Source organism: Oncorhynchus gorbuscha, linkage group LG19, assembly GCF_021184085.1.
Source record: "Oncorhynchus gorbuscha isolate QuinsamMale2020 ecotype Even-year linkage group LG19, OgorEven_v1.0, whole genome shotgun sequence".
In the NCBI taxonomy this organism is placed as follows: domain Eukaryota; kingdom Metazoa; phylum Chordata; class Actinopteri; order Salmoniformes; family Salmonidae; genus Oncorhynchus; species Oncorhynchus gorbuscha.
In genome coordinates this window covers 36,084,445-36,203,164 of record NC_060191.1, presented here as the reverse complement: position 1 = coordinate 36,203,164, position 118,720 = coordinate 36,084,445, and the positions used below count along the sequence as shown (strand labels likewise).

At 44.6% G+C, this 118,720-nt stretch overlaps 5 protein-coding genes across 9 annotated transcripts in view; 3 read left to right on the top strand and 2 right to left on the bottom strand.

Moving 5' to 3' along the window:
• The first annotated feature begins 15,015 nt into the window (after nucleotides 1-15,015).
• Nucleotides 15,016-39,174, top strand: LOC124005006 (sodium channel subunit beta-4-like). 3 transcript variants are annotated; one of them, XM_046313833.1, is made up of 6 exons: nucleotides 15,016-15,817; nucleotides 31,721-31,884; nucleotides 32,079-32,298; nucleotides 33,094-33,223; nucleotides 33,603-33,669; nucleotides 33,886-39,174. In XM_046313833.1, exons 1-5 carry the CDS (start codon nucleotides 15,724-15,726, stop codon nucleotides 33,649-33,651), a joined length of 657 nt encoding a protein of 218 aa, XP_046169789.1. In that variant the 5' UTR covers nucleotides 15,016-15,723; the 3' UTR covers nucleotides 33,652-33,669; nucleotides 33,886-39,174. The 3 variants fall into 3 exon arrangements, with proteins under 3 accessions (XP_046169789.1, XP_046169788.1, XP_046169787.1); XM_046313832.1 differs by having other exon boundaries at nucleotides 33,881-39,174; XM_046313831.1 differs by lacking the exon at nucleotides 33,603-33,669 and having other exon boundaries at nucleotides 15,017-15,817; nucleotides 33,881-39,174.
• Nucleotides 39,175-39,340: 166 nt separating this feature from the next.
• On the bottom strand, nucleotides 39,341-59,727 carry tmprss4a (transmembrane serine protease 4a). 2 transcript variants are annotated; one of them, XM_046313830.1, is made up of 13 exons: nucleotides 59,351-59,727; nucleotides 47,139-47,193; nucleotides 46,834-46,977; nucleotides 46,326-46,478; nucleotides 45,681-45,807; nucleotides 45,310-45,429; nucleotides 44,246-44,289; nucleotides 42,161-42,323; nucleotides 41,663-41,829; nucleotides 41,160-41,255; nucleotides 40,882-41,024; nucleotides 40,527-40,676; nucleotides 39,341-40,361 (listed from the first exon to the last, which is right to left on the bottom strand). In XM_046313830.1, the coding sequence occupies exons 3-13, from the start codon at nucleotides 46,943-46,945 to the stop codon at nucleotides 40,350-40,352; spliced, it is 1,287 nt and encodes a 428-aa protein (XP_046169786.1). In that variant the 5' UTR covers nucleotides 46,946-46,977; nucleotides 47,139-47,193; nucleotides 59,351-59,727; the 3' UTR covers nucleotides 39,341-40,349. The 2 variants fall into 2 exon arrangements, with proteins under 2 accessions (XP_046169786.1, XP_046169785.1); XM_046313829.1 differs by lacking the exon at nucleotides 59,351-59,727 and adding an exon at nucleotides 54,920-55,469.
• A 13,732-nt stretch (nucleotides 59,728-73,459) lies between these two features.
• Nucleotides 73,460-77,752, bottom strand: il10ra (interleukin 10 receptor, alpha). The gene is made up of 7 exons (XM_046315532.1): nucleotides 77,508-77,752; nucleotides 76,776-76,899; nucleotides 76,396-76,571; nucleotides 76,115-76,260; nucleotides 75,798-75,966; nucleotides 75,555-75,673; nucleotides 73,460-75,173 (listed from the first exon to the last, which is right to left on the bottom strand). Exons 1-7 carry the CDS (start codon nucleotides 77,560-77,562, stop codon nucleotides 74,214-74,216), a joined length of 1,749 nt encoding a protein of 582 aa, XP_046171488.1. The 5' UTR covers nucleotides 77,563-77,752; the 3' UTR covers nucleotides 73,460-74,213.
• Nucleotides 77,753-86,162: 8,410 nt separating this feature from the next.
• LOC124004881 (transmembrane protease serine 13-like) lies at nucleotides 86,163-100,405 on the top strand. Its single transcript, XM_046313705.1, has 13 exons — nucleotides 86,163-86,344; nucleotides 90,819-90,993; nucleotides 92,925-93,038; nucleotides 93,403-93,579; nucleotides 93,904-94,030; nucleotides 94,398-94,493; nucleotides 94,765-94,808; nucleotides 94,939-95,101; nucleotides 95,848-96,017; nucleotides 97,593-97,691; nucleotides 98,170-98,312; nucleotides 99,899-100,054; nucleotides 100,181-100,405. Exons 1-13 carry the CDS (start codon nucleotides 86,327-86,329, stop codon nucleotides 100,193-100,195), a joined length of 1,497 nt encoding a protein of 498 aa, XP_046169661.1. The 5' UTR covers nucleotides 86,163-86,326; the 3' UTR covers nucleotides 100,196-100,405.
• An 11,319-nt stretch (nucleotides 100,406-111,724) lies between these two features.
• LOC124006118 (FXYD domain-containing ion transport regulator 6-like) overlaps nucleotides 111,725-118,720 on the top strand; it is a 17,838-nt gene continuing 10,842 nt past the window's right edge. The window contains exon 1 of one of the 2 annotated variants that reach the window (XM_046315905.1): nucleotides 111,725-112,209. The gene's annotated coding sequence lies outside the window, so the exon portion shown is untranslated. The remainder of the gene's footprint in view (nucleotides 112,210-118,720) is intronic. The other variant, XM_046315906.1, reaches the window with a different exon arrangement.

Sequence of the window (118,720 nt, the reverse complement as noted above, 5' to 3'; positions counted from 1 at the left end):
TTAATTACATTATCATGAGAGCGTGATCATGTATGCAAGTCTGGGAAGGATCAGAAAAAGCATTCAAAAGGACAGGTGAACGTTGGAATTGCTCAACAACATCCCAACGGCAAATGAGTAACATTATTTATTGTAGACAATGTTTTGTAATATGTCGTCTTCATTTGCTCCTTGTGTCTAAAAGTCTTGGCTTTGTAATTTCTTTCAACAGACATTGTTGGGGGAGCAGACAGGCTATGGGAGTGTAACTGTAGTTATATGACTGGGTGCCTCTGGTACTGTCTGATGTGGTTTAAAGGGCTAAAGCCAGGGGCCACGCTGATTCTGTGCCCAGAAGTGCCCTACCTCATCTGGAGATAGTCTCTGCCTGTCATTGGCTGTCTCTGCCTGTCATTGCCTGTCATTGGCTGTCTCTGCCTGTCATTGCCTGTCATTGGCTGTCTCTGCCTGTCATTGCCTGTCATCGGCTGTCTCTGCCTGTCATTGGCTGTCTCTGCCTGTCTCTGCCTGTCATTGGCTGTCTCTGCCTGTCATTGGCTGTCTTTGCCTGTCATTGGCTGTCTCTGCCTGTCTCTACCTGTCATTGGCTGTCTCTGCCTGTCATTGCATGTCATCGGCTGTCTCTGCCTGTCATTGGCTGTCTCTGCCTGACTCTGCCTGTCATTGCCTGTCATTGGCTGTCTCTGCCTGTCATTGGCTGTCTCTGCCTGTCATTGCCTGTCATTGGCTGTCTCTGCCTGTCTCTGCCTGACATTGGCTGTCTCTGCCTGTCTCTGGCTGTCTCTGCCTGTCATTGGCTGTCTCTGCCTGTCATTGGCTGTCTCTGCCTGTCTCTGGCTGTCTCTGTCTGACATTGGCTGTCTCTGCCTGTCTCTGGCTGTCATTGGCTGTCTCTGCCTGACATTGGCTGTCTCTGCCTGTCTCTGCCTGTCATTGGCTGTCTCTGCCTGTCTCTGGCTGTCTCTGCCTGTCATTGGCTGCCTTTACGTTATTCACTGCCAAAGCATGTTTTCTCTTCTACTTTTTATTAGTCTCCTCAGATCTCCTAGCCGTTCTAGTTTTAGATTTCTCTTGGGTCGAGTATTGTACTTTGACATCGTTGAATTTTGTACCACGCAGTCATGTGACTTGTACTTTATGCCATGACGTGGTGGTTGTTCTAGCTGTGGAAACTGTTGTATCCATCACTGCTTGATCTTTGGTGAAGTTGGCCTGAGTTTGAGGAGCTCACATCTGAACGATCATTAATTAAACAGTGGAAGGTCAATGCTGATCTCTACCTGTAGGGCGTACACACTAGACTTACTTAATGGCTAATGTAAATTAATTCAACTTATGTGCAATTGCGAGTGTGGTGTGTAAATCAGTATGCAGGGAGTCTGAGACATCAGCTGGAAGAGAAATGAGTCTGGAAGATTGTTGCCACAACCAGAGACCACAACTAAGTCACGATCCGACTTATTTATCCAAAGCAACCTCAAGAATTGCAAATAATAATAATTTATATTGTTCTGCAATTTTATACACAAACACACACACCGACACACACTGCTACCGACGGCTAGGGGACAATCAATACATTTAGCCTGATGAAACAAACATCACCTCCGTTTCCCCTGTCACTCACTCTGACGTCTCCGCTGGACTCCTGAATGCCGAGATAATCCCAGAGTTTTGCGTTCTGTCTCTCTGTCTCCGTGTGGTCATGCATGTTTTTGCTGCAGTTGTTCCTCTGTGACGCATGGCTCTAACCAGGCCCCTCTCGCACCGAACACCAGAAATGCTTGTCTCTAATAATGAGCTGTATTCATTATTGTATTTTGAAATAAAAAATGAGCATAGAAATATTACAGTGTGCCTTTTTAATGTCAGCAATTGTTTTACGAACCCCTGACAAATGAGCTCTAAAACGTCCCCGTGGAATTACTACCGGTGAGAAGGGGTGATAAATGATAGCAGGTGAAGTGTGGAGGCTGTGAGGCTGGGTTATGGCCGATGCACCAGTGTGCTGTGTGTAGCTACTACCATTAGACAGCACTGTAGCAACATCCAAAGACTTAATCTAGCTGGATAGAGAGACAAAAACAGCAACTCAAGCTGCAGATAGGTTCTCTCTCTCTCCCTCTCTCTCTCTCTCTCTCTCTCTCTCTCTCTCTCTCTCTCTCTCTCTCTCTCGCTCTACACTTCCTTTTTTCTCCCTCTGGCTGTCTGAAAGTGAGACAAATAGATAGAGGAAAGTCAGCTTTTCTGCTGAGCCTGGAGAAGAAGAGAGGGGGGGGTGGATATATAACACATGTAGTGCAGGTATCTGGGTCTCAGTGGGAGGGTTCTTAATAAATGGGCCTGGCAGGGGTTAAGATAACAGCAAGGCCAAAAGATCACTGCAGAGTGTGTCGCTGTAAGCCAACAGAGGGGTCTCCGGCACAGACAGGACTGACACACACTCCGTTTCACAGGTCAAATCCTAACTCGGACGTGCTTGATTCAAAAATGCAGCAGCTGCTGTCCAGTGTCAGCAATTAGGTATAGCGCTAGTCAGGTGTGTGTGTGTGTGTGTGTGTGTGTGTGTGTGTGTGTGTGTGTGTGTGTGTGTGTGTGTGTGTGTGTGTGTGTGTGTGTGTGTGTGTGTGTGTGTGTGTGTGTGTGTGTGTGTGTGTGTGTGTGTGTGTGTGTGTGTGTGTGTAAGGAGAGGGAGATGCCAACACTGAAAGTATTTTGCCATGAGTGCACTACTTGAATCAGTCAAAACTTCTAAATAGCCGTCAGTAAATCTGGTCTCAGAATATAGAATTAGGAAGAGCCTAGCCAAGCTACATTATTCATTCGTTTCTCTATTGGGATCTTAACTGCATTACATAACAAACAATACAAGTAATTCCTCCAGCTCTCCAGTCCTCAGCTCTTAAGTCATCAGCCCATTGGAGTTATTCTCGCTTTCTCTTTCCTCCGCTCCCTTAAAACACCTCTCAATTCCGGGAAATCCTGATCAAAAGAAATAAAGCTTATCTGAAATCAGACTCCATCTCAAAAAATCTATATTTAGTTCCCGGTTGTCATGCGGATTATAAAAGACATTCCTCAGCAGAACTGGGTCTGATGAGAGCCACATATTGAATAATAAGCCCAATGGTGAGTTTAAATTATTGTGTTCACAAACTGACAAATATACTGTATGCACTTTTTGGTTTCAGACAAAAGTACTATTTCTGTGAAAGGTTAGATAGAATAGTTTCAAAACCTGTCATGTTTGTCATTTATTATCATGTCTTGTCCCTGTGCTCCCCATGCTATTCGTTTCCCTCTGCTGGTCTTATTTGGTTCTTTCCCTCCTATCCCTCTCTCTCCCCCTCCCTCTCTCACTCTCTCGCTCTCTCTTCTCTCTATCGTTCCGTTCCTGCTCCCAGCTGTTCCTATTCCCCTAATCATCATTTAGTCTTCCCACACCTGTTCCCGATCCTTTCCCCTGATTAGAGTCCCTATTTATTCCTTTGTGATCCGTTCCTGTGCCGTCGGTTCCTTGTATTGTATTCACCATGCTGTGATTGCGTTTCGCCCTGTCCTGTCGTGTTTTTGCCGTGATTGTGTATCACCCTGTCCTGTCGTGTTTTGTGCCTTCATCAGATGCTGCGTGTGAGCAGGTGTCTCAGTCGACTACGGCCTGCGCCTACCCGAAGCGACCTGCAGTCTGTGGTCGCTTCTCCAGTTGTTTCCCCTCTACAAGTCTAGAGGATTTCTGTTATTCCGTTTTGGACTTTAATAAACTCTGTTTCTGTTAAGTCGCTTTTGGGTCCTCTTTCACCTGCATGACAGAAGGAACCGACCAAGGAATGGACCCAGCGACTTCAGACGCTCGTTACACTGCCGTCGAGATCCAAGGAGCCATGCTCGGCAGACACGAGCAGGAATTGTCCGCTGCTCGCCATGCCGTGGAGAACCTGGCCGCTCAGGTTTCCGACCTCTCTGGACAGTTCCAGAGTCTACGTCTCGTGCCACCTGTTACTTCCTGGCCTGCCGAGCCTCCAGAACCTAGGGTTAATAACCCACCTTGCTACTCCGGGCAGCCCACTGAGTGCCGCTCCTTTCTCACGCAGTGTGAGATTGTGTTCTCTCTCAACCCAACACATACTCTAGAGAGAGCTCGGGTTGCTTACGTCATTTCACTCCTTACTGGCCGGGCTCGAGAATGGGGCACAGCTATCTGGGAGGCAAGGGCTGATTGCTCTATCAAATTCCAGAACTTTAAAGAGGAGATGATTCGGGTTTTTGACCGTTCAGTTTTGGTGGGGAGGCTTCTAGGGCCCTGGCTTCCTTATGCCAAGGTGAACGGTCCATAACGGATTATTCCATTGAGTTTCGCACTCTTGCTGCCTCTAGTGAGTGGAACGAGCCGGCGCTGCTCGCTCGTTTTCTGGAGGGACTCCACGCAGTGGTTAAGGATGAGATTCTCTCCCGGAGGTTCCTTCAGATGTGGACTCTTTGATTGCTCTCGCCATCCGCATAGAACGACGGGTAGATCTTCGTCACCGGGCTCGTGGAAGAGAGCTCGCATCAACGGTGTTTCCCTGCTCCGCATCGCAACCATCTCCCTCCTCTGGCTTTGAGACTGAGCCCATGCAGCTGGGAGGGATTCGCATCTCGAATAAGGAGAGGGAACGGAGGATCACCAACCGCCTGTGCCTCTATTGCGGAGTTGCTGGACATTTTGTTAATTCATGTCCAGTAAGAGGCCAGAGCCCATCAGTAAGCGGAGGGCTACTGGTGAGCGCTACTACTCAGTCCTCTTCATCTAGATCTTGTACTACTATGTCGGTCCATCTACGCTGGACCGGTTCGGGTGCTACATGCAGTGCCTTGATTGACTCTGGGGCTGAGGGTTGTTTCATGGACGAAGCATGGGTTCGGAAACATAACATTCCTTTCAGACCGTTAGACAAGCCTACGCCCATGTTTGCCTTAGATGGTAGTCATCTTCCCAGTATCAAATTTGAGACACTACCTTTAACTCTCACAGTATCTGGTAACCACAGTGAGACTATTTCTTTTTGATTTTCCGTTCACCGTTTACACCTGTTGTTTTGGGTCATCCCTGGCTAGTATGTCATAATCCTTCTATTAATTGGTCTAGTAATTCTATCCTATCCTGGAACGTTTCTTGTCATGTGAAGTGTTTAATGTCTGCCATCCCTCCCGTTTCTTCTCTCCCTACTTCTCAGGAGGAACCTGGCGATTTGACAGGAGTGCCGGAGGAATATCATGATCTGCGCACGGTCTTCAGTCGGTCCCGAGCCAACTCCCTTCCTCCTCACCGGTCGTATGATTGTAGTATTGATCTCCTTCCAGGGACCACGCGCTCCTCGAGGTAGACTATACTCTCTGTCGGCTCCCGAACGTAAGGCTCTCGAGGATTATTTGTCTGTGTCTCTTGACGCCGGTACCATAGTGCCTTCTTCTTCTCCGGCCGGGCGGGGTTCTTTTTGTTAAGAAGAAGGACGGTACTCTGCGCCCCTGCGTGGATTATCGAGGCTGAATGACATAACGGTTAAGAATCGTTATCCGCTTCCCCTTATGTCATCAGCCTTCGAGATTCTGCAGGGAGCCAGGTGCTTTACTAAGTTGGACCTTCGTAACGCTTACCATCTCGTGCGCATCAGAGAGGGGGACGAGTGGAAAACGGCGTTTAACACTCCGTTAGGGCATTTTGAGTACCGGGTTCTGCCGTTCGGTCTCGCCAATGCGCCAGCTGTTTTTCAGGCATTAGTTAATGATGTTCTGAGAGACATGCTGAACATTTTTGTTTTTGTCTATCTTGACGATATCCTGATTTTTTTCTCCGTCACTCGAGATTCATGTTCAGCACGTTCGACGTGTTCTACAGCGCCTTTTAGAGAATTGTCTCTACGTAAAGGCTGAGAAGTGCTCTTTTCATGTCTCCTCCGTTACTTTTCTCGGTTCCGTTATTTCCGCTGAAGGCATTCAGATGGATTCCGCTAAGGTCCAAGCTGTCAGTGATTGGCCCGTTCCAAGGTCACGTGTCGAGTTGCAGCGCTTTTTTAGGTTTCGCTAATTTCTATCGGCGTTTCATTCGTAATTTCGGTCAAGTTGCTGCCCCTCTCACAGCTCTTACTTCTGTCAAGACGTGTTTTAAGTGGTCCGGTTCCGCCCAGGAGCTTTTGATCTTCTAAAAGAACGTTTTACGTCCGCTCCTATCCTCGTTACTCCTGACGTCACTAGACAATTTATTGTCGAGGTTGACGCTTCAGAGGTAGGCGTGGGAGCCATTCTATCCCAGCGCTTCCAGTCTGACGATAAGGTTCATCCTTGCGCTTATTTTTCTCATCGCCTGTCGCCATCTGAGCGCAACTATGATGTGGGTAACCGTGAACTGCTCGCCATCCGCTTAGCCCTAGGCGAATGGCGACAGTGGTTGGAGGGGGCGACCGTTCCTTTTGTCGTTTGGACAGACCATAAGAACCTTGAGTACATCCGTTCTGCCAAACGACTTAATGCCCGTCAAGCTCGTTGGGCGTTGTTTTTCGCTCGTTTCGAGTTTGTGATTTCTTACCGTCCGGGTAGCAAGAACACCAAGCCTGATGCCTTATCCCGTCTGTTTAGTTCTTCTGTGGCTTCTACTGATCTCGAGGGGATTCTTCCTTATGGGCGTGTTGTCGGGTTGACAGTCTGGGGAATTGAAAGACAGGTTAAGCAAGCACTCACGCACACTGCGTCGCCGCGCTTGTCCTAGTAACCTCCTTTTCGTTCCTGTTTCCACTCGTCTGGCTGTTCTTCAGTGGGCTCACTCTGCCAAGTTAGCTGGTCATCCCGGTGTTCGAGGCACTCTTGCGTCTATTCGCCAGCGCTTTTGGTGGCCGACTCAGGAGCGTGACACGCGCCGTTTCGTGGCTGCGTGTTCAGACTGCGCGCAGAAGAAGTCTGGTAATTTTTTTCTGCTTCTGCTCCTGGTCTTGCTGGGTCTCAGTCTGTTCCCTGCCATCGCATCTCTCCTGTTCTTGTCCCTGCCCTTGCTGTGTCTCAGTCTGTCCCTAGTTCTCATTTTTTTTTTAGAGTAGTACCCTAGTTTCCCTTTTTATCGTTTTTCGTTACGGTCCTGAGGAGAGGAGTTGGGTTCTTTCTCGGGACGTGCTGGACCGTTTGATCTATGATTTCCTCCGTTGCTGCCAGTGTTCCTCCTCGAGAGCGCCAGGAGGCGCTCGGTGAGTGGGGGTACTGTCATGTTTGTCATTTATTATCATGTCTTGTCCCTGTGCTCCCCATGCTATTCGTTTCCCTCTGCTGGTCTTATTTGGTTCTTTCCCTCCTATCCCTCTCTCTCCCCCTCCCTCTCTCACTCTCTCGCTCTCTCTTCTCTCTATCGTTCCGTTCCTGCTCCCAGCTGTTCCTATTCCCCTAATCATCATTTAGTCTTCCCACACCTGTTCCCGATCCTTTCCCCTGATTAGAGTCCCTATTTATTCCTTTGTGATCCGTTCCTGTGCCGTCGGTTCCTTGTATTGTATTCACCATGCTGTGATTGCGTTTCGCCCTGTCCTGTCGTGTTTTTGCCGTGATTGTGTATCACCCTGTCCTGTCGTGTTTTGTGCCTTCATCAGATGCTGCGTGTGAGCAGGTGTCTCAGTCGACTACGGCCTGCGCCTACCCGAAAAGCGACCTGCAGTCTGTGGTCGCTTCTCCAGTTGTTTCCCCCTCTACAAGTCTAGAGGATTTCTGTTATTCCGTTTTGGACTTTAATAAACTCTGTTTCTGTTAAGTCGCTTTTGGGTCCTCTTTCACCTGCATGACAAAACCACTCTTGATGATTATTAATAACACGGAGCATCACTAAATGTAAACAAATTTGAAACAAAATTAAATAGTTATGAACTTACCCAAACATGCAACAACATGACGGTTGTTTCTCAGTGCTAAACCAGATTGGTCTTATTTACTTGGAAAACTCCATGTTGTGGCCTATTGATAGGTTCAGCTCCGTTGTGCATAACTCTGTCTGGTTTGTCCATTCACTATTGACCATGAAAATAGCCAACCCCACATGAGTCCTTGCCTCCTCTTTCCCAGAGTACCAAGGTTTTGGGCAAGTCCGAGGAAGCCTCCCTAGAGAACATGGTGGTGGATGCTGGAACTCTGTCGGGCTGAGGATACATCCCTGCTGGACCCCATTCATTTAACACAGTCATCTGACTGCAAAACCAGAAACCTAGACTTCCAAACACCTCAGAATGATACTGTTAACTGCTTTAAAACAAACACATCAGTGTTTCTTTACTTGTCTATTTTGACGATTGTGGTGTTGTCAAATTGTTAGTGGGTTAGCCATCAATGCACTTAATAACTTACCCATCACAAGCATAAAAGCTTGACTCCGCCATGATGACATGACGACAATTAATGGTAAATCCTGTCTCGCAAAAAAAGTTGTCTACAGAGGACTCCCCAAAATGCATTGTGTCCATGCAAAGATTGCGGCCAATTGTAACAGATCATGTCCATCAGAGAAACACTCTTACAGCCCAGATGTTTTAATTTAGTGCCGTACCAAGATAGACAAAACATGTTGATCCTGGCATCAATCAGGCACCAATCACATTTGTACGTCATTCAAATCAACAGATGTTTGGGTCAATGTTTGTCCCCCAAAAAATGTCATCGGTAAACATTTTTCACGCTGGCGTCTTACAGTAGCCCATCAACATCACGGGGTTATTGAATCTCTGACATACTGTACTCCATTTCCTTACAACAGTCATACTGACTCCAACTTCTAAATACACCAACGAGAACACCGCAGTCCATCTCACTGAACAGTAGCTCTTAGCAGACATACACTTCAGTCTCACTTGAGACCCGGTCTTCAATTATGGATGCCACAAACAGAGGTTATTGGCTGAATGTAGTTTGCGTACACCATAGTAATAGCACTCTGTGCAAACTCTTACTCTCCCGCATAGAAGCACACCACACAGTGCTGAAAATGAAGACACTGAAGTTATCGTGGAGCCGTCACCTGAGAGGATTCCGTTTACAATTGCTTACCGAATACAGATGAATTTCCAAGTTGATTGTATTGTGTATTTTACGACGGCGATTCTTTAAATATTGTAGCCGGTGTAGCAAACCACACTGGTTCAGAAATATAGATTTGTTTGTTGTTGTTGCCTCACTCACGACATGATGCTGCAGTAAACTGCAGTAAAACAGGGCATGCCTCCATCAGAACTTACAGGTACACACAGTATTAGTTCTTACAGAATGACGTCACGCCAGCCATTACACAAGAACATATCATTTGGACAAACTACCTCCTCAACCTGTCGCTATTTTATTTTACTCCACACGTACAGCAATCCCCCAAACACACACGTTGGTTTACCATCCCCCGATGCAAAACACTGAACATACACGAGGATAAGTATAATTAGGTATGTGTAGCCACAACCAGCGGTTCAAACCTTCAGACAGGGCGGTCACTCACCTTGTCACGGCCCCCGTGGCAAAGAAATAAAACCAACTCACTGTCAACAGATGACTCCTCATACGCAAAACAACGAGTGAAAGAAGGAACAAAAATGAGAACTTTACGGCCCACCCTCCCCATCCCTGTCCTGTAGGCCTGGCTCTGAGCACTGTACCTTCACCGGGTTGCTACGAGCAAGAGAGAGAGTGTGTGATAGAGAGAGCGTGGGGGAGAAGCGGAGGGAGGGAGGGAGGGAGGGAGGGAGGGAGGGAGGGAGGGAGGGAGGGAGGGAGGGAGGGAGGGGGAGGGAGGGAGGGAGGGAGGGAGGGAGGGAGGCTCTGTCCTCCATGCCTTTCTTTGTCTCGTTGAGTTCTTACTGGGATGGCTAAGGTCACATTCTTAAATCTCAGGTAGATGAGGGTCGAGGCACCATTTTACCTTCTCAAAGGGAGGGGATACAGTGAAGGCAGAGACCAAAAGGGAAGGAATGATAGAATGAGAGAGACTAAGGCGAGTGAATGCTAGGTCAGTGCTGAGCATTCTGTATGTCTCTGAAGACTTTTCCCTCCTCTGTCTCCCCTCCAGCTGTCTTCCATTCCAATGCTGTCCTCCCTCGCTTCCCCTCCCCTCTCCTCCCCTCTGCATCCCTCTGCATCCCTCTGCTGCCCAACCCTCCTCTACTCTCTCACGCTGCCAAAGAGTGCTGCTTCATCATGCTCCCCTCAGTTGCAGTAGCACAGGGAAGCGGTCACTTTCTTGTCCCACCCACCACTTCATGTTGTTCCGTTCGTAGATTTACAGACAGTAGTTTCACAGGATCGCTATGGTTCCCACTCCTCAGCACCCATAGCTCTCCTTTTTGGTCTGTCTTCAGGTGAGGGGGGTATCTCTGGGCGTTTCTTTCTCGTACTCCATAGGGCTCCGTTGTGTGCTTCAGAAATCCAAATTCTCCGTTTGTTCCGTTTAAGTGCAGCGACAGCGCTCAGTGACAGAGTTCAGAACCCCGTGTAGTCGGCGTTGTTTTGCTTGCTGCTCGTCGTGAGCGCTATAGCTACTAGGGCATGTATCACCCACTGTAACCACTCTCTTCACTGTCCGTTCCCCCAAATATCCTCTTTTCATTTATACTCTATCCCCCTTCCACCCCCCCGCCACACACCATGGTCTCACCTATCCCATCCCGATCGTCCGACTCCCCTCCCTCCTTCCTCCTTCTCTTCCTCTCTCCCCTATCCCATCTCTCTCTCAGTTGCTAGCAGTCACACCCACACTACTTCCTCGGCCCAGCCCCATACTGCAGAGTACATTATGGGAATTGCTTTCTTGCCCAATCCCACCCCCCACCCCCCACCCCCGTTCCTCAACTAACACACATAATCACACAATGCTGCAATATATATCCCAAGGTCACATCTTCCTGAACTCAGAAGGACTCAATGTGTGTTTGTGTCGGTGTGTGTGCGTGTGTGCGTGCGTGCGTGTTGGCTTTGTCTACATGCACATGTGCACGTATGATTTATGTGTGTGTGTGGTGGGAAGGTGCCGAATCCTAAATCTCTCCAAACCGCCTGGAACATGTCACTTCTTCAGCACTGTAAACTGCCTCAGTGACGGTGTCCATATCAAACCACTCATACAGCTCCTCACGGCCGTTGTCAGCTAAAACAATTGCATTATGGTGAATGAGGTGGTTTTATTAGAACGGAACAATGAATAATTCAAGTCGATGATCCACTGCTGATGATCCATTTGCTAATGCAATGTGTTATATGAGGAGTGTACTGGAATGTGGAGAGCATTGAAGTGTTTCCACGATATATAATTCAATTAACACACACACAGTTATATGAATTATTGCTGTGATTCTGCTCTGTTATTGGACTGTGCCTGGCAAGGTTTTTCCTATATATTAATAATAGAAATATTGATTTACAAAAAAAGGATGGAGTCACCTTCCCCGGGAGACCCCTGCATTGCGTGCCGCACACACATGCACGAACGCATACACGCAAGCACACTCACAAACGCACACACACTTTCCCTGCCAGGGTGACAGCTGTTCTCAGTTCAAGGTTGACATCATGTTGAATGACAAGCATAAATCACCTCACATAGAACAGCTCTCACACACACACACACACACACACACACACACACACACACACACACACACACACACACACACACACACACACACACACACACACACACACACACACACACACACACACACACACACGTTTACACATTCAAGAGTATTGGTTGGAAGGACTGAATTGGAGTGTACAGTATGGGAGTGTCTTTATCCAAGTGCCGATGTTCGGCTACAATATTGCTTAATATTTAGCATTTTTCTTAGTATCCTCATTTACATAACCATTGACCCTTGCACCTTGCCCCTCTGGATTCTGTCACGTGAACCCTCATAGGTCAATTACAGTGACACTTATTAGCGGGTCTCTGTAACTCTCACCTTGCAGCAGCCCTCATCTCCACACCCCTCTCACACCCCTACACACCAACATTGTTCCCCCCCAGGCATCAAGTGCCCACCGCCTTGGGAATGGCTCACCCGACACCAACTCCCACTCAACCGGTGACAGGGGGTGGAGGCCACGCTTTCAGGGCCCTCAATCATATGGGTGATAGGGTAAGGTGGGGGTGGGGGTGTGAGAGAGGCAGAGAGTGAGGCATGGTCAGTCAAGTTCAAAGCAAAATGTACAGGACATTCTGTACGTGCACACAGGAATCAATCACCGTGATTGTGATTACGATAGCCTTTCTTTAAACTTTGGTTATTTTAGTGGTATTTTCAGATTTTCGTCATTATTTGGAGAGTTTGTTGATAGAGTGAAATGCATTTGTGGTAAAGTACGATCAATGTTGCTGCAGAAACAGCAGATTCGACAGAGATGTTTTTGCAGTGCTATAAAGACCCATACAAGCTGAACGTGTATCAATGACGGCATGTTACTATGCATGCACGCGCATCAAATATCTGGCGTGGCATCTGATCTGGCAGTCGACCTCAATGACTTCACTGGTTACAACCTGCGTTACAGGAATCCCTCGGATTTTAATGTCTCCGAGAGAAATGAACTGTCCTTGTTTGAAATCCAACTGGATTGAACATGAACTGATGGAACGGTACAAGGAATTAGACGAGTCATGGAGACAAGACATGGCAAATCTGACCATAATTCTGACCATATTTCTAGATTTAGCTTACAAGCTAAATCTAAAGCAGGAAGTACCAGTGACTCACTCAATATGGAAGTGGTTAGATGATGCAGATGCTACGCTACAGGACTGTTTTGCTAGTCCAGACTGGAATACATTTCAGAATTCATCCAATGCCATTGAGGAGTATTCTACCTCAGTCACCGGCTTCATCAATATGTGCATCGATGATGTCATCCCCACAGTGACCGTATGTACATTTCCCAACCAGAAACCATGGATGTACAGGCAACATCTGCACCGAGCTAAAGGCTAGAGTTGCCGCTTTCAAGGAGTGGGACACTAATCCACACGTCTATAAGAATTCCCGATATGCCCTCTTATGAACAATCAAACAGTCTAAGCGTCAATACAGGACTAAGATTGAATCGTACTACACCAGCTCTGATGCTGGTTGGATGTGGCAGGGGTTGAAATATATTACGGACTACAAAGGGAATCCCGGCCATGAGCTGCCCAGTGACGCGAGCCTAACAGACGAGTTAAATGCCTTTTATGCTCGCTTCGAGGCAAGCAACACTTAAGCATGCATGAGAGCACAAGCTGTTCCAGATGACTGTGTGCTTACGCTCTCCATAGCCGATGTGAGCAAGACCTTTAAATAGGTCAAGATTCACAAAGCCGTGGGGCCAGACAGATTACCAGGATGTGTACTCAAAGCATGGGCGGACCAACTGGCAAGTGTTTTCACTGACATTTTCAACCTCTCCCTGACCGAGTCTGTAATACCTACATGTTTCAAACAGACCACCAAAGTCACTGTGCCCAAGAAAGCGAAGGTAACCTGCCTGAATAATTACCGCACAGTAGCCATGAAGTGCTTTGAAAGGCTGGTCATGGCTCACATCAACACCATCATGCCAGAAACCCTAGACCCACTCCAATTCGCATACCGCCCCAACAGATCCACATATGACGCAATCTCAATCGCACCCCACACTGTGAGAATGATGTTCATTGGATACAGGTCAGCGTTCAACACCATAGTGCCCAGAAAGCTCATCACTAAGCTGACGACCCTGGGACTAAACACCTCCCTCTGCAACTGGATCCTGGACATCCTGACTGGCCGTCCCCAGGTGGTAAGGGTAGGCAACAACACATCTGCCACGCTGATCCTGAAAAATGTGGCTCCTCAGGGGTGCGTGCTTAGTTTCTTCAAGTACTCCCTGTTCACCCACGACTGCGTGATCAAGCATGACTCCAACACCATCATTAAATTTGCACAACAGTGGTAGGACTGATCACCGTCAACATTGAGACAGCCTATGGGGAGCAGGTCAGAGACCTGGCAGTGTGGTGCCAAGACAACAACTTCTCCCTCAATGTGATCAAGACAAAGGAGCTAACCGTGGACTATAGGAAAAGGAGGGCCGAACAGGCCCCCATTAACATTGACAGGGCTCAACTGGAGCAGTTCAAAAGTTTTAAGTTCCTTCGTGTCCACATCAGCAATGAACTATCATTGTCAAAACACACCAAAACAGTTGTGAAACCTTTTCCCCTTCAGGAGAATGAAAAGATATGGCATGGGTCCCTAGATCCTCAAAAGGGTCTACAGCTGCATCATCGAGAGCTTCCTGACCGGATGCATCACTGCATGGCATGGCAACTGTTCGGCATCTGACCGTAAGGTGCTACAGAGGGTAGTGTGTATGGCCCAGTACATCACCGGGACCAAGCTTCTTGACATCCAGGACCTATATACTAGGCGATGTCAGAGAATGGCCCAAAAATAGACTGTTCTCTCTGCTAGCACATGGCAATGGAACCGGAGTACAGGATAAAAGGCTCCTTAACAGCTTCTACCCCCAAGCCATAAGACTGCTGAACAATTAGTCAAATGGTCACTCCCCCACCCCTTTGTTTTAGTCTATGCATTATCACTACACATTACCTCAACTAACCTGTACCCCCCCCCCCACATTGGCTCGGTACTCTGTATAAAGCCTCGTTATTGTTATGTCATTTTCTTGTTACTTTTTGATTTGATTTGATTTCTTTTTTAAATTTTCTGTTTAGAAATGTTACAATTTTGAAATGTGACTTTAGTAACAATATTTTCTTAACTCTATTTCTTGAACTTTATTGTTGATTAAGTGCTTGTACGCATTTCACGGGTGCAGTGGTAGACAGGGTGGATTCCAGGACCCTCCAGTGCAGGGCTGAACCCAGCACTGTGTGAGATAGCCCCCAGATGCAATCAGCCTGAAGGCCCCCCCTTCTACTCCTGCCCTCTCCCCTCCGTCCCCCTCCCCTCTTTCCCTCTCGCTCTCTCGCTCTGTCCTCCATGACTCTTCTGCAGTGGCTCCCCCTCCCCACTCATTCGTCCCTGTGCCGGCTAGGGAGACACATACTGCCTGCCTGCTGCCTGCAGCATTTGTGCCTGAGCTCCAGGCTCTGCTGTCCCCTCCGCTCCCTCCCCCCGCATGCAGCTCTCCATCAGAGGGAACGATGACATCCTCTCTCCCCTGACTGCCTCCGACTGCTCCACAGCTCTGCGGTGCAGACGCTCGCTCTCTCTGAGTGAGTTTTTTCCCTCCCCTCTGCCTGGTCTAGCTCTCAGGCTGTGGGATTCAGTGGATAATCAGTGTGTCGGCGAGCAAGAGTGAGGGACTGAAGCAAAGAGAGAGAGAGAAAGCCTGGATCAGGTGCAGCAGCCTTGACTTCGTCTGTCTCTTTCTGTCTGTTTTCTGCCTGGCACATACAGACGTGTAGACAGAACTCATAATTCAGCAATTATCCTTCCTTCACCCTCTTTCTCCTCCTCTGGGACTCATCGCAAAGAAGGAGAGAAGAGGAGGGAGACACTCATCGCAGGACTTTGCAGAGTGACAAGTATTTTTTATTTTATTTGCTCGCTCTGCGTCCTACTTTGCCCTACTCCTCCCCTCTATCCCACCCTGCTCGCGCCAGCCAACACACACCCGCACACCCAGAGTGCGTATCCAGGGGCAGACAGACAGATAAACAGACGGACGGACGGACAGATAAACAGACGGACGCAGTAGGATATGGAGTCCAGAGGAGGCGGCAGGTTCTCTATGTCCAGGTGTTTGAGCTCAGGAGACACCGTCCACGCCAGTGTTGTCGTCACACTCCTGCTCGGTGAGTCCAAGAGCTGACTTTATACTGCCATTTTTTCCTCTCCTCTCCTTTAACCCTCTCTCTCTCTCTAACTCTCTCTTGCTCTCTCTCTCTCTCTCTCTCTCTCTGCACCCGTCTTCCTCCATCTACCCCTGGGGTGCCAGCCAAATCACTACAGTTCCTGCCGAGCTTGCAGAATTGTGTCCGACGCCGGCAGACAGGGTTGCATACTTATTGCTTGTAAAAGCCATGGGGTTTATTTGGATACATGGCTCCTGCCTTTCTATATTGGGAGACTCTGAGTTGTGTGTTTTAGCCACGCCGGGGCAGCGAGTGCTGGTTCTTTGCTGTTTTACGGTTCACTAAGAGAGTGAGTGGAGGGCATCGATTTGAGCTATCCGTGCGTAGATTCTGAGTCATTAAGTAGATGCTGGTAACAATGGATCCTGTTTAGGGAAAGTGGAATTATGGACCTGCCAAGTCAATGAGTATGATCATGTCCAATATTGACATCTTTTGCCATGCTTTAGGGGGGGATGGAGAGAATGATCCATGGGACAAGACATATACATCTAGATGAGGCAGTGGGATGGAAGATGTCATGTGAGGAACACAGTTTAGTTGTCAAAAGACAGCCCTTTACACTGTCTTCCCATCAGAGGGTCTAGTGATGCAGATGCTACTGCACACTTCATTCTGCCACGCTGCATTTACACATGCCACTTAATCAGGGACATATTTAACTCATACAGCTGATGAGATGAATTGTATGGTGTTAATACAAGGGAGGGAAGTGTATCGGAATGTACGGAGGATTATCATGTTTTGTGTTTATCGATTTTGGGGAAAACATATTTAATATACAAATAAAAAGTCTGATAATGAGCAGGTCGGATCAATAACTACTCAAAATCACAGGATATGCGTGTATTATCATTCTCCACAGTCTTCTTCCTGCTATGCTATGTTTTGTACAGACTAGTGTGACCACTAAGAATGGTCCAATAACCACATGGTACCCTATATTTAAATATCTGGGTGATATCTGGGTGACAAATTGCTGTAATATATAGATTAGCTTTGTAGTAGAATACCTGACAGCCAGATATTGTATCATATTCCATATTGTTTTAACATATAGTGCTGTACAATGCACAATAACACAGTATAGTTACTCAAGCTTTAGACAAACGATGCCCTATGTATTGGAGAATCCACACATGATCACGTCAGTTTGCTATCGCTAATTGTTAGCCCGTACTGTAATATGGACACAATTATTCGTGGGATAACTTAAGACTCCTCAGCATCTTTTGAGGTGAGTGCCCTTTTGGTACCGACGCCAATCCAGCATCAAATAAGAACAAGATCACAAGATTACACAAAACATCTTAAAACATGTTTACGAGTCTAAATGAGCATACGATTCTAAAGAGGCCCGACACAGCAGAGAGCTACCGATAATAAATAGGCTTTTTTCAAATTTCTTTGAGATGGAATCTGACATGATATTAGATTAAGACATACCTGATAAGTAGCATATTTTGCCTGCGTGTATGACTCGGCCTGTTGTCTCTGGATTCTCTGCCAGGCGGCTCATCCTTGGCTCTGCGTCAAGGTGAAGTACAGGTATTTTTTTCTACAGCTGGGGGGCGAAGGGTTAATGTGCATGCCCATATATATCCCCCAAGCGTACAGTGGAGGGTTTAACCTCCAATAAAATGAGTGGGGTTCACATATCGACCAACCAGGCCTAAGACAAGCCAACACCCCCTCGAGACATCCATCAGAGACCCCGGAAGGATCTTTAATGTTGCTGGAGCGTTTGTGCGACCAAAATGTTCCCATATAAAGGCCCGGCAGTTATATCATTAGATCCTATGGTCGTTCTACATTAGCAGAGTTGAGAGTGTTAGACTACAGTATGAGAGATGTTAGCTGTGAGACTTGTACTTCACATCAGGTGATGGACAGAAGGTCAGGGAATTACGATGTTTTAGTTGCACATTAGGATGTAGCCAGGCAAACACCCAATATAAGGCTTAAAGATGCAATGTCAAACTTTGGTATAATTTCAGCCAGTAGTTTTGAAAGTGGTGCTCACGAGCCAAATGCGGTCCCCATTTTTTTGTATACTACGTCATCCAATTCTGTACAATGTTATCCCATTGGTACGATATGTTACTTGCTGCATTTTCAACAAAGAAAATATGCAATTTGTATGATATGTTACAAATTTGTTGTGCTTAAAGATGCAATATGTAACTTTTTGACTAACCTGACCAAATTTACATACAAATGCGAATTACAGTGGATATATCTGTCATTCTCATTGAAAGAAAGTCTGAGAAGTGATAGATCTGTTCTGTGTGCACTATTTCTATGCTCCTCGTTCTAAAGTTTCATAATTGAGTCTTTAACATTTGGTTTTGTACATCAGCTTCAAACAGCTGAAAATGAAATATTTTGGGGTTATTGAAAATATAGGTTACACCGGTTTAGATAGTACAATGATTCTCTACATTCTGAATTCTTATTCTGTTACGTAAACTGCAACCAGGAAATGGCAGAGTAATTTCTGCACCTTTACTAAGGGCTGTGCAGTCCTGATGAAAAACCAAGCCCCTTCTCGTCTGTTTGTGCTTGAAGTGAGTGAGCAGGCGTGAAATGGCCAACATTTGTTCTGGCATTATTCATCTATTTTTCCTGTAAGTCTAATGGAGGAAAACTACTTGTCGACACACAGGAACTCTCACCCTCAGCAAGACAAATGGGTAATCAACGTAGGGGAGAGTGGGCTAAGTTGAGACATCTTTACTATGTCAAGTAAATATAGTATTCTTTGTAACAAAGATATCTACATATATTTCAGGACGTTGTGTATCCCTGGAAATAATCAGAATTTATGTAAACATAACAGTTTTGAAAACATAGCTTGTCCAAAAAAAATGGTCTCTTGGCACAACTTACCCCGTGGAGTAAGTTGAGAATAGGGACAGGACAAGTTGAGCATAGGGACAGGACAAGTTGAGCATAGGGACAGGACAAGTTGAGCCGCCTTGGGGTAAGTGGGTGTTGGTGTCCTGTGACAGTGGGTGATGGTGCTGGTAGGTCAAAGTTGAATTCATGGAATGGAGGGATGGCATATTGTATATCTTAAATGTATGCCTACATTCATATACAGATCTCTCTGTTCAATATCACATACCCTTCCATTTATTGACCAGTTGTCTGGGACAGGGATGTTGTTTCAATGTGCATATTCGTAGGCAAGTAGACAAGGCTTCTAAGCCCATCTGACTGGGCACACACTGGATGAATCAACGTTGTTTCCATGTCATTTCAATGACATTAAGTTGAACCATCGTGGATTTCAGGACTGTGCTCAGTGGGATGAAACTGGTCTGCAAAATTCTTGATATGTTTAGCAAGCTCAGACTCTATGTTATCAGATGGGATGACGTATCGCTGCAGAATGCTGGTTAAGTGTGCCTTGAATTCTAAATAAATCCCTGACAGTGTCACCAGCAAAGCACTCCCACACCAATATATTTTGATTTGTTTTACACTCTTTAGGTTATTACATTATTCCATATGTGTTATTTCATAGTGTTGATGTCTTCGCTATTATTCTACAATGTAGAAAAACCCTTGAATGAGTAGGTGTGTCCAAACTTTTGACTGGTATTGGTGCATATTTTTTCATTTTTTTCAATGTACTTCTTCAGTGTCATTCAGTCTATTTTTTCATCTTGTGTTGCTGCTTCAAATGATTTCTTCCCTTCTCTTGTTTCCTTGGCTGTTCTCTCATGAACCTCAAGGGGGGCTAAACCACTACTTGTTTTACATGTGCATGCACAGGGCATGATGGTGTCTACTCTGTAACAATAAAACATGCATCTTGAGTTCATGTGCATGACACATTAAAAAAATACTATGCATATTATGCATAGAACTGACTAAATGTAATTATCATTTGTATGGGGTTTGTGGCCATTGGCTCAACTTGCCCCATGGCCATTAGCTCAAGCTGAGCACTTTCATGCTTTATTTCGGACCTCCTCTTGTAGCTTATACAGACCCCGACTAATGCATAAAACAATCTTAAAACAACCTACTTTGGTTAAGATACAGTACTCGCATCCTAAAACCTATGACACAGTGCACTGATTTGAGTTTGTGACAGACTGAAAAACAGCTTTTATCTCCAGGCCATCAGACTGGTACCACTCGGGACTCTACCCTGCACCTTAGAGACTCATTGAACACGGGTCTTTTTAATACTGTTTACAAACTGCTCTACCCACTTCATATGTATATACTGTAATCTGGTCAAGGCACATCCCATATAACTACTGCTGTGCACACCTTTTCTATTCATATACGGTCTATACATACCATCATATACATATATATTTATATTCTGGACTCTGGCATTGCTCATATTGATATTTCTTAATTAATCTATATATATATAACTTTGACCATTACCAAGGCATTGAACTGCTGGAGGTGTAGTGATGCTTTATCTCTGAAAGAGACATGTAAACTACCCCGGTGGATATCTGTTGGATATGTGCTGTTTAGCTAAAAATACAGATGATTTTAAGCCGTTTAAGTCATGTACACACACATGACATCCTATAAATACCCACGGTGTATAGTGTCATGACTTGACTTTAACAGTCATCTGTATATTTATATAATCAACAACTATGTTTCATTTTTACCTGATTAAAATTATCATGTAACAATTAACTATTCAGATTTGGGGCACCACGAGAGTGGTTCTTTAAATAGTTACCATCACCCGAATGAAACTCTAAAAGGTCTTTACTTATCAATCTACAGTCAACGTATTATGTTGTCAATCAACAGTCAACGTATTAATCATAACCTCGTATCACACCATCATTCGGAACAGTCATAACCTCCTTGCATTTGCAAAAAACCGAGCCTTACTATGATTCAGTACTACACAAATTGGTTTAAGAATGTATTTACTAGCTAATTAACATTTTCACAAAAACAAGAAAAGCATTCAAATAAAATAATTTACCTTTGAAGAACTTCAGATGTTTTCAATGAGGAGACTCTCAGTTAGATAGCAAATGTTCAGTTATTCCAAAAATATTATTTCTGTAGGACAAATCGCTCCGTTTTGTTCATCACGTTTGGATAAGAAAAAACCCCAAAATTAAGTCATTACAACGCAAACTTTTTTCCAAATTAACTCCATAATATCGACAGAAACATGGCAAATGTTGTTTAGAATCAATCCTCAAGGTGTTTTTCACATATCTATCAATGATAAATCATTCGTGGCAGTTGACTTTCTCCTCTGAAGAAAATGGAACGTGCATGGACCTGGAGATTACGCAATCATTTCGACGGAGTACACCGGGCGGACACCTGGTAAATGTAGTCCCTTATGGTCAATCTTCCAATGATATGCCTACAAATACGTCACAATGCTGCAGACACCTTGGGGAAACGACAGAAAGTGCAGGCTCATTCCTGGCGCATTCACAGCCATATAAGGAGACATTGGAACACAAGGCATTCAAAATCTGGACCATTTCCTGTATGAAATTTCATCTTGGTTTCGCCTGTGGCATTAGTTCTGTGGCACTCACAGACAATATCTTTGCAGTTTTGGAAACGTCAGAGTTTTTTCTTTCCAAAGCTGTCAATTACATGCATAGTCGAGCATCTTTTTGTGACAAAATATCTTGTTTAAAACGGGAACGTTTTTTATCCAAAAATGAAAAGAGCGCCCCATATCTCGAAGAAGTTAACAAAAAGCACTTTCATAATGGTTCATATTACATGTACAACGCATAGGATGGACACTTCGTAAACGTAGTGGGTATACTGTCCAAGTGACAGTATTTCCTTTGTATCATGTTTAATTCTCATGGACAGTCATGACAATTTATTTTATTTTTTTATTTTACCTTTATTTAACCAGGCAAGTCAGTTAAGAACAGATTCTTATTTTCAATGACGGCCTGGGAACAGTGGGTTAACTGCCTGTTCAGGGGCAGAACGACAGATTTGTACCTTGTCAGCTCGGGTGTTAGACTCCTGAGATAATACACAATACGCATGCCATGCCTTTGGAGGTCAAGACTTCGACCATGTTTGATGGTGTAGCATTTGACTTTAATGGTGAAGCATTTTATGAAACCTTTATTTGACTAGGCAAATCAGTTAAGAACAAATTCTTAATTACAATGACGACCTACCAAAAGGCAAAAGGCCTCCTGCGGGGACGGGGGATAACATGACAACACAGCATAGTAGTAACACAACATGACAACAACATGACAAAACACACATCACGACAAGAGAGACACCACAACACTACATAAAGAGAGCCCTAAGACAACAACATAGCATGGCAGCAACACATGACAACATTAATACTTTAATACTTTAAATTAAAATTATATAACACAGGGGGGTCCTTCTCTCTTCCTAGCTGAACCTGTCCTCTTAGCCACACTATAAATAAAGGGTATGGCCTTTTTCAGAGGTTATTTGGTATGGCTTGTGATGTTGGCTTGTTATGTTGTGAGCAGAGATGGCATTGGGAAGAAATCAATTTCCTGCAAATGCACCACAACACATCCCATTCATTGTGGATGTGATGGTAAAGCCATTAGGCATAGTATTATTTATCATGTATGACGTAACTCTGTATAGCCACGAATAGCATGTAGGGTATCACACAGAGCTGAAACAACCGGTGCGCAACAACATTCCCAGCCAGCAGCAGTGAATGTTAAACACTTAGCTCAGCAGAAGTAGACGAAGTGGCTGGGACCAAGGAGAGGAGATCATGTATTATTGTCAGAGTGTGAATGGGATTAGAGGGATGCCCCTGTCTCCCTCTGCATCTCCCTCTCCCTCTGGCTCGATTACCTGACCAACAGTCTGGTCTCAGAGACACCAGCACCGTACGTGTGGACACTAGTTGAGCTTTAGTTGACTCGTTGACCTTTTACCATGAACGTGTTTGTCTCCAGTAACAAAGTTCAACTTTGCCTTTTTAATGTCCAGACGGTCTTATTCTTCAAACGTGTGTGTGTGTGTGTGTGTGTGTGTGTGTGTGTGTGTGTGTGTGTGTGTGTGTGTGTGTGTGTGTGTGTGTGTGTGTGTGTGTGTGTGTGTGTGTGTGTGTGTGTGTGTGTGTGTGTGTGTGTGTGTGTGTGTGTGTGTGTGTGTGTGAGTGCAATGTGTACGTTAACACGTGTGTGTAGATTTGTGTTTGCATGTAAAGTGCTGCGGCACGTTAACACGTGTCACCGTGTGTGTTATGGATGGGGCACACTGTCCTGGTTATGAGCACACTGTCCTGGTTATGAGCACACTGTCCTGGTTATGAGCACACTGTCCTGGTTATGGATGGGGCACACTGTCCTGGTTATGAGCACACTGTCCTGGTTATGAGCACACTGTCCTGGTTATGAGCACACTGTCCTGGTTATAAGCACACTGCACACACTGTCCTGGTTATGGGCACACTGTCCTGGTTATGAGCACACTGTCCTGGTTATGAGCACACTGTCCTGGTTATGGGCACACTGTCCTGGTTATGGGCACACTGTCCTGGTTATGAGCACACTGTCCTGGTTATGAGCACACTGTCCTGGTTATGAGCACACTGTCCTGGTTATGAGCACACTGTCCTGGTTATGGGCACACTGTCCTGGTTATGAGCACACTGTCCTGGTTATGGGCACACTGTCCTGGTTATGAGCACACTGTCCTGGTTATGAGCACACTGTCCTGGTTATGAGCACACTGTCCTGGTTATGGGCACACTGTCCTGGTTATGAGCACACTGTCCTGGTTATGAGCACACTGTCCTGGTTATGAGCACACTGTCCTGGTTATGAGCACACTGTCCTGGTTATGGGCACACTGTCCTGGTTATGGGCACACTGTCCTGGTTATGGGCACACTGTCCTGGTTATGAGCACACTGTCCTGGTTATGAGCACACTGTCCTGGTTATGAGCACACTGTCCTGGTTATGAGCACACTGTCCTGGTTATGAGCACACTGTCCTGGTTATGAGCACACTGTCCTGGTTATGAGCACACTGTCCTGGTTATGAGCAGACTGTCCTGGTTATGAGCTCGTGACATCCTGTTGATCCACAGATTAGTCTGGACTGAGCCACAATCATGGGGAGGGCCGGCAGCACCAGCTGCCCTGGTGTTCATAACCATACTCGTCTTAAGCTGGTCTGTGCCCCTGCCAATACCAGCACCCACACCCCGGGCTGATGTCATTTCCTCTTCAGACACGCGCCACTCTTTCAGGCCGAATAGTTGTTACAGCCCGGCCAATACAGTAAGAATTCCCCCTTCCCCCACTCGCAGAAACAAATGTGCACACACACACACACACACACACACACACACACACACACACACACACACACACACACACACACACACACACACACACACACACACACACACACACACACCCAGAGTGAGAGCGAGAGACACGCAGTTTTGAATGTCATCAACCCTCACCCACATACAGATCTACTGATCTACTCCCCAGAGCTACATAACTCCACTGGCCACACACGGACACTCAGCACTCCTCCCCTGTGTGCAATTACCGCACCGTGCTGACGGCCTGTACATAGCAACGTGTTGTAATACTAACACCACGCACTGGCATTGTTTGCGACATTAATCTACATGGATTGTAACATGTAATGATCGACTCCTTGCTGTGGTCCGTGGTTGTAATGTTAGACTGACAGACTGCAGTGGCATTTGTTTTTGTATTGCACACCTGCTGAAGTGATGGTTTGAATTGCTGTACTAAAATCATAGGTGGTCGGGCCATTTAGATTTACCGGAGGTGTAATGGGGTGCGTACTGACGGCAGAGAAGTCAGGCGCAGGAGAGCGGAAACTGATTCACAACGGTGTCGTTTAATCAACATAAAACCACCGTCAACAGAACAATACATGAAATGGGTCAAACAAAACTCGGTAATCACCAGCATACCTGACCATACTACATGAAACAATTCCAAACAAGGACATGGGGGGGGGACAGAGGGTTAAATACACAACATGTAATTGATGGAATTGGAACCAGGTGTGATGGAAGACAAGACAAAACCACTGGAAGAACGAAAAGTGAATCGGCGATGGCTAGAAAGGCGGTGACGCCGAACGCCGCCCGAACAAGGAGAGGGATCAACTTCGGCGGAAGTCGTGACAGGAGGATTGTGTCTGTCGAGGTTATGAGGGAATGTTTGATGACATCATGAATTAAGGTACCTTGGGAGAATAGGTTTTTTTAGTAAAAATGAAAACTAGGACTGCGTCAAGCGTTTTGCTTGGATATTTCCTCAAATAAAAAACAGTCCAAATGAACCAGAAAGCAAGTTCCGTTTTTTATTTTGTACGAAATGTACGTTCTAGTAAATCGTCCAGAGATTTCCCATATAGGTTGCAAGGGAAATGAGTTATGGCTGTAAATTGAGAGCCTAAATACAGCACATGGAAAGTTTACACCAAAAGGTCCGCACTAAGGAGTTGATTGTTTTAATGAATTCCCATCCCCTGGATTGGAGGATGCTTGCTCTGGTACGTGGGTCTATTGTGAACTTGAATTCTTGTGTGTTCCTGTTTTCAAATAAGTTGAAAGGTCCCTCACACAGTCTGTAATAGTCCCCCTGCAATTGGAAACCATTTCAAAAGATAATGACTAAGGGCTGATGTGCTCAACAAAAACTTGTAGGAAAATGATCCGTCTTTGGCATCCCAGGCCATTATGCTCCGCTTTCAGTGTTTTAGCGTTACGTTAGACCACAGGTAAAGGTAGACAATAGTTCAACAACCGCCAAGACTCACATATACTGGGAAAAGAAGATGCCGTCTTTCAGAGAAATCCAAATTCTGTTCGTTTCTAATAGGGGTCCGTTATCATTATGTGGTGTTGCTGTTGAGGTGAGTCGTGTTCTCTTGAGAGGGTTGGAGGGTTCAGCTAAAATGACGGTGGTTACCTGTAGCATACGCGTGTTTCCATGTTTGTTCGTTTTTTTTCCCCCTCCGAAACAACCTTTCCTTGGCTTTCTCCAGTGTAGCTGAAGCAACGTTACTGAAGTGTCAAAGACCCCAGCCACCCCAGTCATAGACTGTTCTCTCCACCACCGCCTGGCAAACGGTACCGGAGTTCCAAGTCTCGATCAAAAAGGCTTCTCAACAGGAAGAGAAATTGAATGAGAGAAGGGTCAACTCAGTGAAGAGGTAGGAAATAGATGTATTTTACCGGCGCTTAGTTACATTAGGAGCTCCCATGTAAGAAGGGATGAGTTAAAGTTTGAGTGGAAATAGAGAGTCTTCCCCAATGTCTGACGCAGCCTGTAGAGACAAGTGGTGGCGGGCCTGTAATGAAGAGGAGAGAGAGACGAGAGGAGAGGGGAGAGCCAAGGGCAGATTCATTATTAACCAACTCTTGAGTTTTTAGTGCAATGAAGGGATGTACAGGGCAGGGGTGAGGAGAGGAGGAATAGTTAGCGAGAGATTCTGAGTGATGGTGGGACGGAGGTAAAAGAGGCAGGGACGGCGGAATGGTTTAGATGGGGAAGAGAGGGACAGGGACGGGGGAGAAAGACTACACAACTAAGAATGATAGAAGGTAGATAGCGAAGTAAATGGAGGGCTGTGTTCTTTCTGTTATTTGTTTTCTGTTCTTTCTGAAATGCATCACTCCAACGACCACTTCCTGGGTTCTGGTACAGGCAGTTCAGATGGGGATGTTTTGAAGAAGGCTGCCCTTTCTCTGTTCCCAACTCCCTTGGAATAGAAATTACAACAGCAGTTGGAATGGAGCATCTGACATGGAGTTCCAGGCCAGCAGTCACTTTACATTAGTGATCAATCCCCGGACGAGATGAAAATGGCAAAAGGATGAGATTAGGAATATAATCCAGCCTTGTCCCCACACAAACCACTGTCTCTGTCACTCATTTTAGGATCATAACTGATCTAACTTTAGCGACTGGTGTATCCCCTTGGTCATCGGATGTGTGTGTTTGTGTGTGTGTGTCTGTGTGTGTGTGTGGGGGGGAGGGGGGGGTTGAGGACAGCTGTTCTTGATTTAATCTGAGATTAGCATGAGATATCACAGCTGTGATGCATTAACAAGGGCCACTAAAGGAGTCAGGAGAGGACAGGGAGGCTGCCAGTTTGGGTTGCTAGTCTAGACAGATGTAGTTTAGAGGACAAACAAGTAAACACCTCACAGAGACGCAAACAGGTAGGTTTAAGAATTTAGGCACACACACACACACACACCCCACATGCTTAAAAATGTGCTCAGTCGTGAAATGAGCAGTGCGATAGACACAAGCTCTTAAACTACAAGGCAAATATCATGTATCAGGTGCGCAGAACCGTTCTTCATTCACTGGATATTACAGTGTTGTACAAAGGTAATGTAAAACTCTCAGACTACGGTAACAGCAGTGTCATCACAATTGTATGTTGACTGTGTCAACAGAATAAACAGTCTGCCGAGTCACAGCTAATCGACGAGGAGTCAAGCCTTCGCCGTAAACACACCGGTCCAACGGCAGCCTGTTTCTCTCTCTCTCTCTCTCGCTCCCTCTCTTAGAGGCAACGATTGTGTTGTGTGTGTCTGTGTGTGTGTGTGTTCGTCTGGGCATGTGTGACAAAGTGATTGGAGGTAATATATTTGCCGGGCGGCAGGCAGGCAGTCGAGGCCGGCGAGCAAAAGGGTGTTTCTTTAATTAAAACCACTGAGAGATTAGTTCTGTCCTGCCCTCCTGGGACCCACAACACACACACACACACACGTGACTGACCGGCCATGATGTCCCCAACCTAGCTGGCCCAGCACTGCTGGCATCATACAGCTTCGAGTGTCGGCCAAACCCTTTGCCTCAGAGCCCGTGAGCCCCCTTGGGCCAAAACCAACACCACCCCAAAACAGTTGCCTATAAATTGTGTAAAGATGAGGAGTGGATGAGCAGAGAGAGAGCAAGGGAGAAGGAGGCAGAGCGAGAAACAGAGTATTTTTGAGCCACTGCAGCATCACTCTGCTGCATTACAGAGAGAGCGTGAGCGAAATGGATGGAGGGAGGGATATATTGCGACGCTGAAGAGGGAAGTGTGCGTGCGTGCAAGGGTTTGTGTGTACCATATGCCTATGCCCGTGCATCCCTAGAAATGGGTAAGGGAGATAACCCGGGAAGGAAAAATTGAAATAATGCAAAATAGAGAGCTTGGATTGTTTTGCAGGTACCCCTCGCTCATTCTCCCTCTCTCAGTCAGTTCCCTCTCTTTGCTGAACTGTGATTGATGCTCGCGTCTGTCATTCTCAACACTGTCATTCTCAGCCACAGCGGCCCAGTAAAAAGAACAATCTGTCAAGATCTGACAGTGGATTGGGCGGGTATAAACTATATGCCAATAGCGCCAACTAGCCCCCTAGGTGGAATTCACACCATATTGATTACACAATGCAGATTACAGGGTTAGATTTCAGATGCAATATAAATATGACCGAGACTATTTGGACTGAAGTGGCTAGAGGTTAGGGACGAGGGACAAGGAGCTAGTGTCATGTCCGTTGCAAGGAGGAGACCAAGGCGCAGCGTGGTAAGCGTACATTCTTAATTTATTAAACAAATGCAACACTGAACAAACTACCAAAAGTGCCGCTATACAAAACGAGTGCTGACAGGCAACTACACATAGACAAGAACCCACGAAATACCCAAGGGAATATGGCTACCTAAATATGGTCCCCAATCAGAGACAATGATAAACAGCTGCCTCTGATTGGGAACCAATTCAGGCCACCATAGACATACAATAAACCTAGACTTACAAGAAACCCTAGATATACAAAACCCCTAGACAAAAAAAAACTTGCATACCCACCCTAGTCACAGATTGGTAACAGATAATTCTAACAGATAATTCTGTTCCAATTTCAGATTTGAAAAGCAGGGAAGTAGACCAATATGTTATACCCTCAATTGTTGTCTAAGTTGTTGGCAAAGTGGTCAATGTAGATGATTTGTGTCAAAAGTTGCATTGACAGTGAATTGAATGTCGAAAGTGATGTCACAATGGGGTCGTTAGAATGTTGAGGAAATCAATTCAATTCAAGGGCTTTATTGGCATGGGAAACATGTGTTAACATTGCCAAAGCAAGTGAGGTAGACAACATACAAAAATATCTTGGAAAGTGGACGGATGACAAAAAAAGACAAAAAGTTTCATAGTTTAAAAAGTATGAAATATATCAAGAAGTTGGATACAAGTGTAATGAATACTCAGGGAGACAAATGTGTAGATTTACACGCAGAGCGCGGCAGATGTTTATTAAGCCTTCGCAGAAGGCCGGAATCGTGGTCGCAGGCAATGGTCAAACACAGGCAGGCAGTCAAACACAAATATCTCACAACCATACATACAGACAAAAACGGAACTAAATAGGGAGCTGATGAGACCAGGTGAGAAACGAACACAGGTGAAATCAATGAACAAAAATGAAAGACAGGGTTTACCTTCCAGAACACAAAGAAACAGGGCTTCGTTCCAGAAAACAAAGGAAAAGAACAGGTTGACTAGGAAAAGAAAAGCAGAACCTTACAACAAGCAACACACTCCAGACCAGTCTGCATGTTTTAAAGTTTGAATGACACGTTCTAGCTTAGATGGCGTGAGAGGAGTAGCGTGCTAAAGAAAAAATGCTAAGAATAAGAAGTACCTTGAAGATTTTAAGTGGGACACTAAAAGAGTCCTTTCTACTGACTCTGAAAAACACTGCTCATCTGCGTGAACATGCCTTAGGCATGCTGCAATAAATTGCGATGTCCATACAGTGAGACGCTTCGAGTCATTTCTGCTAGCTGTCTGACCGACCAGAGTAACAACAATACACAGCCTTTTGCGTTTTTTCTCGTGGCGTTGCCAACCCACTAGCCTGGGTACCAGTCTGTTTCTTCTAACATTCCAGTCCTTGCGTCTCATATGCCATGTTTAGAGTGGAATGTTTACAGAAACAGACTGCTACTCAGGCTACCAACCCACCTGTCTATTGGCCGAAATTATTTTCATTGATTCATCATTTCAATTATTTTGGAAAGGGTAATGTTTTATTTAATTATCACTTTATGCTTATGGTAACGCAGGGGCTGGGCTGAGCTGAGCTGAGTTGAGGTAATTAGCTGATTGCATTGCTTGGTGCTCCTGATCTGATCTATTGCCGTGTTGTGCAAGGCTAGTGGGACTGCAGTACTATAGTCTTCAGTCATTTACCGTCCAGAAAACACTCACTCGTACCAGGGTTGGTAACAGGCCCACCCATACACTCGGCACACACACTCACTATTTCTTTCCCAGAATGTAATATTGAGATGGGATTCGAGAGGATTTAAAAATAGCCCCTGTGCAGTCCTCCCAGCGCTGACACCAAGCCGCGTGGTGAGAATACCACCGCCCGCCATGCTGCAGCGTGCTGCACTGCATGGCCCACAGGACCAGACAGAAAACAACCTGCCTCTTCTCTCTCTCTATCTTTCTCTCTTTCCTCCTCCACTCTCCCTCTTTGTCTCTCCCTCTCTCTCTCTCTCTCTCTCTCTCTCTCTCTCTCTCTCTCTCTCTCTCTCTCCCTCCTCCTGCTCACTCCCACACACACGCATTTCCTCTTTTCCTCTTTCACCTTCCGTCTCTCACTCGCTCTCCCATGAAAACATGTTTGAGTATGTTACTTGATTTGGATGCAGTAGAATGCAGAGGACTCAAATATTTTGGAGACCACACGGGTGCTTTGACTGGGGGAGGCATGATGACTTATCATGGGCACACACACAAACACACACTCAAACACACGCGCGCGCGCACACACACACACACACACACACACACACACACACACACACACACACACACACACACACACACACACACACACACACACACACAGTGTGTCATGTTAAGCAGGTCTATGTTGGCCTAGGTTGACCAGCCAGGTCACCCGTGATACAAGTCAGTATTTGACGTCCATCCATGTCTGAGGACGTCAGGTGATGGCATAGAAACCGACCACTAGGGGGCAACGGTGAGCGCTGTTCCCTTCAAGTAGGTTTCGGTTTTGCTAGAGCGTTGTGGGCGGAGATAACTGATGTACGCATCTGCCTCTTATTCCAAAGGTTGAGATCCAGCAATAAAAAGTTAGGCTTAAAACATTCCTTAACCCTTAACCCTTGACCATTAACCCTTCCTTAACCCTAAGCCTCATTCCTTAACCCTTGATTTCAGAGTTAATGCCTAAACTTCACCTTAAACAACTTCGAAATGTGACTTTTGTGGAACATCGGTGAATATATCATTCTGACGTGAGACTGTGAGAGCTTGTTGAGGTTGACTGCATGTGTGTGCTGTGCCCTAGTGCCAGCTCCTTGGGTAAGTGATGATAGTAACAACCATTTAACAGCCAGGCCTCTATAAAAATAGCCAGAGATAAGAGAACACGGTAATGCAAGCTACTGCTGCTGGTGAAAAACAAATGATGTCCTCACACTTTCCCTTCCTTGTTCTCTCTTTCTCTCTCTGTAGAGAATTTACATTTCTGTCTTCCAGTCTGCCACATCATTGGATCCCAAATTGTTTACTTACAAATCTAATCATATTCTCTCTCTCTCTCTCTCTCTCTCTCTCTCTCTCTCTCTCTCTCTCTCTCTCTCTCTCTCTCTCTCCCCTCTCTCTCTCTCTCTCTCTCTCTCTCTCTCTCTCTCTCTCTCTCTCTCTCTCTCTCTCTCTCTCTCTCTCTCTCTCTCTCTCTCTTTCTTTCTTTCTTTCTCATTCTCTCTCTTCTTCCTTCCCTTCCACCTCCGTCCTTTCCAGGGGTATGGTGTGCTTCAGCGCTGGAGGTTTCAGTGGGGAAGGTGCCCTTCATGGAGGCAATGAACGGCAGCACGGTGCTGTTACCATGCACCTACTCCAGCTGCATCGGCATCAAGAACCTCTACTTCAACTGGCAATACAACGACAACGGCACCTTCATGAAGGCATGACACTGACCTAGAGGGGTCATCTCCATCACTAACACCCCCTCAGTGAGCAACTTGACCTCCCGCTCATATCTCAACACCTCTCCCCCTCACCTCTGTTTTCCACCTCTTTCCCCCTCCCTCTCCCACCTCTTCTCCTCCTCTTCCTCCCCTTCTCCCCTCTCCCTCTCCCCCTCCCTATTCCTCTCCAGCTGTGTGAGGCAGTGATCCCCATAGAAGGTGTGGAACCACGGGTGCAGGTGTACCACGAGCGGATAGAGTTTGTGGGCAGCAGTAAGCACAACAACATCTCCATCCTGCTGTTCAACGTGACCTTCGAGGACGAGGGAGAGTACACCTGTTTCGCCCGGAATCCCAAGGAGAAGCATCGCAACCATAGCGCCATCTTCACCCTGTTCGTGGTGGATGAGTGTAAGGCACTTGCACCCTCCCTTGACTGCATACAACATACTCACTGATGACATGTTCATCATTTTGGTTTAGGCCACCCGGTCACCAGTCGTTTTGATGCCTTCAGGTGGAGGCAAATATCTGATTCCTTTGTCATGTGTCTAAGTTTCACATTGTATAATTAGGCAATGAGGCACGAGGGGGTGTGGTTTATGGCCGCGGCTAAGGGTTGTTCTTAGGCACGATGCGTCGTGGAGTGCCTGGACACAGCCCTTAGCCGTGGTATATTGGCCATATATCACAAACCCCTGAGGTGCCTTATTGCTGTTAGAAACTGGTTACCAACGTAATTAGAGCAGTAAAAATAAATGTTTTGTCATACCCGTGGCATACATACCACGGCTGTCGGGCTAATCAGCGTTCAGGACTGGAACTACACAGTTTATAATTAAGCAATAAGGCATGAGGAGGTGTGGTATATGGCCAATATACCACGGCTAAAGGCGGTTCTTCTGCACGACGCAACGCTCGAGCCACCCAGCATATAATGGCTCAAGAATACCCTGTTATCAGTTCCATGGTCAGGTGTTATGTTGCAGCATGATCTATGTATTGTTTTTATACATTTATAATGTTTACAGATTCACCTTTGACCTAATGTCAAAGATCTGCGTCAAGTTACTTCTTCATCTTCTCCTAGAAGGTACGCCTGGCTCTCATTATAGGGAAACAGCTGAGTGCTATTCTTATAGAACCCTCTCTTCCTCTCACCATCCCATTCCTCCCTCCCTTCCGCCCTCTCTCTTGTCTCCCCAGTGAAAGTGGTTGACAATACCGTAACCACCATCATTGTGTCTGTCGTGGGCGGGGTCATTGGCTTGATCGTCGTTGTCATGGTGACAAAGACTGTGGTGCTCCTCATCCTAAAAAAGTCTGCAGAGAAGAAGTAAGTGATGACAACTCAGTTGCATAAGTGATGACAACTCAGTTGCATAAGTGATGACAACTCAGTTGCATAAGTGATGACAACTCAGTTGCATAAGTGATGACAACTCAGTTGCATAAGTGATGACAACTCAGGTGTATAAGTGATGGCAGAGTATAAAGTTAGTATGTATTATGTGAGTGTGTGCAGCTGAAAAAAATAAATAATACATTTCAGATACAGAGATAGCGCACACAGGCTGGGAGCAGCACAGGAGCAGCCACAGAGTGGCGCCCGTTGAGCTGTTTGGGAGTTAACTGCCTTGCTCAAGGGCATCTGAGATATTAATGCCAGCAACCCTCTGGTTGCCAGCTCACCCCCTTCACATTTTTCCCGTCAGCGCTGGGATTCGAACCGACAGCTCTTCGGCTACCACCTCCCCCCTTTGAAACTGTCATGGAACATTGGTATGCATGCCTTTATCAACATTTCTTTACTTGCCTTTTGTTTTTCACACTGACTCTGACCTCTCCCCTCTCCTCTCTCTCTCTCTCTCTCTCTCTCTCTCTCTCTCTCTCTCTCTCTCTCTCTCTCTCTCTCTCTCTCTCTCTCTCTCTCTCCCTCCCTCTCTCTCTCCCCCTCTCTCTCCCCCCCCCCCTCTCTCTCTCTCTCTCTCAGTAAAGAGTGCCTTGTGAGCTCAGGACAGGACAACACAGACAATGAACTCAACGCAGCCAAAGCGGACAACAAAGCCACACCGAAGGCATGAAACATATACACCTGTGTATATGTACATACAGTATATGTCTGTACATGTACACATGCAAATGTATTGCACAGACATAGAAAGAAAGCTATTATCAATGGACTCTTTTATCTTTATCTAATGACACAAGTATAACATGAACCAATGTGAAATCATATGTCATATGTGCTCGAGATTTGGGGAACATGATAGGTGATCAGGGCTGGATCAGACACACTCCAATGACACACCTTATGTAATTATGTATTCAGATTGGGGTTTAATTGCAGGCATTTATCTGAATCAGCTCAAAGTCTATTTACTGTACAAGCATTTCTGGAATCAACATCGACGTCTCACCAGTTACTCATTCATGCTCACGACGTAAAAACGGCAGATTGACATTTATTGGGATGAATCTTGTCATGGGGGCAGAGCTGAGCATTTTCCGCTAGATTTAAGGTTACGATTTATATATAAGGTTATTAGTGTAATATCAGTGTAATTACGGTCAGGGTTAAGGTCAGGGTTAAACCAGAGGAGGCTGGTGGGAGGAGCTATAGGAGGACCGGCTCATTGTAATGGCTGGAATGGAATTGATGGGACGGATTAGAACGTGGTTTCCATATGTTTCATGTGTTTTGATACCTTTCCATTTATTCCATTCCAGTCAATACAACGAGCCCGTCCTCCTATAGCTCCTCCCACCAGCCTCCTCTGGTTAAAAAATCACATTTTAAGACTTTGTGGTTTGGCCAGAAGTGACCACCCTGCAGAACTGCCTCCAGGACAAGATTCATCCCAATGAATGCCAACCTGCATTAAAAACACAAACACACACAGTAACTCCCATACTGTCAAGTTTTACTAACTGCCATTTTGTATATCTATAACAGCTATATAATATATAATATATAATATTCTGACCATCTCTTCAGCTCTTTTGATTAAGAGCCATATTTAAGGTTGCCAATGGAGATTCTTTATACTCTCTGCAAACCTTTTACAGGGAGCAAACAGCTTCCCTCCTTTAACTATAAGGAACGTTTACAGTCCATTTTTGATGCAGAACAAATTTCATACAGTGTCAATTGTGCCTATTCCATAGGATACACAGTAACTGAAAGATGTATAGCACAATTCTCAACGATACAGTTACTGAGGTCAAGGCTCTTCATTAGATCTGCATACTGAACACAAATACTGTTCAGAAGCTACGGAAGGCAAAGCAGTGGCCTAGTCATGAGGACAGCGTCACTGCGGAGGAAAGGAGTGTGATAAAGGAGAAGAGGAAGAAGGGAGTCATTGGAGTGTTATGTTAGATCCAGCTCAGAAATGGTTTGAGTCATTTTTGCATTCGAGGAAGCACAGGTGCCTGTTTTCACTGCCCGCTCCCTTCGCTTTTCGGGAGCCTCAAAACCGCTGTGAAAAACACACCAGAAAACGTATAAATATATATGAAAATGAATTCAAGTTAATGATGCCGCTTCTAACAAATAACAAATGCATTTTTTTCGCATGTGAATGTTGCTTATATATATGAAACACGTCCATACCCCGGGAAAGACTGCTGTCTAGTGTGCTGTCATCACCTGGCCTGTATGTATAGTGAATCTGTAGGCTACTTCATTCACATACACTTCACCCCCATAGGACTAACATGCTAATGAGGCCATTGGCCTAATACAGGACAATGCCCCACGACTTCAACAGTGCAAAACATTGTATTGATGACTCCGATGCCAAATACCAAGCAGGCTCATCATCAATACCCCTTGACCTTGTGTCCCGTATTCAAATCACCATATGAACCAAAATCCCCACTACTAATGTGCATGATTCTTTTATGAATACCCACTGTTGTTGGTTGTTCCCCCAGAAATAGAGACAGCTGTGGGCGTCGGGATTTGAGCCAGGGACCGCAATGGCTCAAGTAGGCACAAAGATCCATTGTCCCTCAATCCAAGCATTCCCCTTAGGACTCTGTCCCCTCAAGAATGAATGTCATCTTGCCTCGTTAATGAAAATCATGCAATTCTCAGAGCGATAATAGTCCACGACAAAAACCAGGGCAAAGCCATAACATATCTGTCTGAATGCATTTATTTCCAACCTGTTTCGAAGGCAAATGTGTTATTAGTTTGTCCACATTTGGGTCAAATTCAGAGGTGCCACATGAAATGACGGCCACACCTCTATACATCCACGTGAGCATAAAGTACCATTGCGGTTGCAGAGCAAGGACTATATATGACTGTCCACTTCGTAGGGTTTACTCATCTGAGATGGAAATGTAAATAGGCCCCTCCATTTCCTCTCCACACCTTCTCCTCGCCCTGAGATCATACAATGGGCAGGGGTTTTAGGGAGAGGGTGGTGCTGTAGACCTAGGAGGGGCATGGTAGGCACTTTACTAACATGGGGTATCCTTATCGACGTCTGGACTGAGGTGGACGTGAGGAATAGAGAGAGGTGTGCTAGGAGACTTTGCAGGTAGGGTTGACGGTTGCGCCGGGTTGACTGTAACCAGACAACCGCCGAGACGGACAAGAGGTCTGTCCCGGCGTAATCCGTTCTCGAACCTCCCTCCTTCTATTCCCTCACCGCGTTGGGGTTGGCACCTTCGGAAAGGTCTTCCTCATCACCTGACCTGCAGTACCCTTTTCCCTTATGTTACCACAAGGGGCCCCGGTGACGTGGAGAGCCAGGGCACGCTGTCAGGCAGAGCACTGCCGTACCCATATCCCATGGTTGTGATTTTAATCCTATAGGACGAGTTGATGGATGCACTAGTGGCACTGGACTTACGTTTGCCAAGTAATGTCGTAGCTTTAGAGAGGCAGCAGACGGGATAGAGCAACGACATTTCCGCGGGTCCTTGCAGAATCACGTATCACCTTGTTCACCATTTACCCGCCACCGTGGTTTCCATATTTCACTCGTACTTACCTATGTTTAATGGGCGGAGCGAGGTTGACAACTTGAATTTGCTACTGTGGTTCGCGAAACAGCTCGCGAATCCGCTCATGGATCTAGGATTTTGGGTAAGGTGGTGCGCTGTCTGTTCTATGCACGGATGTACCAACTGTTTGTGATTATGTGGTCCATGGTGGCTCTTCTGTCCATTGTGGTACCCCGTAGAAAACCAGAAACACGCAGAGTCGTGCGCACACACACACACACACACACACACACACACACACACACACACACACACACACACACACACACACACACACACACACACACACACACACACACACACACACACACACACACACACACACACACACACACACACACACACACACACACACACACACACACACACACACACAATATTGGTTCCATGTGAAGTCAGTGAACCGTTACTCCTTTGACATTGGAGGAAAAGCACCAAAGCCTGCCTCTTGGGAGAAAAGCAATACTGTTCAGTTGATCCTTGTCTGTCAGTGTCTTTGTATTATCAAGCCTCTGTTGGTGTATTCAGAAGGATCGTGTCGATGAAGAACAACGATCCATAAGGCTAGTTACTGCGTTTGTATCTGGTTTTTAGCAGATTCATTTTCCCTTCTGTAACTTCAATCAGATCTGAGAATGTCCAAAAGAATACCATCGGTATTTCATGTCTTGTGTGTTACTGAGTACGGAGTTATCGTTCACTGTTTCAGTATCTCTAGAAGAACACCGTCTGTTCAAGCCACAAGCTCTGAGCTCGACTGTGCGTGCCTGAGCTGCGGGGCGCAGCAGTGAGCATGCCCAGTGTAGTGCTGCTCTAGAGGCAGTCGCATAGCCGCAGCGATGCATTGTGGATCGCATGTTATGGATGGACTAAAAGCTGCGATCAGCTCAAGTCTGCATCGAACCGTGGCAGATCCGCACGACTCACCCTGAGAGCCAACGTCTCAGGCAGCACAGACTAACAGCATGGCTGGTAGTATTACGAGTACTGTTATTGCACAGTCTTATTAAGCCCCATTTGATACACTCTCATCAAACTTGCACAACCTTGAAATTCAACAAATGACGTTATGTGAATGTTCTGCAGCTCAAAGAAAGAACACTCCACGTTTCTAACAAAGCATTGTAGATTACATTGCCACAGGGTATATTTATCCAATATAAAGATCGACAATGGCAGTCAGGGGACAGAAATAGATATATATCCACCCAGTCCTAACATTGTCTGCTTCGTATATAGTAGATGTAATAATCGTCTGATTTGATACTAATATGGGTCTCCTGCGGCCCACTGCCGGAGCGACTCCTACTCACACTGCCAGGCCAAGAGTTTGTGAAGTCTGCTCTCTGCTTCCCACATTCCAGTGCAGAGAACACCCACTGTTCCAACCTGCAGTATACTGTACAGAACAGTACAGGTCCCCTGGCCAAACTGCATTCTAAAAATCCTTTTCTATAGGCTCAGTTGTGCGCTGTTTTAGCCCACCAAGGCCAAGTGAAACAAACAAGCCAAAAAAAGAAGTATATATTTGAATCCTTATTACAATGGGTGTGCATGTGCATTTTGTAGCCAACTCAAGCTACCCACTGCACAGTTTACTCTATATTTAAATAGATGTGACTTTTACTCTGAGCTCACAGGTAGCCAGGTTACTGCTTGTTAGAATCACATCACACACCTATAGGTGTACACCATTTTTACCCATCATCCTCTACTCCAAGGAGCTGTCCAGGGTTCTGAGGAGGGGCTGTTTTCACTCCCTCACTGGCCTCACCTCACAGTGTTTACTGCCTGTGGGTAGTAGTCGCCACACGGCCAGGCTCGAATGGACTCAAGTGGCAATATCATCCTAACTGATGACTAAGTGCACTACATTTGCTATTTGTTGTTGGGGTTTAACGAGTGCAGTATTTCCATGATGTCTTGCTTCATTGTAACGACCACTGTAATGCCCAAGCTGAGTATGAGGGCTATAATGTGGCTCGTGCTGAAGAAAACAGCTCGCCCTCTTACCCACCAAAACATACTCACCCACTTACTGTGAGGCAGTCCATGACTGACCCAACTCAACTCCCTCGGTCTCCAACAAGACGCTTCGTTGAACTATAAAGTGAATGTGCAACTCCCCTTAATATGTCTCTGTAGTAATGTCCCACATACTCCCCTCTCATAACTATGCACCTCAATCGTTTTTTTTCTCTCTGGATTGTAGAAAACAAGTACATATATATATATATATATGAAATAAAGGTTTGCATAAAAGGAGTTATTGTCGTATTTGTGTCTGTCTGTTGCTGAGGCTGTGGAGTAAACTTCACTGTAACTACTGTCTTGTAACATCCCCATATAGCCAACTGGATGACTCAGGCTTTACACGTCATGAATACGGGGTTTAATCATTACAGACACATACTTCCGAGACATCCAATTCCTCAACGTTCATCCCAATCTGATCATTTATTTAACACAGGCATCCCATTATAAAACATACCAACAACACGTGCAATACAGACATTCTGATCCTACACAGACAACAACGTCTGCGGCGTAATACAATATGTACAGCTATACAAAGAAAGGAAATGTTCACAATGTCAACAACAACAAAAGAAAACACACACGTCATTAATCAGAACCTTTGCAAATGTGCATATTGTAGGGATTATTCCAATTGCACACTGGAAGTCTATTGGCAGACCGCGAAGAGGTCTGACCACCTGAAAGTGAATCCATGATGGGATTTACAGCACGGTATTTCGATGAGACTAATGACCCCTCCATTGACATATACTATGAAGAGAGGTTCACGTCACGTCACAGCACCCTTACTCATTTAACATTTGGTAAAAATGCACATTTTCAACTGCATGGCACGTAGAATTTATCTAGACATGTTGTCACAAAGACATTTCACCCACCCTTCTCGCAACCTCGTTGACAAAGAAAGACGGCAGAGGCACTTGGTGAGAGTCCTGTCTCAAGTGCTCAGCCATGTGAAAAGCCCAGGCTTCGTCCCAAATGGACCCCTATTCCCTTCACAGTGCATCACTTTCACCCGAGTTTTCTGATCAAAAGTCGTGCACTTTAAAAGACAATAGGGTGCCGTTTGGAACGCGGACCCAGACCGACTGTCGCCTTTAAGCGACCGTTTTACACTGCCACGTCAGTGGTCCCTGAGATACCTCAAAAAAATGGCACAAGCCACTCCGTGAATAACCTGTTATAGTAAATAAGGAGTGTAGTGTGTGTCCGTGTGTGTTTGCGTCCGTGCGCTTTTGTGCCTATGTGTGCGTGTTGGTTTGAGTTATGTATTGTTGTAGGGGTTTTAAAATTGCACTTTGAAGAGGATTCCTCTTCTATTCCCATGACAGAGCTCTACGTAGATCCGCTGAAATCGGGTAGCCCAACGCGATAGAGCCTCTGGGTGATGGTTTGAGGCTTCAAGGGTTTTTCTAGAAGAATAAGGTACACATGGTCAAACCATTACATTGTGTAAAACACACTATCAGGGCAGCAGCATACCTCATCTAGACTTTACATAGAACAAAGTGCAAATAAACACTATTGAAATGCACGAGCTCCTTGCCTCTCCTGTGTGAACAGACATATATACATACCTCCATGACAGTGTGGATCCAGTTGAGCATATCGTCCACGTTACAGTAGACCCCTGGTCGACCCTCTCTGGCACAGCCGATCCCCCAGCTCACCACCCCCACCAGCTGCCATTGTTCTGACAGGTACACAAGAGGACCACCACTGTCTCCCTACAACACATGACCCAACAATGGCATTAGGTACACCGGAATTACACACTATACACATATGGCAACTGCCAAAGTTGAGGGTGGATACTCGATCGAGTGTCACAACGTCTTCCTCCGTTTTGTTTTCTTACTGGAACATGTTCACGCCAAAATCTATCTTAGTCTCTCTTCTGTTTTTCCTCAAAGCGAACATTCCACTTCGTACCTGACATGCGTCCACTTTGCCCTTCAGGTAACCAGCGCAAAGCATCCTGGGGGTAATTGAGGAACCGTAGACAGTGGGACTGGAGCACTGAGCGCTGTCTATAAGGGGAAGGGTAGCCTTCTGGAGGACAGGAGACACTTTACCTGAGAGAGAAAAGGTGACAGAGGGATGAGAAGGAGAAGACGAGAAAGTGACTACTAACACCTGGAGCATGTGTGCTTGTTGGATAGAGATGAAGAGGGTGATAGAAAGGCAAGTTTTGTTTGCTCTGTGCTCACCCTTCTCCTCCAGGTAGCCCCAGCCTGTCACCGTCATAGTGTCTCCTGCCTTCAGTCCCAGGTTCTTAGGGGGCAAACACACGGGCCGACGAGAGTCTAGTGGAGGAAACAGAACTTTAATGACATAAATCAAACACAGTCTACTCTCATTACAGTCTAAATATACAGTATTTCCCTAGAGGGATGTCCCATGCTGCAAGACTCATTGAAATTGACATGTTGATAAATTGGCCACTAGAGGTCAGAATCTACCATGAATGCATTCTCTCTTCCTGGAATCGAACTGCTTTTAAGAGTAGATATTTCCATGTCATTATGTACTGTTTTAGCATTCATTTTTGAGAGTGCTGGGAAATGTTCTTTGTGTTTAAGTTAATTCAAAACAAGAATAGGTGGATGTGGGCTTTTGTTATGTCTAGCCTTTGAGAAACCGGGAACTGTCCAGCAAATTCAGTACCACAGTCTGTGCGTTGCTAAAATGTCACGTTGGGGAAGTGACATACTTCCTACAGTGATGGGTTTGGTCAGCCTCATCATGGCCAGGTCGTAGTCGTTGCGGGCTGCGTTGTATTGTCCGTTCAGTATGATCCGGTCTACATATGAGCCTCCCAGGGTGCCCATGTAAGTCCTCCCAGACACCACCTGCCAGCGACTCAGCTCTTTCTTACTACTGTAGGACCAGGAGAGGGAAGAGGTACAGGGGTTAACAGCAGGACCTCCGTCTCTAGATGCTTAAGCATAGTATACGATTGCTTACTTTAGGGGAGTTTCCACATTGGATGGTCAGAGTTAAATCGCACACATTCTAGGGTGTATGTGATTTTACATTTTTGTAATTTAGCAGACAGCAATTAGGGTTAAGTTCCTTGCTCAAGGGCACATCAACGCATTTTTCACCTAGTTGGGCTCAGGGATTTAAACCAGCAGCTTTCCGGTTACTGGCCCAATGCTCTTAACCGCTAGGCTACCTGCCACCCTATTGGGTGTCCAGTGGTACTGACCCAGAGAAGCAGTGCGCTGCTGTGACGACCCAGCGCGGTGACACCAGTGACCCTCCACAGGTGTGTTGTCCGTTCTGCTGCAGGCTCACCTGCCACGGCCACTCTTCTATAGATGCATCCACACCCCCCACGATACGGTCCGATCTCCCCCGCACTCCACAGTCTGACACACACACAGGGGAAAGACAGTTTAGTAAAGAACAGAAGTTGCCTTGTACACAAAGGTTGTTTGACGATAAAATGTAGAATTGGCAGTGGGGTAAAACGCTAATTAGAACTTTGGCAGTTAGCGTTGCTACCTGTTAGTTAAGTAACACACTCAATCTAGCACGGACCCTTTACAAAGTGGCTTGTTGCTTGGATCCTGTCATGTTTGCCTGCACTCTCCACCGCTGTCGGAGATGGAGATTGTAGTCCGAACCTATCTGTCTGTCTCTGTGTGTCAGTCTTTCTGTTGCTATCTCTTGTATAACTCATTTCCTAGAGAACTTGGATGATGAATATCACTCAAGTCTTTTACCAATGATCAGTCGGGGGGAAAGATTGGGGGAGTCCAGTAGAGTGGGAGAGGAAGGTGACATAAAGTGCATTCGGAAAGTAATCAGACCCCTTGACTTTTTCCACATTTTGTTAGGCTAAATAGTTTATTTTCCTTATCAATCTACACACAATATCCCATAATGACAAAGCAAAAACAGTTGTTGTTTTTTTACAAATGTATTACAAATAAAAAACAGAAATTTCACATTTGCAGAAGTATTCAGCCCCTTTACTCAGTACTTTGTTGAAACACCATTGGCAGCTATTACAGCCTGTAGTCTTCTTGGTTATGACGCTACAAGCTTGGTACACCTGTATTTGGGGAGTTTCTCCCATTCTTCACTGCATATTCTCTCAAACTCTGTCAGATAAGATGGGGAGAATTGCTGCACAAATATTTTCAGGTCTTTCCAGAGATGTTTGATTGGGATCAAGTCCGGGCTCTGGCTTGGCCACTCAAGGGCATTCAGAGACTTGTCCTGAAGCCACTCTTGCATTGTCTTGGCTTAGGGTTGTTGTCCTGTTGGACGGTGAACCTTCACCCCAGTCTGAGGTCCTGAGAACTCAGATTTTCATCAAAGATCTCTCTCTATTTTGCTACGTTCATCTTCTCCTCAAACCTGACTAGTCTCCCGGTCCCCGCAGCTAAAAAACATCCCCACAGTATGATGCTGCCACTGCCATGCTTGACTGTAGGAATGGTGCCAGGTTTCCTCCAGACGTGTTCGCTTGGCAATCAGTCCAAAGAGTTCTATCTTGGTTTCATCAGACCAGAGAATTGTTTTTCCATGGTCTGAGAGTCCTTCAGGTGCCTTCTGGTAAACCTTCAAGAGGGCTATGATGGTCCTTTTACTGAGGAGTGGCTTCCATCTGGTCACTCTACCATAAAGGCCTGATTGGTGAAATGCTGCAGAGATTGTTGTCCTCCTGGAAGGTTCTACCATCTCCACAGAGGAACTCTGGAGCTCTGTTAGAGTGACCATCGGCTTCTTGGTGATCTCTCTGACCAATGCCCTTCTCCCCTGATGTCTCAGTTTGTCCAGGCGGCCAGCTCCAGGAAGAGTGTTGGTGGTTCCAATTTTATTCCATTTAAGAATGATGGAGCCAACTGTGTTCCTGGGGACCTTCAATGATGCAGACATTTTTTGGTACCCTTCCCCAGATCTGTGCCTCGACACAATCCTGTCTCGGAGCTCTACGGACAATTCCTTCAACCTTGTGGCTTGGTTTTTGCTCAGAAATGTACTGTCAACTGTGGGACCTTATATAGACAGGTGTGTGTCTTTCCAAATCATGTCCAATCAATTGGATTTACCACAGGTGAAACAGGATGCACCTGAACTCCATTTTCAGTCTCTTAGCAAAGGCTCTGAATACTTATGTAAATAAGGTATTTGTTTTTTATTTTTAATAAATGTGCAAAAATGTTTTCAGGTTTGTAGAGTATTGTGTGTAGATTGCTGTAACGTGACATCAAGTCAAGGGGTCTGACTACTTTCCGAATGCACTGCAGTGTGAGGCTGGGCAATAGAGGCAGAGGCTTACCGGAGCAGGTCAGGGAGATCACGGATCCTGAGTTACACACCTGGCTGGAATCAAACAGAGAGGGGAATTCAACACACAGTACATACACACATCCCATGTGGTGTGCATAGAAACACATTCAAAACGCGATTACCAAACATCATAGGTCGACATTGAGACAGATTCCAGAGTTAATCTTCAGTGTTGGTTTAGTGTCAGTCAGACATCACATACTCGTACTTATTGTTTCCTCTATTTACGGAAACAAGGACGGGGAACAGAAACTACTAAATGGTTTGTGTCAGAAAAACAGAGAGCATTGCACAGTCAGAAACACTCATCGAGAGAGAGAGAGAGAGAGAGAGAGAGAGAGAGAGAGAGAGAGAGAGAGAGAGAGAGAGAGAGAGAGAGAGAGAGATGACTGTAACGTGTACGCTGGGAGTTGGAGAGGGAGTATGCATAACAATGACTCGGTTGTACGCGTCACAAGTAGAGAGAGAGACAAGAAAGGGAAGCAGAGGAAAAGAAAAAAAGAGGACCTGTTTTTCCAGTTCCTTTGGCTGTTTTAGAGTAAACAGACATGGTGGTGCCATCCAATCTGTCATGAGTGGCATTCATGCCTTCTATTTGGCCTAACTAGCCATCTTACTACAAACAGTGGCAGGGGGATGGGCGTGAACCAACAGAAACATAGTGAACAGTGTAACTGTGATGCAGGCATAGCTGCATGGTCAATATTGTCATTGACTTTTAGTCAACTTTTATTTTACAAGGCAGTTCAATAAAGAACAAATGACTGTTTACAATTATGGCCCGGCGAAAATAAGACAAGTACCATAAGAGAAGTACAGACAGAAGTACCCAAAGTGGGGAACATTCATTTAGACCTGTTTCAATTCTCCATTTATTAAGATAATTATCCAACCGTATTTGCTACCAAGGAACTGTGTATATTTGTACTGATTCCGTTCTCCTTTCTGTTGAAACTAAATCTCACAGCTGGAAAGTGTCCGAGTGAGCGTCAGAACACAGTAGAGTCACACCACGGTAACAGGCTCAATTACCACCCGTCTTCTAATGCTTACCGGTCAATGACAGTCTGGTAAATGGGGGTGGTTTCGGCTGCGACCCTGACCCCTGAGAACGGTCCTGTCTTCAGGGACGAGGACAAGTTCCTCACTGAGATAGTGCTACTGACGGGTTTACTGTGGGAACGAGTGGAGACGGAGAGACATTTTAAAGACATTTAAGAGAAACTGAATATGTTAAGGGAGAAACTGTAGCTAAGCTGCTAGGTGAGCAGTGAGTGAGTGAGTGAGTGAGTGAGTGAGTGAGTGAGTGAGTGAGTGAGTGAGTGAGTGAGTGAGTGAGTGAGTGAGTGAGTGAGTGAGTGAGTGAGTGAGTGAGTGAGTGAGTGAGTGAGCGAGCGAGCGAGCGAGGTTGGGAGGAGACCCACTAGGTGTAGCCCAGCTGTTGACAGGCTTTCTCTGTGTGTTGCTGGGTCCAGTCCTCACTACACACACTCCTCCATCCTGTCCCGGCACTGTAGATCTGGAGAACACTCTGCTCAGAGACCAGACGCACTGCACAGAGAAATGGAGAGAGAGAGAGAGAGAGAGACAAAGAGAGAGACAAAGAGAGAGAGAGAGAGAGAGAGAGAGAGAGAGAGAGAGAGAGAGAGAGAGAGAGAGAGAGAGAGAGAGAGAGAGAGAAATAGAGAGACAAAGAGAGAGAGACAGAGAGATAGACAAAGAGAGAGAGAGAGACAGAGAGAGAGTGTGAGTGAGTGAGTGAGTGAGTGAGTGAGTGAGTGAGTGAGTGAGTGAGTGAGTGAGTGAGTGAGTGAGTGAGTGAGTGAGTGAGTGAGTGAGTGAGTGAGTGAGTGAGTGAGTGAGTGAGTGAGTGAGTGAGTGAGTGAGTGAGTGAGTGAGTGAGTGAGTGAGTGAGTGAGAATAAGAATGAGAGGAAACATATAGAAGTGACACAGAGACAGATGTATAAAGATGTATAGATGGAGTGGTGTGTGTGTGAGTACCTGTCCGTGTGTGTGTGTGTACATGTATGCATGTTTGTGTGTTTGTGCATGTGTGTGTGTGTTTACCTGGGAAGGTAGTGTTGACCGTCATGTTGGTCACACAGGTGAGCTCGTCCTCTCCTCCTGAACAGTCCGCCATCCCATTACACGCTTTGTCCAGGGGAATGAACTTCACCGACCGGAAGCAGAAGAAGTACTTACTGTTGATCAGCTGTGCGACTGGGGACAGAGTGGAATGGAAGGGGGGGGGTGAAAGGAGGAGAGAGTACAGAAGACAGATACAGGTTCTTGAAATAATATGGTTTGGCGACTGAAATGAAACATTCACGCTTCTGTTTGATTGTGAATCATTGAGCATTTGCACAGAGGGGGTAAAGTACTAGTATGTCTTGTGTTAGCAAAGGTTGGGGAGAGGGTGCAGAGGTGGGCTTGAGTCCCAAACGGCACCCCATTCCCTACATATTGCACTACTTTTGACTGTGCTACTCTTGATCCCTATGGGCGCTCCGCAGCAACGTAGGGAACAGGGTGCCGTTTGGGATGCAGTTATGATGGGTGTTGAAGCTGGACTCACTGAAGTATCCAGCCGTGACCAGGATCCCCAGCACTACCAGTACCATCAACACGGTGATCAGGACCCTCTTCCTCGACGAGGACTTCCCTTTCTGGGAGTTCGGCGCCGTCATGAGTTTTCTTTTCCGACCAGGCCGCACTACCACTGAGAGAGAGGAAGACAGAGACAGAGCAATCAGCATTTTGTAGCTATTTCAAACGTAGACACGTGCAACTAAAGCATAATTGGACAGTATTACATTGCATAGTATTCAGTACTTGTGCAATACCATTTCAAAATGTATCAATTCCACAACAATGGCTTACCTTGTTGTCTAGGATTTAATGGTCTATTGCTTTCTTCAGCGAGCCAGGTGTCAGTCTGGAGAGAGAGAGAGAGAGAGAGAGAGAGAGAGAGAGAGAGAGAGAGAGAGAGAGAGAGAGAGAGAGGACAGTGAATGAGAATCGTACTGTGCTCAGTGCAGAATGTGTGACAGTGTGTACGAGTGTGAGGTTCTAGGGCCGAGAGAAGGGGAGGCATGACAGATTGGACCAGGAGCACACACACGGAACACAGTGGTGCCTCCCATCACGAGGTTGTGTTTGACTGTCACTCCTAGTGCTGTGGGCACAATTCCAAGGCCCGGTCGGACACAGAGACAGAGACAGTCATATGACACAGGCTCAGGTGTGGCTCTCTGCTCTTTGTGCAGTTGCTTTGCGCTGTTCGACTCCACTCCATTTAGGGACAATCGATCTTAAATGGTGGAGCATGTTATATACACACAGTAATACAATGAGTCAAGCTATAGATGACTTAATTCAAGTTATGTAATTGACAGCTCTGCCCCAGCTTTACTGTTCTCTAAATGACATTGTGTTCATGATTATAGAATTGTTCAGTTGTAGAGCAACGCAAGTACCTGCCATCATAGCTGTCATGAGTCATAAGTCATTACCCCGGTGGATGAAACCTGCTGACTGGTGAAACAACCGTCACGACCGTGAAAACAACAACATCCCAAAGAACCAATGACAGGCCTCTCAAGCAGTCTGTTAGGTATCTACAGTTACTGGCTGTTTAGTCAGATCTCTCCAACTGGCGGCACAAATACTGTACAAATCTGTCACCAGACTAATACACTGTGTGTAAAGTCTACGGTCTGTCACCTGGTCCTTCATGACACGCTGAGCAACAGCGAACCCAAGTCCTGCTGAGACTGAGGCTGTCCTAATATGGGCCCTACCCTCCCCCTCCCCCATACAATACGCCATCCCGCAGATATGGAGGGTCATACTGACGGAGGGACAAGGAAAGTGGTTGCTATAGCGAGGGACAGGGCTCTTAGTGGCTGGGTAAACACAGTGCTTACCTGCTGCTGGTCTTCTGTATTTACACTTCTGTGCTTTTGTTTACAGATTATACCATTAAACCCCAAATCCAAAATTACTTCTTTTAGTTGTTTTATTGGTACAGTGGCTTGTGAATGTATTCACCCCCTTGGCATTTTTCTTATTTTGTTGCCTTACAACCTGGAATTAAAATAGATTTTTGGGAGGGTTGTATCATTTGATTTACACAACATGCCTACTACCACTTGCAGATGCAAAATATTTTTTTTGTGTGAAACAAACAAGAAATAAGACAAAAACAAACAGAAAACTTGAGCGTGCATAACTATTCACTCCCCCAATGTCAATACTTTGTAGAGCCGCCTTTTGCAGTGATTACAGCTGCAAGTCTCTATAAGGTATGTCTCTATAAGCTTGGCACATCTAGCCACTGGGATTTTTGCCCATTCTTCAAGGCAATACTGCTCCAGCTCCTTCAAGTTGGATAGGTTCTGTTGGTGTACAGCAATCTTTAAGTCATACGACAGATTCTCAATAGGATTGAGGTCTGTGCTTTGACAAGGCCATTCCAAGACATTTAAATGTTTCCCCTTAAACTGCTTGAGTGTTGCTTTAGCAATATTCTTATTGTCATTGTCCAACTGGGAAGGTGAACCTCCGTCCCAGTCTCAAATCTCTGGAAGACTGAAACTGAATTTCCCTGTATTTAGCGCCATTCATCATTCCTTCAATTCTGACCAGTTTCCCAGTCCCTGCCAAGGAAAAACATCCCAAGAACATGCTTCACTATGGGGATGGTGTTCACGGGGTGATGAGAGGTGTTGGGTTTTTTCACCAGACATAGTGTTTTCCTTGATGGCTAAAAAGCTGACTTTTAGTCTCATCTGACCAGAGTACTGTCTTCCATATACATGCCTTTGGCGAACACTAAACATGTTTGCTTATTTTTTTCTGGTCACTATTCTGTAAAGACCAGCTCTGTGGAGTGTACGGCTTAAAGTGGTCCTATGGAAAGATACTCCAATCTCTGCTGTGGAGCTTTGCAGCTCCTTTGGGGTTATCTTTGGTCTCTTTGTTGCCTCTCTGATTAATGCCCTCCTTGCCTGGTCCATGAGTTTTGGTGGGTGGCCCTCTCTTGGAAGGTTTGTTGTGATGCCTTATTCTTTCCATTTTTTAATCATGGATTTAATGGTGCTCTATGGGATGTTCAAAGTTTCAGATATTGTTTTATAACCCCACCCAACCCTGATCTGTACTTACCCACAACTTTGTCCCTGACCCGTTTGGAGAGCTCCTTGGTCTTCATGGTGCCGCTTGCTTGGTGGTGCCCCTTGCTTAGTATTGTTGCAGACTATGGGGCCTTTCAGAACAGGTGTATATATATATATATATATATATATATATATATATATATATATATATATATATATATATATATATATATATATATATATACAGTGCCTTGCGAAAGTATTCGGCCCCCTTGAACTTTGCAACCTTTTGCCACATTTCAGGCTTCAAACATAAAGATATAAAACTGTATTTTTTTGTGAAGAATCAACAACAAGTGGGACACAATCATGAAGTGGAACGACATTTATTGGATATTTCAAACTTTTTTAACAAATCAAAAACTGCAAAATTATTCAGCCCCTTTACTTTCAGTGCAGCAAACTCTCTCCAGAAGTTCAGTGAGGATCACTGAATGATCCAATGTTGACCTAAATGACTAATGATGATACAATACAATCCACTGTGATAGTCTCAGAGGTCCGTTAAAAGCGCAGAGAGCATCATGAAGAACAAGGAACACACCAGGCAGGTCCGAGATACTGTTGTGAAGAAGTTTAAAGCCGGATTTGGATACAAAAACATTTCCCAAGCTTTAAACATCCCAAGGAGCACTGTGCAAGTGATAATATTGAAATGCAAGGAGTATCAGACCACTGCAAATCTACCAAGACCTGGCCATCCCTCTAAACTTTCAGCTCATACAAGGAGAATACTGATCAGAGATGCAGCCAAGAGGCCCATGATCACTCTGGATGAACTGCAGAGATCTACAGCTGAGGTGGGAGACTCTGTCCATAGGACAACAATCAGTCGTATATTGCACAAATCTGGCCTTTATGGAAGAGTGGCAAGAAGAAAGCCATTTCTTAAAGATATCCATAAAAGGTGTCGTTTAAAGTTTGCCACAAGCCACCTGGGAGACACACCAAACATGTGGAAGAAGGTGCTCTGGTCAGATGAAACCAAAATTGAACTTTTTGGCAACAATGCAAAACGTTATGTTTGGCGTAAAAGCAACACAGCTCATCACCCTGAACACACCATCCCCACTGTCAAACATGGTGGTAGCAGCATCATGGTTTGGGCCTGCTTTTCTTCAGCAGGGACAGGGAAGATGGTTCAAATTGATGGGAAGATGGATGGAGCCAAATACAGGACCATTCTGGAAGAAAACCTGATGGAGTCTGCAAAATACCTGAGACTGGGACGGACATTTGTCTTCCAACAAGACAATGATCCAAAACATAAAGCAAAATCTACAATGGAATGGTTCAAAAATAAACATATCCAGGTGTTAGAATGGCCAAGTCAAAGTCCAGACCTGAATCCAATCGAGAATCTGTGGAAAGAACTGAAAACTGCTGTTCACAAATGCTCTCCATCCAACCTCAATGAGCTCGAGCTGTTTTGCAAGGAGGAATGGGAAAAAATTCAGTCTCTCGATGTGCAAAACTGATAGAGACATACCCCAAGCGACTTACAGCTGTAATCGCAGCAAAAGGTGGCGCTACAAAGTATTAACTTAAGGGGGCTGAATAATTTTGCACGCCCAATTTTTCAGTTTTTGATTTGTTAAAAAAGTTTGAAATATCCAATAAATGTCATTCCATATATATATATATATATACTGAGATCATGTGAGAGATCATGTGACACTTAGATTGCACATAGGTGGACTTTATTTAACTAATTATATGACTACTGAAGGTAAATGGTTGCACCAGTTCTTATTTAGGGGCTTCATAGCAAAGGGGGTGAATACATATGCATGCACCACTTTTCCGTTTTAAATTTTTTTCTGAATTTTTTTAAACAAGTTTTTTTTTCTTCCCAAATTTGGACTATTTTGTGTATGTCCATTCCATGAAATCCAAATAAAAGTACATTTAAATTACAGGCTGTAATGAAACAAACTTTAAAAAATGCCAAGGGAGGTGAATCATTTTGTGCTGTATGTGTATACATCAAGCAACATGGTAGTGAGCCATTCTCAAGTGGTATTAATATACAGCGTCCCCTATTTTCAGCAAAACAAAACAACCTCAACTTCGTAGAAAAAGAGAAGTCGGACATACATTGCGTTCAGAAACGTTACAGCCTTATTTGAAAATGGATACAATTGTTTTCCCCCCTTATCAATCTACACACCCATAATGACAAAGCAAAAACAGGTTTTTAGAAATGTTTGCAAATGTATTAAAAATAAAAACTGAAATATTACATTTTCAACATAAGTATACAGACAGTTTACTCAGTACTTTGTTGAAACACCTTTGGCAATGAATGCAGTCTTGAGTCTTCTTGGGTATGACGTTCCAAGCTTGCCACACCTGTATTTGGGGAGTTTCTCCCATTCGTCTCTGCAGACATACTCAAGCTATGTCAGGTTAGATGGGGAGTGTCGCTGCAAAGCTATTTTCAGGTCTCTCCAGAGATGTTTGACCGGGTTTAAGTCCGGGATCTGGCTGGGCCACTCAAGGACATTCAGAGACTTGTCCAGAAGCCACTCCTGCGTTGTCTTGGCTGTGTGCTTAGGGTCATTGTCCTGTTGGAAAATGAACCTTCGCCCCAGTCTGAGGTCCTGTGAGCTCTGGAGCAGGTTTTCATCAAAGATCCCTCTGTACTTTGCTCCGTTCATTTTTCTCTCGATCCTGACTAGTCTCCCAGTCCTGACCGCTAAAAAACATCCCCACAGCATGATGCTGCCACCACCATGCTTCACCATAGGGATGGTGCCAATTTTCCTCCAATCTTGATTTCATCACACCAGAGAATATTGATTCTCATGATTTGAGAATCCTTTAGGTGCCTTCTGGCAAACTCCAAACAGGCTGTCATGTGCCTTTAACCAAGGTGTGGCTTCCGTCTGGCCACTCTACCATGAAGGCCTAATTGGTGGAGTGCTGCAGATGGTTGTCCTACTGGAAGATTCTTCCATCTCCACAGAGGAACTCTGGAGCTCTTTGATTGTGACCATCGCGTTCTTGGTCACTTCTCTGACCAAGGCCCTTCTCTCCCAATTTCTCAGTTTGGCCGGGTGGCCAGCTCCAGGAAGAGTCTTGTCGGTTCCAAACTTCATTTTAGAATGATGGAGGCCACTGTGTTCTTGGGGACTTTCAATGCTGCAGACATTTTTTGGTACCCTTAACAAGATCTGTGCCACGACACAATCCTGTCTCGAAGCTCTACGGACAATTCCTTTGACCACATGGCTTGGTTTTTGCTCTGGCATGCACTGTCAACTTTGGGACCTTATATAGACAGGTTTGTGCTTTTTCAAATCATGTCCAATCAATTGAATTGACCACAGGTGGACTCCAATCAAGTTGTAGAAACATCTCAATGGTGATCAATGGAAACGGGAGGCACCTGAGCTCAATATAGAGTACCATAGCAAAAGGGTCTGAATACTTATGTAAGTAAGGTATTTCTGTTTTAAATGTTGTACACATTTGCAAACATTTCTAAAAATGGGGGGGGATATGTGTGTCAGATAGGCGGACACACTGTGCCTGACTGTAAGCGTCCTATGGCAAAGCCTCAAATGAAGTAACTGCTAGACGTGGGTTTGCGTTCAATTTGCCTTGGAGTTCTTCCACATGTGACACAACAGTAAGACCAGAGATACACAAGTTTACCGAAAAAAGCTCATTTCATATTGATATTTGACTGACATACTGTATAATCTCCCATTATATACACCTCATTTGGACGGCTACAGGGTATGGCACCAGTCTTTCAGTAAGGAAAATGCTTTACTCATTTAGGAAAAGTGTTGAAAGAAAACGGCAGATAAGTGAAAGAGATCGCTCCCGTACGATTAAGCATTAAACACAACACGGGATTGCATGCCTGTGCACACGGACCGTATGGAAATGTTGTGTTGAATGACACACTCACACGCACAGAGACGTGCGAGTGTGTCATTCAACATATTTTATGATTTGCATGAGTCACAGAGACGCTGCTGGTTGGTGGAACTCTGCACGTAGATGTACTGTAAACACAAACGTATCGAGGTGAACATCAGCGGGCTGTGTGACCAGGAAATATGGTTACAAAGAGCGAGCAGAAAGGAGAGAAAGAGGTGGGAGAAGAGGAGGGTGACTATGTGACTATACACATCTTGGAGCTGACAGCTGACTGCCCAGTACCAAACTTAACAGAAAAGCCTGCAAGGTTTCATCAAAGGTGACCAGCCAATATACTGCGCATAGCAAACTATTGAAAACAGAGACTCCTAGTGATTTATAGACCACATATAAACTAGAGGTCACTAACTGCTGGCCCTTCTCTATTCATTTACTCAAATGTGTATCTTGAAGAATCGCCTACTTTGCAACACGATATCTAAAAGCACAACTGAAACCTGAATCAGACAATCTGCTGTATGTCAATGATGACCTCATTGCAAGAATTCAATTTGACAAACAGTTGGCATACACTTACAAGGTGTGGTGGAATAAAATCCCAGAGAGAGAGAGAAATATGCAGAGCGAGACAGAGACACAGAGAGAGAGAGAGAGAGAGAAATATGCAGAGAAAGACAGAGATAAAGAGAGAGAGAGAGAGAAAACAAGAGCGAGAGAGAGGATAAGTTAAATATATAGAAGTGACATGTAGAAAGATGTATGCAGATGTACATGCTTGTGAGGGAGCAAGACAGAGGTGTGTTCAGGTAGTTTAGCCCATTTGGCCCATGCAGTAGAGTAAACACTGGGACTAGACCCAGTTTGCATTTGAGGAAGCACCTAGGGAAGCAGAGCTGGGCCACAGAAGGTTTCACTGATAAAATCACTTGGCATGTTTCACCTTGGCGTATTCAAAGGTGCTCTCTCTCCTTTGCGGATTGCATTTTAACGTGAGAGAGCAAGAAAGGCCTTTAGAGAAGTTACTTGTGAGTTTTAATCTCCAGCAACAAACACACAGACACATTCATGCATACGCACGCAAATGCACGCCAGTTCCGTACACGAACTGATCGCTGATCACTTAGTCTTCCTGGCACCAAGGCACATCGTCTTCCCTACGTAATGCTGCAGGCTGACCACAAAAACTACAGACGTGTACAATCCCAATGACCCGAATCTACGTCTATTTCACACATATCGATCTCACAAGAATCTAGACATTGTCAGAACAGTCGCCTCAAAATGAGACTTTAAAACTTCAACATGGCAATACTTTAAAATGCACTTGAGGATCGCTTTGCTTTGCAAGGGACTATTTGCATATATTACAATTGTTTGCTAAACACACGGACTGTACATTCATAGACAGGTACACATGGCCATGTCATCCAATATGTTTCGTTTTTCTCTAAAGTCTCACCCCTGTGAACCTGTAAACCACTACCGTACCAGTCCACAGTAAGAGCTGAGTGACAGGTGATCGATGCTACTCCACCAGGCGATTGGCCTGATCCCCTATCTTCACAGACGGTGGTCTCCATCTCTACTCACACTCATGGTGCTGAAGTCCCCTCTCAGCTTGCCCAGACTCACAGGTCACAGGGTACAGAGGATGCACTGCCCTTCGGTCTCTGGAGCGAGTAGAACTCCCTTCGACAGTCTCCCTTCCCCTTCGTCTTGTGCCTCCTCTACCTCCACAGTTTTACCTCTCACAACTCTGTGCCGGTCCGTATGGTTGTTCTCTCTTCCTTCTCTCTCTCTCTCTTTCTATCTTTCTCTCTCGCCCTCTCGAAACCCTGTTCTTTGTCCCTCAATTCACTGGCGGCGAAACTCGATCTGTCCTGCAGGCTGCCTAACTTGCCCTGCTGCTGTAAAAGTATGCTGCTGTATTAGCGACTGCCGGTGTGTTCCTGTGCGTATCCGTGCTGCTGAAATCCACAGGGATTTGTTGTGAGTGACCCAACCCCATGCTCGCCAAACAACACCAAACCATTATCTGTAATAGGACACCTTATGCCCTCCTCTCTCTGCATGTGTACTTCCTCTATCTCTCTCCTCACACAAACTAGCTCGACTGATCTGGTGGCGCTATCTCTCTCTTTTTCTGTTCCCCTATCTCTCGTCCATGAATGTATGAAAAAATGCACTCGCACAAATAAGCGCGGACACACAGGAGCAGACACACGCAGACGGGCAAAGACGCGTACACACTCGCATGCACACAGCACCTGGTGTGTGTAGTGAGTCGCCTTCAGGTCAGGGCGTGGGCCAGTCCTGTCCTGTTGTTTTGACTGAATAATTAGGAGTTTGTAGAATCAGTCGTAGTTCCAGTCTGACAATGCTCTCTGAGCCAGAGGACATATGTCTCATAACCCAGGAATGCTTACGTGATCACAATCATATTTTGGGACGGAGACTGTTTTTTCTACTGTAAATCCACTTGTTCAAAAAACCTCCTCACTCGGGGATTTGGCAATCGTATTGCCACAAAAGCTTGATATAATATCCCTCCACCCCTCAGGCTAAGTGTGGCACAGGGGTGACATTTCTGGAAATGTTTTAATTGTGTCACTGGAGTAAATAATCGGTCCGTTTCCTTCTGGGTTCTCAATGTTTCCTTCCTTCCAGTCAATGGTCAACAATAGATCCATTTTTCTTTGATGTCAACTAACAGCTTGCATACTCTAAGTGATTCATAACCCAATAACTTACTTCACTGTGAGCCCGACTGTTTCCTCATTGAACAATGCTAACAAATGAACTCTGACTTCAATACAGATCTGTGGTTTTGTGGTCATGCTACACAAAAGCATCAAGGAGTCATACCCAAGGTTGACAATGTACCCAAGGGATCAACACAGTCAAAACCAGTCTATGTTCGTGCAAATTGCCTGGTTTACTTTTGCAGAACCTATGTGGTCTCGTGTTGTCCGAGAGGTTATGTGAGAGTGAGCAAGAGAGAGGGACAGTTAGAGAGAGAGAGAGAGAGAGAGAGAGAGAGAGAGAGAGAGAGAGAGAGAGAGAGAGAGAGAGAGAGAGAGAGAGAGAGAGAGGACAGGATTAAAGAGAATGGTCCTCTGTTGAGAACAGAAGCTGATTGTAATCCACAATGACCCACGGTGTGACCCCTGGCCCTCTCATCACACTACTGTTTTCCAACTTCAGAACAAGGAAGTAATGCAAGTGCAGAGCTTTCTATTGGTTTCAAAGTTCGCCTCCGTTAAATGAGCCCCGCCGAACCCAAATATCTTCTGAATAAGACGTTAATATGTCAGCAGTAGATAACAAAACGCTGTTCCATAGTACAGTACAATCGACGTGTCACCATGAACTGTTCATAAAGAGTCTGAACGGAGGGAAACAGAGACAGTGAGTGAGGGATGCAGAGCGAGAGAGAGTGTGAATTTGTGAATTTGAATAGTCTCCACAGCAATGACAGTATCTGACAGTGTCAAACCAAAGATGATTTGACTGTCAAAAATACCCAGTCAACATATAGGAGCTATCCAAACCAAATTAGCTGCTTGTGAGTGTTCCTGACCAGTGGATATTTGCATAGCTAAATTACAACAGACACAATTTCCACGAGGTCGATTCATGGGATTTGGACGGCATTTTACAAGTACACTATGTATGCATAGTCTGTACAAAATTGTCTGGGATTGGTTAAATATTATCCAGACTGGCACTGCTGAACTAACGTTACCCTCAGGGCTCTATCTCTGTGTGGAGTGGTTTATTACGTTTGCTTTAGTGTCCCAATACCTAACCTTGAGTATCTCACAATCACTATATTTAAATCTTAGTGCAAGCTCAATCAAAATGGACATTGACCATCCCTCTTACCGAATATAATTTTGATCAATGTTCTCTCCTGACCTGGCGTGGCTTCTATTAAACAGACACACCAAACATCATGAGGTTCTACAGCCATTGTTCACTCTCAACACTGTCATATAGAAATACAATAAAGCCTGCACAAGCAATGGTGCCCCCACATAATTGCATCACATTAAAATGCACAATAATGCACAGCCTGGCCTCATAGACTAGACGTAACATAGTAAATGTAAATCTGGGACACTCAAATTAGTATGATATGTTACGCTTGGTATGGTTACACGAGACAGAAGGTTACTTAATGCAAAATCAAAAGTAGGGTGGTTGGACGGGGTGAATGGGTAGGTGTATAAGTAAACATCTACAGAATAAACACATTCCAAAACATGTATCCTGTTTGCAACAAGGCACTAAAGTAATACTGCAAAAAATGTGGCAAAGCAATTCCCTTTTTGTCCTCAATACAAAGTGCAAATCCAATACAACACATTACTGAGTACCACTCTCCATATTTTGAATGGGTATGTCATGTTTTGTCATTTATTATCTTGTCTTGTCCCTGTGCTTCCCATTCTATTCGTTTCCCTCTGCTGGTCTTATTAGGTTCTTTCCCTCTTTCTATCCCTCTCTCTCCCCCTCCCTCTCTCACTCTCTCGCTCTCTCTTCTCTCTATCGTTCCGTTCCTGCTCCCAGCTGTTCCTATTCCCCTAATCATCATTTAGTCTTCCCACACCTGTTCCCGATCCTTTTCCCTGATTAGAGTCCCTATTTCACTCCTTGTTTCCCGTACCTGCCCTGTCGGATCCTCATTTATAATTCACCGTGCTGTGTTTGTGTATCGCCCTGTCGTGTCGTGTTTTCCTCAGATGCTGCGTGGTGAGCAGGTGTCTGAGTCTGTTTGGTTCAAGTGCCTTCCCGAGGCAACCTGCTGTTCACCTGCTGTTCAAGATCGAGTCTCCAGTTTGTCCTCGTCATTTCGAGTGAAAGTTGTGTTTTTTTGATTGTATTTACTTTACTGGATTAAAGACTCTGTTTTCGCCAAGTCGCTTTTGGGTCCTCTTTCACCTGCATGACAGGGTAGGTGTATAAGTAAACATCTAACAACCCAAATGTTTTGTATTCATCAAGGACAACTTTAGCATTTTAGCTAATTACCACTTTTAGCTACTTTGCAACTAACCCTTCCCCTAAAGCCTAACCTTAACAATTGAACCTAACTCCTAACCCTAACCTTAACCCTAACCTTAACATTAATCAGCCACACAAATTGGAATACGGAACATATCATACATTTTGTAAATTCGTAACGTTTATATGAATTGAAATTCATAAAATATTGAACGAATTGCAAATCGTAACATATCATACGAATTGTAATTGTAACATATCGTACAAAATGGATGTACCGTATGTACCATACGAAACATAACATATCACAATAATTGGAGTATCCTGGATTTCATTTTACTATGTTACGTCAAGCCCTGAGTCCAGGTTGCAATACACAACAATACACAACACAACATGGCTTATTGAACCTCATAGAGCCTATTGACGTACCGGTGCATCAATCTAAGTAACATAATCAAAAGATCCCCATCAAAATCTGTCAGTTTACGTTAGAAATATCTGCAATCTGTGGCAGCCTTCTGCATTTGCGTGGGAGGTGGCTGAGCTACAGCGGTGTTTGTCAGACCATGAGACGTCCCAAAAATGTGTCTTCTCACAAAAAACATCTGTAGTGTCCGAACGATTTGGCCTACAGATTATTGTGTCCATTCTATGGAAAAGGGGGACTGTCAATAACACGACCCCCACAAGTGTGAAGGTAACCGGTACTATATTAAAAAATAATAATAATGCCTACCCCACTGTATATATATATATTCCTGAGCTTTCTTATATTTCCTAAATATAGGACAAACACTTCAAGACCTTATTCCTCATTATTTCTTTTTTGACTGTCTTTTATGAATGTGCTATTCAACACATTTCTATGGGCTATATATTTAATAAAATACGTTTTGATAATTATTTGCATACCTACAATTCAAAAATCAAATAGCTAAATGATCTTAAAACAAGATGGTCATTCCACGGCTTAGAATCGTAAGAATTAAATGATCAAATTGTGTCACTTACATGAGGTTAACCAGATTACTATTGCCTGTCAGTCTTTCACCCTCGGTCCTAATCAGGTAGTCTCTGGTTGTTGGAGTTGGTGTTTGCCTGGTGGTCTTTAGGGGTCCACCTGGATCCGTATAGTAGGACTGCAGAGGTAGAAGTGAGGCTTTGAATATGCTTGCACTTCTCCACACCTCCTCTGTCCCTTTGACTACAATGTTGAATATAACGTTTTTACATGCCAGAATCTACTCTCTCTTCCTGCTTCCTTCCCTCTCTCCTTGTTTGTGTTGCTCAAGCCTGCCTACCTAGGGAGAAACCTTCATTTTATACCATCCCACCTCTCTCTCTCTCTCTCTCTGTTGAAAAACAAAACATATTCAGACTCGTTTCTGGTCAGTGTGTTGTGTCCTCTCACTCTCACGTTACACATCACCTCCTGTCTGAGTGCTTGGAGGTTTTGGATATAAGGAAGCAGTTCAGGGAAAATCCTGCTCTGTGAGGAAGATTTCAAATGGAATTGGATCGATAACATTTTAAGTTGTCGAACATCAAGGTTAAAATAGATAACAGGCAGGTCATGCACGATGCTCATACTCTCTCTGTGAAGCTTTACACAGCGGTGTAGGTGTATGTAGTAAACGGTCAGACCCCTACCCCCGATACCAACACTATTGATCAGTAACTATGGGCTCAGAGATGGGAACACAGTCTCAATAGTCTCATTTAACAGTCGTCAGCTCTGTGTAAATGCTGTGTCGACAGTGCCTTGTCTTTTTGTTACACATTTTGTTGTGTTACAGCCAGAATTAAAAATGTACTAAATGTAATAAAATACTGTCACAGGCCTAAATACAATACCGCACAATGTCAAAGTGGAATTCTGCCCCCCCCCCCCCCCAAAAAAAAAAATTAATAAATAATAATAATACAAAATGTAAAGCTGAAGTTTCTTGAGTCAATAAGTATTCAACCCCGTTGTTATGGCGACCCTAAATAAGTGCAGGAGTAAACATTTGCTTAACGAGCCACGAGATAAGTTGCACGGTGTCACACCCACCCTGATCTGTTTGAACTGTTTTGTAGTTACCGCCATCCCCCTCCAGGTTTCGCCCATTTCCCCCATCTTCCACTGTGCATTTACACCTGTGTTTTCTGTTTGTCTATTGCCAGTTTGTCTTGTCTCCTCAGGCTTGTATGTAAACGGCTTTAAAACAGTTGCAGAGTTTAATGTCTGTGATAGGAGAAAACTGAGGATCAAAAACATTGTAGTTACTCCGCAATACTAACTTAATTGCAGTGGTGTAAAAAGTAGCCAATTGTCATACTTGAGTAAAAGTAAAGAGAAAAGTAAAAGTGAAAAGACTCCCAGTAAAATAATAGAGTATGAGTCTAAAAGTGTTTCGTTTTAAATATACTTAAGTATCAAAAGTAAAAGCATAAATAATTTCAAATTCCTTATATTCAGCAAACCAGACCGCACAATTTTCTTGTTTTTACATTTACATTTACGGATAGACAGAGGCACGCTACAACACTCAGACATAATTTCCAATCAAAGCATTTGTTTTTAGTGAGTCCGGTAGATCAGAGGCAGTAGGCATGACCAGCGATGTTCTCTTGATAAGTGCGTGAATGGGTGCATTTTTCTGTCCTGCTAAGCATTCAAAAGCACACAAAAAATATATGTAGTAAAAAATACATTATTTTCTTTTTGAATGTAATGGAGTAAAAGTTGTAAAAAAATATAAATAGTAAAGTAAAGTACAGATACCCAAACAAACTACTTAGGTAGTACTTTAAAGTATTGTTACCTAAGGACTTCACACCACTGCCTAATTGACAGAGTGAAAAGAAGGAAGCCTATACAGAATAAACACATTCCAAAACATGTATCCTGTTTGCAACAAGGCACTAAAGTAATACTGCAAAAAATGTGGCAAAGCAATTCCCTTTTTGTCCTCAATACAAAGTGCAAATCCAATACAACACATTACTGAGTACCACTCTCCACATTTTCAAGCATTGTGCGGGCTGCATCATGTTATGGGTATGCTTGTAATTGTTAAGGACTGGGGAGTTTTTCAGGATAAAAAAGAAACATAATGGAGCTAAGCATGCAAAATCTTAGAGGAAAACCTGGTCGTGTCCTCATTTTGCCAGAAACTGGGAGAATAATTCACCTTTCATTAGGACAATAACCTAAAACACAACGCCAAATCTACACTGGAGTTGCTTACCAAGAAGCTAGTGAAAGTTCCTCAATGACCGAGTTACAGTTTTGACATGAATGATCAACTACCAATTTGACAGAGCTTGAAGAATTTTGAATTGGCAAATCTTTCACAATCCAGTTGTTGAAAGCTCTTAGAGGATTGCCCAGAAAGAGTCACAACTGAAATTGCTGACTCAGTGGTGTGAATTCTTATGTAAATGAGATACTTCTGTATTACATTTGCAATACATTTGTAAAAACAAATTGTCCTAAAAACACGTTTTCACCTCGTCATTACGAGGTATTGTGTGTAGACGGGTCGAGAGAGGAAAACATATGTCATCACTTTTGAATTCAGACTGTAACACAACCAAATGTGGAACTAGTCAAGGGTCATGAATACTTTCTCAAGGCACTGAATATCTCCTGGGCACTGAATGGGCTCGGGGCTTTGTGTGTAATCTATATTTGTGTGTCTTTTGTGGTTGACGGGAACCAGTTTATTGAAATCATTCATTACACGGCCTCGGTTTCGTGTGTCTTTCAACCCACCTTTCTCCATTATTATTGTATGTCATACTTATCACATTGTCTTACCAAAACATCTCCTTCCTGGTGTGAGGTAAATCACTACTCTCCCTTACTGGCAGCCGTGCCTATCTTACCCAGAAATGAGCCAGAAGGGGAAATGCTCCGATGATTAGCATGTAGCCTAAGAGTCTTCCTGAGGGGGAACCGTTACCTCATTCTCAAGCTCGTCTCTTCACCCTTTCTATCCCTCTTCTTTCTATATCTATCCTCCCACTGTGCTCTACTGAGCAGCTCTTATTAGCAGAGGCAGCTGTGGTTGCCAAGGAGAATACAACGCCACCAAGGCAATAAAACACAAAAGACTATGAATTAATTTTCAACTCTTTCCAATGGTGTTGTGCAATGATTACTCAATCATTTGGGCCATGCTCAAGGAAGGATGTGATGATCACACAGCATTGGGGATCATTCTCGAAAGCTTCATGGGTTTGGTGAGTCGGGGTTGGTGACACAAAGGTTCCGCGGAGACAACACAGACAGGAGTAAAAGAAGACAGGAAGTTAACGGAGACAGGACTTTTGGGTTGAATTGTTTGGGTACAAATAAAAAATAATTTTAAAAAAAGCTCATAAACACGTGCATGAAAAGTATCTGAGATCCCCAAAATGCATGTGTGTAGGTGGTCAGCATAGGAACTTGGTAATGAGGGGTTAAAGCCCTCTCCTCTTTGGGAAAACCTTCATTCATTACAGGGGTATGAGGGTTATCTCTCCTTTCTCCCCTTTGTGGGTTTAAAAGGAAATTACAGGTATGTGGAAACTCCCACTAGCCCAGGCCTACGCCAATGCAATGCTTCAACTGTGTGGAGCGCAGTGAACAAGTGCACACTTCAGGACAAAGGAGATATTATTGAGATGCAACAACGGAAATTCCGACATCAAATCACAGATGCACAACGTGCAGTATCACAGTCAGCCAGCAGGTGTCTCCCTTACATGGACTGTGAGTAAGGTGGCAGATACACCGCTGTGTGTCAAGCCTACCATTGAAGCCTCTTGTCAACGGAGTGTGAAATGAACAAACCCCAATGCTGCCCTACCCTTAAGACAAATAGTATATGCGAAGAGGATGCTAAGGGAATACATGCATGGGATCATTTTCAAGGCACGTTGTAATGTTCAAATGATTGCGGGCAAGGTGTTTCTGGCCTGAGTCTGAAGGCTACTCACAGCTCTAAGATGGCTGCAACGTTTTTGACATGTCAATACCTCTGTTTCAGTGACGAATTTGTGGTACTCCATTAAAAACAAAAAAAACGTAACGTTTTTAAATGACCGCTAAAAGTGACCTGAACTTTTAGAGTAAGATAATGAATGCCAGATGGCATGGCTTACCCGTTCACATTGTCCCAAGTACGAGAGTGAAACAGAGGACACAGAGGAGAAGGGAGAGAGAATTTCTGCATGTGGTGCCGAATAAAGAGAGTGAGGATCAGGTGATTAAATGTCACATGCTAAAAGAATAAACGGATAAAAGGATAACGATGGACCCGTTCCCAGGGGGATCCTAGCTGCGAAGGAGCTGGGAACGTATCGAGATACACATGACAAAACATTAGAGTCGATTCCCCGGTCCAAGCGTCTAAGGACAAGGGTTTAATAAAGGACACGTGTGCCAAACACGAATCAAGTGATTGACAGACCATTCACGAAAAGGAGAAGAGAGGAGAGGAGCGAGAGAGGGGGACATCCAAAATGAAAGCTTGGCAATTCAGCGATGGAGAAGAAAAATCTAAGCCACTAGCTTCTACTAAAGGAACATAATGGTTCAAATGTTGACTGTGGTGTGTGTTTACTTCCTTTACTACAGTATGTGGCCTAAAGTGCCCAGTATATTCAACTTTATTTCTGCTACTCTTAAAACTTTAAGTACGTTGGTGATTTACTGCTTTTGAGTTGTCAACTCCACAGATGTTTAGTAATACCTGTAGAGTAGCGGAGAGAGAAGTTCCACAGGACACGTCTTTGCACTTTTACTGAGCGTTTCAGATTGTTGGCTAATTGTTCTTTTACCGCTCGAGCACGGAAGCTTGAACTCTCTTGGTCAGGTTTCCGGGATTACACAGCCATTCGTTGAGCTGCTGCTATTGTGTCTGTCACACATTAGCCTTGAAAGCTACTCAAACAAAAACAGGTACATAAACAGGTACATAAACACTTAGCTGCCATCAGCTGATGTAACTCTTCATGTAAAAGTCAAACAGGGAAACATTGAGGGTCTACAGGGATGTACACTGAGTCAACACTGTGAGTGAAGTGTAACTCAGAGTGCGTCCTTCCCCATCTAGAGTTGTTGATGTGGAGATAATACATTTGTTGGGTGGTTAATATACTGCCTGTCCAGTGTTTCTCCTCTCAGACCCTGATGGGAGCTACGAAGATGGTGGTGTTTGGGTGTCAATTTGCTGGTCTTCCCAGCCAACTAATTCCGACCAGATTTAAATGTGACTGGGCTGTGTGTATGTGTGTGTGTGTGGGTGTGTGTGTGCGTGCGTGCGTGCGTGCTCAGCATTTAGCAAATGATTGATTTACCCATTCATCTTCAGACAGCTCGTTCTAAATCAATAAGAAAGCAGTTGAAGATTTGGGTGGTCAGGAAAAAATGATCCGTGACCTTGACTTGACCTTGTGATCGGTAGTGTGTGAGTAAGCAATAATGTACTGTTACTAACTGTAACTTTAACCTCCTCCACGAGATTGTTTGGCTCTGACCATCTCCACGAGCATGTCACGAGCATGTGGGATTTACCATATCCTCTCTCTCTCTTTAGAGCATCACTCTCTCTCTCTCTCTCTCTCTCTCTCTCTCTCTCTCTCTCTCTCTCTCTCTCTCTCTCTCTCTCTCTCTCTCTCTCTCTCTCTCTCTCTCTCTCTCTCTCTCTCTCTCTCTCTCTCTAGAGCATCACTGAAAGACAAAGTGCTTACGTGAATGTGTTGACAACCAGTTTACTAATGGGGATAGTAATGCTGGTAAATCGTTCCTCTACTTAATGGCACTCCCTCTTGTGTGAGAGCTGTGTTGTTTATTAAATGACCTGATGTGTGTGTCCACAGGACGGTAGACGTAAAGAAGTCTCCCCCTCCTTTCTCCATCAGCGGCTCTATGAAGTTGAGGACCTGCGTCACACAGGAGAACATCTCTGTTGACTACAGTCTCTCGCTTTCTGTCTCTCGCACTCTCTTGCTCGTCGGTATTGATCTGACCGTCGTCGTGTGTTTGAACATGAAACGGTGTCTCCTGTGAATATGCTGTGGTATGCCTCTGTAGAGGGGGCAGCAGTAGACTTGAGGTTAGAGAAGTGGGCCAGCGACCGGAGGATTTGCCGGTTCAAAGCCCAGGGCTGACGGGGAGGGAGCTGGTAACAAGAGTGTTTCTTTCTGGCATAAATATCTCAGGTCCCACCTACCGCTAATGTTCCCTTGGAACTTAACCCCCTAACTCTTTATATGGTTCCTGCGCTACGGTTGCCCTGTGCTCCAGCCTCTCTAGCCATGTGCACATATATCAAAGGGTTGGATTTTTTTTAAAGCAGATGACAAATGTTCGTCTCGTGTGGACCAATAAAGTTGACCTTGGACTTACATAGCATAACCTTTGTGTCGCTTGAGTGTGGCACTGTAGGCTGATGCAGAGTAACGGAGGAGGGTGTGTTTTAAAGCATGACCCCCTTGTACGCTCACATAAGACGGAGCATACCAGTTATCTCCATGTTCCTAATGCTCTCTCTCTCTCTCACTCATATCTCACCACACAAACCTCAAACAACCCACTCTCTCTTCACGGCCTACGCCAAGCAGAGTTAATACAAAGCAGGGAGTTCATTTGAACTTTGGAGCAATACCACATTTTGTTTCCGTCGCAATACAAAAATAATAATAATAATACATGTAACTACTATTCCACCGTCACGCTTTGTCCTCCCCCCCCCCCCCCCCCCCAAAAAAAATAAAATATGTGGGTTCAGGTGTCTCTATCGATAGTGGGAAAACATGGAGAAGTGTGAGACTAAGGGGTTGGTTGTGGAGGAAAGAGTGATGATGACGAAAAAAGAGAATGGCGCCTTAGCTGCTCGTCAACAGGTTGAACCACAGAAAGTCGCACATCTCCTTTCTTATAAGCTGGGGCTGACATTCCTCTGAAGTCTCCTATCAGGTCGGTTCGATCGTTTATGCATAATTCTTTGCCTTTGTTTTTCCCACGTCTCTCGGATATGTGTTTCCATACCCAGTTCTGGTATTTGGATTCAAGCGTATTCGTTAAGGACAGATAACACTCATTTGTAAAATGCATGTGTGACTGTGTGTGGGTAAATCAATTAACATGCTGAGGATATTTCTTTGAAGTCTCGGCTCCTTGTGTTGTTGAAATATGTTTTTGCAAATATTTCCCTCTCTGATATTAACTGGCTATCTTCCTCTAAGATCTTTTGGCCTGTCCCCTCTGTGTGTGACAGAACAGAGATCGGACTGGCTCAGAACATGTACGGAACGTCATGGAACACTGGATCTATATGAGTGGCGATCGGTGTCCATGTAGTCACAGTAGGCAGATCCTCAGTTTGCTCTGACAAAGGAGACGGTCTCTGATCTACAGCAACTTGTGCGTGGAAAATAGTGCACGACGTGTCACCAGTGCATTTCCATACTCATGGCCTATCCCGATACCATATGATATATTTTAATCCGCGTGCCCCCCCCCCCCCCCCCCCAGCACACTCTGCTGGACCTCATAAGATATTGAAAAGAAAATTGTGTTTTTTTGTTTTGTCCTTAATCTGAGGTTGAGCTCGTGTTGGAGCGATATCCCTGTGATGGTGAGAGTTTAATGAGGCGGTGTTTACCATCACAGGTGACACTGCAGAGTGCAGGGTGATATGTCAGGTAATCTGAGGAGATTTTTTTTATTTTTAAATTTAAATCTCTGCTCCCTTTTAGAGCAGACAAGAGTTCCTCGCCCTCGTGGCTGCTGTGCAGGTCACAGATGGCCCTGGTGGTTTTCAATATAGGTCCTATGGTTCTCAGTATGTGGGACAAAATAAGAGAGAAATGATTTCATGTGTTTGATACATGTGAAATGATTCAATATTGAGTCAATATTCGGCATGTGAAGACTACATTGATTCTGATAATGTCAAGTGTCTTTTTTTGGGGGGGGGGGGGGGCTCTTGATTTTAGTGAGAAAGTGCACATACCTGTACAATATTCTTATTTCAATAAAACTAGGTTATAATGTGTAAATGGTATTGCATGAAACTGTATGTTGGTTAATGAATACAGCTGGAGTTGTCTGCTTATCATTTGATAAGGTGTTCCCCTGATAAAAACAATTCTGAGTAGTGTTAGAGACTGAAAGAGGAAGTGGCTATCTTTTTTGGCCCCCTTCTAACCGCCAATCTCGTTTAGAATCTAGTTTGGGAAACCACTAATCTAGTTAAGATTTCCCCAGTATCAATATTGGCTCAGGGTCGTCCCGGTTTGGCCGTGGTAGGCCGTCAATATGAATAAGAATTTGTTCTTAACTGACTTGCCTAGTTAATTCAAATCTTTTTTTTATGGTTATCCCCATTCACATATTGTTTGTCTGTTTAACTGTAAGCCTGTTTAACCCCATTCACACTGTACGTCTGTTTAACCCCATTCACACTGTATGTCTGTTTAACCCCATTCACACTGTATGTCTGTTTAACCCCATTCACACTGTATGTCTGTTTAACCCCATTCACACTGTATGCCTGTTTAACCCCATTCACACTGTATGTCTGTTTAACCCCATTCACACTGTATGTCTGTTTAACCCCATTCACATACTGTATGTCTGTTTAACCCCATTCACATACTGTATGTCTGTTTAACCCCATTCACACTGTATGTCTGTTTAACCCCATTCACACTGTATGTCTGTTTAACCCCATTCACATACTGTATGCCTGTTTAACCCCATTCACACTGTATGTCTGTTTAACCCCATTCACACTGTATGTCTGTTTAACCCCATTCACACTGTATGCCTGTTTAACCCCATTCACACTGTATGTCTGTTTAACCCCATTCACACTGTATGTCTGTTTAACCCCATTCACACTGTATGTCTGTTTAACCCCATTCACACTGTATGCCTGTTTAACCCCATTCACACTGTATGTCTGTTTAACCCCATTCACACTGTATGCCTGTTTAACCCCATTCACACTGTATGTCTGTTTAACCCCATTCACACTGTATGTCTGTTTAACCCCATTCACACTGTATGTCTGTTTAACCCCATTCACACTGTATGTCTGTTTAACCCCATTCACACTGTATGTCTGTTTAACCCCATTCACACTGTATGCCTGTTTAACCCCATTCACACTGTATGTCTGTTTAACCCCATTCACATACTGTATGTCTGTTTAACCCCATTCACATACTGTATGTCTGTTTAACCCCATTCACACTGTATGTCTGTTTAACCCCATTCACATACTGTATGTCTGTTTAACCCCATTCACATACTGTATGTCTGTTTAACCCCATTCACACTGTATGTCTGTTTAACCCCATTCACACTGTATGTCTGTTTAACCCCATTCACATACTGTATGTCTGTTTAACCCCATTCACACTGTATGTCTGTTTAACCCCATTCACATACTGTATGTCTGTTTAACCCCATTCACATACTGTATGTCTGTTTAACCCCATTCACACTGTATGTCTGTTTAACCCCATTCACACTGTATGTCTGTTTAACCCCATTCACACTGTATGTCTGTTTAACCCCATTCACATACTGTATGTCTGTTTAACCCCATTCACACTGTATGTCTGTTTAACCCCATTCACATACTGTATGTCTGTTTAACCCCATTCACACTGTATGTCTGTTTAACCCCATTCACATACTGTACGTCTGTTTAACCCCATTCACATACTGTATGCCTGTTTAACCCCATTCACATACTGTATGTCTGTTTAACCCCATTCACACTGTATGTCTGTTTAACCCCATTCACACTGTACGTCTGTTTAACCCCATTCACATACTGTATGCCTGTTTAACCCCATTCACATACTGTATGCCTGTTTAACCCCATTCACATACTGTATGTCTGTTTAACCCCATTCACACTGTATGCCTGTTTAACCCCATTCACACTGTATGTCTGTTTAACCCCATTCACATACTGTATGTCTGTTTAACCCCATTCACATACTGTATGTCTGTTTAACCCCATTCACATACTGTATGTCTGTTTAACCCCATTCACATACTGTATGTCTGTTTAACCCCATTCACATACTGTATGTCTGTTTAACCCCATTCACATACTGTATGTCTGTTTAACCCCATTCACATACTGTATGTCTGTTTAACCCCATTCACATACTGTATGTCTGTTTAACCCCATTCACATACTGTATGTCTGTTTAACCCCATTCACATACTGTATGTCTGTTTAACCCCATTCACATACTGTATGTCTGTTTAACCCCATTCACATACTGTATGTCTGTTTAACCCCATTCACATACTGTATGTCTGTTTAACCCCATTCACATACTGTATGTCTGTTTAACCCCATTCACATACTGTATGTCTGTTTAACCCCATTCACATACTGTATGTCTGTTTAACCCCATTCACATACTGTATGTCTGTTTAACCCCATTCACATACTGTATGTCTGTTTAACCCCATTCACTCTGTATGTCTGTTTAACCCCATTCACATACTGTATGTCTGTTTAACCCCATTCACATACTGTATGTCTGTTTAACCCCATTCACACTGTATGTCTGTTTAACCCCATTCACATACTGTATGTCTGTTTAACCCCATTCACATACTGTATGTCTGTTTAACCCCATTCACACTGTATGTCTGTTTAACCCCATTCACATACTGTATGTCTGTTTAACCCCGTTCACATACTGTATGTCTGTTTAACCCCATTCACACACTGTCTGTCTGTTTAACCCCATTCACATACTGTATGTCTGTTTAACCCCATTCACATACTGTATGTCTGTTTAACCCTATTCACATACTGTATGTCTGTTTAACCCCATTCACACTGTCTGTCTGTTTAACCCCATTCACATACTGTCTGTCTGTTTAACCCCATTCACATACTGTATGTCTGTTTAACCCCATTCACATACTGTATGTCTGTTTAACCCCATTCACACACTGTATGTCTGTTTAACCCCATCCACATACTGTCTGTCTGTTTAACCCCATCCACATACTCTACGTGGCGCTGGAGGAGATGGCTGCCTTATTACAGGCTCCCAACCAGTTGTGCTATTGTGTGTGTTTTTTCTCGTTATTTGTTCATTATTTTGTACAGAATGTTTCTGCCCGTGTCTCTTGCGACCAAAAAGAGCTTCTGGATATCATGACAGCGATTACTCACCTCGTACTGGACAACGGCGTTTTTTATTTAACGAGTCAGACGCAAATGATTTATTTCAGACACCCGTCAAGGCCCAAATCCCTGTCATTCGCATGAAGAAGAGACGGAGATATCGGGGACATAGGTCGTGGTGCCTTGTAAGGATCCGACGGCGAGTGAGTAATCCCTCTCTTCCATCAGTCCTATTAGCCAACGTGCAATCATTGGATAACAAAATGGATGAACTCCGATTAAGACTATCCTACCAACGGGACATAAAAAACTATAATATCTTATTGTTCACCGAGTTGTGGCTGAATGACTACATGGATAACATACAGCTGTCTGGGTTTTTGGTCCATCAGCAAGACAGAACAGATGCCTCCAGTAAGATAAGGGGTGACAGTCTGTGATTATTTGTAAATAACACCTGGTGCACAAAGTCAGAGGGAAAAAAACTACACCACCTATACTCCACACATAGAGATGCGTACAAAGCTCTCCCTTGCTAACAACATCAGCTGTTCCGGACAACTGTGTGGTCGAGTCTGTAATACCAAATACATTTCAAGCAGACCACAATTGCGAATAAAATACCATGTTTCTTCACTCTAGTTAACCCTGAGGAGTCACTTACAGCAGTCACTGACAATGTCAACGGTTGTTGACAAAGTGATGTGCGGCAGGACGAAAACAAGGGGTTGAGCTGCTTTTCAAAATGGCAGACAGCTGTTGCCTGCTGGATGCTGCTGGTTGGTGGGTTTGAGCAGGAGGCGGAAAGCCCCCTTTCTGACACCCCTTCACCCATTTCAACTGACAAGAAGCGTTTCACCACAAGTGAAACAAGTGTGGGAGGATAAGGAGAGAAACAGTTCTGACTTGGTAGACGGGGTTGATTATAATGACAACGCAAAGACGATCATTGTAAAGGACTCTCCATGCTCTCTGCGAGTACACGTTACACAAGTTACACACACACACACTATAAGAAGCCAACACTGTGTGCACCATAAATGAGAGGGCTCTTTTCTAACGGGTGGTTCATAGGTCAATTATTACTAATAACTGCAGCTACTGAAAGCCGAAACAGATTGTCGTTTGGCCTGTAGTCCACTGACCTTAGCTGTGAAAATGTTATTAACGTGTTAATCTGAAGTAATGTTCTATTTTGTCTTGTGGGCTTTTTCTGAGGAAGGATCTGAAATGTGTATATATTCATCTCAGTATGGAAAGATCATACACACAGTGTGTGAATGGGGTTCAACAGACAGACAGTATATGAATGGGGTTAGACAGAGAGACCATGTGAATGGGGTTAAACAGACAGACAGTGTGAATGGGGTTAAACAGACATACAGTATGTGAATGGGGTTAAACAGATATACAGTATGTGAATGGGGTTAAACAGACATACAGTATGTGAATGGGGTTAAACAGACAGACAGTGTGAATGGGGTTAAACAGACATACAGTATGTGAATGGGGTTAAACAGACAGACAGTGTGAATGGGGTTAAACAGACATACGGTATGTGAATGGGGTTAAACAGACATACGGTATGTGAATGGGGTTAAACAGACAGACAGTGTGAATGGGGTTAAATAGACATACAGTATGTGAATGGGATTAAACTGACATACAGTATGTGAATGGGGTTAAACAGACATACAGAATGTAAATGGGGTTAAACAGACAGACAGTGTGAATGGGGTTAAACAGACATACAGTATGTGAATGGGGTTAAACAGACATACAGTATGTGAATGGGGTTAAACAGACAGACAGTGCGAATGGGGTTAAACAGACATACAGTATGTGAATGGGGTTAAACAGACAGACAGTGTGAATGGGGTTAAACAGACATACGGTATGTGAATGGGGTTAAACAGACATACAGTATGTGAATGGGGTTAAACAGACAGACAGTGTGAATGGGGTTAAACAGACATACAGTATGTGAATGGGGTTAAACAGACAGACAGTGTGAATGGGGTTAAACAGACATACGGTATGTGAATGGGGTTAAATAGACATACAGTATGTGAATGGGATTAAACTGACATACAGTATGTGAATGGGGTTAAACAGACGTACAGTGTGTGAATGGGATTAAACTGACATACAGTATGTGAATGGGGTTAAACAGACGTACAGTGTGTGAATGGGATTAAACTGACATACAGTATGTGAATGGGGTTAAACAGACATACAGTATGTGAATGTGGTTAAACAGACAAACAGTATGTGAATGGGGTTAAACAGACTTACAGTGTGTGAATGGGGTAAAACAGACAGACAGTATGTGGATGGGGTTAAACAGACTTACAGTATGTGAATGGGGTTAAACAGACATACAGTGTGTGAATGGGGTTAAACAGACTTACAGTTCAACAGACATACAGTATGTGAATGGGGTTAAACAGACTTCAGTATGTGAATGGGGTTAAACAGACAGACAGTATGTGAATGGGGTTCAACAGACAGACAGAATGTGAATGGGGTTAAACAGACATACAGTGTGTGAATGGGGTTAAACAGACATACAGTGTGTGAATGGGGTTAAACAGACAGACAGTATGTGAATGGGGTTAAACAGACATACAGTATGTGAATGGGGTTAAACAGACATACAGTATGTGAATGGGGTTAAACAGACATACAGTATGTGAATGGGTTTAAACAGACAGACAGTATGTGAATGGGGTTAAACAGGTGTGTGAATGGGTTTATACAGACAGACAGTATGTGAATGGGGTTAAACAGGTGTGTGAATGGGGTTAAACAGACATACAGTATGTGAATGGGGTTAAACAGGTGTGTGAGTGGGTTTAAACAGACATACAGTATGTGAATGGGGTTAAACAGGTGTGTGAGTGGGTTTAAACAGACAGACAGTATGTGAATTGGTTTATACAGACATACAGCAAATAAAATAACATTTAGGGGCTCTCCAAAATAACATTTTATTTGTCACACGCACCGAATACAACAGGTATAGGTAGACCTTACAGTGAAATGCTTACTGACAAGCCCTTAACCAACAATGCAGTTTTAAGAAAAAAGTGTTCAAGAAAGTGTTTACTAAAATGACTACCGGTACTAAAAATGACATTTTTAAAAATGAAGATGAAAAAACGTATACAAATAAAAAATAATTTAAAGGAACAACAATAAAATGACAGTAGCGAGGCTAAATACAGGGGGTACCGGTTAGTCTGGGTAATTAAGGTCATATGTACATGTAGGTAGAGTTCGCGGAGAGAACAGTCAATGACTAGAGTAGCTGGAGTCTTTGGCAATTTTTTGGGCCTTCCTCTGTCACCGCCTCGCATAGAAGTCCTGGATGGCAGGAAGCTTGGCCCCCGTGGTATTCTGGGCCATATGCTCTACCCTCTGTAGTGCCTTGCGGTCAGAGACCGAACACTTTCCATACCCGGCGGTAATGCAACCAGTCAGGATGCTCTCGATAGTGCAGCTGAAGATCTTTTTAATTAAGGATCAGAGGACCGATGCCAAAAGGCTCCACAAATAGAATTAGGATTTTGCTGATCTATTCAGTTAGGAAAAGGAGTGTTTACTTGAAATTACATAAAAAGTGTTTGTAGACATATTGCATGACTCCCCGCAGTCTAGAGTACTAAACAAACCCTTGTGTGTGTGTGTGTGTGTCTCACAGTGTCCTCCGTTTGTGGACCTTGTCAATCAAATATCACTTCCAAATCACCAAGAGAAGGAGGCATAGTGTTCACGCTGCAGTTCAGTCCTCCCTCCGCTAGGGGCAACTCTGATAAAGCTTCCAGGAGCGGAAAGGACTCCCCTATGCATGTAGGCAGGTAGGAAAAGGTTACTGAGTCCTCCAAGTTTACCACTGTGTCTATGTGGAGATTGTTATTTTTATAACTCGAGCTTGTAGATTCCATCTCACACATGTCTCCTGTGAGATTGCTGCAGTTTAGCTGCTCCTCTGTCAAACTAAACAGGGGTACAGACTGTCCATCGACACTCCTCTCATTGTGTCTTCTTGTCTGGCACCAAACACATTGGCTTGCCCCTAAACAAACACATGCCACGTGACCAGACCTGTATCCCACAACAGGATCAGCCATAACTGTTTCGCATGAGATTTGTTGAAAACTCTGCTCTGTCTCAACAACATGGGCGTCCACCGAAGAGGGACTCTGGCTCTGGTAGCCACCCCCTGTGACCATTACCATCTCAGGCAAGATTCCACAGTCGTCCCCCTGTAGACTCCCAGCACACCCTAACTGGCAGCCCAGCCCCACCCCACTGTCCTCTTTCAGGTCGATGTCGGTGTTCGTCTTCCCATCCAGCAGGGGTGGCTCTCCAGTTCCACTCCTGCTGCTGATGGCACTCTCTGGTGCTCCCAGGCTTCCACAGCCACTGTCTTCTTGCTTTGCCGGACTCCCTCCGTTTCCATTCCCAGAAATGTGTGATTCGGTGCAGGCCCCACTGTCCAGACCCGCTCTTCTGTCCTCTCCTTCTTCCTGCTCTCCCTTGCCTGCTGTAGTTGTCCTCTCGTCAGCCAACCAGACCATGGCATCAGTTCTTGCGGTGTTCATGAACCAGCCTTTGTCTGTGACTATCTCCACTGGGTCGCCTCCCACACAGAGAGGCTGCCAGCCGCTGCCTGAGGATTTCTGAGGTAAAAAAGGACCAAAAAAAGGAAGTGATTGATAACAGAAATGGAATTATAGTAGGCCCTTAGTTTTTATTAAGATCATCAGGGTAAACAGACAGTTTATATGAAGACTTATTAAAAAAGCCTGGGTGTTTTCCATCTGTGGAGTTGCAGGAAATTAATATACAGTATGTGGTAGAACAAAGCACCACTGAGCCATTCACTTTGTGTTCGTATTCTTATATTTGATTATTGTGATTATTTCTTATTGCTGTTTGATTATAGAGAAGGAACCTGCAAGTAAACATTTAGCAGAAGTGTCCTTTCCCTCAAGTGTCTTTTCCCAGAAGTGATAGACATATTCAGTTCTGCATGAGTGAAACTGTTCAAAGAAACTTACCAGTGCAACAGGTATTTTCTCAGGGCGCCTCAGGAAGTAGCAAAGGCAAAGGGACAGGATGACCAGGACCCCCATCACACTTAGGATGGAGAAGGACACCACAGCAAGGATATACCACTCTGATGAGAAACAGAGCATGTTTTTAGCCGCATGACTTTGAGGCAGTTTGGCCGGTGTATGACACATCAAAAATGTCGAGCCATATATGGCCATGTAGGGCTGTGTCGTCTGAGTTGTATTTACCTTGCTCCGGCAGCAGGAGGCACTGTTCAGGGGAGAGCTCACTGGTGAATTCTCCTCCGTTGCCTGCCACTTTGAGGCTGACACAGTACTCCTGTCCCCAGTCAAGAGACGCAAACTGAACCTCTGCCTTATCCTCGTCGTCTTCGTCCTTCAAATGCCGGATGACGGTCTGCAAGCCAATAAATGAAAAAGGTCAGTCAATAGAGTAACAGGAACAGATTAACTAGGATGAACCGCAGGTCATAATAAATGCTATTATATTAGAAGTACCGTTACTGGTATGTTTTAAGTGTGATCTGTGTTTTACTGTCCTTTACCTTGTGGCCCTGACCTTTTCCCTGTAGGTAGATAGTGTAAGTCAGGCCAAATGGGAAGATCTTTTTAAGTAAGGGCTTCCTGTGAACACGGACTGTTACTGAGCTGGAGGTGGCCAACAGCGTACTGGAGGGATGCTGCAGTTTACCTGGGAGAACAGGGGTAGAGGAGAAAGGTAAGCAATGGACGAGCTTTTGGCAGTGTGTCACTATAAGCTAGGAAGAAATGAGCACATTTCCGAACGCAATACCCGACCACTAAAACGTCGCTGTGCTTGACTTACTTTCTCTGGGGTTGAACTTCTTCGACCGTGACCATGCAGAAATGCTGTTCTCGGTGACCAGTTGGACCCGGACCTTGTAGACCATGAAGAAGTCATCGATAAGGTAGGACAGGTCACAATATGTCAGCTGGGTCCTGTCACAGCTGGTCACGTTGGTCCAATTAATATTGCCATACCTGAGGAAAGACACATGAACGTAGCTAGATTTTTTTCAGATATGAGGACAAGGTGGTATGGAGGAATGATTGAAAAGGAGAAAGGGGATTGTGCGGATCGGGAGGCCTCTAAGATGGATGCAGGCTGAAGTGAGGTAGCTAAGTGACACGTCTGAGGATGAAAGGATGAGTGAATTAGTCAGAGGTAAGGAGTATGGGTTATACCTGGCCATCTGCACCTGGTACTGAGCCAGTGGCGGGGCCCCTTCAGGGGGATCCCAGAGCAACGTCACCTCCCCGTCCCATATGTCCACCATCAGATTGACTGGCATCATCAGTAGGTCTTCACCTGTCACAGTTAAAACATTCCAAATGTTAAGGAATATCCAGGCATATTTTTTTTATGAGATTTTGAAAGTACAAACAAATTTATAGGAAGACCGGGTGTACAGAAGACCAATAAGTTGTTGGCGTGTTTCCCAAAAAGGACCGAGTTTCATCAGGGGTTTTCTAAACCCGTTTCGGTATGAAATGTCGCAATGTGTTTATTATTAATACATTGTCAAATTAGAACTACACCACAGGATGCCAATTGAACGTCACATTTTCTCTGTTGACTCAAAGTTGAACTAGGTTAACATTGACTAATAATTGAATTATCAATCCCATTCAGAACTTAGTTCGTTGTTCACGTAAATGGGCATTTACACGTTTAAAATCGAAGTGTGTCCAGAAACATGTTCCATTTTGATAGGCAGGACACGTACACACTGAAATAATGTACATCATGCTGCCTCAAGCACTCTTGAAAGCCAGACTAAGATGTACATTTCAAAGTGCAATATTAAAGTGGAGACATGGTTTTAAATGTATAAATGCTGCATGTGTAATGTTCTTACATTTAGAGAGTCTATTAAGAGAACGAGACAAAAAAAAGCTGGTAAAAGCTTTCATTACCTGACACACAGTCTGAGATGACCAGAAGAATGGAAATCCAAAAGGTCCAATCCATTTCCAAAGTATTTTTGGGTTCTCAGATAACCAGGGTCATACTACTGTAGATGATGTCAGCACACGTCTGGCGTCCCTCATCAGCTCAGCCTTCTCTCTGACTACAGGAGACGGGAAGGCTCAGTTGGACTCCTACGTTATGATCGGAGAGGCTTTACTCAAGCTACAGTTAATAGTTGACCTGATCTGTGTGACGGTGTGAGGGGGACGTGTGTTTTATTTCCCCTTATGACCTCCCAGCTCTCTCTCTCTCTCTCTCTCTCGCTCTCGCTCAGCTGACAACGGGCTTCCTGTTCTGACTGTAGCACGGTACTTCCCTCCTCTCGCTCTTCGCCCCCCTTTCTGATTTGTCTCTCCCTTCCTCCTTTCTGACAGCCACCTCTACTTGTTTAGTAGCATACTGATGCCACATGGCTTGGGGATAGAAGCTGTTCAGGGTCCTGTTGGTTTCACACTTGGTGCACTGGTACTGCTTGCCATGTGGTAGCAAACAGAATCATCAATGGCTTTTGTGGCCGGAGTCTTTGACAATTTTTGGGGCCTTCCTCTTACACTGCCTGGTAAAGAGATCCTGGACAGCAGGGAACTCAACCCCAATGATGAACTGCACCGTACACAACACCTTGTGGTTAGATGCCGAGCAGTCATTCTTTTAGATTAGTGTGTGTTGTTGTGAATTGTTAGATCCTACTGCACAGTTTTTAAAATAATTGTATTTATTTAACCTTTATTTAACTAGACAAGTCAGTTAAGAACAAATTCTTATGTATAATGACGGCCTACCCCGGCCAAACCCTAACCCGGACGACGCTGGGCCAATTGTGCAGCGCCCTATGGGACTCCCAATCACAGCTGGTTGTGATACAGCCTGGAATCAAACCAGGGTCTGTAGTGACACCTCCAGCACTGAGATGCAGTGCCTTAGGCCACTGCGTCACTCGGGAGCTAGGAACACAAGCATTTCACTACACCTGCAACAACATCTGCCAAATATGTGTATGGACCCATGACAAATATTCTCCAGGATCCAGTTGCAGAAGGAGGTGTTCAGTCCCAGGGTCCGGAGGCTGGTGATGAACTTGGAGGGGACTATTGTATTGAATTCTGCGTTGTAGCCGATGAACAACCTTCTTACATTGTTTTTATTTTGTTCAGGTGGGAGAGGGCAGTGTGCAATAGAGATTGCATCATCTGTGGATCTGTTGCAGTGGTATGTGAATTGGAGTGGGCCACTGTGTTTAGGATTATTGTGAGTCATGACTTGAGCCATGACCAGACTTGTAAATAATTTCATGGCTATAGATCTGAGTGCTTTGAGGCGGGTTACCTTGGCGTTCTTGGGCACGGGTACTACAGTGGTCTGCCTGAAACAAGTTTGTGTTACAGACCGGGTCAGGGATAGTTTGAAAATGTCCGTGAAGACACCCACCAGTTGGTCAGCGCATGCTCTGAGTATGCATCCTGGTATTCCGTCTGGACCCGCGGTCTTGCGAATGTTAACCTGTTTAAAGGTCTTATTTGCATCTGCTACGGAGAGCGAGATCACACAGGCTATCGTCAGAGAGAGGATGCGTTTTCTGACAATGTACAGAAGAGAGAAACTGCTTTCTCAGAATCAAAAGCGTGACCAGAAAACAGAAGTGATAAGGGTGAGCATGTGGAAACTGAAATCCCCTGACGGGCCCAAAGAATTTCCTTGTTTGAAGAAGTAAAACCATAATGGTGTGAAACTAAACATTGTGAGCATTTTGGTGTATGACTCTGCATGCAGCCGTGTTGTTGGGGTGATGAGTGGGTAGGTCTAGGGACAGTTTGGGCCCCTTGAGGGGACACAGCTCCAAGAGCGGACAAATTGTCCAAAAAACCCACACTTTTTAACATGTTCAAATGCGTCAGGTACAGTTTTATTGCATAAGGGCCCCACCATGTGGGCTTAGGGAGTACTACACCCCCTGAGAGAGTGTGTAATCAACCCAAGTAGCAACTCTCAAATCGCTTTCAATGGAAATGCACAGAACTGTGGTCCTCAGATAAAGGGCCGGAGAGGTCATGACTGCCCAAACAGGCTTGTTGAGACTCGACGAGACTCATTTGGTGCATAAAGAAACACACTGCTTTCCCAATACAGAAAATACAAAAAAAAACGTTGTTTTTTTATTTAAACCTTTTCTGGTGATCATGTCTGTGGGACCCATGTTCAATGTTTACTACAAGAACAAAAAGGATACAATTAACCATGAATTCAACCTGAAACTCACTGGCCTTGCCTAATGTTCTGTGATGAACATGTAAAAGAACACCATTTCGTTGAGTGCACACTGTGCACCCCCTACACATTTATATTACATATGTGGATGTTCAGGTCCACTGGTAACAAAAGTGTGGAAAAGAGTGTGTGTGAAAAAAATTCAACATTTCACAAAAATATTTGCTGTGTGCCTTCACTCTGTCTCCCTCCTCCCTGGGCCTGCTGTTTCAACACAGCACCAAGAACCTGTCTGTCTCCCTGCCTGTCTGCCTGTCTCTCACTTTTCTCACACTCTTTACCAACAGCTGCACCATTGAGAGCATCTTGACTGGCTGCATAAAATCAAAATCAATGTGTTGGTCATGTTGTTGCAGGTGTAGTGAAATGCTTGTGCTCCTAGCTCCCGAGTGGCGCAGTGGTCTAAGGCACTGCATCTCAGTGCTTGAGGTGTCACTACAGACCCTGGTTCGATTCCAGGCTGTATCACAACCGGCTGTGATTGGGGGTCCCATGGGGCGCTGCACAATTGGCCCAGCGTTTGGAGGGGCTAGGCTGTCGTTGTACATACAAATGTGTTCTTCATTGACTTGCATTGTTAAATAAAGGTCAAACTTAAACAAAAAACAGTGCAGTAGGATGTAACAATTCACAACAAATCTAAAAGGATGGATCTAAGACTGCTCGGCATCTAACTGCAAGGTGCTGTGTACGGTACAGTTCCTCAATGGGGTTGGCAAGTGGTACAAGTGCACCAAGTGTGAAACCAACAGGACCCTGAACAGCTTCTATCCCCAAGCCATAATGACTACTAAACAAGACTCCTTAATGGCTAAAGAAATGGTCACCCGGACCTACCAGCATTGACCCTTTTTTCCCCACTAACTCTCTTGCACTGACTATGTTCACACACTGGACTCTACTCCAACACATACATACACTGACACCCCAACACACACACACACACATACACACACACACACACACACACACACACACACACACACACACTGACAACACACACACACACACACACACACACACACACACACACACACACACACACACACACACACACACACACACACACACACACACACACACACACACACACACACACACACACACACACACACACACACACACACACACACACACACACACACACACACACACACACACTTTCACAGTCACCCTGTACGCTGCTGCAACTGCATATTATCTCCAGTAGCAAGTAGCAGTAGCACTAGATACCAGCGCAAGCGGCGAGCGTGCAGTTTTCACCGCCTGAATGGCAGAATGGCCAACGCTACCGAAAATGTTGTGGACGTTTTGCTGAAGAACCACTTTCATTCTCTGGGGTACACAGGACAAAGTGTGAATTAAAAGCGAGGGTGGACCTCTGCCTGAGATCAGTTTCATGAATAAGGGTGAGAAGGTGTGAGCGTTCAAGACCAACTGGAATCAAAAGGTGGTTAACAGGGAGCCTTTCATCAAGCCGCCTGTATTGCTGGCCTCTCCTGCTTTTTGGAAAGTCTTGAGCTTTGGGTGAAAGGGGTGTACAGTAACCTGAAGAACATCGATCATTCAGCTAAAATGCATAAAAAAGCAGGAAGCATATAAATGCCCACATCAGAATCAAGCTTCTGGGAAAAAGCCGCATTGATCATAAACTCATATAATTTGTAAAAATCCAAATAACTTCACAGATCTTCATTGTTAAGTCTTTAAACATTGTTTACCATGCTGGTTCAATGAACCATAAACAATTAATGAACATGCACCTATGGAACGCAGTCATCAAGACACTAACAGCTTACAGACTGTAGGCAATTAAGGTCACAGTTATGAAAACTTAGGACACTAAAGGGGCCTTTCTACTGACTCTGAAAAACTTCAAAAGAAAGATGCCCAGGGTCCCTGCTCATCTGCATGAACATGCCTTAGGCATGCTGCAAGGAGGCATGAGGACTGCAGATGTGGCCAGAGCAATAAATTGCAATGTCCGACGCTACAGGGAGACAGGACGGACAGCTGATCGTCCTCGCAGTGGTAGACCACGTGTAACAACACCTGCACAGGATTGGTACATCCGAACATCACACCTGAAGGGACAGGTACAGAATGACAAGAACAACTGCCCAAGTTACACCAGGAACGCAGAATCCCTCCAGCAGTGCTCAGACTGTCCGCAATAGGCTGAGAGAGGCTGGACCAAGGGCTTATAGGCCTGTTGCAAGGTCTGTCCTCACCAGACATCAAAAGTGCTCTTCACTGACGAGTCGCGGTTTCGTCTCACCAGGGGTGATGGTCGGATTTGCGTTTACCATCGAAGGAATGAGCGTTACACCGAGGCCTGTACTCTGACCCTCCAGCATGACAATGCCACCAGCCATACTGCTCGTTCTGTGCGTGATTTCCTGCAAGATAGGAATGTCAGTGTTCTGCTATGGCCAGCGAAGAGCCCGGATCTCAATCCCATTGAGCACGTCTGGGACCTGTTTGATCGGAGGTTGAGGGCTATTCCCCCAGAAATGTCTGGGAACTTGCAGATGCCTTGTTGGAAGTGGGGTAACATCTCACAACAAGAACTGGCAAATCTGGTGCAGTCCATGAGGAGGATATGCACTGCAGTACATAATGCAGCTGGTGGCCACACCAGATACTGACTTACTTTTGATTTTGACCCCCGTTCAGGGACACATTATTCCATTTCTGTTTGTCACATGTCTGTGGAACTTGGTCAGTTTATGTCTCAGCTGTTGAATCTTGTTATGTTCATACAAATATTTACACATGTTAAGTATGCTGAAATTAAACCCAGTTGAGAGTGAGAGGGATGTTTATTGTTTTGCTGAGTGTGTAATGGATGAAGGTCTGCTCATTCAAAATGCGCAACACAAGGAGAAAGTACGAAGAAACAGGGATGTTCTCAAGCGGTTGATCAACACCGCCGGGTTTTGGGACGTGCAAGAACTGGCTGTTAAAGGACCCGACGAGAAGGAAAGACGTTAAGATGCTTTACTTGCTGAACATGTGGAACTTTAGACTGGGGGTTTATGGGGATGCCGAAATCAATTCAGAACGATTTGATAGCTTCCATCGCATCATCCATTGAAAGGTGACATTAAAGACAGTGGTTGGCGCAGAGGCGTTTTTTCGGGCTCAAGCAGGCTTTCCACTTCCCTTCTGTATTTATTTAGCAAAGAGGATAACACATAATCACTCCGGACAGACACAATAAAAAAACGAATGAGGTAAATGTTGCAGCAGTCTAGGCTACACCGAAACATTAGAGATCGGACATGCTGTATGGGATGAAAACCTGATCAACTGTCATCTACTAAGAACAGCAGCTGCATACAGCCTACGCGCCCAGTACATCTGGTCAGGGTAAACTAATTGGTAACGTTGTGTATTTACAGTCCATTTGTGTGTCAGGAGAAAATGTGAATGTGATCAAATTTGGCTTATATTCAAACGATACGTTTTCAATCCAAAAAGATTAACTGGAATTATTCCATCAACATAATAGTGATGACAGACGTGAGTACATTTTTATTAGGCCTACAGTTGCATAGGCCTGCGTGATGCAAACAAGCATAAAGTGCTGCTGAGCAAGCTCAGCCCAGCTCTATTGTCTATCAGTTGTTGTCTCTGTGTCTGGGTAGAGGAAATCCCCCTCTTAATATAGTCTAAATATAATGGATATGAACAGATATAAGGTAGCTGCAGTTTGACAGGGGTTTCATCCTCCCCTGGGCCAGGTTTTTTTTTTTAAACCGTGTGACCTGATTAGGAAAAACTGCCCCCATCATAGCCCATAAGAAAGCCATTTTGCAATTGATTAATCAATGTCATACCTTTATAGTGTCCAGAGTTTTCCTGGTTAGGTTAACAGATAAGGAAAAACTCTGGGCCCCAGGGCGTAACAATTGCCCCACCACTCTGGGACCTACGTTGCCACCGGTCTGCTTGCAGTTGTCAGTTATCGTCAGATATGTGAATGATCAGGGATTTATTCAGGAACGTTTCCTGGGATACTTTGATCTGTCAAGTGGGCGAGAAGTCAAAGGTGAGGTTAACTTCATGGATAAACTCGTTGCCCAAACCGACGATGGCGCAGCTGTAATGGAATGTATCTGCTATTTGTATTTACAGCGAAGTCCCCTCCTGTTCCCTGAGTAAGAGGTGATGACCACTCCACTCCACTACCATTGTCATCTTTCTCCTGACATGAACTGAAGCCAGGTCTCATGTGTCCGCTCATCCACTGGCACATTTAATGTTTCCTCTCCAAGTACTGTGAGTCCCCCTATCAATTTCGTATCATTACTGTATGTAGAGTCAATTACACACAATCACATTATTGCACATCAGTGATTTTACTCCTTGCTTGGACTAACTCATTCTTGGATCTTTTGTCTAACTGTGTAGTGTGTTGTGTTATTGTTTTTAGTCTTCCCAGTCAAATCCTGTCCTGCCCTCGGTGGAAGAGCTGAGCTCTTCTCTAACACCAACCGTCCACGATGAGCCTGTCCTGCACTGAAGCCTACAGTATGAGCACCTCAACCCCTGTCCTGCACTGAAGCCTACAGTATGAGCACCTCAACCCCTGTCCTGCACTGAAGCCTACAGTATGAGCACCTCAACCCCTGTCCAGCACTGAAGCCTACAGTATGAGCACCTCAACCCCTGTCCAGCACTGAAGCATACAGTATGAGCACCTCAACCCCTGTCCAGCACTGAAGCTTACAGTATGAGCACCTCAACCCCTGTCCAGCACCTCAACCCCTGTCCAGCACTGAAGCCTACAGTATGAGCACCCAACTACTGTCCTGCACTGAAGCCTACAGTATGAGCACCTCAACCCCTGTCCAGCACTGAAGCATACAGTATGAGCACCTCAACCCCTGTCCAGCACCTCAACCCCTGTCCTGCACTGAAGCCTACAGTATGAGCACCTCAACCCCTGTCCTGCACTGAAGCCTACAGTATGAGCACCTCAACCCCTGTCCTGCACTGAAGCCTACAGTATGAGCACCTCAACCCCTGTCCTGCACTGAAGCCTACAGTATGATCACCTCAACCCCTGTCCTGCACTGACGTCAAGCCTCTGAACACCTCAACTCAGGCCTCATACCCTCATTCAACCACTGCTGTGAACCCTTCCCAACACGGTGTGAGTAGCCCTCTCATTCCCACTCCCCATCATTTTTACTACAAATGTCTTTATTAAATACCGTGGGTCTCCCATCCTCCTCAATTGTTCAAGTCACCAACCTCCACTGATGTACATACAGTAGCTACCTCAACTTCCTATAGAAGCACGGTGGCTAGGAAAAACTCCCTAGAAAGGCCAAACACTAGGAAGAAACCTAGAGAGGAACCAGGCTATCACCTCTGTAAATGCTGATTTGAAGTCTGCTTCATATTCTGCTGAAAGGCGTCATCATTTGTTATGGTGAACTTGACCATAGATGACGGTTGGAAGCTCTTCCCTTAGTGGAGACAGAATCGTTTGTTTACTTACTGGCGTCCATCCTTTTCTGTTTGTTTCTGTTTGGAATGGTTTAGAAGGAGGGGGTGGTTGATCCAATGAAAATAAGCAACCTTCTCGTCAGAGGATTTCTAGGTTGATCCTAAGATCATTTCACTTGGCAAGTTGTGTGTGGGCGCGCATGTATGGGTGGGCGTCTGCATGCCTGTGCTTTCTCTAGGAGAAGGAATGCAGTCTGAGCTCATTCGGTACACCTTGACCTCACGAATCAACTGTTTGATGCATAATGAGTAAGATATCGGAAGGTCATGAACTTCGTTGACACGGCGCCATTCTATTTGTTTTCCTGAGCACGGTTAATTCCGTCGACATCCCTGTGTTACTGTACGTGACTATGAAGATGAAGTTTGTGAATGGGCAGCAAGATTTTGCTCCGTACATTTCTTTGAGTTTCATCGATGTTCCAACTCAATATTTCAATATAATGTCGACACACTTGATTGGATCCACTGCTGTGTACTTGGAACAAACTCTGCATCGCACAAGTTGCGACTTTGCTGACTGACAGAATTTTTGAAACTGAAGACATGAGAAACACATCAGCCACCAATGTAATGTGGCTGTCTGAGAGGGCGCCGTTTTTTTGTCCCTGGCTCTGATTGCCCAGCTGGTGTCACCTGAGCCAGAATGGAGCAGGCCACACTGTGTGAATCAATCCTTGTCTCTCCCTGGCTACAGTGAAACCGGTCTGGTAGGTGGGAAAGTAGCGCACTGGGACACACCCATTTCTGTGAAGAGGAGATGAGAGAGGGAGGGGTTGGATGGAGGGGGGGCAGTCCCACCTGTGCGGGCTAAGTTGGAGGGGGTTCAGGGACAGACAGTGAGAAGAAAGGAGGAGGGGTGTCAAATGTGGCGTCAGCATGCTCTGATCACTGTTCCGGGACTGTTTGAGTGGCCCTGTGAAAAGCCTCTCCGACCAGGTCTCACCTCCACTCTCCTCACTGCTCCCCTCAGCGTCCGATGGCAAAGCAAGACCCGGTAAGTTATTCCTTTATCCTCTCCTCCTTGTTCTCTGCTTGTCTGGTTCTTTGTCTGTTTCTCCTGGGCTGACTTCTATCAGCTGCCTCCAAAACAACACTATTTTCTTTCTCAAACACACGGAACATACTATACTCGTACTCTCACTGTCAGGCTGTTTTTTTTTTTTTTTTAAGTAAAAGTTTCCCTCGTGTATGGATGGTGTTCTCAAAGGTTGTGCTTTTTGCCACATCATGGACAGATTGCGGGGCATGTGACCAAATGTGTTGGTATGCTACTAGGAGCTAAGCTAGAGGCACAGGGTCAAGCTGGTGTGTAGCTGGAGCCCCATATGACCTCATTGCGGTGGCCTCCTGTCTCCGGTCTCTACTGTGTTGCTTCGCACGGTGTGTTGAATGTATGTCGAATCCCCCATGTGGAAAATATTGTGTTGGACGTCGGGGTCCTTCATCTAAATGGTGTGTGGATTTATGTCTCAAATGAGTCTATTCGCCCAGGTTTGTGGAACCAGAATACGTGGTCAGAGAGCAAAATAAGACTCGAGGTGAAAACGGCCCCCGATAGGCCCACTCCGCCCTGCTACTGTTGAGTTCCATCTGCAACAGAGGATTTATCTGTCTCGATTAGTGAATCAACAATCAACGTGGGCTGGTTCCGTTTGACCTCTTTGTCTGCTATTTTAAGCTCTAAGGGACTCTTTGGAATTGACGTTCAAAGTTACCGTATTTTTAACAACGTTATTGTTTATAAGTACAGTCTGCCATTTGAAATGTACCTGAAACCTAAAACCTCATCATTTTACAGTAAATACTGGAAAATGCCAAAGGGGGAACAATGTCTATTGACCTCTGTCGATTCCGTTGGGAATTCAGGCTAACCCGGCTCTTACACTAACTGAACATCCACGCACAAGTACTCTGGTTCATTTGCATTGCCGTTTTGTGCCTATGGTCATGAAACTGGAGCCGTTTACCAGAGAAAAGGTTTAGGTTATAAACCGGTATTATTACTGACTGAGCCAAGGAGTCTACTCTATGTCACCGAGACAGATAACAGTAAATCCCATCTTTGTTTATTGTTGTGCTTGGGGAGGTATCAGGTATATTGTATACGTTTATGGCAATATAGGAGGAATGACCATGAAAGCACACAGATGTGTGTTAAACCGTCACATAGTTTGGGGGAACTAAGGATAGAGGTCCATGAGAGGAACCCTTTCTGTGCATATTATGGATTCAGGTCAAATGGCACCTCCCATGGACTTTCTGGTCAAATACAGCCGGTGTTTTCAAATGGAGATGTAGGAGCTTATAAACCAGACAGTGGGTGTTTTGGGGATTTTCAGATAGAGAAGACACAATATGGTACATGCCTGCCTCTTGGCTTCCTATGGAGCGTGGCGGGTCTGTGTGACGGTTCTTCTGATTCGGGAGGGTGTTTCTGAATTTATTTATAGTGCGTCTGGTCCATTCTCTAGGGTGAGAGAGTTAGTGGGCTTGACCGAGATGCCCTGTAACTGACTGAGTTCTTCGGAAATAAAACAGTCAAAAATAATATTAGTGTTGACGAGTTACCATGGAAACCCCAATGTAGACACAAGTCATTTTTGGTTAGCACTCTTTATCCTCAACCAGACGAACACTTCAGTATGCTCCAGACCTATAGGATGTCATGACCTTTTTGAGCCTTGGGATCATCACTACAGCCTAGCCCCTACGAAATCAAAACTCTGACTGAAAATCTTGTAATGTTGTGTAAAGGTTGTGTCCCCACCAATCCTCAGCACGTCTAGATGCGGAGCAGAGCACACTACTAATCTGTTGTGGGAATCAGTGTGTGGAGGTCATGCATGTTGTACCATGAGGAAGCAGATTCCTTCCATGTCGGTCATCGCAAACATAAACATAGTCAATGGCAGATCAGCCAAAGTCCCAACATCCGAACTAGTTAGGGACGTTAAATGCAATGTCATCCCTCCCAAGTGACACAGCGGTCTGAGGCACTGAATCTCAGTGCTTGAGACGTCACTGCAGACACCCTGGTTCGAATCCAGGCTATATCACAACCGGCCGTGATTGGGAGTCCAACAGGGTGGAGCACAATTGGCCCAGCGTCATCAGGGTTTGGCCTGTGTAGGCTGTCATTGTAAGTAATACACAATGTAAAGTGAGAAGCCATCAATGAAAAGAGAGACAGAACTCAAAACCAATATTGACACCCTGGCTGTCTGTCATCCAGCCCCAGGGAGGGAAAGCACACTATCAGACTGACGGGCCTGCACCTGTGTGGATGTGGGTTACAAATCACCTGTGTGGACGTGGGTTACAAATCACCTGTGTGGACGTGGGTTACAAATCACCTGTGTGGACGTGGGTCACAAATCACCTGTGTGGATGTGGGTTACAGAACACCTGTGTGGACGTAGGTTACAAATCACCTGTGTGGATGTGGGTTACAGAACACCTGTGTGGACGTGGGTTACAAATCACCTGTGTGGATGTGGGTTACAAATCACCTGTGTGGACGTGGGTTACAAATCACCTGTGTGGATGTGGGTCACAAATCACCTGTGTGGACATGGGTTACAAATCACCTGTGTGGAAGTGGGTTACAAATCACCTGTGTGGATGTGGATTACAAATCACCTGTGTGGACGTGGGTTACAAATCACCTGTATGGACGTGGGTTACAAATCACCTGTGTGGATGTGGGTTACAAATCACCTGTGTGGATGTGGGTCACAAATCACCTGTGTGGATGTGGGTTACAAATCACCTGTGTGGAAGTGGGTTACAAATCACCTGTGTGGATGTGGGTTACAAATCACCTGTGTGGACGTGGGTTACAAATCACCTGTATGGATGTGGGTTACAAATCACCTGTGTGGACGTGGGTTACAAATCACCTGTGTGGATGTGGGTCACAAATCACCTGTGTGGACGTGGGTTACAAATCACCTGTGTGGTCGTGGGTTACAAATCACCTGTGTGGACGTGGGTCACAAATCACCTGTGTGGACGTGGGTTACAGAACACCTGAGTGGACGTGGGTTACAAATCACCTGTGTGGACGTGGGTTACAAATCACCTGTGTGGACGTGGGTTACAAATCACCTGTGTGGACGTGGGTTACAAATCACCTGAGTGGACGTGGGTTACAAATCACCTGTGTGGACGTGGGTTACAAATCACCTGTGTGGACGTGGGTTACAAATCACCTGTGTGGATGTGGGTTACAAATCACCTGTGTGGATGTGGGTTACAAATCACCTATGTGGACGTGGGTTACAAAACACATGTGTATGTGATACAAACAGGGACAGGGGACAATCACAACTTCCTTTTGGAGTTTGCTGTTCCGTTGTCTCCATGGGAGCCACCCTTCTTCTCCATGGCAACAATAGAGACTCCGGGGGGGGGGGGGGGGCAATGTGAGCTCGGCTGCGGCCCTGGCGACGATGATTAGCTCTATTGTCTGAGATGCTTGAAAGCGCTATGGGGAGCAGATGAATATAAAGCAGAAATGAGAGCATGTTAAAGAGAGGAGGAAATGAATAAGGGGCCTTTTGGGAATCTTAGCACATTGTTGCCCAGAGACATGATGGGCACTTCTATTGTGCTTGAGTTGGTTATTCAAGTCTTGGGATCTCACACTTGCTCAATAAGGACAATATTATTATGGCCGACAATGAGTTACATCTAAACCTGAAGATACTAGAATACCTTTTTCACCAATTATCAACCATCTGTAAGCCCTTTTCGCAATCAACGTGTATGCTCTAGGCAGCACCCCATACACTATTGTTTATGGAAGAATCAGGAGGTTCCTGCATGGGAGTTTTTACAGGGGATTTTCATCTCAATATCAAATAATTTCTGGGGAACATTTTAGTGTCTGAATGTAATCGTTTTTCCGTAAAATTGTCGTAAAATGAGCGAAAAAAGATTTATCCCAAAAGATTTTTGCTAGGACTCTCTGGGAGTGGTCTGAGTGGGGAGGGGAAAAGCTGTTATTGCCAGAAAGGTTTGGAAAACTATTTCTTGTTGGTCTATTAACACATTTACCACATGGTGATGTCACCAGGCAGGCCAAAACGCCATCCCACCAAAAACAATGACATTTCAGACGGTCTTTTTCAACAGCTCTTACATTAAAAGGGCATTATCATCTTTTTCACAATGTCAAAGTATTATTTTATAAAACACCGAAAAATCACGTTTTTGACTGCACTGGGACTTTAAAACCTATACCGCCTGGTATGAAGGTCCTGTGTAGATTGTATTATCAACCAGCAACTATCAGGAAATAAAACATCACTTTTTTTCACACATTTATAGTGTTCATTTCATCCTTTTTTGTACAATATGATACAAAACACTGGGCCTTTAAGTTGGGTGTTGGGTGTTAGATCCGAATATTCTTGAATGACTGACTTCTTAACGATCTCTGTTTTTCTCTGTGTTCTCCCCTCCAGAACGAGCTCCCTCCTCCATACTACTCTGTTGAGGTGCACACCCTCCCGCCCCTCCAGTCCTATGAAGAGCTAGTCTATGGAGCGGGTCCAAGGCCCACTCCTCCCAACCAGCTATACTACATCCCCCAGCATCCCCCACCAGTGGCTGCACAGCATGTCTGCCAGCCCAGTATATGTGAGTAATACTCTCTATATACTGCAGTTCTGTCCCAGTCCCGTTTTCGCCACTCCTTGTTTGCTTTCAGGGGACTACAAACCATCAGTGAAAGTTGTGTAAAATAACACAAGTTGAAACACATGTGTTTTATAAAAACATCCTTGTGAAGTGTGATTTTAACTCCCTCATTATGTCTCAGCATTATGTGGTGGCTATACACTGAGTGTAAAGAACATGTTTTTTAATTTATTTTACCTTTATTTAACTAGGCAAGTTACAAAAAAATCTTATTTTCAGTGACGGCCTAGAAACAGTGGGTTAACTGCCTGTTCAGGGGCAGAACGACAGATTTTTACCTTGACAGATCGGGGATTCGATCTCGCAACCTTTACGGTTACTAGTCCAACCCTCTAACCACTAGGCTACCCTGCCGCCGCAGGTTAGTAACATTAGGAACACCTGCTCTTTCCGTGACACAGATTGACCAGGCGAATCCAGGTGAAAGCTATGATCCCTTATTGACCTCAAATATCAGGTGGGAGTTCTGCTGGAATACGTTCCACCTCCTCACATTCTGTTTTCCTCTTCACTTTCCTATTCCACCTGAGATCTGTCCATCAGACCTAGGACAGATGTAGATGATAGTTGACATGTAAAATAGGAGACTGATTTTATCATTATGGATCCAACACCTTTTTTCTTTTTTTGTTGTTGCCTAGAATGACATACCAAGATCAAACTGCCTGTAAGCTCAGGACCTGAAGCAAGGATATACATTTGCTTGATACCAATTGAAAGGAAACACTTTGAGGTTTGTGGTAATTAGAAATGAATGTAGGAGAATATACCACATTAGATCTTGTAAAAGATGATACTGTCATCTTTGAAATGCAAGAGAAAGACCATGATGTAATATTCCAGCCCAGGTGCAATTTAGATTTTGGCCAAAATCAAATCAAATTTATTTATATAGCCCTTCAGCTGATATGTCAAAGTGCTGCACAGAAACCCAGCCTAAATCCCCAAACTGCAAGTAATGCAGGTGTAGAAGCACGTTGGCAACAGTATATGTGCAACGTTTTAGACGTATATGTGCAAAGTTTAGTTCCAATGAACGCATATCTGTTCAAAATGTTGTACCAAGACGGCCCAAATGTGCCTAATAGGTTTATTAATACATTTTCAAGTTCATAATTGTGCACTCTCCTCAAACAATTAACATGGCAAGCTTTCTGCCCATATCAGCTATGTCTATGTCCTGGGATTTCTTTTGTTGCTTACAATCTCATGCTAATCACATTAGCCTACGTTAGCTCAGCGGGGGGGGGACACCGATCCCGTAGAGATTTTAAGCGGTTGCGTGTGGTACAGAGTGTACAAGACATTATGAACACATGCTCTTTCCATGACATAGATTGACCAGGTGAAAGCTATGATCCCTTATTAATGTCACTTCTTAAATCCACTTCAGTCAGTGTAGATGAAGGTGGGGAAACAGGTTAAAGAAGGATTTTTAAGCCTTAAGACAACTGAGACATGGATTATGTGTGTGTTTCATTCGGAGGGTGAATTGGCAAGACAAATTATTAAAGTGCCCTTGAACGGGGTCTGGTTTAAGTGTGTAAAGAACTGCAATGCTGCTAGGGATTTCACGCTCTACAGTTTCCCGTGTGTTTCAAGAATGGTCCACCACACAAAGGACATCCAGCCAACTTGACACAACTGCAGGAAGCATTGGAGTCAAAATGGGCCAGCATCCCTGTGGAACGCTTTCGACACCTTGTAGAGGTCATGCCCCAACGCATTGCAGCTGTTCTGAAGGCAAAAGGGGCTGCAACTCAATATTAGGAAGGTGTTGCTAATGTTTTCTACACTCAGTGTATGGTCTCTATATGGTCTCCTGAGTAAGTTATATCTATTTGACGTGTTTGCTGTGTGTGTTGTTCTAGCTCTTTCTAACAAGAAGAAGAAAGGCAAATGCTGCCACCGTAGTGCCAAGTGCTTTGGTGGGTCAGGAGGCATCGTTCTGCTGCTCCTCCTGGGCATTGCCATCTGGCTCGGAGGTAAGGCCAGGTTTGTCTTTATATTTATTCATATGTTGTTACTCATGTACATGTATGCCTGTTTATTCATTTATTCATAAGCTACTCTCTGATTCGGCAGGGGTTAAATGACACATTTTGGTTGAATGAATTCAGTTGTGCGACAGACTAGGTTTCCCCTTCCCCTACTGTATTTGTACAGGCATTGACAGTCTTCCTCGTCTATCTCTTCCTCCATCTCTCCTCTTCCCCCCACCCTTACCTGTTCTCTGTGCCCCCCAACCTAACCCATCCAACCCTTCCATCGTCTCTCTGGTCTATTTCATTTCATGTCTTTCTCTCTCTCTCTCTCTCTCTCTCTCTCTCTCTCTCTCTCTCTGGGTAGTGCGTTACGGTACCAGATTGGCAACTGCGGCTGTCACCCTCAACCACCATGACAGTGAGGATGAGGGGCACTATGAGAAGCAGTTGAGCGTGCCCGTTCATGACACCTGCTCCAACTCCACGGTCCAATGTGACGGTCTGCGAGACTGCCGACTGGGCACCGATGAGTCTAACTGTGGTAAGCACACACACACACACACACACACACACACACACACACACACACACACACACACACACACACACACACACACACACACACACACACACACACACACACACACACACACACACACACACACACACACACACACACACACACACACACACACACACACACACAAACAGACAGACAGACATAAAGACAAACATGCGTGCAGGTAGATGCGCAGAAAAGAAAGCCAGGCGGGCAGGTGGACGTACACTCGACGTCTGCCGAGCGGACAAACATAACCCTTTCTTGTATCTTAGTATTCCATCCCTCCTCTCCTTCTCTCTCCAGTGAGGTTTGGGGCGGACGGTGCTCTACAGGTCAGAACGTCTCAGGACGACCGTTTCCTCCCAGTGTGTTACCGGGGATGGGACCAGAGCTACGCCAACCGAACCTGTGCCCGACTGGGCTTCAGAAAGTAAGATGACCTTGTTTCACAGCCGACATCTTCTGAGCTACCTCACGAAGGAACTACTTTCTCTCACAGCAGCCATGCTATACGCGGCATTTAGAGAGTAACCACTTTCACTCACGACAGCCATTTGTGTACGCTACCTCTCACGTGAACCACTTTCTCGCACCGACATTTGCTCAGTGGCGTCTCATTTAGCTGCTGCCATTTTCAGTATTTACTCTCAGATGGAATCTCTGCGCTCCTCTCTCTCTCTCGGGGTTGGTGTGCCTGTGGCAAATTGGGTTTCTGGGAATGCTTCATGGGAGGGGAATTCTCGTATCGCTTTGGCAGACAGATTCTAAATGTGTTTGTGTGTGTGTCGACCATGCAGGTCCTTTGCAACCAAGGCCGTGAAATCCCAGCAGTCCATTGGTCTAACCCTGAACAACAGATCGTCTTTATCCATCCAGGGCCAGGTCAGCGTCGGGTAAGAGAGCTCAACTCCTCTACAAATCTTAGCACTTTTGCATTTACTCATTTGAGTCCCAGTAATGTTGAGGGAATGGTGGTGTTCAGTCATTCCCTGTCATTACCTGTCATGACTGGTTGGGATGTAATGTTATGTCATTGTCATACACCGCATTATAAGCCTCGCGAAGGAGGTTTCAAATCAATTGTAACCATGCTGCCTGTTTTCCAACGTGGTTTGATGTTAGATCCTGAGTTGCTGACATGATTCGTCTTGTGTTGCTGTGTAGCTCTTCCTGCCCTGACCAGAATACGGTCTCTCTGAAGTGTATAGGTAAGGAGCGCTCAACAGTTCATATTTCACATATTGCACTCAGGCAGGCCTATATCAACCTTCTGTTTGAAATATGACTTCTAGTTCAATTAGATACAAACCTTTTGACCACTTCTCCCCCTTTTCCCAGATTGTGGGCGTCAGCAGTTGACCTCCCGGATCATAGGGGGCACTGTTGCCAAGCTGGGCCAATGGCCCTGGCAACTGTCTCTACACTTTGGTAGATCACATATCTGTGGAGGGGTGCTGGTGTCCCCTGACTTTGTGGTGACAGCTGCCCACTGCTTCCCCAGGTCAGTGACTAGAGGACAACAATGCTCAGTTCCAAACGGATCCCTTGGCACTAATTCTAGACACGCTATGTAGTTCCTTGGTAATAGCTCCACCTTTCCCTCTCTGCTGCGTTCATGACATGTCGGAGTGGCATCCGGCTCGTTTTGAACTCATTGAGAATGCCAATTGACTAACGGCAAGCTAGCTACTCTAACCATGAACAGAAAGTACAACTATAATGCTCGTAAACAGTGTAAAGAAACAACAACATATAGATTGTTTTTTGATGAAATTAATTTGGTTCTTGCATTTAACTGCCAAAAATGTTGTTGTCAAAGTCATTTCCTTAGTCAGAGTTCAGCATGTCGGGACAAGCATAAGGACAGGTGAAAGAGATCAGGGTGTGACACTCAGATGATGCGAGGGTCCCTAACTTTGAATTACTAGTCAGAGGACCGATCAACTAGATTTCAAGCTTGTATTTCAGAGTTTGTGACATGTGGTTGACGCGCCATTAGCCAGCAGTATAACGTCAGTCCTTTAACTTACACATTCCCATGTAAAACACAGACTAGTAGTGGATCTGTGCAGCACCTTGCTCAGTGTGACTCATCACCTCAACAACCCTCACCTGGACAACCAATCTCCATAACTCAATTAAACACCGTATTACCACAATAATGATACCATATATGTCACACGCTACAGCCTTGGTTTGAGACGTGAATGAACATCTATTTTATTTTTTCCCCCTCGCCAATTGAAGGTTGTTTCTTGACGCCAGTAAGTGGCTTGTGTACGGAGGAGTGGTGTCTCAAGACCAGCTTCCTTCTCCCTACCTCGTAGAGAAGATCATCGTGAATGAGAACTACAACAACGTAACCAACGACCAGGACATCACCATTCTGAAGCTGGCCTCCCCAGTGGTCTTCACTGGTGAGTCCAGGTCTATTCCTTGTATATCAGAGAAACGCTACGGAAACACTAGCATCAATGTTGGGACAGCACTGTAAAAACATTTGCCCTTTTCCTCTAAATGTCTGTGATGAATCCACTGTCAGAATGGTAATCTCATTTGCAGGGGTGTAAAGTACTTAAGTACAAATACTTTAAAGTACTACTTAAGTCATTTTTTTGAGGTATCTGTACTTTAATATGTATATTTTTGCCAACTTTTACTTTTACTACATTCCTAAAGAAAATAATGTACTTTTTACTCTATACATTTTCCCTCCCAAAAGTACTCCTACATTTTGACAGGAAAATGGTCCAATTCACACACTTATCAAAAGAACATCCCTGGTCATCCCTACTGCCTCTGGTCTTGCAGGACTCACTAAACACAAATCATTTGTTTGTAAATTATGTCTGAGTGTTGGAGTGTGCCCTTGACTAACCATAAAAATAGATTTAAATGGTGCCTTCTGGTTTACTTAATATAAGGAATTTGAAATGGTTTATACTTTTACTTTTGACAATTAAGTACATTTTAGCAATTCCATTTACTTTTGATACTTAAGTATATTTAAAAACCAAATACTTTTAGACTTTTACTCAAGTAGTATTTTACTGGGTGACTTTCAGTTTTACTTACCCCACCTCTTTAAGGAATACCTAGGATAGGATAAAGTAATCCTTCTCACCCCCCCTCCCCCCCTTAAAATATTTAGATGCACTATTGTAAAGTGGTTGTTCCACTGGATGTCATAAGGTGAATGCACCAATTTGTAAGTCGCTCTGGATAAGAGCGTCTGCTAAATGACTTAAATGTAAATGTTATGGTCTAATGGTCTAATGTTGTTATGATCTAATGTTGTTATGGTCTAATGTTGTTATGGTCTAATGGTCTAATGTTGTTATGGTCTAATGTTGTTATGGTCTAATGTTGTTATGGTCTAATGGTCTAATGCTGTTATGATCTAATGGTCTAATGCTGTTATGATCTAATGTTGTTACGATCTAATGTTGTTATGATCTAATTGTCTAATGTTGTTATGGTCTAATGGTCTAATGTTGTTATGATCTAATGGTCTAATGTTGTTATGGTCTAATGTTGTTATGGTCTAATGTTGTTATGGTCTAATGGTCTAATGTTGTTATGATCTAATGTTGTTATGATCTAATGTTGTTATGATCTAATGGTCTAATGCTGTTATGGTCTAATGTTGTTATGGTCTAATGTTGTTATGGTCTAATGGTCTAATGTTGTTATCGTAGAATGTATGCACACATGACTGTAAGTCGCTTTGGATAAAAGCGTCTGCTAAATGGCATATATTATTATTATTATTATTATTATTATTATATTACTTGAGTCATTTTCTATTAAAGGTATCTTTACTTTTACTCAAGTATGACAATTGAGTACTTTACCCCACCACCGCTCATTTGTGTGTGTGTGTGTGTGTGTGTGTGCACACGTGTGTCATTTTTGTCACTGTGTGTTCTCGTGTCTGAAGCCTGTATGCCGCTCTGTTTGTCTAACTTCCTGCGTGTATGTTTGTTATTCAGATGCGGTTCAGCCTGCCTGTTTGCCAGCCTTTGACCAGACATTCCCCCGTGGAACCAAATGCTGGATCTCGGGCTTCGGAACAATAGATGCGGGATCAGGTAGGAAGAGAGAGACAAGGGAGTGGAGAGAGGGAGAGATGGACTACACTAAAGGAAAGTGCATACAGAATGCTTATCTAGAGTGAGACAACAGGGACGGACTGGGAACAGAATTCGACCCCGGCCATTTCTAACACACTTCTATCCTCGAGGCCCCCACACAAGCCCTTTTAAAAACGATTATCAGCCAAATAATTATAATTTTGCACAAGAAACAACAAGAATTTAGACAGGCCCACTAGGCTATAAAATGAACCAGCCCGTCTGGTATTTTCCAGAATTGCTCAATGGCCTATCCGACGTGGAGAAAGGAGGCTACACATGCATCATTCATCCTATCTCAATGTCTTCTCATTGCAGGAATCTATGCTATATCCAGTAGAGCAACGGTTTGCCTAGAGCAACTAGCTATTGTGTCCCTAGCTGAAGTGTGTGTGTGTTTGGAGAATGGCTGTGTACTGTATGTGTCCCTTCACAGCGAAACTCTCCAAAGCCCTGATGCAGGTGACCGTTGACATCATCGACGTGCGTGTGTGTAACAGCTCCAAGGTATACTCTGGCAGTGTGTCCAACAACATGCTGTGTGCCGGTGATCTCAATGGGGTCAGGGACTCCTGTCAGGTACATGTCCACCTGCTGTAGTTCAGTTCACCCTCTATTTACAGGCCTGGGGACTCATTAATTAACCTCACTCATTTATTATAAAAAGAAGAACATGAGAACATGCTTACCTCCATGTAGACTTCAGACCATGCTTACACACATTTTATAGTGGCTGAAGTATTGTATTGCAAGCATGTACAGTATTTTGTACAAACGTGGGATATGATGACACACAACAACAACAAAAAAATCATTATAAGATGCAGTTAGTGAGAAGAGCGAAAGTCTCGAGTGTTTAGTTTTTGGAATCTAAAATAATAAGACACATCTATTTCCTATTTATTTTATTTTGAATAACCATTGCAGAAAAAAAATCCTCACCTTTTCTGGCTGTGGTGCATTCCCGAAGAAATGTTCAAAAATACCACGCGCCTCTCTCATTTAATTGGGCCTAGTAAATAGACAGGCTGTGTACTTCACGTTTTGCTGTAGTCTATACGATCGCATAAGCGGCGCGGTTTATAACATAACAGTTGAATTTAACAGGCGAACAGACAGTTGATATTTTACATTGAATTGTGAATGGAACTACTGTAAGTAACCTACTGTAATTTATATTTTTTGTTGTTGTTGAGTAGCCTAGACAATGTTTTAGAATTTCGAAGCAGTCTAGCATATTTAGGTTGGTTGGAAATGTCAAAGCAAAACTGTTGACTTTAAAACGTTCTGCTGACAGGTCCTCAACAATTAGCCATTGTTTTTTTCTTCTTCAGAAAACTGTCACAGTCCTTTGGCAAATACAGCATAGGTTATTGCAAAATATTTTCATATTCTGTCAACACCTCCAAAAACATTTGATCAAATTTGCAATTGCTCTTTCTTTCCAGGTTATACAGCAAATGAAAGGCGTTATTGTCACCATAAAAGGGTGAACGGGGGTTTTTGTTCACACGCAGTTTTACGACAGGTCGGATTTATAACGGAAAACAAGTGTATGTAGGTACGGCGCGCACCAAGTTTATAAATCTCAATTCACGTAACGGTTATTTACGCAACGGTTTAAGAAGATGTGGCACCCGTGGTGGTACAATGTACCGCTGGCAGCATGGGTTCAATTTTGGCCCCTACTCGTTCAACGCTCTTTCTCCTACCTTTCACCGCTATTAAATTTAAAAAATGTATATCTCTCTCTATACCATTAACATACAAAATATTTTAAAAATATATATATACTGTACTTTTTCTTTTACAGCCATAGATGCAGAGATTGGCAAACTGTCCTCCCTATGGACACCAGATGTTCTACGACAGGAACATTCTGTATTCTTCCCAGAGTCTAACTGACTCACTGTCTTAGAACATTTAATGCCAACATTATTCATGATATTTCTGAACTTCCATAGTCCAGAGCTGTCCTCTCCTGCACAAACGCTTGTCGTCATCTTAGCTGCCTTGGGGCTGATGAAAATTGCCTCTCCCACGACTCAAATTCCCTTCTACCTCATCTGCTATCCACCACTTTAAAACATACAGTGATATTGTATCAGGTGCTTTCCACACCTCGGCCCCTGTTCAATCATCCCTCCTCTCCATTCCTCTCAAAGGGAGACAGTGGTGGTCCTCTGGTGTGCCAGACCAGTGACAACCTTTGGCAGCTGGTGGGCGTGACCAGCTGGGGCAGTGGCTGTGGGCAGAGTAACAGGCCGGGAGTCTACACCAAGGTGTCCAGCCTACTGCCATGGATCTACAGCAAGATGCAGGTGAGATGAAGAGAAACTACCTTGATAGCCTGTGTTCTATCAAACCACACCAAGCAAAACACACCTAATACCCAGCTCACCCTCCTTGACTTACATGTATGTGAATTCTCATTGTTCCCTCTGCAGCTGGAGAATCCGTGATGTCACTTCATTTCCATTGGCCTCACCGCATGCTCTCACCACCGCTCGCAGCCTGCTTTCTCGTTCCTCTCGGAACATCACACCATGAAGTCCTATACCAGGCAGACAGACAGGCAGACAGACAGACAGACAGACAGACAGACAGACAGACAGACAGACAGACAGACAGACAGACAGACAGACAGACAGACAGACAGACAGACAGACAGACAGACAGACAGACAGACAGACAGACAGACAGACAGACAGACAGACAGACAGACAGACAGACAGACAGACAGACAGACAGACAGACAGACAGACAGACAGACAGACAGACAGACAGACAGACAGACAGACAGACAGACAGACAGACGAAAAGAGGAAAGGGTGGCCAATAGCTAGGGGAGTACCAGGAAAGGCCTATTGCACATTAACACAACACCATTAGTTCTTGTGTTCTTCTTGTTCCTTTACCGTACCTTGTAAAATCACAAAATGCATTACTGTATTTATGCCCGACGGCTGCTACACTGTGTATAATATGTGAATCTACACCAATACATTCTGTTCCCTGATTACAGTTTTGTGTTTGAATGATTTTAATTCCCACCGCATTTGTTTACCTTACAGTAAGTATGTTTATGATATTTACCTGAGAAAGGCGGTTCTACGATGGCTGGCTTCTCTTTTCTAAGTCTATGCAACCCTCATATCCACCATATATCCAATGTAAAAAAAAAATAATAATATTTTTGAGGGGAGACTGCATGCTTATTTCTGCTGCATCTATACGGAAATTAGCGGTGCAATGTGATTTGTGATTCATCTCCAGAAATTGTTTCGTGTGAATTACGCGAAACTCATGGGAAAGAAAGGAGTTGAACTAATGTAATAATCTGTCCCTACTCACAACTGCTGCAGGGGTCCTTTCAAGTCTCTTTCTTATTGTTATCCACTAATGTGGATATCACCTCTTAGTGCCATAGTCAAATATAGTTTTACCCTGCCGTCCCTGAACGCATGAAAAAAGAAAACAAGTGACCCTCCCCTATACCCAAAATAACAATGAAAGCGTAAAGTGGATAGCAGAGAACATGCCTACCACATATCCTCACTAATAGGACAGCGCAGAGCCTTAGATATGCGGTTTTATCAATTGTTCTTCGTGGATTCGCAGACCACCCCGGATACGGGTATCCATTATAATATAACGCATTACGTGCAATTCATTTTACATGACTGGAGACAAGCAGATACTTTTTTTAATACCACAGCAGAGCATGACAACGAATGAGTGCATGCTGCAGCACAGGAGACGTTTTGATGTCTATACAGGATATTGTTTTTTAAAAAGAGGATAGTTTAGAACAGTGCTGAAGTTGTCAATCAATTGTATAAAAAAATGTAGCGCAACAGAACCAGTTACAACTGAAGTATCTGATCATCAATGAATTCAACGGAAAAAAACACGTGTTGTTTATTAACACAGCAGCCGCATATCATCAGGTATGGCCTACAAGCACTTCGAACTGTTTTTCATGTGGGAAACTATCATTTTCAAACGTATTCTATTTTATTCCATGATATTGTTCTCGCAGAATAGATTAGTGTTGACTGTGGCATGGGAATATATGAGCATCTGCTAGGCTACATGAATGAACTAGAAACGCATAGCTCACGGCATAATCCTCAAACCAAAGACGAGCTAAACTTGTGTTTCTAAAAGTGAATTCAAAGGTACTTTAGAATGAGTGTAACGCCTAATAAGGCATTTTTCGTTTCATTATTATTATTTAATTCTGAGTATGTTTTTTTTATCTTAAACTAACAAGGGGTAAGCCTATGTTTTTAGCCATATTCTTTAACAAAAGCCATAATACCCTCACATACCTCCTCAATTCGAGCCCAGGTTATAACTCAACACACCAAGCTCTTCACTGACACTGAGATATTTAAGGAGTGCGTGGTAACTGAAGGAGTTGGCCGAAAAAAAAACTACATCTTTGGATAGTAGACTATAATTTTGTCTGTCTTGAATAGGAAGAAATAGGCTCCAACACAAAGCCCTCTTGTTATTAGTCTAAAGTCAAAATTAAAATGAAGACTTTTTGAATGAATTAGGCCTTCTCGAATTAGCCTACTTTCAGCACCCATGCGCTGTCGATTTCCATGGCTGCCGCTTCATTGTAATGTAAATTATGTAAATTGCTCAAATATGGCTTATTGTGAGGTCAATAACTCTGATAAATGGCTTCGTTATTGGCAACGGAACATATTGTTTTTACTATAATCAATTATAGCAGGAAACTTACCGCCGGTCCTCCTTCTCTTTTTTACGCTCTCCCTCTCAAACGGAACAGGACATCAGTAGGCCTAGTCTGCGTGGCCAGATATTGCTTTTTACTTTTCTACAAATCAAAACATTTCTCTGGAAAGAAGCCTTTGACTCACCTTCTGAAGTGCCACCATACATAGCACAGTCATTGTTTAGGCAACACAAAAGGGTTTACATCCAGCCAAGTCACCAGTGATTACAAGTCAGTATCGACATCCATCCATGTCTGAAGATGTCGGGAGATGACATGGAAACCGAACACTAGAGGCAACAGTGAGTGCTGTTACCTTCAAGTATGTGAGCATCTGGCTCTGGTACCAACTGTTGCATGTTCAAATCCAGCGATAGAAAGTTGTTTTTGAGACAGTAACCATTCCTAGTTAATGCCCAACCTTAAGATTCGGGAGTTGATTCCCGAAGCTTAACCCTAACATTGAAATGGTGAGTTAATGCCTAAATGTAACCTCAATCACTTTCAAATGTCACGTTTTTAAACAACTTCAAAATTTGAAGTTTGAGAAACATGGATGAACATTAATTCTGACGTGAAACTGTGAGAGCTAGTTGTTACATCAGCAAAATCAGGGCAGCCTGGCGCCTCACATCGCCTTCCTAGGAAACTATGCAGTATTTTGTTTTTTTATGTGTTATTTCTTACATTGTTACCCCAGGAAATCTTAGGTTTTATTACATACAGTCGGGAGGAACAATTGGATATAAGAGCAACATCAACTCACTGACATTACGACCAGGAATACGACTTTCCGGAAGCGGATCCTCTGTTTGGTCCACCACCCAGGACAATGGATCGGATCCCAGCCAGCGACCCAAAACAATGGCGCCGCAGAAGGGGCAGAGGGAGTGGGCTCCGTAAACAGGCACATCGTGCATCGCTCCCAAGCATACTACTCGCCAATGTCCAGTCTCTTGACAACAAGTTAGACGAAATCCGAGCAAGGGTTGCCTTCCAGAGAGATATCAGAGATTGTAATGTTCTTTATTTCACGGAAACATGGCTCACTTGGGATACGTCACCAGAGTCGGCACAGCCACCTGGTTTCTTCACGCAGCGCGCCAACAGAAACAAACATCTCTCTGGTAAGAAGAAGGGCAGGGGTGTATGTCTTATGATTAACGAGACGTGGTGTGATCATAACAACAAACAGGAACTCAAGTCCTTTTGTTCACGTGACCATGAATTCCCTACAATCAAATGCCAACCGCATTATCTACCAAGAGAATTCTCTTTGATCATAATACCAGTCGTGTATATCCCCCCCAAGCAGACACATCGACGACCATGAAAGAACTTCATTTGACTCTATGTAAACTGGAAACCACATATCCTGAGGCTGTATTTATTGTAGCTGGGGATTTTAACTAGGCTAATCTGAAAACAAGGCTCCCTAAATTTTATCAGCATATCGAATGTGCGACCCGGGCTGGCAAAACTCTGGATCATTGTTATTCTAACAAAGCCCTTCCCCGTCCTCCTTTCGGTAAATCTGACCACGACTCCATTTTCTTGCTCCCAGTTTATAGACAGAAACTAAAACAGGAAGTGCCCGTGCTCACATCTGTTCAACGCTGCTCCGACCAATCAGATTTCACGCTTCAAGATTGCTTCGATCACGTGGACTCGGATATGTTCCGCATAGCGTCAGACAATAACATTGATGAATAACGCTGATTCAGTGAGCAAGTTTATTAGCAAGTGCATCGGTGATGTTGTACCCACAGCGTCTATTAAAACCTTCCTCAACCAGAAACCGTGGATTGACGACAGCATTCGCGCAAAACTGAAAGCGCAAACCACTGCTTTTAATCAGGGCAAGGTGACCGGAAACATGACCAAATACAAACAGTGTAGCTATTCCCTACGCAAGGTAATCAAATAAGCTAAGCATCACTATAGAGACAAAGTAGAGTCGCAATTAAACGGCTCAGACACAAGAGGTATGTGGCAGGGTCTACAGTCACTCACAGACTACAAAAGGAAAACCAGCCACGTCGCGGAACACGATGTCTTGCTCCCAGACAAACTAAACAACTTCTTTGCTCGCTTTGATGACAATACAGTGCCACTGACATGGCCCGCTACCAAAACATGCGGGCTCTCCTTCACTGCAGCTAATGTGAGTAAAACATTTAAAAGTGTTAACCCTCCCAAGGCTGCCGGCCCAGACGGCATCCCCAGCCGCGTCCTCAGAGCATGTGCAGACCAGCTGGCTGGTGTGTTTACAGACATATTCAATCAATCCTTATCTCAGTCTGCTGTCCCCACATGCTTCAAGAAGGCCATCATTGTTCCTGTTCCCAAGAAAGCTAAGGTAACTTAGCTAAATGACTATCGCCCTGCAGCACTCACTTCCGTCATCATGAAATGCTTTAAGAGACTAGTCAAGGACCATGTCACCTCCACCCTACCTGACACCCTAGACCCACTCCAATTTGCTTACCATTCCAATAGGTCCACAGACGACGCAATCGCAATCACACTGCCCTAACCTATCTGGACAAGAGGAATACCTATGTAAGAATACTGTTCATCGACTACAGCTCAGCATTTAACACCATAGTACCCTCCAAACTCGTCATTAAGTTTGAGACCCTGGGTCTCGACCCCGCCCTGTGCAATTGGGCCCTGAACTTCCTGACGGGCCGCCCCCAGGTGGTGAGGGTAAGAAATAACATCTCCACCCCGCTGATCCTCAAAACTGGGGTCCCACAAGGGTGCATTCTCAGCCCTCTCCTGTACTCCCTGTTCTCCCATGACTGCTTGACCATGCACACCTCCAACTCAATCATCAAGTTTGCAGACAACACTACGGTGGTAGGTTTGATTACCAACAACGGCCTACAGGTAGGTGGTGAGGGCCCTCGGAGTGTGGTGTCAGGAAAATAACCTCACACTCAATGTCAACATAACAAAGGAGATGATCGTGGACTTCAGGAAACAGCAGAGGGTGCAACCCCCTATCCACATCGACGGGACAGTAGTGGAGAAGGTGGACAGTTTTAAGTTCCTTGGCTTACACATCACGGACAAACTGAAATGGTCCACCCACACAGACTGCGTGGTGAAGAAGGCGCAGCAGCGCCTCTTCAACCTCAGGAGGCTGAAGAAATTTGGCTTGTCACCAAAAACACTCACAGACTTTTACAGATGCACAATCAAGAGCATCCTGTCGGGCTGTATCACCGCCTGGTACGGCAACTGCTCCGCCCACAACGGAGCAGTTGCACAGGCTCTCCAGAGGGTAGTGAGGTCTGCACAACGCAGCACCGGGGGCAAACTACCTGCCCTCCAGGACACCTACACCACCCAATGTCACAGGAAGGCCAAAAAGATCATCAAGGACAACAACCTGTCATGTTTGTCATTTATTATCATGTCTTGTCCCTGTGCTCCCCATTCTATTCGTTTCCCTCTGCTGGTCTTATTTGGTTCTTTCCCTCCTTCTATCCCTCTCTCTCCCCCTCCCTCTCTCACTCTCTCGCTCTCTCTTCTCTCTATCGTTCCGTTCCTGCTCCCAGCTGTTCCTATTCCCCTAATCATCATTTAGTCTTCCCACACCTGTTCCCGATCCTTTCCCCTGATTAGAGTCCCTATTTATTCCTTTGTGTTCCGTTCCTGTCCCGTCGGTTCCTTGTTTAGTATTCACCATGCTGTGATTGCGTTTCGCCCTGTCCTGTCGTGTTTTTGCTGTGATTGTGTATCGCCCTGTCCTGTCGTGTTTTTTGCCTTCATCAGATGCTGCGTGTGAGCAGGTGTCTCTGTCTACTACGGCCTGCGCCTACCCGAAGCGACCTGCAGTCTGTGGCCGCTTCTCCAGTTATTCCCCTCTACAGACTAGAGGATTTCTGTTATTCCCTGTTTGGACTTAAATAAACTCTGTTTCTGTTAAGTCGCTTTTGGGTCCTCTTTCACCTGCATGACAGAAGGAACCGACCAAGGAATGGACCCAGCGACTACAGACGCTCGTTACACTGCCGTCAAGATCCAAGGAGCCATGCTCGGCAGACACGAGCAGGAATTGTCTGCTGCTCGCCATGCCGTGGAGAACCTGGCCGCTCAGGTTTCCGACCTCTCTGGACAGTTCCAGAGTCTACGTCTCGTGCCACCTGTTACTTCCTGGCCTGCCGAGCCTCCAGAACCTAGGGTTAATAACCCACCTTGCTACTCCGGGCAGCCCACTGAGTGCCGCTCCTTTCTCACGCAGTGTGAGATTGTGTTCTCTCTCCAACCCAACACATACTCTAGAGAGAGAGCTCGGGTTGCTTACGTCATTTCACTCCTTACTGGCCGGGCTCGAGAATGGGGCACAGCTATCTGGGAGGCAAGGGCTGATTGCTCTAACAAGTTCCAGAACTTTAAAGAGGAGATGATTCGGGTTTTTGACCGTTCAGTTTTTGGTAGGGAGGCTTCTAGGGCCCTGGCTTCCTTATGCCAAGGTGAACGGTCCATAACGGATTATTCTATTGAGTTTCGCACTCTTGCTGCCTCTAGTGAGTGGAACGAGCCGGCGCTGCTCGCTCGTTTTCTGGAGGGACTCCACGCAGTGGTTAAGGATGAGATTCTCTCCCGGGAGGTTCCATCAGATGTGGACTCTTTGATTGCTCTCGCCATCCGCATAGAACGACGGGTAGATCTTCGTCACCGGGCTCGTGGAAGAGAGCTCGCATCAACGGTGTTTCCCTGCTCCGCATCGCAACCATCTCCCTCCTCTGGCTTTGAGACTGAGCCCATGCAGCTGGGAGGGATTCGCATCTCGACTAAGGAGAGGGAACGGAGGATCACCAACCGCCTGTGCCTCTATTGCGGAGTTGCTGGACATTTTGTTAATTCATGTCCAGTAAGAGGCCAGAGCCCATCAGTAAGCGGAGGGCTACTGGTGAGCGCTACTACTCAGGTCCCTTCATCTAGATCTTGTACTACTATGTCGGTCCATCTACGCTGGACCGGTTCGGGTGCTACATGCAGTGCCTTGATTGACTCTGGGGCTGAGGGTTGTTTCATGGACGAAGCATGGGTTCGGAAACATAACATTCCTTTCAGACCGTTAGACAGGCCTACGCCCATGTTTGCCTTAGATGGTAGTCATCTTCCCAGTATCAAATTTGAGACACTACCTTTAACTCTCACAGTATCTGGTAACCACAGTGAGACTATTTCTTTTTTGATTTTCCGTTCACCGTTTACACCTGTTGTTTTGGGTCATCCCTGGCTAGTATGTCATAATCCTTCTATTAATTGGTCTAGTAATTCTATCCTATCCTGGAACGTTTCTTGTCATGTGAAGTGTTTAATGTCTGCCATCCCTCCCGTTTCTTCTGTCCCTACTTCTCAGGAGGAACCTGGCGATTTGACAGGAGTGCCGGAGGAATATCATGATCTGCGCACGGTCTTCAGTCGGTCCCGAGCCAACTCCCTTCCTCCTCACCGGTCGTATGATTGTAGTATTGATCTCCTTCCGGGGACCACTCCTCCTCGAGGTAGACTATACTCTCTGTCGGCTCCCGAACGTAAGGCTCTCGAGGATTATTTGTCTGTGTCTCTTGACGCCGGTACCATAGTGCCTTCTTCTTCTCCGGCCGGGGCGGGGTTCTTTTTTGTTAAGAAGAAGGACGGTACTCTGCGCCCTGCGTGGATTATCGAGGGCTGAATGACATAACGGTTAAGAATCGTTATCCGCTTCCCCTTATGTCATCAGCCTTCGAGATTCTGCAGGGAGCCAGGTGCTTTACTAAGTTGGACCTTCGTAACGCTTACCATCTCGTGCGCATCAGAGAGGGGGACGAGTGGAAAACGGCGTTTAACACTCCGTTAGGGCATTTTGAGTACCGGGTTCTGCCGTTCGGTCTCGCCAATGCGCCAGCTGTTTTTCAGGCATTAGTTAATGATGTTCTGAGAGACATGCTGAACATCTTTGTTTTTGTCTATCTTGACGATATCCTGATTTTTTCTCCGTCACTCGAGATTCATGTTCAGCACGTTCGACGTGTTCTACAGCGCCTTTTAGAGAATTGTCTCTACGTAAAGGCTGAGAAGTGCTCTTTTCATGTCTCCTCCGTTACTTTTCTCGGTTCCGTTATTTCCGCTGAAGGCATTCAGATGGATTCCGCTAAGGTCCAAGCTGTCAGTGATTGGCCCGTTCCAAGGTCACGTGCCGAGTTGCAGCGCTTTTTAGGTTTCGCTAATTTCTATCGGCGTTTCATTCGTAATTTCGGTCAAGTTGCTGCCCCTCTCACAGCTCTTACTTCTGTCAAGACGTGTTTTACGTGGTCCGGTTCCGCCCAGGGAGCTTTTGATCTTCTAAAAGAACGTTTTACGTCCGCTCCTATCCTCGTTACTCCTGACGTCACTAGACAATTCATTGTCGAGGTTGACGCTTCAGAGGTAGGCGTGGGAGCCATTCTATCCCAGCGCTTCCAGTCTGACGATAAGGTTCATCCTTGCGCTTATTTTCTCATCGCCTGTCGCCATCTGAGCGCAACTATGATGTGGGTAACCGTGAACTGCTCGCCATCCGCTTAGCCCTAGGCGAATGGCGACAGTGGTTGGAGGGGGCGACCGTTCCTTTTGTCGTTTGGACAGACCATAAGAACCTTGAGTACATCCGTTCTGCCAAACGACTTAATGCCCGTCAAGCTCGTTGGGCGTTGTTTTTCGCTCGTTTCGAGTTTGTGATTTCTTACCGTCCGGGTAGCAAGAACACCAAGCCTGATGCCTTATGCCGTCTGTTTAGTTCTTCTGTGGCTTCTACTGATCCCGAGGGGATTCTTCCTTATGGGCGTGTTGTCGGGTTAACAGTCTGGGGAATTGAAGGACAGGTTAAGCAAGCACTCACGCACACTGCGTCGCGCGCGCTTGTCCTAGTAACCTCCTTTTCGTTCCTGTTTCCACTCGTCTGGCTGTTCTTCAGTGGGCTCACTCTGCCAAGTTAGCTGGTCATCCCGGTGTTCGAGGCACTCTTGCGTCTATTCGCCAGCGCTTTTGGTGGCCGACTCAGGAGCGTGACACGCGCCGTTTCGTGGCTGCTTGTTCGGACTGCGCGCAGACTAAGTCGGGTAACTCTCCTCCTGCCGGTCGTCTCAGACCGCTCCCATTCCTTCTCGACCATGGTCTCACATCGCCTTAGACTTCATTACCGGTCTGCCTTTGTCTGCGGGGAAGACTGTGAGAGCCGCCAATAAACGCAGGATTAAGAGTCCAAGGTATTGTTGCGGCCAGAGAGTGTGGCTTTCCACTCGCAACCTTCCTCTTACGACAGCTTCTCGTAAGTTGACTCCGCGGTTCATTGGTCCGTTCCGTGTCTCCCAGGTCGTCAATCCTGTCGCTGTGCGACTGCTTCTTCCGCGACATCTTCGTCGCGTCCATCCTGTCTTCCATGTCTCCTGTGTTAAGCCCTTTCTTCGCACCTCCGTTCGTCTTCCCTCCCCCCCCTCCCGTCCTTGTCGAGAGCGCACCTATTTTTCAAGGTACATAAGATCATGGACATGCGTTCTCGGGGACGGGGTCACCAATACTTAGTGGATTGGGAGGGTTACGGTCCTGAGGAGAGGAGTTGGGTTCCGTCTCGGGACGTGCTGGACCGTTCACTCATCGATGATTTCCTCCGTTGCCGCCAGGATTCCTCCTCGAGTGCGCCAGGAGGCGCTCGGTGAGTGGGGGGGTACTGTCATGTTTGTCATTTATTATCATGTCTTGTCCCTGTGCTCCCCATTCTATTCGTTTCCCTCTGCTGGTCTTATTTGGTTCTTTCCCTCCTTCTATCCCTCTCTCTCCCCCTCCCTCTCTCACTCTCTCGCTCTCTCTTCTCTCTATCGTTCCGTTCCTGCTCCCAGCTGTTCCTATTCCCCTAATCATCATTTAGTCTTCCCACACCTGTTCCCGATCCTTTCCCCTGATTAGAGTCCCTATTTATTCCTTTGTGTTCCGTTCCTGTCCCGTCGGTTCCTTGTTTAGTATTCACCATGCTGTGATTGCGTTTCGCCCTGTCCTGTCGTGTTTTTGCTGTGATTGTGTATCGCCCTGTCCTGTCGTGTTTTTTTGCCTTCATCAGATGCTGCGTGTGAGCAGGTGTCTCTGTCTACTACGGCCTGCGCCTACCCGAAGCGACCTGCAGTCTGTGGCCGCTTCTCCAGTTATTCCCCTCTACAGACTAGAGGATTTCTGTTATTCCCTGTTTGGACTTAAATAAACTCTGTTTCTGTTAAGTCGCTTTTGGGTCCTCTTTCACCTGCATGACACAACCACCCGAGCCACTGCCTGTTCACCCTGCTATTATCCAGAAGGAGAGGTCAGTACAGGTACATCAAAGCGGGGACCGAGAGACTGAAAAACAGCTCCTATCTCAAGGCCGTCAGACTGTTAAACAGTCACCACTAACATTGAGTGGCTGCTGCCAACATACTGACTCATCTCTAGCCACTTTAATAATGAACAAGTGATGTAATAAATATATCACTAGTCACTTTACACAATGCCACTTTATATAATGTTTACATACCCTACATTACTCATCTCATATGTATATACTGTACCATGTACCATCTACTGCATCTTGCCTATGCCGTTCGGCCATCGCTCATTCATTAATCTTTATGTGCATATTCTGATTAATTCCTTTACACTTGTGTGTATAAAGTAGTTGTTGTGAAATTGATAGATTACTTGTTAGATATTACTGCATGGTCAGAACTAGAAGCACAAGCATTTTGCTACACTCGCATTAACACCGGCTAACCATGTGTATGTGACAAATCACATTTGATTTGGGAAGGGCTGTCCAATACAGTGTGTAATGCATTGTAGCCTAGTGTTTATATACACTATTCCAAGAGCGCAAAAAACTCAGGAAGTACATTTTCTTAGAAATATAACTTGGCCCTGTGCTCCTCCGAGAATGCTCTTCGTATAGCCCATAGTATAGGCTATGGGTCATTTCATTGAGACCACACTAGACGCACTTGATATTCCACGCCCAGCAAAGAAACAGGGACGAGGGTCATCATCAGGCACTCATCGAGATACTATAATAAGCAACTAATTCTCAAATCCTGAGCAATACAACATTTGATCAATTACAAATCACATAACCCTCCCCTGGACTAAATGTTTAAAAAAAGACTAAACCCTCCCCCTGACTGAAATGGAAAAATCATAACCCTCCCCCATTTTTCCTCCAGGTAACAATTGTGTACTTTTCTACTGCTCCCTAATGTCAGTCTCTCTCCAGTCTCCCAATACTGATGGTTTAACACAGACTACACTGTAGCTTACATCAAAAACACAATCAGTGTATATTTGTAACCGGTTGGCGCGCTGAAAGCTACGGGTAGATGGCTAGACGCTCACGAACATCAACAGTGGGTCGTGTGTGTGAGGTAGAGAGAGTGGGAGACAGACAGACAGACAGAACGTGATAGACATCAAGATACCGTTTGTAATCAATACAAACAGAAGAAACATTGAGATTCTCCAACAAAGATATTGGCAAACTATTGTTACGTTTTGCATTCTAAGTGCGCGAGACGATCAATAACCCTTCGTGGGACTGCAATTGAACAGTGAGAAGGCACCGATTATAAAGATTGAAACAATAATTACGCTTTGCGAGAAGAAGCTGATCATTGTCCTGGATTGGATTGGGGTCAATCAATTTGTAGCTCAACGTCAAGATAATAGAAAGAGGTAAGAAGATGAATTGGGCATGTTTGTTTTTCGACATAATTCAAAAGGGGCGTGTGCGTTCTCATGTCTACAGTGTGTTATTGTCTGCCTAGTTGGAGCTAAACATTTGGAATCTGGTATCTGTCAAATGAGTGGGATGTATTAGCGAATAAATAATATAGGCAACATTTAATTTCCTGAAATATTGATGTGAATAATGTATTGAGAACTTGTCTCAATGTGTATAGGCCTATGCATGCATAATATCAGTTGCATGATGGATATAAAATATATATATATTCACTCATTGCATTTTATTTAGCAAAAATAACGTCTGTAAGAGCATTATTATTTTTTCAAATAGGCCTAAACTATAAAGGTCTCGACTTGTTTTTGTATGCAATAGATTCTAGTGCCGTGAGGGTGTGTCCTTTTCACAGTATGATGTTAGTTCAGCCAAGTCGTCTCGTGCAGGGCAGACACACAATATTCAACCGTTTGTATAATTAGTCCTAGGCCAAATAGGTCTAAATGGTATGTAGAACGAATTATTTGAAGCGCCTGAATACTCCCCTGTCCACAATACTGGCAAGTCTAGTGGTAAAGCCACAGGTTAGGATCGGTGAAAGTGGCAGACTCGCGGAGCTCGCGCCAAGCACGGTGTCCATTATCAGCTAGCTAGACTATCTCGCCTTTGCAAATTCTAAAACACACTCATGCAGTTACGCAAACTACGGCTATGTCGTAATGTATGTAACACCAGAAACACACTATAAACAATGCTATAATATACCAACTGATACAATTATTCGTGACTTTAGTGTCCCTCCCAGTCTCCATTTTGGGCAGTGGTCGGGTGCGCGAAAAAAGCTTATCTGTGGATGATGGATATGTGGTAGATAGCCTACAATAATTAAACTGAGGCACTTGTGTTCGTTCATCTGGTTGTCATGAGCGGTAGGGGCGTTCCACCAAATGATTACCTTTTGGGTAGTGTAATTAAGTCCCAAAATGTTTTTTATTTCACCTTAGTTTAACATTATTTCAGAAACAACACATGTTCGATTTAATGTAAACGTAATGTAAAATACGTTTTAGCATTTCAAGAAGTTAAATTGAAAAATGACTATTAAGCGCTTATTAAGTGCCACATAAAGTAACAGGGTTGATGATTTCATCTTAAATAAGCCATATATCCCCCTGTGACAGGGGGGAATTGAAGCTTGTTGTGTGCAACAGGGAGCGGCAGTTGAATGCAAGCTTCACAAAAAGATGTTCATTTGTAGCCGGTCTTTGTGTGTAACAGGGTTGATGTATTATGGTCGACACGCTCAGTTTTCCACCACAAAATACGCGAAAATGGCCAAAAGGAGTAGAACCAGCTCACCTGCCTTAACACTATGATTTGATTGTTAGATGTGCAATGTTTCTTTTGAAAATATATTTTTTAAATAAATGGTTTCACCATATTAAAACGAGAGTTCAGTTCACGGAGCAGGGTTGATCTCAAAGCAACAAAATAACTAGGACTTTACAATGATGGGGGGAAACCTGGAGAAATGTTGTAGTTCCGTGTTAGCAAATCTTTTTTTTTCCATGATAAAAATCTGATTTATGGAATTTGACATGTGGTCTGTATTAATTAAAGGGAGCTTAATATAATATATATTTTTAAATTAAATATTGGCGCACAATTTCTACTTCGAATATGAAAAGGCACGCTTCTATTGGAACGACCCCATTGTATCAAGGTTTATGTTGAGCGTGAACAAGGATGAATTAACGCTTGAATCTCATCACTGTGTCCCACCCCTTTCTTCTCTTCTCACGTACTAAAGTTTTTCATGACAATACCATCTCGAGCCCACCTCCCTCCTCTCGGCACACATCCCTCAGTATTTAGTACTTCGAATAGTAGTCAGCTGATGGAAACAGTTGCCATAGCAATACCATGGCAGTAGGCACGTCCAATGTCTTGTTGTCATGGAGATTTACAATCACCGCGATGGCAAAGATGCTAAGCCATAAGGCATGGGTCTTGCTCCAGAAAGGATCTTGATGCCCTGTGTTTTGTGCTAATTCATCATTCGCTTGTTCAATTTGGGTTGTATTATAATACGTCTGGAACACATCATGAGAATGAGAAAGTTGTAGTAAAGCCACAGGTGTGGCAGGCAGCAGCATTGTGGAGAGCTATAGGTAACTGCCAAAATAAAGGAAACACTTGAGTAAATGAGAGTTCTGGAAGCTCTGGTGTGGGTTGCTTTTTCCTGGCATGGTAAACGGCAATAAAATCATAGCCATTCTGGTGAACCATTTCTATCCATCTCTTCCAGGATGATTATGGCTATGCCTCCATAGGATGACGATGCCCCCCCCCCCCATCCACAGGGCACGAGTGGTCACTGAATGGCTTGATGAGCATGAAAACAATGTAAACCATATGCCATGGCCTTCTCAGTCACCAGATCTCAACCCAATTGAACACTTATGGGAGACTCTGGAGTGGCGCCTGAGACAAAACACCTAAATATATAATTTCTCATGGAAGAATAGTGTCGCATCCCTCCAATAGAGTTCCAGACACTTGTAGAATCTATACCTGCATTGTTCTAGAGATGCATTGTATACCAAGGTGCATTGTTCCAGAGATTTCTGTAAGTCTTTAGCTGACACTAGGCTTCTTCTTAACCTCATTGAGCATTCTGCGCTGTGCTCTTGCAGTCATCTTTGCAGGACGGCCACTCCTAGAGAGAGTAGCAACAGTGCTGAACTTTCTCAATTTATGGACAATTTGTCTTACTGTGGACTGATGAACATCAAGGCTTTTAGAGATACTTTTGTAACCCTTTCCAGCTTAATGCAAGTCAACAATTCTTAATCTGAGGTCTTCTGCGATCTCTTTTGCTCGAGGCATGGTTCAAAACAGGCAATGCTTCTTGTGAATAGCAAACTCAAATTTTGTGAGTGTTTTTTATAGGGCTAGGCAGCTCTAACCAACATCTCCAATCTCGTCTCATTGATTGGGACTCCAGGTTAGCTGACTCCTGGCTCCAATTAGCTTTTGGAGAAGTCATTAGCCTAGGGCTTCACATACTTTTCCTCAACCACCACTGTGAGTGTTTAATTCAATATAGACAAGAAAGATTCAATCATTTGTGTGTTATTAGTTTAAGCGCACTGTGTTTTGTCTACTGTTGTGACTTAGATGGAGATCAGATGAAATTTGCTGACCAATTTATGCAGAAATCCAGGTAATTCCAAAGGGTTCACATACTTTGTTTTGCCACTGTAGATATGGGAGCTTTTACATGAGTCTGGGTGTCCCAGAGAAATAGCGATCAGTGCCAAATTGACGTAGAAATAACATTAATGGGTGAGATCCATAGAGGAATCATGCTCCAGCAGTTAGATCACAATGCTCCCAAATATCATTTCACACAACCATACACTCTAAACTCTTAGAAAAAAAGTTCCATCTAGGATTTAACCGGGTTCTTTAGTTGTCCTCATAGGAGTACCCGTTGAAGAAACCTTTTTTGGTAACAGGTAGAACCCTTTCGAGTCCCATGTACAACCCTTAACAGTTTGAGCTCCACGTAGAACCATGGAACCAAAAAGTGATCTTACACGGAACCCTTTTGGAACCATTTCTTTCTAAGATCATGGCCTAGACACTCGCAAACGAAGGCGCGAGCGTTGAGGTGTGAAAAGATTCACACTCACACAGAGAAGGAAGATAAACAACGGGTCACAACACACGACAGCATTTCCACTATGACATTCATTCCGATGTCTTCTTCCACATGCATAATTCATCATTCATGGTCTTGGGCTCGAGTCATAGCTCCCTCCCTGGGGATTGTTGCTTCTGTAGATGTCCACACCGACGTCACCCCAGGATGCCGCTGCTTCTGCCTCCGTTTCTGCCTGCCCTTCCCCCCTCTGCTCTACCCTTCCTCCTTCTGGCTCAGACAAAGCGAGGTGCTGGCAGCACCATGGGACTGAAACGTGACACATACAAACAATGCCGTGACAAAGGTGGGTTAAGGAGAGGCATAGAGGCCAGTGAATCGGGTGGCACTTCTCATTTCTTAGCGAGGGAGTTGAACTCGAGTGTCTGTGTCACTAGCGCTGGCCTGGCCGGCGGTGCCACACCCCAACAGCAGCTTTCCCACGGGATTCTGAGAGATATGGCCAAATTGTCAACCTCTGATCTGAGAGGTAGAACTGGTTGAATTGCACTTTCCCACTGGGTGGAATTTCAGACTATTGACATTATGTTTTTCTTGCCCTCTGGTCCCTGATTGTTAGACAGTGGACAGCAGGTCATTCCTCACTGTCAGTTAGGGCTAGGTGACGTATAGTATTAACTCAATTATTTAGAATGCATGTTCTAGTGCGATTCCAAATGCCTGTATGGCAAGATTCACATTTTTACATTTGTTCTGTTTTCATGAGCGTTTATGTCCGCTTGTTCTTACGTTGTCTTTTTGGTCTCATCTCCTTCGCTCCTTCTGTGCTGTGTGCACCTTCCTATGTCCACACCCACACACCAAGTCCCTCCCCTTGCCACTCACAAAAAAACAAAGATAAGAGATCACTTCTTCCTCTATGACAAGCGGTTTCAACTCGCTATTTGCATTTGAGGTTTATTCCAACAGAATCGGTCCTACGGACACCGCAACACATGGGCACATTATTTTACTGTAATAGAGGAGACGTTAACCTTTCTAACCATAACTTTGTTATGTCTCACCTCTTCAAATTGCGCGCAGAGCAGACACTACTAAAATAGGAGTAGCAATGAAGGTTGATTCTGGAAAATGTTGCCTAAGTATAATTTTAATTAGATTATTGCTGACTGTTTGAAATGCAGTGCATTTGACCGTGAATCGTGCAACAACGTTTATTGAGAGGTACAGTATAGATTGTGAATCGTGCAACAACGTTTATTGAGAGGTACAGTATAGATTGTGAATCGTGCAACAACGTTTATTGAGAGGTACAGTATAGATTGTGAATCGTGCAACAACGTTTATTGAGAGGTACAGTATAGATTGTGAATCGTGCAACAACGTTTATTGAGAGGTACAGTATAGATTGTGAATCGTGCAACAACGTTTATTGAGAGGTACATTATAGATTGTGAATCGTGCAACAACGTTTATTGAGAGGTACAGTATAGATTGTGAATCGTGCAACAACGTTTATTGAGAGGTACAGTATAGATTGTGAATCGTGCAACAACGTTTATTGAGAGGTACAGTATAGATTGTGAATCGTGCAACAACGTTTATTGAGAGGTACAGTATAGATTGTGAATCGTGCAACAACGTTTATTGAGAGGTACAGTATAGATTGTGAATCGGCCATTAAAAGAATTGGAAATATGATGTTTAGGCCATATTGCAGAGCCATAATATTAAACTCTGAGGTAAACACCACTGAATGGACCTCAGTGGCTTGTATTTGCTATCATGCCCCAGCCTCCTCCCTCGCCCCATTCGCTGTCCTCCTTTTCCTATCACTCCTTATCAGCTTGTTGAAAAGGTTCAAAGGGTTTTGAATATAAATACTTAGTTCTGGTTGGACTAATAGCTTGTACTGTGCTGCTCAGTCCTGTGTTTTGATTGTGTCTAACATAGTGTAGACTAGTAGTAGAAGTCTGGAGCTTTGATAAGGGTGCCTAATCCCCCTAAATGTCATCCAAGGTGTCACTTCGCCCTTACCTTCGCTATGTTAACGCGCTATCAGTACCATTAGCAAGGTAGCTTATGTGTAAGAGTTCTAAGTGGGGTCCTCTATGCCTCCCTCTCTCTACATACATACATGCATACATGCATTCATACACACACACACACACACACACACACACACACACACACACACACACACACACACACACACACACACACACACACACACACACACACACACACACACACACACACACACACACACACACACACACACACATACATACACATACATACATGCATACACATACATACATACATACATACATACATACATACATACATACATACATACATACATACATACATACATACATACATACATACATACATACATACATGCATACATACATACATGCATGCATACATACATACATACATACATACATACAGTTGAAGTCGGAAGTTTACATACACTTACGTTGGAATCATTAAAACTCATTTTCAACCACTCCACACATTTATTGTTAACAAACTATAGTTTTGGTAAGTTGGTTAGGAAATCTACTCTGTACATGATACAAGTCATTTTTCCAACAATTTTTTACAGACAGATAATTTCACTTATAATTCACTGTATCACACTAAGTTGACTGCCTTTAAACAGCTTGGAAAATTCAAGAAAATTATGTCATGTCTTTAGAAGCTTCTGATGGGCTAATTGACATCATATAAGTCAATTGGAGGTGTACCTGTGGATGTATTTCAAGGCCTACCTTCGAACTCAGTGCCTCTTGTCATGTATTGTCATGTCTTGTCCCTGTGCTTTCTCT

Excerpts from the sequence above, each read along its gene's own strand:
- LOC124005006 (XM_046313831.1), top strand. The coding sequence starts at position 15,724 with ATGGAGTCCAGAGGAGGCGGCAGGTTCTCTATGTCCAGGTGTTTGAGC. Across the intron at positions 32,299-33,093 it reads CCTGTTCGTGGTGGATGAGT|TGAAAGTGGTTGACAATACC; the intron begins GTAAGGCACTTG and ends TTGTCTCCCCAG. Across the intron at positions 33,224-33,880 it reads AAAAAGTCTGCAGAGAAGAA|TAAAGAGTGCCTTGTGAGCT; the intron begins GTAAGTGATGAC and ends TCTCTCTCTCAG.
- tmprss4a (XM_046313829.1), bottom strand. Across the intron at positions 45,430-45,680 it reads CAACAGCTGGGCTACACCTA|TAAACCCGTCAGTAGCACTA; the intron begins GTGGGTCTCCTC and ends TCGTTCCCACAG. Across the intron at positions 41,830-42,160 it reads GCAGCGCACTGCTTCTCTGG|TAGTAAGAAAGAGCTGAGTC; the intron begins GTCAGTACCACT and ends CTGGTCCTACAG.
- il10ra (XM_046315532.1), bottom strand. The coding sequence starts at position 77,562 with ATGGATTGGACCTTTTGGATTTCCATTCTTCTGGTCATCTCAGACTGT. Across the intron at positions 75,674-75,797 it reads CCTCCTGCTGCCGGAGCAAG|AGTGGTATATCCTTGCTGTG; the intron begins GTAAATACAACT and ends GTTTCTCATCAG. Across the intron at positions 75,174-75,554 it reads AGAAAATACCTGTTGCACTG|AAATCCTCAGGCAGCGGCTG; the intron begins GTAAGTTTCTTT and ends TTTTTACCTCAG.
- LOC124004881 (XM_046313705.1), top strand. Across the intron at positions 94,809-94,938 it reads GGTCTCTCTGAAGTGTATAG|ATTGTGGGCGTCAGCAGTTG; the intron begins GTAAGGAGCGCT and ends CCCTTTTCCCAG. Across the intron at positions 98,313-99,898 it reads GGGTCAGGGACTCCTGTCAG|GGAGACAGTGGTGGTCCTCT; the intron begins GTACATGTCCAC and ends TTCCTCTCAAAG.